Below are 136,636 nucleotides of genomic sequence, written 5' to 3'. Positions count from 1 at the left end.
ATTGTGAATTTCTCTACCAATAGTATGATTTAATTATAATAATGAGATTGTTTGAAACATTGCGTAACCCAAATTGGCGCATTTTTTTGTGTATTGATTCATTGTTTATCTGACGTCCAGCGACAAATATGTCATTGAATGCTTATTCAAAACTTTCTTAACAGGTTTAATGTTTCTGAAACCCTCTCCCTCCCCTTTTATCTATTATTTGAGGCAGTTTGGGGGACTAGTTTGAAGATTCTCTATTCAGTACATGGGACCTGGTGTCTTAGAACGAACGATTATAATAGAAAAAGGATAAATTTATATTGCACATTTGCAAATCAGAAAGAATGGATAGTGTGTTTCTAGGGACATAGGAACATGCAAGGAAAAAAAATGCTGGCATGCTTCTTTATCAATTTCGATGGGCACATACAAGGATAAATGAAACATCCTTAAGTTCATCCTTGCATTTTTCTTTATATATTTGTTTCAATATTTATTTTGTTTGCACACTTTTTATTAAAAAACAAAGACCCATGCGCGAGATCTAGAAGAGAAAACCCAAGCACAATCAGTACAATACTGTTGATAAAGTTGCTGATTTTTCTCTTTATCTTTTCTAGATTGTGGAGCACATTCGCCTATACATAGTATTTTTATATATGTTGTTGTTTGCAAGTTGATGATAGTATCAAGAAAAACGTAAATAGCTGAGTGACAACTATATAATTACTTTTATTTCCATGATGAACCAAAGTGAACATATATATACATACAACTTTAATATTAAACCAGTATAAATTAATGCTCGTGGTTTTAGTATTATTCAACTAGGAAAGTTTTCGCTAAAATGGGCTATCGAAAATACAGCTGAACGGATTAATCCTGCGCTAAAATTGGAAAATTTGATTAAATAAATTTTATTGTGGTTAATTTTGAATTTGCTTTCAACTGTTGATTCTTTTAACATTTAATACAGGCGATGAAACAAACGATTCAACTAATAACATTTTTCTTCGGAAATTATCAAAAGCGGATAAAAGAATAAGCCCTTGACACCATTTGCGGGTATGATGGTCTTGTGAAACAATGATAGTCCTTCGGCAGGGGGCGATAAATGACTGACCCGTGTTTTATTAAGAGAGAGCAATATCTCTTGTACATAAAATTCACCCTTTTAGATCTCGGAAAGAGCAGGCTAAGGCTACAAGGAAGCACTCGCACCCTCAAAGTTGAAACGGATTAATATAAGTTGTAATAACTTGTTTCCCAATCCACTATAAATAAATATGTTTCAACTAAAAGAAAAAGCAGCAGAAAAGACAGTGGTTTAAACTTGTTTTTAAAATATCCTGTTTCAATCAAAAGAAAGAGAAAATGTCTTTGCTCCAAGGGGATACTAATGTAAATGAATATTATTTTTCCGTTTTAATTTAACTGTACTCAAAAAAATGTGTGCCACTTTTGCATTTCGGTTCTATACGTAGCAAGTCAAGCAAACCGCTCATATAAATTATGCTGTATGATTGAGCTGCACGAAATAAAAAAAAGTACGACGTTATTTATACAATGCATGAAAAATAACGTCTAAATAACGTTACCAAAACTAACACCAACACCGTACGCGACGTCATAAATAAAAACTTCTTTGATACTGACTTAAAAACAAAACGGGGGATACTCATTTCTAAAGGGAAGCTCCTATCTAAATTTCCCTTTGATCCAATTGTAAGAGGGTCGTACTTCAAATGCTATAGAGAATACAATAAATCTCGCAAACGAAAAAAGAGAGAATTTAAACAAAAAATATTTGATAGTCTTGATGGGTTAAGGGAAGATAATCCAAAAGAATACTGGAATTTAATCAAGTCACTTAAAGATGAAATAAAGGAGGGTCCAGAAAAAACAGTAAATACAAATGTTTGGTATACCTACTTTAAATCACTTAATAAAATACCAGATAAATATAAAGCTAGAATTAATCAAATTGACAAGTTACTTAAAAACATGGAATTAAGCCACTCTTTCAATGAACTGGATTTTAGGATAACCTCTAAGGAGGTGTTAGACACTATTTGTAAGTTAAAATGTGGAAAGGCAGTCGGTTTAGATGGCCTCCCAAATGAAATACTGAAGAGTGGTGCTAGTATTTTGGCTCCATTATTTCAAAAACTTTTTAATCTTGTATTTTCTTCAGGAATATATCCAAAAAAAATGGTCATCAGCATATATTTGTCCAATTTTTAAAGCTGAGGATCCATCTAAACCTGAAAACTATAGGGGTATTGCAATTAATATGTGTATAGGAAAACTATTCAATTCAATACTAAATAAAAGGCTTGATAAATATTTAGAAACAAATAATATCATAAATCCATGTCAGATTGGTTTTTCAAGTAAAGGTAGGACATCGGATCACATGTTTGTATTAAAAACTATAATGGATAAGTACACCAGTATGAAAGGTGGGAAACTTTATGCTTGCTTTGTTGATTTCAAAAAAGCGTTTGACAAAGTCATTCATTCTGGTTTAAAATATAAGCTATTAAAATATAATATAGGTGGTAACTTTTATGCAATCCTGAGAGACATGTACAATAAAAGTGAATTATGTGTTAAAATAGGTGATGTGCTTACTCCTAATTTTTATTCTCAAATTGGAGTAAAGCAAGGGGATGTTTTAAGTCCAAACCTTTTCAAGATTTTTATAAATGATTTACCGGATGTATTTAAGGAAAGCCCAGATGCTGTTGATATAAACGGTCGCCGAATTGATTGCCTCATGTATGCAGATGATATTGTTATTTTTTCTAGTTCCAAGGCAGGTCTTCAAAAACGACTTGATGATTTATCAAAATTTTGTACTAAATGGTGTTTAGAGGTCAATCTATCTAAAACCAAAGTTATTATATTTAACAAACCTGGTAAACTTTTAAAAGAATATTTTTATTTCGAAAAAGATACAATAGAATGTGTTAACAATTATAAGTATTTAGGTTTAAAATTTATATCTAGTGGACTTTTTAAGCAGGGAAAGGAAGAATTATACAAAAAATCACTAAAAGCTGTATTCAAATTGCAAAGATCAATATCATCTTTCAATCCAAGTATTTCTACTCTATTACATATATATGACCATACAATAAAACCCATTTTAATGTATGGCAGTGAAATTACAGGTATGTTTAAAACTAGCTCTGCAGCATGCCAGAAAGAAGGTGAATATTTATTACAGCACATTTATATGAATGATTTTTTAGATAAATCCAATTTAAGATATATGAAGTATATATTAGGTGTAAACAAAAAGTCTTCTAACCTAGCTGTGCTAGGAGAGCTTGGTAGATTCCCTTTATATTTTTCAATTGTATTATCAATGCTAAAATATTGGTTTAGAATAAAGAATATGAAAGATGGTTTACTGTATGATACCTATATGTGTAACAAAAACATGTTTAATAATAATATTGAATGCTGGTATTCATCCATACATTTCATTTTTAAAAAGATGAATATTCATTATTTGGAAGTGAAGCTCAACTTTTTTATCAAGTCAGTTAAGCAAAAACTTTGTAATAGTTTTATAAAATTTTGGAACACAAAAAGAACAGATACACAGAGTAGTAAATTAAATACTTATTTCAAACTTAAAACTTGTTTTTCGAAAGAAATGTATCTATCTTTAAACAATTTTCAATTGAGAAGTGCCATATGTAAAATTAGAATCAGTGCACATGATCTCAAAATAGAAAGAGACAGGTATAAAACATTATATATAGAAAGAAATCAAAGGCTTTGTAAGAAATGTACTCTAAATCTGGTTGAAGATGAACAACATTTTATAACTAGTTGTTCAGCATACAAAAATGATAGGGAGATATTTTTCGATGAGATAAACTGTATTTGTCCTAATTTTATACATCTTTCAAATGAAGCAAAATTTGTTTGGTTATTTACTAATGAAAATTTGTCTATACTTAAATATTTAGGGAGCTATATTATTACATGTCTAGAAGTTAGACGAAATGTTAACTAATATATGTAATAACAATGATAATTGTAATGATTTTATGATTCTCATCCTGCCTGGAACTAAATGTATTTGATTTTTATAGAATGAAGATAATAACACCTATCTGAACTTTTTTAATGTTTCCTTTTATTATATAAAAATGTTTTTCTGTTACAAATCATGATGTATTGTTCTATGTTTACATGTTATGATGCCCATCAAGGGCCCTTGATTGGAATAATAAAATATTCTATATATATATTCTTATTCTATCCAATTATTTACCTTCCCTAGAGAAAATTTCTGGACGAGGGAGTTAGGGACTGCAATGCCATAATGTTGCTATGATAATATTAAAGGAGAAGGAAATTTGTCAAGTCCTGCCTGCAGTGATGTTGATGTAATGAGTATATTAAATGCTACTTTACGACAACAACGTAGTCATGGGCAAAAACATTACCATCGGCCTAATGTAAAAAAGTCTTCCAAATCTAGATCATCCTCTGGGAACTTTGATGACCTTCTTTCACATCTTCATCATCCACTAGGGTTACATTACATAAGAACTATTCTCTTTTCACTGCCAGTTAATTTTCTAAAACGTTTGAGAGATTATGCACTTGACAATGGAGGCACCAATACATTTTCTTCAATATACAGACTAGTCAGTATTATTTGTTATGTAGCTCTTTTCCGTCTTTTCAAACCAGTAAGATCGAAACCTTTACACGAGGAAAAGAGGGAATTCCTTCCTGTTGATTTTGCCAATAGAGGAATTGATGCAATCAATATCTGCAACGTTCTACATCACAAGGAGATAACATCTAAAATTCCTATTTATTTTAAAAATCAGTCTGTTCCTATTGTATCCTACCTACAGTTACACCAAAACCATTGCACCTAAAATATTTAACTATAAACAAGCCTAGCATGACCTTGACTTAGAACAATACATAAAAAACTCTCCGACATGTGACTGTTCCCACTCGCCTTATAATTACAGCCCTCTGGTCATGTTATAATTGGGGATCTAAACATAATTCAACATGAAAATCTCCGAAAGGTGATTTCTCATGGTCCTAAGTTTAGACAACCCCAACACATCAATTGGAACCATAACTTCAAAATAATGATGGATTCCATTGAGGACTACGCCAGAGCATGGACTAAGTAGTAGGGTGCCCAGTACCGAAAAAGACGTCTAGTTAACGAGTTTTAGTTAACGGATAACACACGGCTATATTTATATGCAAACTATTGGAAATTCATTATATTTTCCAATCATGAATGTCGTCGTAAGCTACCGTGGTCACGTTTTTCAAAATTTTGTTGTTTCTTAGGGTACCCAAAAATTCCACCTCATACAGGCCATCTTCAACACGAAAAATAAAATTATTTCTTTCTGTGTTATTTGTTCAAATGATACTTATTATTTAGCTGAGAAACTAAATTTATCATATAACGTAAGCTGAAAAGATTTATATAATTTAAGTATAAGTATTTCATAATTTTAGTAAGACTATTTTTTTCGCTGAAATTTACCACATTTTGAACGAAAGAAAATTTATTGCGTGATACTTGCACGGATTTTTTTCTCTGATTACATCAATAAGACATGGTTCATAAGTGTGCCAATTATCTTTCGTGTAATCTTAATTGGTGAGAAGAAAATAGCACTTTAAAACACAAATTTTAGTGATAATTCTGCCTTCATTCAAACACGCCTTTTCTCGTACCGTTAATCGTTTTGCAGCTTACACTATCAGGTCATTAACTAGGACAAGTGTCACTAACTTCTTTTCTCTTTTTTGCTAATTGTATGGTCGATTTGTATGTTTTGAATAGTCCAGTTAGTTTGAAGATCATTGTTTTGTTTTAGGAATATTTTTTTCGTTGTTTTTTATAACTTTTATTGTTTTTTTTTATTATAATTGTAATATACAAATCAAGTCCTATGGTCACGTTTCAGACCCGGAATATGGCACACATTCACAGTCCTGTTAAACTATGTCCATCAAGCCCTAATCGAAGTAGGAGTGAAATACAATGGGATAAGTGTGTTATATGTCAGGGTTCTTCTTCTCAATTGCTTATTAATTTGCGAGGAATTGGCATACACTGAAACTTTATTGACGGTATGGGAGCACGGAAAGATCATGTATATTTTAATATATTGCATGATGCTTCAGACCTAGACCATCTAGACTCATGATTACACAATACTGTACCATCATTCTTGCTATAAATCTTACAATAGCAGACGCAACTGAAGTTATTTTAAAACTGAATAAGGTGTTTGTTCGTTTGTAAAAGTGTTTCCGGTCATATATAGAAGGTCGTCAAATTCCTGACTGTTCTTTGAGTCAGTCAGAACCAGTGGACCATAATCAGATTTCTTGGCGAATTAATTGTTTAGCATCATGGTAGATCAACAGTTACTATGAGGATGTCATTTATCTAGCTAGCATTTCCAAGGACCCTAATTCTGCTCAGAAGGAGTATTCAGGTTTTAAGAATTATTTTATATGCCCGATGAAGTACATACTCGCATGATATTACATGCTATTCGTGTAGACACAGAGTTCGGTGTAAAAGGAACAGGGGTAGGTTAATAATAAAGTCACAAGATACAGATATACTGATCTTTTGCGTTCATTACTTCCATTCCATGAAGCATACGAATGAGCTATGGTTTCAAACAGACACTATAACTTGCACACAAGACTTGCACCGATATATACCTATCCACGAAATATGTAAAATAGATCATCGTGACCTAAAACAATTGGCTAAAATTTTCTGTTCTATGGTCGGGTTGTTGTCTCTTTGATACATTCCCCATCTCCATTCTCAATTTTACAATTTAAATGTCTCCCTTGTCACACTTCTTCCTTGTGAATCTACTTTTAAACAATATTTAATAAGAGCTTCACTCAAGACATAAATTTGATGTCTCCCCATATGGCAAAACTACCCTACATTCTTCCTTCAGTTCGGATGGAAAAAGAAGAATGACTTGTTCCTGTCTATCTTTCAGCATCATTTAATTTTTTTCTTGAAAGGGAAATCTGTGTTTTCAAAGGGTTGCATTTGTTTCGAACAAAATCTATCATATGTCAAAATATCAATACTCGTCTGGTTGCAGTTAAAAACATTGATGACGACGAAGATGACACTGTATAGGATTTCATTTTTCTGTTTGTACCTTATGAATCGTTGTTTATTAGCTATCGACTGAACATTAAGCAGTTCATAATATTTTCTAAACAATAAAGAAAACATCTGCTCAATTTTAAAATCGTGGGAAATATATGCAAGAAACCCAACAAAAACAAACATGACATATGGCCTCTGACCTATACGTGGATGGTGGGCTTAAACTACAGGAGACCATAGAACGCAGTAGGTTATAAAAAATGAAAACCACACGTTTAATAACTTCTTGCGTCCGAAGCGATTTTCCGTATATACCTTTTATCAGGAACGCTCAAAGCCAAATATTTGAAATCCGAAGATGTATAAGTACCGAAACCGTTGAAGAGCTATATGTCAAAAATACCTAAAATAATTAGCCAAATCCATCTAAAGCCAACTTTGCCTTAGGGAGTTGAAATCTTATAAGCTTCGATCATAATTTTCTATTTGCATTTGGTCTTTTTTTTTCGTGTTTTTGCCATGCTGTTGTCAGCTTGTATTCATTTTATAAGGTTTTAATGTCCCTATGGTTTCTCACGCCTTTTTTGTTTGTAATTGTTTGTAAGATATATCGGTGCTGTACATAACCCTCTCCCTTATTATATTTTTGGAATACTTGTGAACATTATAGCCAATTGTTGCTTATTTAGTCTTCTGTGTATGTAGGATGGGTTGTTTTACCTGTTTCTAATAGAAGTTTTGTTTTCATAACTTTAACCCCCTCCTTTTTTCGCCGTTTGCAGTAATTTTTACTTCTGTAAAGCAAAGCTATTAATAGAGCTTTATTTTCAACCAAGTTCGACGTTAATGTTACACAAATTTCGAAACAAATCATATATATATACTCTTTCAAACCCAATAACAGAAATTTGATATTTACCTAGAAATTGACCAACACCTTACTATCAAACGACGTTAAAAATACATTTTGCTTTCGATAAATTATTAAAGTTAAGATCTAAAAAACATCTTAAGTTCTTACTTGTAATGAATTGAATACTAAAATTTCAAATTTAGAAATTGAAATAGGTCAAGGTCACTGTTATTTAACAGCTGTTTGAAAATTTCATTTGCACCCATTATGCAAAAAAGTCAATCTAAGTCATTTTGGGCGATAAAAATATAAAATAATTTTTGAATTTAGATACAAAAGATATTTTTCTATAAAATAGTTGTTTTTATTTTGCTCCAAACGCATATTTGCAGGAGAAACAAGCTATCTAAATGTGACTCTGCATTTTTCTGGAATTTTTGCTTTGACCTTTGACCTTGATTTAAAAAAAACGTGACCACGGCGGCAGACAACGACGACAACGATATTTCGATGAGACTTGTTCTCCTCTTTCCAATGATATAAAATAGAGCCGTGTGTTATTCCGTTGAGGCAAATCCGTCAAATTTGTTGATTGGGCACCCTACTAAAGTGAGAAGAAGTTGAACTGGACACTTTGTCAGAATGGGTTAAAACTATCAGGTCTCTGATAAAACGTCGCATTCACAAGTTGAAAAACTGTGTGAACAATCGACCTAAGTCTGTTTTCAGAGACAAAGAGGCCATGAAATGTCTATCATCTCTTCATGATAAGTATGTTGTTGTTCCTGCGGAATAACATTGTCTTTGCATGTAAATCGTATTACTACGAATGTCTTGTAAAAGAATTGGGTATAAAGGAGTAATCAGGTAATCCCACATACAAAGACATATCATTTGACATGGATGAGATTTTAGCAAATCATAAGTCCTTCGTGGCTTCAATAAACATTACATTGAACACCAAATCGGAGGACTTACCTTGTTTGTATTGGATACTAAAGCTTAATAAAATTCCGTACAAACAACGGTATATTGCTGGCTCATCTTCATGTTCCACTAAAGAATTGTCTATTAGATGACTAAAATTCTGTCCGCAGTTAAAGAGAGTCTTCAGATATACTGTGAAACTGTTTACTCGCGTAGTGGAATTAACCATATGTGGATTCTTAAAAATTCTAAAGAACTTCTAGACAATTTTAAATCTCGGTCTTTTTCTGAAATTAGTTCTATCAAAACTTTTGGTTTTTCAACCCTGTATACCACCATTCCCCATGTGAAATTGAAAAATCGCCTTAAAGAAATAATCCACAATGCCTTTCAACATAAAAATGGTAGCATACGCTATAATTTTTTTACTTTGGGATTGCATAAGGCATATTTCGTTAATAGTGACAAACAAAAAGGCAAAACATGCTACACAAGTGGTCAGTATGCTGGAGTTTCTTATCGACAACATATTTGTTGAGTTTGGAGGTAGACTTTTCCAATCAATTGTCGGCATTCCTATGGGAACAAACTGTGCGCCTCTTCTTGCCGACCTCTTCTTATTTTCTTATGAATCGGAGTTCCTCCAGACACTTGTCAAAAACAAGAGGATCAAAGAAGCCAGATTATTTAATTTCATTTTCAGATATATTGATGATGTTCTTTCCATAAACAATCCGAACTTTTCTGATTGGGTTCCATTAATATATCCCCAGAACTAGAAAATAAAGAAACAACAGACACGGCTCCCTCCGCCTCATTTTTAGACTTATATCCCGAATTTGACATACACAGTCATCTCAGTCTCAGAATCTATGACAAACAAGACGATTTAAAATTTGAAATTATATACCCCCCCCCCCCCCCCCCCCCCCCCCCTTAGTAGCAATATACCAACTTCACCTGAATATGTGATATATATTTTCCGACTTATTCGATATTCAACAGCTTGCAGTTCCTACTCAGACTTTGTAAAACGTCATCAGTGTCTGAGTAGAAAGTTGATGAACCAGGGGTATGTCAAAGAACGTCTCGTTCTTTTTCTAAAAAAGTTCATCGGAAGGTACCAAGACCTTGTTGATAAATATTCCGTATCAACTTTACAAATAATACACGATTGTCTTTATGTATAGTTTATGCGTACTGATGTTGTTTATCATCTTAACAACATGTTTTATAGTTCTTTCATTTGTCTTTGTTCTATTATTAATATTACTTTTACTGTTGAATGGTTTTATGTGATATCTGTTTGACGTGGCTCAGTACTTATACATCTTGTCAATGTGTTTGTATTGTCTTTCATTTTTTGGTGGCGTGTTTTGTATATGCGACTTTTCGTATTTCTTATAACGTGACTCTGTACTTTACATGATCCCGTCAGTATGATATTGTTCTATTTTATGTCATTATGATATATTTCTATTATGAATTACAAAATACGTTGAACCATAAACGTTAAAATCATTCAATCGCGTAGTGGAATTAACTATTTGTGGATTCTTATAAATTCTATAAATAACTTTTGAACTATTTTCAATCTCGGTATATTTCTGAAGTTTATTCTTACATACTTTTGATTTTTTAACCCTATATGCTAACATTGGCTATGTAAATTTTAAAATTGTTTGTATGCACATTGAACGACAAATCTATGTGACGTATAAAATTTTCCGACGTCAGACACACAAATCAATGAATGTGTTTGTATATAGATATTTTTGTGTTCAGTTTAATTGTTCCTTTTAAAATTGTTATACGATGATGAACTTTTTACTCGTAGTTTCGACATTTTCAATGTCAAAGATTAAAGTATAAATTTAAAGATCTGAAATGTCAACATTTTGACTTTAAAAAGGTTCAATGCTTATTTTATTTGTACTATATATATATGTCCTCAATTTGCTTTCTTAAGATGGTGCATAATTTCGAGCGGGAACGTCCCGTGATTACAGCATGATATCAGATATGTACTGAACAAGTTGAGCACAGGGAAACAGGGAAGAGGAATTTCTCTCCAATATCAGAATTGGAATGTTGGTTACACCACGGAAGTAATATTTAAATATTACTTCCAGGGTTACACCATTATGATTTTAGCAAAATTACAGAAATCAAATTACAATTAAAGATGACACTGACTAGTTCATAGATGTGTGTTATATTCTAATTTTGATTGTTTGTTTTAATACCAGTATAAAATGCTATAAAAACTAAATGTTTTACAGTTGCTTGAAATAAGCATATATTCTTAAGATTAAGTTGTATGAGACCATCATATTTAATCACGACTTTTCAAATCGTGATCCGGATGGCCGATAGAATAATAATAATTCTTTATTCCGTAAGTAAATATACAGCTCATAGGATTAAATACATACACAAATTATACAGTTTACATATACATATACAGCATTAATATATAGCGGAGTTTGGCATACACTTTACATTGGTAATAAAGGTACATTTAACAAAAAATTAAGTGTTACGAATTTTCTCTGCTTCATACAGGTATTTACCCAGATTATTTAATTCTTTAATATTTCTTACAGATAGCAATTGAACCAATTTGAAGGTAGATGGGTTTCTATAATAATATACCTTAATATATTTACTTCTGAAATTTACATATTTATCACACTCTAATATAAAATGATATTCGTCTTCGATTACTTTCTTATTACACATATTACAAACACGCTCATTTCTGGAAATATTAAAGTATTTTCTAGTTTCTACATTAAGTGAATGTGAATTGATTCTATATTAAGTTACATATGACGATTCAAATAAAATTGCAAAGTATGTCCATCATGTATATATTGATATAAATTACATTTCGAAGTATTTTCAAAAAATGACAAGCCTTCAGCTATATAATTATCAACAATTCTTTTTTTTAAATTCATGCAAAAATAATTGACTATTTCCAACACTTTGTGCTAACCATATATCATTAAATCCATACCTGTTTAGTATGTCTCTTATTTTACAACTCCAATTGAGTTTATCATTCGGTTTAACAAAACTAGATTCGTACATGTCTTCATAAATACTATTCAATATGCAATTATTAGATTCTAATAACTTCAACCAGTAACGTACCATTCTAACATATCTATTTACATACAATGGTAAACGCCCCAGTTCAAAATACACCATATGGTTTACAGTCGTTTTTACTATACTATATATAAAAATATTAATTTTCGCGAACCATTTAGGTCACGGAAATTCCAAAATATGGCATCAGTAAGGAGAGTTGTACAAACAATGTATATACACAGAACCCCATCCAAACTTGCTTTAGCTAATAGTATTCATCTTTTTCTATTTTATATGTACTAACAACATTCCATTTTTCTATAATTTCGATTAAAAAATTCCAAAATCTGAGTTAAAATAGGTCGAATGCCCCAAATAAACGTTGTCTGATTGGTTGAAGTACTGTGGCGTCGATGATAAGCATAGAAAGCCTCGATGTAAAGCACACGCTTCACAGGAATAAGGAGAGTTTTACAAATAATGTGAATACACAGATCCTCCATCCTATTTATGTTTTGCTGAAAATGTTGCAGTGCTCATCATTTCTGTTTTGATTCTGCTAACAACATTCCATTTTTTCTATAATTCCGATTTAAAGATGTGGAAACCCGTAATAAAAATAGATGGCCTAAAAAAGCAACGCAAAAAATTCCGTTAATACGACCCTGAGTTCAACCTAACCCGAATAATCCAGTCGTTATATTCCGACTCACTATCGATCGCTACATTAACATCCTCGAGAGGACAGTGACCGATAGAGGGCGCTGAATCTTCTTTTTCTTTTTCTTCTTCTTCTTCTGGAAGTCCACCCTATCTGCAGGGTCACCGCATTTAAAAATTTTGTTTATTTTTAAAATTGCGTTATTTAAAATTCTATCTACTGGTTAAAATTTAAAATAATATACTAGTCAACAAAAGAAACGATACAAGACTTTTTTTTTCAAATTAAAGATAAAGTTTTCCGTTCATTGGACCAATATTGAAGGAAGTGATACTTAATCATTATGGAAATATAAATCCGTTTAAAAAAAAATTTTTTTTTGCTTTTGTGACGTTTTTTCGCGATTTTTTTTTTTTTTACAAAATTTACATAAAACGACAATTTTAAAAAACAGAAGCTCCAACTAATGATGCCAACCTCTCATTTAAAGGTAAAGACAGTGTTTGCTATCAATTTGTTTTTAAAAATCATACAGTTTCTTCGTTTATTAGTTAAGCAAAGTTCGACCCACGAGAAATCGTTAAAATGTATACATTATCAACTGATTTACCATAGACAGTATGTGTAAAGTGATATTCAAAAAGCGATAACAATCTTAAAACTAATCTGAAAGGTTCCAAATTTACTGTGTATTGTTTTCATATCAAAAGCATTGATTTGAGACGAAATTAAAAAAAAATTTTTTTGCAATTTTCGAGATTTCAAAAAACACTTTTTTTCCCAAAAATTAAAAAAAAAAAAACAATATTTCAACTCATTAGTTACAACATGAACATAACTTGATTAGCATATTGAATTTTTTTAAACAAATTTGAAATTTTATTTAGTACTTAGAAAATTATTCTCGATTTTTTATTCAACTTTCCGCAAAACTAATTTACACCCTATGATCGTTTACACGGAATTTAGATACTTTCCGAAAAGTTTTGATTTTCATTATCACATGTGCATACATTGAAAATGAAAGCTTTTTAAAATAGTGTATATCATTTTGTTTTATATGTAACACTTTTTGATAAATTTTATTTCAAAGTCGTGTATCGTTTCTTTTGTTGACTAGTATATTAACAGAGTTAGAATAGGATAAAACTAGAAATTAGTTAAAACAGGAACTTGTATGTACACTATACATTTAAAATTATAAAATGGATAAAAGTAATCTTATCAGTTGTTTAAATTCTCTTAGCAAAGGAAAGTGAAAGGAACTACTAATCTGTACTAGTAATTGGTTAAATTTATGGACTAGTATGGTTTCTTAATAAGTTTAAATATATGTAATTAAAAGATAAAATGGTAAGGGATACGAATAAAACAAGAAACTTGTAAAAATTAGTTTTAAGTAAAACAGTAGAGTTTGTCAATAGAATTTGGGTCTATAAGATTATTTACAGGGGTAATTAATACATATGCTCTAGTTATGGTTTAACTATGAATTACTTAGTATCAATTAAGTATATAGACAAAGTAGTATAATACTTGTTATATGTTACATTCCCACGACTGACAGCCACTTGTAGTTTAAGCTCAGAACTCAACTGATTGTTCATTTGTTTTCCAAGAGTTGGGTTCTTTTAGCATGCAATGCATAGATCCAGTCTTTGCAGATTCGTTCTAAGTCTCTCTGCTGAGGCACAGTTATAAGGTCGTTCCTAGAACAGTCAACCAATAATTCTAGAAGATCCTCATCAGAATCAATTATACTGCAATAGTGGATATGATTATCCTCTAGTAGGGATTTTAGTCTATCTTGATGAATTGTTCTCACACAATTCAGACTTTCACAGTTGATTAGGAAATGTTTATAATCCTCAGGTCCTACCATGCACAATTTGCATTCTGCAGATTTTGTTCCGTCAAATCGGTTGGTAATACTTTGGGTTTTGTAAGTTCCTGTAAGTATCCTGGATTTTATTATCCCTTTGCTAACATCTCTTTTATTATCTCTGACACTGCTCCAACAGAAGTTTGGTTTTTTAAAGTTCCAGTTGTTTACTTCCATATATTTGAGTGTTGATTTGCTTCTAGCAGATTCGGTCCATCTGTTTTTCCAGGTTTTGTCTATAACATCATGAGTCAATCGTTTCCAATTTTTCTCTGGATTTAGTATAATCTCATGTGCGGATGGAAGATCATAAGATTTGAGAGTTCTGTCCACATTTATGTACCAACTATTTGATTTATCATCTTTTGTAGCTAGCTGTCTAATTCCAATTTTACACTCAATTGAGTTGGGATCTTTTGATATTCTTAGAAATAGGGAAATGACAGCTTTATGTACGAGTTGCTCAATAGATTCGGCTCCGAGTAAGATATAGATAGCAGCATCTGCAGTTCTTTGTGGTAAGGATAGAATTTGTTTAAAAGTTTTTTTCTGAAAAGCTTCTAATTTTTGTATATCAGTTTTAGTAATGTTGAGAATTTCAATTCCATAGAGCATTCTTGGTATAACATAAGTCCGCCATAGTTTATACGATAATAGTGGATTTATACCATTTATTCCATGTAATCCAGCTCCTAATAGGGAATACATTGTAGCTCTTGCAACAGAAATTCTATTCTCTACATTTGGATTATTTTTCTCTTGTCTTTCAATTCCTAAATGTTTAATGTTTTGCTTTTCGTCTATTTTTTCATTAAAAAGTTGAAGATTTATATCTTTATTCTTCTTGTTAATCATTAGAATTTCGGTCTTTTTGCTGTTTATCTTTACCCGATCGTTTTTGGTACAGTTTTCAATGATGCGTAGTTGGGTTGAGGCATCATGTTCTGAGCCAGCACATATCATTATGTCATCTGCGCACGTTGGGCAACCCACATAATTGGTTCCAATTTTAATTCCTATGTTTGTGGATTCAAGAGTATCAAGGATATTCTTATTATAGGCCTTGTAAAAATTGGCAGAGAGAATTCCACCTTGTTTGACTCCCTGCTCATTTACAAATGTTTCCGAGATATATCCTTGAGATTTAACTTGTGTTGTTGTTTTGTTATATAGTTCCTTAATTAGTAACCATGAAGCTCCATTAATTCCTTGATGATATAATTTCCAAAATAGGTGTATATGGTCTACCACGTCAAATGCTTTTTCTGCATCCAGAGTTATTAGAATGAGACACTCGTTTTTATCTTTGGCTTCGTCAATTGCTTCAGAGATGAGAAGAGCAATATTAATAGAGGATGCACCTTTAGTGAAACCTTTCTGAAGCTTGTTTTGATGTTTATTTAGTGTACCCTCGATTCTAGCTCTAATACAAAGCTCCAAAATCTTACAAATGATGGAAATGACTGTGATGCCTCTATAGTTGGATGGAATAGTAGGGTCTTTGTCTTTTTTGTGGACAGGGGTCAGCAGACCTTTTTTGATGACTTCAGGAACATGCTTTGTATAGAATATATTGTTAATTAAGGTAACTAGGAATTCAGTCAACTCTGTTCCACCATAAATTAGATGTTCTGCAGTTAAACCTTCTACATCCCCAGCCTTTTTTCTTTTTAATATCGAAATACGCTTGGTGATTTCTGTTGAGGTAACAGGTTGAATTGTTATTTCTTGGTTTTCACAGATGTTGACAATGGTTTCCATGTCTAGCTTGACAAGATTATCATGACCAATGTTGAAGTTAGGATTTGAATTGGTTTTGGCTAATTTTTCAAAGTGATCTTTGAAGACGTTATTTATCTCGTTTGGAGTTGATGCTTCTTTTTCTTCAGTTCTAAGGGTGTGCGTGAACTGAGAAGAAGAAGACCGTTGAGTTTTAATAAGTCGAAAAAATAGATCCTTGTCCCTATCTGAAGCCATCATAATTTCTTCATGTAGTTAAATTCTTTTGTCAGCCGTTTGTTGCCTTTGTATTGATCTGACGGAACGTTTCGTCTCTAGTCTCTTCAAGTTGTAAATATTATTTTTCGAAGGAGGTGAACCAACCTTTTTCCACAGATAAAATGCCTTTTTTGACAGACCCACAGCTTTAGCAAGTTGAGGAGACCAGCTGATCTTCTTTTTTCTACTAAATTTGGATTTCCTACGGGGATAGCTCAAATTTAAAGCGTTAGTAAGACCAGAAATTAGCTGGTTTGTAGCTTGTTCAATACCGTAAGGTGTTCTCATGTTCAGATACTTTCTATCTTTTAGTTCCTCCTTCAAATTTTGTTCATAACTTGTTTTGTCAACCTTTTCCCAATTAATCTTAGTCACAATATCTCCATTCAGTTGTTTTTGAGCGGTCTGTAATCTAACAGAAAATTCAGCGGAGACGGGATAATGGTCTGATGTGTTGTGGCCTTCTCTTAAGATTTTCACCTGCATATATTCAGTTGACTCGTCATCATTCTCTCTAGATTTTTGTTAGAATGTAGTCTATCTGTGATTTTGAATCACCTTGATGGTATGTATGGTCTATAGGGTAGTTAGATGGTAGCTCTATTTGATTTTCCTTACAAAAGTTTTTAAATAGTTCATCTTGGGTGTCCTTGTATTGTCTATGGAATGAAGCATTAAAATCGCCGGCGATAATAATTGAATGAGTTCTTTGATATTTTAGTAGTAATTCTTTTAAGATGTCCAAAGCTGCTCTATAAGCATCATGACCTTTGTCGGTACCTCTTGAGGGGAGATATACATTTATAAGACATATTGGGTCTTTTGTGGTTGAAATTTCGATAGCCTGGATTCTGTTATCTCCATCAGGAAGTTGAGAAAACATAGTTGACATGGACTTTCTATACAAAATTGCAATACCTCCATGGCCTCTTGGTCTACTGATTGGAGATAAGGGTTCATTATCATCAATTTGTCTCGAGAAAGTTATAAAATCTGAATGATGTTGTTTCAATAATTCTTTTTCATAATTAAAAAGCCAATGTTCTTGTATCAGTACAATATCATGTTTATCAAGAATTTCATCAAAGTAGTTTTTATTGGAATTAAAGCCTTTAATGTTGAAAGAGACAATTCGGAGCGGACTTGATTTTCCCAAGGTTATATCATTCTTGTCACAGGGGCTGCTATATCTGGGTCCAGGAGGAATGTTTGACCTTTGTCTAAAAAAGGATTGTATATGTGTTGAACATTCTTGTTTGGTGGCAATCCTACTGTGACAGAACAATTTTCTGATATCATTGTCTCACTCCTTTGTTCAACAGCAAAATAGTTTTTACTATTTGAGTTTGAGGAATTTAATATGGTATTGGGATCAGGATTTTCAGGGTATGGTTTTGGTGAATCTCTAGGAGGACCACTTTGTGAAGGAACATTCAGGTTTGCTTTCATTTCATTTCCTTTTCTGACAGCAAAACTGTTTTTACTATCTCCTGTAGAACTGTTACTAATTAAGACATTAGGAACATAAGAATAAGAATTTGAGATATGCTCTGGTACATTTTTATCAGTAGATGTGTTTATCTGTACCTTTCCTTGAGTAGATGACATGTGGTGAATTTGAGAATGAAGATGAGTAGATGGAGTGACAGCAAAACTGTTTTTACTATCTCCTGATGAACTGTTACTTATGTCATTAGAAACGCAAGATTTTGTGATAAGCTCTGGTACAATTTTATTACCAGATGTGTTTATCTGTACCTTTCCTTGAGTAGAGGACATGTGGTGAGTTTGAGAATGAGGATGAAATGATGGAGTGACAGCAATACTGTTATTACTATCCAAGGGAGATAATTGTGTTGCATCTGCAGCTCTATGATATATCATTTGTGGATGCTGGGCTTGCATGTGACTATTTGGTATGTTTTGTGTCGGTGCCATTTGAGTTCTGCTTGGTCGTCTAAACATATAAGGTGGTGGAGCTGGAACTGTCTGCTGGAATAAAGGATGAACTGGTTGTTGTAACCAATGGTTTTGCACTGAAGTTGGAGAAGGTTGAACAACATGTTGAGAGTGTATTGTATGTACAGGGCCTTGTTGGTTCATATGTGCTGTGGATTGCAGGTTGACTAGGTTTTGACTTTGTTGCCTAAGTGTGAAGAATTGATTTTCAAGGTGTTGCAGTCTCAAATTTGACATTTCCCGCTCAAGGTCTCTGATTCTGTTATCCACTTGTGAACAGTGACAATTAGAACAGTTAGCACTGATTGATGATGGGGTCTGTCTATAACTATGAAGGTCGGGTCCATTTTGGTGGTAATCATTTTGACCGAGCTGAGTCAGTTTCATGTTTCTGATTAAGTTATTATTATCTAGTATGGTGTTCGCTAGAGCGGCAATATGTGCTTCTGCTACGGCGAGTTTGGATTTTAAATCATCTTGCTTCAGTATCTTTTGTTTCTTTTGTCCAGTTTGTTTAGGTTGTTTTATTGAGTTATTATCTGTCTGCAAAATTGGAGAAGAATTGTTTCTAAGAGCTCCTATATTAGTTGATTGTTGTTGAGCAGTATGAACTTGTTTTCCTGTATGGTCTTGTTGCGTGTCTTTAGAATTCCCACAATAAGGGTCTGATTTTGGAGATTTTTCAAGATTTCTGTTTATCTGAACTGTTTTCACCAAAGTATCTGGGGAGCATGAGGAACCAGTAAATTGAACCATGTTTCCGGGATCTGTTTCTATTTCTGAGATGGATAGGTCATTTATTAACGAATTACACTGTGTGCATTTGAATTGTTCCAATTCATCAATACTCATAGATTTGTATTGATCAGAAGTTATGTTTTGACATTGAAAATGGAATTTTTCTTCACAAGTGATACACATGATAAATTCGAAGTCGATTATGTTCTCAGAGCAACTAGCACAGTTTTTGTGAGATTGGGTAGAATCTGTTGCTACTATTGTCTCAATTGATGTCAAATTTTGAGTTCTGTTTAAATTGGTCAGGAGAGGATCATTTTCATCTCTACTGGATGTAGGTACAATTGCAGAATGGGAAGAAATGTTATCTGATTGTATCCAATTGTTAGAGTCCTGATCAGACAAGAAAGATTTACATGAATCTTGTATGGCTGTGTTCATATTGTTTAAAAATTCTATAGATGGTAATGTACTTAAAATTTCATGTAGGTCATTCTTAATAAAGTCCTTAATCTCTCTACCATTTACTTCAACAGAGAATGCAGTTTTGTATAAATTGATTCTGTAAGCTTGTCTCCTACCAACCTTATCATTTGTGATTGGTTTAATACTGAGTGATTCTTCCACTATGAGATTGTTTTTGTCCCTTTTGAAATGAGATATAGCTGTTAATCTACTTGATTTTTCATAGAAAGCAAGAGTATGTTTGTGAAACATCAGAAACGCAGCAGGAGAGAATTTCATAACAAGGGTTCCTCTTTTGAATTCAGCCTGTACATTGAGCTGTTCAGTAGCATCAATCATTTTTTGGGCTGCTTTGGTTGGATTTAGTGAGTAATTAGTCACTGTTGATTTCCCTTGAGTTAATCTATTTGGAGTAAATTGACACCGCACTGAAGTACGTCCATTATTCATAGTTCATTATTCATTATTCAATAATGAATAATGAAATAGTTCACTATTCACTATTCAATATTAAAAAATGAATAATGAATAATGAAATGGTTTATGTTTCATTATTCAAATTGAAGCGGTGAATAGTGAAAAAAATATTAAAAAAATTGACTATGACACTATAGCTATATTTTGATTCGAAATGACCATAAGACGGTTTACGGAGGACCTAAATGCCACAATATGCATAAAAATGAGGAAATATAAAAAAGAAGATGTGGTATGATTGCCAATGAGACAAATATCCAGAAAGACCGCAATGACACAGACATTAACAACTATAGCTCACCGTACAGCCTTCAACAATGAGCAAAGCCAATACCGCATAGTCAGCTATTAAAGGTTCCTCAACGAATATTAGAAGACCTAAATGCCAAAATACGCGTGAAAAAAAAAGAAATAGCCAATTTTGAATAATGAAATGGATATTTTGAATAATGGAATGGAGTGCAGCGACCCTTTAGCCCCTAATTATAGATAAATCTTGACTAGATAGTTGCAAACGTTCCCTGTTTTTTTGTCGTGCTTTATGTTTTGCAACTGCTAGACTTGGTGTATATCTATATGGAGAGATTTTCTCTCTGTGTGATCTCCTTGGAGAAGACATTTTAGAATCAGATAACAGCAAAGCAGTCTTTACTATACTGAAGCTATTAAATCTTGACAGAAATTATTTACTGAGGGTTCTTTCCTTATTCCAATAAGACTAGATAAAATTTTGGACAGCAAAGCAGTCTTTACTATTTTGAAGCCAATGAACTTGACAATTTTTACTGAAGTTCCTTTCCTTTCTCTAATAACTCTGGATAAATTTATTTGTTGTTTGTTTTTTTTGTTTTTTTTTTTGATAGCAAAGCAGTCTTTACTATTCTGAAGCCAATATAAGTTGACAGATTTATTTACTGGAGTGCCTTTTCTTTCTCAATAACTCTGGATAAATTTTGGACAGCAAAGCAGTCTTTACTATTCCTAAGCTAATGTGACTTGATAAATTTGTTGACTTTGTTGTTTTCCTTTCTCTAAGAAATTTGGTAGATTTTGGGCAGCAAAACAGTATTTACTATCCTTGACGTTTGACGAACATATATAAATTGGTGCACAGATGACACAAAGTATGTAAGCTATGTGTAAGATAGGGTGATCCCTATGGACAGCAAAACTGTTTTTACTATCTTGATGATAAAGCTGAAGAATCAGGTTATATGATGATTATAATATAGAATATATATAGGGTTATGACAAAAATAGGATGATCTCTAGTTAAATGCTCTTAGCGGAATGTATGTTGATAGTAAAGCAGAAGCTGAATTTGTCTGATATATAGAAATGGACAGCAAAACTGTTTTTACTATCCAAATTTTCTGAACCAAACTCTTGTTATCTATATTATGCAGAAGCAATTATAACTATAGTGATGAAGCTGTGTCAGAGATATGGTGTTATTATGTTGTTATATGATGGGATGACGTAGACAATATTTTAATTCTTTTCCTTATTTATAACTGTATCAGGTTCACTTGGATTGTATAGCAATTAGGCAGCAAAACTGTTTTTACTACCTTTACTAAAAGTTATTTCCCCTTTTTTTTCCCTCAGAATATGTATGTTGATAGTAAAGCAGAAGCTGAATTTGTCTGATATATAGAAATGGACAGCAAAACTGTTTTTACTATCCAAATTTTCTGAACCAAACTCTTGTTATCTATATTATGCAGAAGCAACTATAGTGATGAAGCTGTGTCAGAGATATGGTGTTATTATGTTGTTATATATGATGGGATGACGTAGACAATATTTTAATTTTAATTCTTTTCCTTATTTATAACTGTATCAGGTTCACTTGGATTGTATAGCAATTAGGCAGCAAAACTATTTTTTACTACCTTTACTAAAGTTATTCCCCCCTTTTTTTTTCTTCCTCAGACTATGTTGTATTGTGTGATATTAGTTAAAATTAAAGCTGCATCCTTAACTTATTGGTTGTAATGATGTTAATTCAATTGACAATAGGAAAATCTGTATGAGCAGCAAAACAGTTTTTACAGCTCAGTTTTCAAATTTTGAGTTTTTGGATTTTCTGTGCCTGTGGCGATGCTTTTTTGATTTTGTGAAACAGTCAAACACCATCTGTCTGCCAATGCGTTGATACCAGAGTTTTGCAAGCAATGGGTTGGGGTGTTCACCATCCACGTACACGTGCTTGAAATTGTAATGGCTACGAGCCTTTGCTCTTTGTCCCTTGTGACCTTTGGTTGGGCGGGTTAAGTCTAATGAAAATCGTGGTGATCTGGCGTTATCCAAGGCTGAGGTATTAAGCTGACGGATTACACTATTAATAGAATCAATTTGTTTTGAAAGCTTGATGTCGTCTTCATAAAAAGAACGAGGTTCAGGGTGTTTTTGAAAAGAGTTGTATTCCACTAACGAGTAATGAGGGATTTCGAGCAAAGTGACTCTTGGTGTGTTTTTCTTTCTGGACACTTTTATGGCTAAAATAATATCCTCAAGTTTGTCTTTTATGTATTTGATTATACTGGAGGTATTCTGAAAGCGTAGGTTTAAATATCTACCAGATTTTACAGTAATATCACAGTTTCCAAGCCACACATAAACGTGGATATTTTTATATCTTTTGGTTCTTTTGTGAAGGTTGTTACGTACCCAGAGTATAGAATCTCTCAGTCGAGAGCCAGACTGGTTTATAAACTCTATCTTTAGCTCATCTAAGTTGGTAACTTCACGTTTAATATATGAGCCTTTGCTATCAGATAGCAAAACCGGTATATATTTTTGCTGAAGACCTGATGTTTGGATTTTAATCTGCCTCAAGCTCCTTCTAATGTAGCTATCAGTCATGGGAATAGTCTTGCCTAGCAAGGATAATAACTATTATCGAAAAGGGGGGGGGGGGTATTAATACAAGGATAAAAAATAAGAACGGAGATAAAAGATAAAATGAGGTCACCTGGTTTGTTTATAATCCTACATGGTAGAACTATTCAGCAGAGAATGCTTTTTTAAAGTTATTCCAAGGAGAAACAATTCGCGCCAATTTAACCAGCATCACCACCATCATCAAAATTGTTTACCGTTATCTTTGTGAAATTTCAGTTATATAGTTTATTAATTAGAGAAATTTTGGTAAGTATTACTTATTAATGTTAAGGTTCTACTGATGTGCTTCTCTAGACCTTTTTGACTGTCAGTTTTATCCCATTTATCGCGACACTATCCCCGATGACAGAAATGTCAACCCGACCTATTCGTGTCAAAAGTGAAAATCGATCTATTTGATGAACTAATTTCTTCTTAAACATTACATGCATTATTTCGGTATTATTTGATAACCAATCACATTCACGTTGCATGTTTGCATGATAATGGGTTATGTATTAGTGGATTGTAAGGGCGATGCGAACATGCGAGGTCTGCGCGATCACGTGACATTATTATTTGTAAACAAACATGCTCCCCGTGTAACACGTGTCTGAATTATCCTTTCAAAGTGTTATGAATCTTTCAATCACTATTTTATGATATATTTTTCTGTTTTAAGGTTTGCATATCAGTAGTCAAAATGAATTAGACATAGTTCTGAGTAGTGTGGGGTTTTTTTTAGAATTAGAAGGTAAGTCTACATAACTTCACAAGTCATTATTTAACTGAAGTCTAAAAAGATGACTCAACGTTCCCTCTAATTCTCCCTCTATTTTTGAAACCTGCATACCAAATTAAAGGGCATTTGCTCCCCTTGAACATTATTTGGCCCCTTCCCTGTCATTTCCCTTTAAATTTGCTCCAAAGTCATACGTCCATTTATAGTAACGGCTGTCCCTGATTTGTGTTTTTACAATCTTAACTGCAATTTTCATATTGAACACATTTGACTATTCAGTATGAGTTCCCATGTATTTTTGGTATACGATTGCTTTCAAGCAATCTGTAGACTTTTTAGATTATTGCGTTGCGTTGTGTATTTGATCGTAAGCTAACTAAGGCGTTAAAGATAGAACTACGTCTGCCATTATCAGTATAACAATTACGTGACGTCACAAAGATAGTGGCCGTACCGCAAAAAGGTACTTTAATATTAGCGCAATTCTTTACAGACTTATACCAGTGGCTCAGGACAATGCCCTCACGTCAACCGTTTTATTCTAAACATTAAGGAACATCTCAGATTCTCATGATTGTCTTGCTTTAAAAGGTAAAAACAAACAAAGGAATTGAACTTAAACAACTTTCCTATAATGTTCTTTTCATAATCTTCATGTTTGATATTTCCCTTTACTTATATGCGTGTTTTTAACAACACGGAAAATCAGAATTAAGCAGTATTTATATTTAGTGTTTTTATAAATTTAGAAACACGTCAGAGGGAAGTCCCCAGTTTTGATAAAAACGCGAGGGTTCTCTGAATTCCGATAAATCTATTTCTGTCATATAAGAACTGAAGTGGAGTTTTTCTTATATATGTCACCGTTATGAAACTGATATTTGATTTTGTACTTCCATAAAGAAATAGAGAACAATCTAGGTCGTTTAATTAAAATTCAATATACGTTCTTGCTCCAGGGTTTGTTTAGGTAATTATGCGCATGCATATAGTTTTCTGGACTTCAAGGAGTATTAGCTATATATAGATTGAATGGTTGCTCTGGATTCCCCACTCAATTGAATAATTTTAAACTCATGGGATCCTTTCTTTGTATGTCTGCTATTGAGGGTTATTGTTGTTGCATAATTTTAAATCATATGCATCATTTAAATTAATATAAATAAATTTTATAACTACAACACCCCTTCAAGCGAAATGGAGTCTTCCATATTATCGTTTCGAGTTGTCTCCCTTCCGGAAGAAACTTTCGTCAATTCTGAATGAAAATAGACTTCGAGAATAATTAACCTGTTCTGTCGATAAACATCGTATTATATTAAAAACGATCGTAATTTAAACCGAGGAATATGTACGGAAAGGAGTCATGACAACTGACTCAAAGGAAATTAAACATTTAAAGAGTTAGGAATGGGGTTCCTCCTAGAATTGACGTAGGAAAATAGGTGATAATTAAGTAGTCTTTTTCTGGGACGCCTTCCTACGACGTGATAATTAAGTAGTCCTTTTCTGACTTAATGATACATGTAAGTAAGAGAAAAGAGGGGTGAAGGATACTTGAGGGACAATCAAACTCATAGTCCAAAATAAACTCACAACGCCATGGCTAAAAAAATAAAAAGACAAACAGACAAAAAATAGTTCACAAGACACAACCTAGAAACTTAAGACTAAGCAACACGAATCACTGCCACAAACTGGAAGTGATCTCAGGTTCTCTACGAAGTCGTAGGAAGGCGTCCCAGAAAAAAATTAAAATAGCCTTGCCAGACGTCATTATTATTTGGACTAATAATTAAGATACGAAGTGAAATACCTTCTCTCACTCTGAGTCTCAATGACTGCTTTGGAAAATAAACTTGGAATTTATTGTACAAAAATAAAACACAATAGGCCTAAGTACATTGTTCATACACTTTTATCCGGGATTGGCTATGTCGTAACTATTCATATTACGTAAATTACATTTTACATGTGCAGTTGAATAAGTTTTGAAAATAATATTATCTAGCTACATGTATACATGTGTCAATAAAAACAATGGCAATCATATTCCTCAGAGCATTCTGCTCTTTGATTGTCTTATATGAAGGAGGTTTTAGGTCATGTTTTCCTAATCACCTTATTGCTATTTGTCTGTCTGGATTGTTAAAACCACAAAATCAAATGTCGATGAATATGCAACTGCAAGTTTTCAACAATCCAGGAGAATTGACATCCACGAAAAATATAGGAATCCACAGTAAGATAACCCCCCTTTAGGTTTTGATAAATTTTGGAAATGACGTTAGGAAGTTATAAAACTTTATTCTTTGAATATGTTTCAAGCATATTACATGCATGCTCAGCACCACTTTTTATCAGTCTTTACAGTTTATATAAGTTGTGAGAAAATACAAAACTGGACACAAATTAAACCTACAATTGCTCTTCAGTGAATAAACCAAATAAGATAGCTAGCACGTATACAAAGAAAGAAACATATTTAAGATGGAAAAACATCTGGGGTTGATATTGCCTAAATATTCAATATTGTGTTGATGTAAAAACCCAATACATTAAGGAGCTTGGTGGTGAAAAACCCAATTTAATATTACCTTGAGGGTTGAATTTGAATTGATAATGCAAAAAAAAACTTAATCACCCAATTACATAAGAAAATGGTGGGTAAAAACCCCAATTTGTGAATTCTTATCTGGAGCTCTGAGTCTTAACATGTCTTGACTGTTTTTTTCTCACTTTTTAAGGCTGTATGGTTGCCTATAATTACTTTGTTATTTTAACCTCTGGAAAGCTGTCTCATTGGAAATTATACCACATATATACAAATTTTTATATGAATTGTAGACCTGAAAAAGATGTTCAAAGTTGAATATGCTGCAAACTTCAAACAACCTACTACTTATTTACCATGCCTGTTTATCATGAAACTTTTGATCAGAACTATATATAAGTGATTTCATCATTTCTTCATATGTGTACCACTATCAATCAACAGAACAAATGCGAATAATTTTTTTAATATTTGCATATGGTTTCCTTCAATTTCTCACATCTATTTTATTTGAATTTAGGGAAATAAGTATTATTTATATTAACAAATCTCATGTCGATATATAACATGTACAACAATCAAACAGCAACCCACACCAAACTGACTGTAGTTGAAAAACATCAAAAGAGAAAATACAGTGAAATTTTGAAATATTATCACATGTACATGCATTTGAAATATTTAAAATATTTTTTTCAAATTTTTTAGTTTTAGGAACCACCTACATGTAGCTACCATATTAGAAAACTGGGATTTAAACACTAGTCTATTAGAGGGATATTTCCAGTGGCGAATCCAGAAATTTTCATAAGTGGGGGCCCACTGACTGCCTAAGAGAGGGCCCACTCCGGTCATGCTCCAGTGGTTCTCTAAATAATCAACCATTTTTTTCCAGACAGGGGGGGGGGGGTGGCTCTTAATTCGCCTTTGATTTCATTGGTTGTAGTTTTGGAATTTTATTTTATCATGAATCAGATTTGAACACGACTTGGGGAATGAAGGTAAAGACCGAATATCAGTTTTAGTCTTATAATTTATATACATGTACTTTAATTTTAGTCTTACATGTATATATGTGTACATATATCACTGATTCAGTGGTGATGGTGAATAGCTATATACAGACACTGACAAGTCTTAACATTTTATAGTTTTGAATGTCTTCATCATTTGACTAAAATTAGGTGAAGGTATGTTTTTATTTCCAACAGAGGGGCACTCATGCTGAACCTATATCAATTTGTGCATGAAGCGATTGATAGTTGCCAGACACTGAATGATTATACCACAAATTTTTGAAAGTTTTAACCTATGCATATATACTTTAAATACCATAAAAAAAAATCATGTCTTTTTCAGGACTTCTGATCCAACCATGTAGTATGGCATGTTATTGAGATATGGTTCTGGTTGATGGATGTTCATGAAGGACCTGTAGTACAAAGTATATCACTGGATTAAGCTCTCTGTCTAAGTGTATTATTAAAGTGCTTTGCTTTGAGCTCGGTTCATTGTTATGCAATTCATTCTTTGTGAAATAAAGATTTTACAGACAACTCTCATGTACTAGGATGTCTCAAAGTATTATCATTTCTATGTACAATGTAAGTAACAGGGAGATAAAATCATTTTATTTTTTGTTTGAACCAAACATTATTTGTCCATTGACCAAATTTGTTTTGCTTTCACCAGCTTTGAAGGAGATATATATTATCAAAGAATTGATAGAAAACAGCACAGAAGCTTACTTTCTAGCTCATCAGGCCCAAGCATCATGTTAGGCATTGTCATTACTAAAAACCAATAAATGTCTTCTTATCTGAGGATCAATTCAACATTTTAAAGTGTTACTAATGATACTGACAAGCCACCACAAAGATATATAAATAGAACCATACAAATAATTAGCAAATACATATAAAAAAAGATGTGATATGATTGCCAATGATACACTTCTTCACAACAGACCAAAATGACATAGAAATTAACAATTAAAGGTCACCGCACAACCTTCAACAATGAGCAAAGCTAATACAGCATAGTCAGCTATAAAAGGTCTTTAAATGACAATGTAAAACAATTCAAAGGAGAAAAATAACAGGCTTATTTATGTACAAAAAATAAAGAAAAAACGAATATGTAACACATAAACAAACGACAACCACTGAATTACATGCTCCTTATATCATGTTCTCAGATATCATCTCCCAATTTAAAAAATCATGAAAAATTGAACCTATTATGTGTTGCTCTCCTAGCTATAAAATGTATCCAATATCAAAGATGTGGAACATATTCTATCATAATCATTTGGTAACTAATGCAATTAGTGTCTCTTCCATGCCCGTTTTGAACATAAAAACTAAACTAAATATAACATAAACAACACTCCTAATGCTCAGGTTGGTTGTCATTGTGCAACACAGTTAATAACACATATAGGAAAATCATAGAACTACATTTATCATAAAACACTGTCAAACATCCAAACATACTATCCACACTCATCTGTGTCCACACTTGTTCTCACTTTCAAAATTTTTTTTAAATAGTACAAATGAAGCGTTTCTATATCAGCTCCTTTATGGAAACCCCATATTTCACAACCATAATTCACAATACTCAAAGTCTCAGTGTTATAAAAATCATCATAAATCTTACTCAATAAACAAAAGGTAGCCTTTCTACCCTGTTCAGATAGTGTTTTCTGTGTTACAGTAAAAGTACCGTTATAGTTTAATAACAAACTAAGATATACAAACTGATCACACATTTCTATCATTTTACCATTCAAATACCATTTTTCGTTCTCTTTCAGTACACCGTTGTTACGAAAAACAGCTATTTTGGTTTTTCTTAAATTAATGTCAAGACCATTCTTGTATGAACTATCATATACATTTTTTAGCTCACGTGGCCCGAAGGGCCAAAGTGAGCTTATGCCATCACTTGGCGTCCGTCGTCGTCCGTCGTCTGTCGTCGTCTGTCGTCGTAAACTATTTCAAGAATCTTCTCCTCTGAAACTACTAGGCCAAATACTTCCAAACTTTAACTGAATGTTCCTTAGGGTATTTAGTTTATAAATTGTATCCGAAGTTTTGATCTATCAACAAAGATGGTCGCCATTGCTAGAAATAGAACATAGGGGTCAAATGCAGTTTTTGGCTTATATCTCAAAAACGAAAGCATTTAGAGCAAATCTGACACGGGGTAAAAATGTTCATTAGGTCAAGATCTATCAGCCCTGAAATTTTCAGATGAATCAAACAACCCATTGTTGGGTTGCTGCCACTTAATTGGTAATTTTAAGGAAATTTTGCAGTTTTTGGTCATTACCTTGAATATTATTATAGATACAGATAAACTGTAAACAGCAAAAATGATCAGCAAAGTAAGATCTATAAACAAGTTAATATGACCAAAATTGTCAATTGACCCCTTAAGGGGTTATTGTCCTTTAATGACAATTTTTCACAATTTGTTCATCATATTTGCTGATTTTAAAAAATCTTCTCTAAAACTACTCAACCAAATTCAACCAAACTTCAACTGAATGATCAGTAGGGTGTATAAAATAAAGTTTGTGTTTTATTTTCTATTTCGTCAAAAAACATGGCCGTCATGGCTAAAAATAGAACACAGGGTAAAATGCAGTTTTTAGCTTATATCTCAAAAACTCCAGCATTAAGAGCAAATAAGACAAGAAGTATTTATTAGGTCAAGGTCTACCTGTCCTGAAATTTTCAGCCGAATTGGGTAACTGGTTCTTCAGGTATAATGCCCCTGAATTGATGATTTTAAAGAAATTTTGCAGTGTTTGGTGATTATCTTGAATATTATTATAGATACAGATAAACTGTTAATAGCAATTGTATTGTGAATCATCAGATTGACCTAGACTGTATCTTAATCAAGTGTAGGGCGAACTCGTGCCCATTTATTTCCAGAGGTTCCTAAGAGGCTTTAAAAGGTATTTCCAGGATAGTACATGGCCTTTGTTACTCTGTTTAATTTACAACAAACATTAATTTATTAATTTAGTTAATAAGCCATTGTTTACCAGGTGAGCGATTCAGGCTCTTGAGAGCCTCTTGTTGTAATTCAGAAATACTTTCGCTGAAGAGAACTGTATCATCAGTATACATAAAAAGATAAAGATTTAACAATTTTACTTCATATGGTTCTATTCCTTGTTTAAATAACTCAATTTCTATGTCATTTACATAAATTGCATATAAAAATGGTGATAATGATTCACCTTGCATTAGGCCAACATTACAATGAAAGAAATCTGAAAATTCACCATCTTATTTAACACAAGTTTTTAACTTAGAATACATTGATTTAATAAGATTCAGTAAATTTCAACTAATACCGCATTTTAACATTTTTTGCCATAAAACATAATGTGACACACTGTCGAAAGCTTTAACAAAATCAATAAAACAACAATAGAGACGTTTTCCTTTACGTAAACTTTTTATGATACAATAGAATGAGGAGCAAAAATCGCGTCGTGTGTACCATATCCGGGGACAAATCCAAACTGCGCGTAGTCAATATACTGTATTCTTTGCACCACTTTAATAGTCTTGTATTAATGACAGAAGTAAACAATTTCCCAACATGAGACACATGCGAAATTCCTCTGTAATTTCCTGTATCATCAACTCGACCTTTTTTTAATAGCGGAACTAAAACACTCTTGACCCATATTTCAGGAAATCAACCGGTAATAAATATTACGTTAAAAAGTTTACATAACAGTGGCAGTAGGGCTAATTTACACTCCTTCAAAAATTCATTTAATAGATTGTCGTAGCCTGTTGCTTTTTCAGTTTTCAATTTTTTAACACAAACATCAATTTCTTGCTCCGTATAAGGTCGGTCCAATTCTTCATAAATGACTTCATTGTTGACTTCTACTTCCGGTCCGTCATCAAATTCTTCTTTAGAAACTTAAGTTTTTAAAATGCGTATCAAAATCGTTTAATTTTATGTTGCTTTGTATGGCCTTTTTTCGTTTCCTGAATTTTCGATAAAAGTACTAAAGGATTTGTTTTTCTCATAGAACTCAATATGTTTCCCCTCTGTTTTTTATATCGTCTTTTTAAACTATTCTCAGTTCGTTTAAATCTTTGTTTAGCAAGATTTAAAATTAGTCTGTTTTCTTCACACTTATTTTGGTTAAATTGTTTCAACGAGCGTCTATATTCTATATACAATTGGTTGCAGTCATCGTTTATCCACGGTTTATCTTGCCTTAAATATATAGGTTTATAAGTTCGCTTTGAGCTGTTACTATAATCAAATTTTAAAACTTCAGTCACTTCTGTTTTTGTATATTTATTGACAATATCGGAGAGACACGAATTAATGTTGTTCACAATTTCGTCGATATTCCTTGGCTCGTCGGATAAACTATTCATCATTTCATTAACTTTATCGGAATTTGCCGCAAGGTCCCTTTTTTAACGTCATCTTCTAACCCTTCATTCCATTTATAACAATCATATTTTACAGTTTTACAAGTTCATATTTCATTTAAAGTTAATCATTTAAGTTTAAATACAACTTTTAATGACATGAAAAAGTAGTAAAATCAGCAATGACAAAATCATTAACAATAGATAATGAATAACAAGATAAATGCAAATAATCAATTATGCTACGTCCATTCTTATTTTGAATTGTAAAAGTTCACTTTTTTTCCAAAACGACCATTACATACTCTTATACCAGAAGATTTACATAAGTTCAAAATTTTACGACTAAACGAATTAACCGGCTTTGTGTCCTCTGTTGTTCTTTTACTTGGTAGATCAGGTTCATAATTAGGTAAATCAGTTTCATTGCAATTAAATACATTTAAATTGTCTTGCATTATGAAGTCATTTTCTAAACCTATTCTTCCGTTGAGATCACCAATCACTGCAAGGTTACCTAATACACTATAATGTTCTATTTGTTCCTGCAAAACGTCAAAGACATCTAAGTCATACTTTCGGTAAAACACATTATTATCAGGGGTCATATATATAGCACACAGATACAAATCTTTACTATCAAACATAATAACATATTACTTATTTTTTACCATATCCTACTATTAGCACAACAATTCAAAACTTCAATATACGGATTTAACCACTTTCTATAGAAAACAATTACTCCTCCTCCGTTGCACTTTTCCCTATAAACAAACTTTTTATCATAACCATCTAATTCGAATTCAGTCGGGCATTTGACCCAGCACTCATTTAAGCATACGATATCACAATTTGTTATTTCCATTAAAAATTCTTTGTCTTTGATTTCCGCAACAGACCTTTAGAGATATTCCATGAGCACACATTTAATGAACATTTTTTAGACTTATCACCCTCAACAGTAGTACAGCCATTCTCCGCAAACTCCTATTCCTGCCACAACTTTCCTTCAACGAACAATTTATCTCCTACGAATTATGCCTCTTTATTTTCTTTACGTTTTTCCTTCATAACCGGTATTAATTTTTTTCGTTTTAGTTACACATTTGTCGGGTACTGAGGACTTATTCCAAAACTTGTTTGTCTTGAGCGACCCGAAGCTTTTCGTACTATTTCTCGATCACCGAATTCAGCGAATTTTGTCACTATTGGTCTCGGTTTTTCGGCATTCGTCTTTTTCCTACCAAGTCTATAGACATGTTTAATATTTCTTGGCTAATAGGAAGAATAGCTCATGACAGCCGCTGTCTTATTAATGTATACTTTTCCCGCGATTAGTCTGTCTTTGTACTATGATGTATGAGTTTTCAAGCTACGAGTTAAAAAAACAAGAATGATATTTAAGGAGAAACCTAGTCTCTGCAAGGAATTATTTTATTTCTGTATGTAAAAACAATGAAGTAAATTAGGACTTTCATGGGAAAAATACAGAAGTACATGTGAAATGTCCCAATTGCCTTATTATCAAATATGTCATGTAGAAATGCAACGTGACATACATAAGACGTATTATCAATACGTTACAATAGTTGGAAGGGAGTATGCTAAAAAATAAATCGTACATGTACTAATTATTTATTAGATTATATATATGGAATAGCATATTTACCCTTTCTCGTTATTTATAAGAGATTTGTCCAAAAATATATTGCAGTTTTTAGTGTAGAAGTTGGTTCCATTAAACAATCCATATGAAATATTTTTTGGCTTTTCCCAAAAAAAAATCTGGCTTTTTTTTAAAAAACAATATTGAACTAATTTTCTAATGCAGAGATAATACGTCATTTTCGTTCATTACCATTCATTAGATAAGAAGAACTATCAACATTGATATATGGTGACGGCTTCACACGTCAAAAATAAAATGATAGAATATTTAATGCTGGGATATATATACCACATCTTCTTAATTTTATAGCAGTCACGGAGCGCTCAGAAAACATGTCAGTAAAAGATTAGTTTTGCAGCAAAACCAAAATTAAGTTTAAATCATAAGATTTTAAAATTAAAAAATAACAAATACTTCGCCTCTATCTTTACAAGGAAACTTTATTACTTGAATAACTCTTTCAAAGCTTTATTACCGTCTCCCGGGAGATGGTATTAGAAGATTGACGATGCATTTTCACAGGGTCAATTCAAAGATATTGCTGACTAATAACTTCAATTTGTTTGGGTTTTTTTGTCAAATATATGCATATATTATGACGATCAATATACCAATTGAGTGACATTTAATAGTTAAATATCACATTATCAATATTAAGGTGACAAAAACCTGGTTAGTATTTGAATGTCAGGGTCAACGAATTCATGTGTAAATATATGAATGTGATTTTGTGTTCATATAGAAATAAGAAGATGGTACGGGAACGTATTCGGGACAGTAAAAATTAAATTGGTACAGAACATTTTTTTCAAATGTGTAGTTCCATCAAATCATCATATTACGTCACATTTGGTTGCATACGAAAAAGGGTCGAAAAATATATACCATTAAATTTCATAGTTGTAGGAAATTTATTCTTCATTTCCTTGCAGTAAAAAGAACCTGAACCATAAACATATATCTTGGTGTTTCGAAGCATCATTTTTTTTCATTTGGTGTTTCTAAATATTTTGGAAAATTGAGGTTACATGGTTATCAAAGCTTGTACACAAGAAAAAGGGGTGACATATTTTTGGTGACGGTTTATATCTTATATGCTATGAAGTGTTATGTGAAATTTGGCTGTAGTAATGGACATCACACAATTCTGTACATTTTTTCTGTGCATTTTTAACAAAGATTGATAGCGGGAAAACAATGGTGGTATAACACCTCAAATTCGACACTTCAAATCGTATAATTTCTACTTTAACTCGAAATTTGAAATTTGAACTTTTCAAATCACGAAAATTTTACTCGTAATGTAGACATTTTCAATGTCAAAGATTAAAATCGAAATTTTAAGATTTGAAATGTCAAAATTTCGACTTTTAAAAGGTTCAATGCTAGTTTTATTTTTACTATGTACTTATTTACTTCCGTAAGATGGAGCATGCATTTCAATGAGACAACTTTCCACCAAAGAAAATTAAAGGCAACAGTAGTATACCGCTGTTCAAAATTCATAAATCGACTGAGAAAAAAACAAATCGGGTTACAAACGAAAACTGAGGGAAACACATCAAACATAAGAGAAGAGAACTACGACACAACAGAAACGAACTATTATACAACAATGGCCATTTTAAGAAAAAAAAATGGTGGTTTGAACCTGGTTTTGTGGCTAGCCAAACCTCGCACTTTTATGGCATGTTAAGTATAACACTAAAATGACACCATTACATGACAGGAACACAGTACAAATAAATGAGAAACATTCAGGACAGAGAATAACGCAAATAAACAGTATACAATAAAGTACTTTCGACAACGAAACAACAGAAACACTGAAGTGAACAAAAAACAAAAAAAACAATGCAACACACACGGAAACAAACTATACGATAACAACAGCCATTTTCCTGACTTGGGTTAGGATAATGTTTTAAAGAAAAAAATTGTGGGTTGAACCTGGTTTTGTGGCTAGCCAAACCCCGCGTTTTAATGGCAATATTAAATATAATATTAAAATGTCAATATTACATGATAGGACTACAGTACAAATAAATGCAAGAACATTCAGGACAAAGAAATACACAAATAAACATTACAATAGGACAATTACGACATGTTAATAGTTATCAAAGGCACCAGGCTTATTATTTAACACACCATACTTGCGTCTCTTCTACATAAGACTCACCAGTGACGCTTAGATCAAAGTAGTAAAGAAAGCAAAACAAGTACAAAGTTGAAGATCATTGGTGACCCAAAATTCTCAAAAGTGGTAAATAGCGTCGAAGAAAACAACTATAGGTCATCTTACGGTCTTCAACAATGACCAACACCCATTCCGCATAGCAATCTTATGAATTCGAATTCGCTCACAGGTCCAAAAACAATGCTGCTGATATTTATTTTGGTGTAAGAACGGTACTAATGATATTAAAGCACATTTATTGTAAATATTTATTTGAATTTAGGAGGTTGTATTCACTCGTACCTTTTACCTTTTTATAAGATCAATTGTAATAACTGCTAAAGCCCTTGGAGAAAATCAGGTTTTGCATTACACTTATAACATGTGAAATCATCCCTTGTGTACTCATACGGTCTGAAACATATACATGACTGTCAAAGAGTTTTTGTTTGTATGGTTGTTTAGATGTGAGCAGCTATTAAAGTGGAAACATGGATTATCCTTTTTGGCTTTACAAGAGCGGATCATTTCTTTCCACAAAACAATATCTACATGACAAGGTGGGTAAAGCAATGTATGTTGTAATAAAAAAATTATGAACACGTTTACAAAAACCGTGTTTTCGAATATTTAGTGATAACGGAAAGGCTCGATTAATCTTCTACCATTTTTCACATATGCCATCTTCGCTAGTCAATGTAGAGGAGGAGATCGAATCGTAATCCTTGGCTAGCGAAGATGCACATATGTATACTCGATCAATACACTTTTTGATATTTTGCAACAAGACAAATATACTTTTTTGTTACAAAATCTAATTTGTTTTATTTGGACGTTTTATTCTATATTTATTGGATAAAAACAATTATATCACCATCAGAAAATGAAACAAACTTAATTTTAACGTTTAATTTCATATCTATTTCATGTATTAATGGGTATAAAATTAATTATTTAACTATCAGAAAATGGAAAAATAATACATTATTACTTGTAGCAACTAGTAAAACTACTACAAAAAACAATCAAAAAGCACTAGTCGAAGGAAAACAAACTATACTATTGCAAAGAACGACGAAACGACAATCACTATAAAAAAGACTAGTATACAGAAAACTACACCGATAACGATATAAGGAAGGTGTTTCAGATCATGTTCTTTTAGTGCTCCTTTCATGGTGTATTGTGCAGAAGACTTTATAAATATGTTTAACTTGTATCTGATCCTTTTTGCTTTGAGCAAATACGATATGTTTAAACTAAGCATATTCATAAGGGTGAACCTTATCATAATGGCGTACATAAAACCTACCGAATGGATGTCATCTATTGTGCTATTGAAATCTTCACTTAAAAACTTTTTTGTAAGTCAACATAAGGGAAGTCATTTTGCCGCAGTGTTTTAGATAGAGAACTACTAAGTACCGATTGTTTTGTAGAAGTCTAAGGACTAGAAATAAGACATTTATCATTGAATATGACAGATCAAATTGTATTTGAACAAGCAAGAGTAACATGATTGGTGTCACTAATGGAATATGTACCGCTGATTTTTGGCCGGGTTCGTGCGGATCAATCTTTAATTCCTATGTAGTACCTCATAGCTCTTCATGTGGTAATGTGTTGTACATCTTTGCCAGTAATATCCCCGCTGAAAATTGGCATGAATATGAAGTCCGATTTGGGGTTATAGCATAAATTTGCAAATTGTACGATTATACTTTGCTTAGACTTCTGTCTATGATGTAAAGGATTTTACACGTTGTGGCATAGTATATCATAGAAGACACAATTAGATCAAAATACATCATCAAGATAACATACAATCAACTATTTATAAGCCTATTTAAAATTAAGCATCAACACCAAAAATTTTCATTTCATAGCAAATCAAATTTGATTATATATATCGTTACTTGGCGTAACTGCAAAGCATTCAGAACAATTGAAGGGTAAATATCAAAATGGTAAAAAAAATGGTAAACATCTTACTTATAAATTATAAACAATATGCATTTATACTAATTGTTGTGTATTTTAATGTATCTTATGCGTTTACTTGCGTACTAAATATGATTTCAATCCCTGATAGGTCGCTTTTATCTATCGGTCATGGAGTCCCTTCACATCTTACATAGAATATGTTTATATTCTAAAATGTCATTGATCTTTCGTTTCTTAAGTCAAATTCTTTAGAACATACTTCATCCTTTCCATCTGGATTCGTTTTATAGGCATTAACATCATAACTGGAATTGTTCTCTCTTGCATTGTCTTTTGTCGTTGTAACGTTCGGTTCTTTCATCCCTCTCATGAACAGTTGTGCATCCTCCTTATTTGGATATATGTAATTTTCTTGGAGGTCAAGATAAATTGGAACGAAACTTATGTCTTTTGTTTCAGAAAGTATTTCCACTTGTTCATAGTCCTTTGTGTCAATCTGTTCATAGTCACTGTCCCCATTTCCTTCTGAAAGTGTTTCTTTGCTTATACTTTCAATTTCGTAAACGTTTTCATAGCTGTTTTCGTTTACAGTTTCAAAACTATTTTGACAGCTTTTATTAACATCTATCGTTTCTCTTTGTGTAATGTTGTGTTCGATCTTTGTGGTAACAAATGTTCCTTTGTGTCGTCGATTATAACACGCATAACAACATACCATTAAAATGGCAACTACTAACACGTTGAATAAGGTCGGAATTAACCACCAATTAGGAAGGTATGTGTGTTCATCCAAACCTAAACAAATTAAAAATATAAAAGAATCTGACATTTGTTCTATTTGCATATAATTGTTTTTAGATAATTGATCAAGTTTTTGTATACTATAAGCTCAAAAGAATATAGTTTATATTTCTGTTTGTTTATTTCTTGGTATTTGTACATGTATGATGTAAATCATTAATTGTAGATGGGGTAAAATTGAATAATAACATCTGTTGCACAATTTTTTCTAAGTGAAATTAATGGAATTAGTAAAAGACGTCAGTGATATTCATGTAAAAGCCAAAAATTCTCCAAAAATATATAACCACAATGTAGTAAGTCTTTAATATCTAATGTCTAGCATGGAAATCAATACGATGTCAGAAAAGATTTAAATATAACTGATCATAACTCAACATAGAAAGATAGGAAAACAGATTATAAGATGACGAAAAGACAAATCAATGTAAAAGAATAGTAAGTAGTTATCAAAAGTACCAGGATTATAATTTTATACGCCAGACGCGCGTTTCGTCTACATAAGACTCATCAGTGACGCTCAGATCAAAATAGTTAAAAAGCCAAACAAATACAAAGTTGAAGAGCATTGAGGACCCAAAATTCCCAAAAGTTGTGCCAAATACGGCTAAGGTAATCTACTCCTGGGGTAAGAAAATCCTTAGTTTTTTCGAAAATTCAAAAGTTTTGTAAACAGAAAATTTATAAAAATGACCATATAATTGATATTCATGTCAACACCGAAGTGCTGACTACTGGGATGGTGATACCCTCGGGGACGAAACGTCCACCAGCAGTGGCATCGACCCAGTGGTGTAAATAGTTATCAAAAGTACCAGGATTATAATTTTATACGCCAGACGCGCGTTTCGTCTACATAAGACTCATCAGTGACGCTCAGATCAAAATAGTTAAAAAGCCAAACAAATACAAAGTTGAAGAGCATTGAGGACCCAAAATTCCCAAAAGTTGTGCCAAATACGGCTAAGGTAATCTACTCCTGGGGTAAGAAAATCCTTAGTTTTTCGAAAAATTCAAAAGTTTTGTAAACAGAAAATTTATAAAAATGACCATATAATTGATATTCATGTCAACACCGAAGTGCTGACTACTGGGATGGTGATACCCTCGGGGACGAAACGTCCACCAGCAGTGGCATCGACCCAGTGGTGTAAATAGTTATCAAAAGTACCAGGATTATAATTTTATACGCCAGACGCGCGTTTCGTCTACATAAGACTCATCAGTGACGCTCAGATCAAAATAGTTAAAAAGCCAAACAAATAGTAAGGATTGCGCATTCCCACCAAAAGCCGTTTGTAAACTCCATGATGATCATCAGTTCCTGTTCCGCTAATGAAAATCCCTCAAGTTTATCCTACTAACATCCAATGAGTCTTACCACGTGACAAGCCCAATGAGCAATAAATAAATGATACTCAGTATTCAGTTTGTTACGCTTACGCATGTTGTCTTGTGACAAATGTATTTTCAAATGCTCAATATAACGTGCATGCATCCGTTCAGCGCTAGATTTACCTTTACCAGGAACGATCAAAGCCAAAATGACCAAAGAGCAGATAACAGCCGAGGGTCAAAAATAGGTCTTCAACGCACGCATCGAGAAAAACATGTTTTGTGAGATCTCAACCCTCCCCCCATACCTGTAGCCAATGAAGAATAAAGAAACAAACAGCAAAACACACAGTAAATCTCAGTTTAAAAGAAGTCCTAGTCCGATGTCAGGAAAGGTAACTTAAGAAACTAAGAAAATGTAAATGATACATGAATTAACAAAAAGTAAAATCTCAAAAATACTGAACTCCGAGGAAAATTCAATCTTTAAGTCTGTAATCAAATGGGAAAATCAAATGTCAAAACACATCAAACGAATGGACAACTGTCATATTCCTGACTTTGTACAGGCATTTTCAAATGTAGAAAATGGTGGATTGAACCTGGTTTTATAGCGCTAAACCTCTCACAATAAGACAGTCGCATTAAATTCCGTTATATTTACAAACAGACATAATAAATAAGAGTCAAATTATGGGTACAGCAGTCATCACTGTGTTACAATCTCAAAAGTAACAATCATTTACAAAAAAAGCCCAAAAGCATTTATCAAATTAAAAAAAACACATTGCTTCGCGCGTCTGACGTCAGAAAATGTAAAAGTAACATACGAAGAAATTTTGTCGTTCAATGTCTATTCAAAACAATTATAATTTCACATTGGGAATGGTGGTATACAGGGTTAAAAATCAAAAGTTATGTAGAAATAATTTCAGAAATAGACCGAGATTTAAAATTGTCCGGAAGTTCTTTAGAATTAATAAGAATCCACATATGGTTAATAACATTACGCGAGTAAAATAATTATGTCGTTTGTCGTTCAAAGTATTTTCAAATCAATAATAAAACAATAACATAATGTTATATAATAGAACAATAACATATTATTATACTTCACGTTAAAATGCCATTTTTTTTTTATTGGCTAAAACGAGGTCGTTAATTTACTCTATCACATGGCTGAGCGGGTGACAATTATTTTTAATATTACCCTCTCATCCAGACCAATCAAAAATTGATAATTTAAATGACAATGAATAGAATTTACATCAAGTAATTAAATACAATACTCAAGCTCTACGTTTTGGCTCAGATTTTATTAATTGACTCAAAATAAAAATAAAAAGTTTTGTTGATTGTTCTAATAATCATAACATTGTTATGTACGTGAGGTCATAGAAAATACTTTTAAAATAAAACTAATTTGTGAAGGACAATAATGGTAGGACATTCAGTATAATAATTGGTACCCCTCGAAAAAGCATTGTCAACCTTGGCTTCGCCGCAGTTGACAATGTTTTCTCGGGGTAACAATCTGCTCTATCACCCTCTCAGCTATGTGTTATTTATATAATGACGGGATTTTTTAAAGTACAGAGTCACATTATAAGAACCAAAGAAACACTAAAAGTCGCATATATACAAAACACAACAGCAAAAATGAAAGATAATACAAGCACATTGACGGTATGTTTAAGTACCCAGCCACGTCAAATGGATATCACAGAGACAAACCAAACAGTAAAAGTAATATTAATAATAGAACAAAGACAAATGAAAGAACAATATATTGTTGTTAAGATGATAAACAATGTCAGTACGCAGAATCTATACATCATGTATTATTTGTGAAGTTGATACGGAATATTTATCAACAAGGTCATGCTACCTTCCGATATCCGGTTTTAGAAAAAGGACGAGACTTTCTTTGACATACCCCTGCTTCATAAACTTTCTGTTCAGACACTGGTGACGTTTTTCAAAGTCTGAGTAGGAGTTGCAAGCTCTTGAATATCGAATAAGTTGGAAAATGTATATCACATATTCAGGTGAAGTTGGTATATTGCTACTAAGGGGGGGAAATGAATAATTTCAAAATTTAAATCGTCTCGTTTGTCATAGATTCTGGCACTGAGATGACTGTGTATGTCAAATTCGGGATATAAGTCTCAAAAATGAGACGGACGAAGCCGTGTCTGTTGTTTCTTTAATTTCTAGTTCTGGGGATATATTAATGGAACCCAATCAGAAAAGTTCGGATTGTTGCTGGAAAGAAACATCAACAAAGGATGTATTATACACTCTATTTGGTTTGTTTTCCTGTGTTTCCTCTAAATGGTCTCGTCTTATGAAATACAATTACTCTGGAAGGTATGATGTAAAATCTAATGCATGCGTTCATTTGACATGCTAAAAAAGTTGTTGGCCGAAACACGTCAAAGCAAAGAATAGCCACTGTGTTCTTCAGTCTTTTGAAATTGTAAAGTTTTGCTGTCAAACGGTTCAATATAACTAATTGAACTGACTGTTGGAAAACCAACGACAATCGAAGATCTCACGTTATCAAACATAAATTAAAAAAACTGCTTTCTACAGTCACATAATGATAATATAATATATCATGCATGCATATCATTTATTGACAAAATATTTATATATATAACACATGGCGTTGTCAGTTTGTTTTAGATTTATGAGTTTGACTGTCCCTTTGGTATCTTTCGTCCCTCTTTTATCATGTTTAACAAAAATAAACCAAGACACATACCTGGAATTCGAAATTCTGCTTTGCACATAACTTCTCCTAATTCATTTGCAACTTTTGCTCCATAGTCGTCCAAGTCATCTCTTCCGATTCCAGAAATTATAAGCTGTAGTGTATTCCCCTCCATTTGAACTTGGACACCATACGGTATGGTCGTTGCAACGTAAGACATGTTTGTCGTTTGGTATTTATTTGGGTCACTTTTTATTTGCTCAGTTGATTTATACCATTTTATAGTTCTTATAAAAGGAAAGCTGTGTACTTGTACTGTAACCGCAGTAGATCCATTCTTCACATTTACAAAACTGTTTGTACAAACTGGTTTTCCTGTCAAAATACATTCACAAATTCCTGTCAAGTCATGTCGAGGTCAAAGTCAGAACTGCCTAATGAACGAGGTCCAAAAAAAATATTAGAAAAAAAATCACGATACAAATTGCTTGCGTCCGAAGAACTTTTCTGGATTTACCTCTACAAGGTATACGCAATGCTGAATACTTGAAAGTCAAGGATTAGTTAAATCCAAGAGTTAAAGAGATATATAACCCCAAAAGAGCAGACTTAAAAATATAGCCAAATCCATCTAAGTTCAACTTTGCCTGAGGGAGTTGAAACCTAAGATTCTTTATAATGTATGAGTAAATGACTACACAGAGCTGATAATACCTTCTGGGAATGAAATCAGCAGTATCAAACAAGTGCTGTAAAAAATGAAATCAACACGATATAACGTGCATGCATCCGAAGCGCTAGATTTATCTCACCAGGACAGATCAAAGCCAAAAATGCATAAGCATAAGACCCAAAACATTTGAAGAGTTATATAACCGTTGACTTTAATATGATATGATAACTAAATCCATCTACGATCAACGTCAATGTTATTATGTGTTTCCACTTTTCTGTGGCAAGACCTATTGCTTTTGATATGATTATCCTTTTTCTTCTTCTTCCACCAAACATTTTCTTGTAGTATCTACCCAAACACTGTTTTATTGTTAGTGTATCTCCTCTAAAACCCCAAAATACAACGACATATTTGTTTGTTACATCCTCAGATATTTTTGGCTAATTTGAATCGAAGTATCTGGTGATATCTTATAGAAGTTATCTACCTTTACCGAATCATTTTGTCGTTATGTTTTTGTAACTCATAAACCGTAACATGTATAAACCTAGAGTCTTTTTATTTGAGGTTTTTGGCTCGTAATTAGAAAATGAGGTAAAAGGACGAGGTAATGTAGACAATTTTGACTTTTGCTTGTTTTTGTATTTTCTCTGATACTTTAAAAGTTATATATATATATATACGTCTAAATTGAAAACTACGTTCAAACCTATGATTGCGTTGGATAAAAACCGCAATTTTTATACGTGTGCATGTAAAACAAATTTCGTTGTAGAAGGGTCTAAAAAACAGCACAAACAAGACCAAAAAAGTGAAAAGGTATATTTAAGCAAAACGCATTTGACTAAAAGGTCGAACAACTGATGTTCTTTAACCCTGCTGACTGCCGTTGGCGATTGCCAAATAAAATTGATCACAAGATATAACAAAATGGATCTTAATATAAATTTAATACTAAACAGAATAAAATTGATATATATATACAACTCGTCTAAACATCAACCCAACAATGTTAGATCTGTAAATTTGGAGAAGGTTCACGAAGGGTTAAAATTGGCCCTAGATTTTTTATGTTTTTTAAATCGGGCCAAAAAATTACAAATTACTTGTGATAATACTACTAAGACAAAAATATTTTTTCTGGCACTTTCCTTTACTATTTATGGAGCAATGATCCCTTAAATGAGCATAATTTGTATTAAAAAGTCAATTTTGGTACTTTTTGTCCATAATTTCAATTGTTTTTGGCATAATTAACCTTGGCCTCCATCTATGATCCAAAAAGTTTTTATATTGATGAAATCTATATCAAAATTGGAATCTTTTGGTTACAACACATTTTGGATCGTAAGCGGTGGCCAATGTGTTTCAAAAGCTTTCAGGTCTGAAAAATGCAAAAAAATTTACGAACCAAATTGAGACCTTTTTGGTGTTTTATGATAACGTTGATATTTTAGGCCATTTTGTGCCATTAGTGAACCTTGTCCTTTGCTTTCGCAAATTTTTTGTTCTTCCCTCGCCGGGATTCGATCCAATGCTACTGAGATATCGTGACACCAAATCGCCTGCACTGTAGCCGTCCCGCTAGACCACACGACCACCTGGGCTTCACAAAAAATAAAGCTTTCGGTGGCCGTGTGTTACCTTTCCTCGTCAGTTTTAATCTAGCGGCGTACTACAGTACATGATATATAAGGCATGGAGATGTTATTGTTACAGATCAGCTCAAATATCTATAGTAAAGGATCCTACAAATTAATGCAAGATACAGTCACAGAAAATAATTATATTTATATGTACGTCTGAGTCAGTGACAACTCTACAACATATTTATCCATCGGATCACCAGCAATGATGGTGATACATGACTGTGTACTTTATGTATATACAACTCGTCTAAACATCAAACCAACAATGTTAGATCTGTAAATTTGCTTTCGCAAATTTTTTGTTCTTCCCTCGCCGGGATTCGAACCCATGCTATATAAATAAAGGCAACAGAAGTATACCGTTGTTCAAAACTCGTAACCAAATTGAGACCTTTTTGGTGTTTTATGATAACGTTGATATTTTAGGCCATTTTGTGCCATTAGTGAACCTTGTCCTCTTATAATTTAGTGCAAACTTAATCAGTTTGCACTAAATTAGTGCAAACTGATTAAGTTATTGTGGTGAAGATATGATTACATTCTGTCTGAAATAATCCAAAGACATCTTATTGAGTTATTACGGTAAATTGACTGTTAATTCAGACTGGTACATGATAAAACCATGATGAAAAAAGACGTTGTTTGTCAACAACTTGCTTTAGTATTCTTAGTTGTTCTTGTAAATTATCACTCTTTCTGTTTAGTCTATTTTTGATAAATCAATTAAACGTGGCTCGGTGTTTGCACATCCCGTCATTTTGTTATTGTGCTATGATGATATTTTTATATATTGTCTTTCCTTTTTGCTAATGTGCTTTGTATATATGCTTTTTTGTTTTCTTTGTTACATATTTGTTTGTTTTCATAGTAATTAAGATTATTACACAATGTTGACCGCTGCATCCCTATTTTTGACCTGTATACCTAATATGTCTGTTTATTTTATTTACACATCGTTGTCAATATAATGGAATTTTATGCGACTATTATACAAGTGAGAAGTTTAGCTAGCTATAGAACAAGGTTTAATCAAATAGTTATCAAAGGTACCAGGATTATAATTTAATACTTTAGACGCGCGTTAATCCAACAGTTTCTACCTAAGAAAGTTCCAAGTCAGAAATATGATAGTTGTTATCCATTCGTTTGATATGTTCAAGCTTTGATTTTGACATCTGTTAAGTGACTTATCGTTTAGAATTTTCCTCTGAGTTTTTTTTTTTTTGTGCAAAATGTTGAGTGTCATATGACCTTGAAAATGGCAAATTGAAAGCGATCTTGAATGAACCTAAAGTAGTAATTTTTGGACTCATGGAAAAGTATCTACAAAGCTTTTTATTTTGGAATAGTAAAATTATCTCCCTTATTATTAGCAGAAGTATATAAAAACAGATATCCATTATGAAAAAAAAACTTTGATTGGACGCCAGAAGTAACTTTGATTAAACTAAAAGTAGCTTCTTTTATTAGAAAATTAATGTGAAAAGACATTCAATTGTTCTCTGAACAATTTGGGGGTTTTTTTTTTTTTTTTGTCTTTAAAATTTCTTTTATAAACCGTCATTTAGGAAAGGCATGTTATTATGCGATTACCGATGTAGTGTTGTTTTTTTAAACATATTTATAAATGTATATGGTTGAAAAAATTGCATAATATTGGATTTACCTCGAATATTCAGAAGTATGTTTTTCTTTATCTCGGTAACATGGCCATTCATCTCTTTCCATGCTGTACAAGTGTATGTTCCAAAATCTTCAGAACTGCAAGGTCCTATCTGAGCGGTTACTACATTTCCAATGACACTGGAGTTTACCTGTCGTATTACTTTGTCCTTCACACTGTGAATCCAGGGTGACAGTTGGTATGACATGTCACCGGTTAGTCGACACAATAACTTTTTTACGGTGTTCAATCTGCATTCATGTTCATTGTCTATTTGAAGGACCGGTACATCTAGAAGAAATTAATTATTTTTGGCAGAGTAAAATGCAAAGTTTGGGAGTCCGAACCGCATTTTTTAACATTTATCTTCCTCGGGAACGCTCCCACCCAAAAGTTTGATAACCAATGATGAACAAATATTTGAGGAACGTTATTACCAAATGGGCCTTATATTGAACCCACATCCAACAAAGATCAGCTTTGTCTCAGAGGGATTCAAATTAAGTTACATGAGATAATTGGCTTCATCTGTATAGTAGGGTTTCAAACCAAACAAGTGAATCTGTGAGCTACTGCTCACTAATGATACTCCTGTCCGCTTTATGTATAAGGTAAACAGGAAGTTGTTGAGTGATGAATCTGAAAACGCATCACAACGTTAGCTGTTCATATAAATTCTGAAATCAAATTTCAGAAATCCTAGTAATGTAGTTCTTGATAAAGATGCGACGAAATATATTCCTTGGACGAACGGATGGACGGACAGACAGAGGTAAAACAGTATACCCCCATTTTTTTAAAAAGCGAATTATATAGTTGGCGTGATCAAATAATTAGAACCAAAATCAGTATGTGTTATTTTTGATTCTAATATGACGTGCGTCTTTAGCTTTGTAAACAATACTGTGAAAAAATTATCGATGAAATATGCTTAGCGCAGACTCAGAGATATACATAATAATGGCTGTTACAATATATACTAGTCAACAAAAGAAACGATACAAATCTTTTTTTCAAATTAAAGATAAAGTTTTCCGTTCATTGGACCAATATTGAAGGAAGTAATACTTAATCATTATGGAAATATAAATCCGTTTAAAAAAATATTTTGTTGCTTTTGTGACGTTTTTTCGCGATTTTTTTTTTTACAAAATTAACATAAAACGACAATTTTAAAAACAGAAGTTCCAACTGATGATGCCAACCTCTCATTTAAAGGTAAAGACAGTGTTTGCCATCAATTTGTTTTTAAAAATCATACAGTTTCTTCATTTATTAGTTAAGCAAAGTTCGGCCCCACGAGAAATCGTTAAAATGTATACATTATCAACTGATTTACCATAGACAGTATGTGTAAAGTGATATTCAAAAAGCGGTAACAATCTTAAACCTAATCCGAAAGGTTCCAAATTTACTGTGTATTGTTTTCATATCTAAAGCATTGATTTGAGACGAAAATAAAAAAAAATTTTTTTGCAATTTTTGATACTTAGAAAATTATGTGTCGATTTTTTATTCAACTTTCCGCAAAACTAATTTACACCCTATGATCGTTTACACGGAATTTAGATACTTTCCGAAAAGTTTTGATTTTCATTATCACATGTGCATACATTGCAAATGAAAGCTTTTTAAAATAGTGTATATCATTTTGTTTTATATGTAACACTTTTTGATAAATTTTATTTCAAAGTCGTGTATCGTTTCTTTTGTTGACTAGTATACTTCCCACGTAAATCTACATGTATTGGAACCTATTTGCAGACCCTTTGCCGATATTGTTGTTTTAAAAAGTGCAATTAAAAAAAGACAAAATAACTTTTATTCTTATTCGTATGCACAATAAAAAGAAGTAATGCACAAGAGCTCGGTGAAATCAACAAAATAAAAATTAAATAAAATTCCGCGAAAGTCTATTAATCTTTTTAGCGCATTTAAGTCATTTCAAAACATGACGTCATACAAATGAAACCGCTTAAGTTGAAAGTTTTCTTTTACGTGAACCGTCGGAATTCGTATGATATTGTATTAAAACTGATTTTTGAGGTAGGTTTTGTTTTGTTTTCTATTCTATTGCATTATTTGCATATTTACTCATTTCAGCAAGTCAACATTGCGTCTCCTTAGTAACAAAATGTCAACTTTGGATTTGACGGAAGCTTACGAACAAAACATGTCAATTAAAAATGGTAAATGTTGGGTTTGAGAATTCAAAGAATTAAAAAGTTTTTCTAGCAGTTATTCACGAAATAACCTACGCAAGCTACATATTTATAAAGATATTTGAGCTTCAACTAATAGGGAGTAAAAAAGAACAGCTACACACACAGCATACCCACCCTCGCTTCAGTTTTTTAATTACCGTATTTGTCCTACGCTCAGGATAAAATTCGAATATCACGACCCAGGCCACGTGTAAATTTCCAACAATCTATGGCTTCCATGAATTATTTCTTAAATTGAATTCATCCAAGGATACTTAAGAATGGCTCACTTAATAATTCAAAGTTTGGTTACTATATAAAACGCATCTATCTAAATAAACTTGAAATAAGGATTACTTAAGAAATAATTCATGGAAGCCATAGATTGTTGGAAATTTACACATGGCCTGGGTCGTGATATTTGAATTTTATCCTGAGCGTTAGCGAGGTATAAAATCAACGAATATCACGGCCCAGGCCATGTGTAAATTTCCAACAATATATGGCTTCCATGAATTATTTCGATTCTAATAGGACAAATACGGTAATTAAAAAACTGAAGCAAGGGTCGGTATGCTGTGTGTGTGGCTGTTCTTTTTTACTCCCTATTAGATGAAGCTCAAATATTTTTAAAAATATGTAGCTTGCGTAGGTTATTTCGTGAATAACTGCTAGAAAAAACTTTTTAATTCTTTGAATTCTGAAACCCAACATTTGCCATTTTTAATTGACATGTTTTGTTCGTAAGCTTCCGTCAAATCCAAAGTTGACATTTTGCTCCTAAGGAGCCGCCATGTTGAATTGCTGAAATGAGTAAATATGCAAATAATGCAATAGAATAGAAAATAAAACAAAACCTACCTCAAAAATCAGTTTTAATACAATATAATACGAATTCCGACGGTTCACGTAAAAGAAAACTTTCAATTTTAGCGGTTTCATTTGTATGACGTCATGTTTTGAAATGACTTAAATGCGCTAAAAAGATTAATAGACTTTCGCGGAATTTTATTTAATTTTTATTTTGTTGATTTCACCGAGCTCTTGTGCATTACTTCTTTTTATTGTGCGTACGAATAAGAATAAAAGTTATTTTGTCTTTTTTTAATTGCACTTTTTAAAACAATAAAATCGGCAAAGGGTCTGCAAATAGGTTCCAATACATGTAGATTTACGTGGGAAGTATATTGTAACAGCCATTATTATGTATATCTCTGAGTCTGCGCTAAGCATATTTTATCGATAATTTTATCACAGTATTGTTTACAAAGCGTAAGACGCACGTCATATTAGAATCAAATATAGATAAGTTTGTCTCATTTCTCGACCTAAATATAGAAATTAACAATGATGGTTGGTTGAGAACAAACGTTTCACCAAAATGTATTATTTCAGCTTTCAAATTGTGATCATTTAATTTCTATGTTTCATCATTCCAGCAGCGCGTGCAATAGTTGTATATATATTTATGTCCTAATTGATACGCTATTTCTAAGCTTGTGTTTCCTATCATGACTTCTTTAACAGATGATTGCTACTGACAAGAAATCAATGACAACTTAGGATTCCTTATTGTAATTTTTTGGTCATTCATCTCTACCATGAGTTGGTTGACCGTCAAGGAATATCTGTGTAACAGATGACGACAAACATATATGTTTCAAATGTCGTTATCATAATTCGTCCTCTTTTCGCCGAGTGTGGCATCATCGAATGCGTATTGTCACCGAAGTTGTACCTACATGACGGGTGCCACTGGTGGAGCAGGATTTACCTACCGTTCCGGAGCATCTGATATCGCCCTCAGTTTTTGGTGACGTTTGTGATGCTCAGTCTTTAGTTTTATATGTAGTATTTTGTTGATTTTTTTTCTTTTTTGATTTTTTTCTTCTTCTTCCTTGCTTAGGACTGGATTCTTAATAGAATGTTTTATGTCCATATGACGGAGAATGGGACAGCAATTTTCCTGTCATGCACTATTTACAGATAAAACGTTCCAAAAAATATACAATTACAACTATGTACACTTGGCTGCTGTCTACGGTGTTGGTTTCTGAGGTGCACTTTTGTTGGCTAGTGCACTCTGGAACACCTTATTGTCAGAGCTTCTGTTGTAGCTCTTGAGAGGTGGTTCTACTCTTGTATAGACCAAGGGAAGTATGATTACTTATAAACTATCTGGTTTGCTGGTAGTTGATATAGGCGTTGCTTGCCTCTAGTACGTCGATCGTTTGAACGTAGGATGGAATTTGCATCAATATCCACTAGCTCATGCCGGATCTTGTAAAGCATGATGAGTCAATTGTTACTTCGTCTGTTACCAAGTTGTTCCCATCTTGGTGTCTTGACCATAGTTGTGACCATAGTTGTGTTTTGTCAGTATAGTTGTTTGATACATACCTAACGACCCTCCTCTGTACTTGTTCTAGTAGATTTATGTCCTCGGTGGTATGAAGGTCCAAGGCCGAACTAAGATTGTATAGTGTTGGTCTGACCAGAGTTATATAGGCTGCATTTCTTACGTTCGTATTGCATTTTCTTAGGTAACGTCTAAGGAATCCAATGGATTTGGATGCTTTTTTTGTGGTGATGTCAACATGACCTAACTATGACGTTACATATAGAGGGCGGTAAGTACATGTATGATTCCCGCGTACTGTGATAGTCTCTATTTATCCTCGACATACTTGGGGCCGCGAGTTGTGCAATTGAAGCCTCAATGAACAATTTATTTAAATTACGAAATTTATTTATAAAATGAAAAGAAATGAAATATTTGAAACTTTAAAGTCCATGAATCCCATATAAAACTATCTCTGAATCAAGTTGCGATTGAAAATTGTTCTCAGTTATAATTACAGTCTCTGATTGCGGTTTTGTAAACAAACACTCCTCCTAAGTATTTGAGATTCATCACTGTCATTAGAATTTATCTCTGGTGGGTACAACTTGACGATTGGTCTATTCGTAAGTCCAAATTTTGTACGCACTATTGCTGATTTCACCAAACCGTCTCCACCACGCACAAGGTCCTCGATGATACCAATGTTCCATACAGTTCTAGGCGAGTCATCATGAATCTGTACTATGTCCCCGGTCTTTATCCTCTGTAGATTATTTCCACTGGCTCTGTGGAATTCCCCTAGTGATGTTAGGTACTCCATCTTCCATCTCGTCCGAAAGTGTTGTAGTAATTCTTGTTGTTTGTTACGTTTTAGCGCATGAGCGCAAGTTAGTGGTTTTCTAGTGTCTTTGAATTCGCTGTGGTCATTTGAAGGATACGGAAATGTCTTGAATATTCTGCCATACAAAAGATGAGAAGGCGTTAGTGGTTCTGGGTCCTGTTCATCAGTAGAGATGTACGTTAACTGTCGGTCATTCAGTGTGCACTCGATTTCTGTAACAACGGTGTGTAGCATATCTAAGTCGATACAGGCACGTCCTAATGTTTTCTTAGAGAAGTTTTTGTGAGTCCAATAAGTTGCTCCCACCATCCTCCGTACCAAGAAGCCCTGCTGGGTATAAACTTCCACACTGTTCCAAATTTCCTAAGTTTTCCGTGCACAGTTTCTGGTTTGAATATTGTAGAAATCTCTGTCGCTGCAGATTTATAGGTAGAGGCATTGTCAGATATCATAATTTTCGGTAAAGATCGATGGCTAACACATTTGCGAAAAGCTAATAAAAATGAATATGTCGTTAAATCCTGAACTAACTCAATGTAAACAGCTCTGGTTGAAGCACACGTAAATAGACATATGTACGCTTTTGTTTCCTTGTTACCATTTTGTCGTACATGTAACGCTTCTGTGAAATCAACTCCCGTGACGCTGAATGGCAGATCTTCTCCAAGACGATCCTTTGGTAGCAGTGGCGGGTCAGGCGCAACATACGGTCGACTAATTATCTTTCTACTGGGAATACAATTCCGTAATGCGGTTTTGTAGTTTGTGTGCGTCCAAAATAATCCATGTTGTCAACGGGTGTTTTGTCGAAAGTAAATAAGGATATTTCACTGTTTTGCAGACGAGCGCATTGTCAATTCTTCCGACGTAGTAGTCCTTTTTCGTCGATATATAACCGTAACTGTCGTATAATATGTATTCAATTAGTATCCTTTGAAACAATATTGCGGATTTCATTCTTGAAAATAGTTTGCTGTACATTCCGTTTCAACACGAGTAAAGCATTTTGAATCTCGTCTACCTCTAAATGTTGGTATTTCCTGTTTTGTGAAAGTGTTCTGCAATTCGTTATAAAATGCGATATGTAAGACATTATACGAAGCAGTTTCAGATAACTGATGAACTTTTCTAAATTGATGACTTCCTTTACTACTGTGAATCTGTCATCATTTTGTTGAATTTGCCGGTTTATTTCTGTACTTTCATTGTCTGTAATTGTTGTCATAGCAACAGAATTTCGATCCCAATGCGGTCATTGTCCTTCATGTGCAAGCCATTTCGGGTTGTTGAACCAAGTTTCATTGTTCAAAAACTTCAATGACGACATCCCGCGCGTAAGACAGTCAGCAGGGTTCCAGTCAGTTGGACAATACCTCCAAGTTTTATTTTCTACAAGTTGTCGGATTTCTGTAATTCTATTAGCAATAAAAGGTTTTTGTATTTTCGACGAATACATCCAACACAGAACGATTTGTCTATCACACCAAAATGTGATTTTTGTAATTCCTAAAATATTCGACACATGTTTACCTAATTTCGCTCAAACTACGGCGCCCATCAACTACAATCGCGGCAAAGTAATTACTTTAAGCGGTGCAACTCTGTTTTTAGACATAACTAATTGCGAATGTTTTCCTTGTACAATATAGGCGCATGCTCCACAAGCTTGTTTGCTAGCATCGGTAAAAATGTGTAATCTAGCTGTTTGCGGCGATTATCCATCGTTGTTAAGTAGTCTGGAAAGTTCAACTGATTTTGTATCTTTAAGATCTGTAGATAAAGTAGTCCATGGCGTAGTTACATCTTCAAGTAAGCGTTCGTCCCATCCAAAATTACGTTTCCATAGTGACTGCATTAGTGTCTTAGCTTTCACTGTCACGGGACTAAGTATGCCAAGCGGATCAAAGATTTTAGACGACTGTCGTAATATTTCTCTTTTGGATATATCTACCATGATTGAATCTTTGTCTCCTTCTGCAAATAAAAGTTTGTCGTCCGCAACATTCTGGCGCATTCCAAGTATGTTGACCTCGTTACTGGAATCTAGTACGTTTTCTGTTTCAGCAAGTTCTCGTAGTCTGTTAGAATGAGAGTTCCATGATCTGAGATTAAAGCCTCCTTTCTGTAATAAACACCTGGAATCACGGTAAAATTGCATTAAGTCGTCTTCATCAGTAAAACTAGTTAAAACATTTTCTACGTACAAGTCTTGTGTAATTCTTGAAGATCTTGGACTAGGATTCTCTTCAAAGTTTTTTAATAAAGTTGCATTTAGTATAAATGGTGAGCATATAGCTCCGAATAAGACTGACTTGAAACGGTAAGTTGTAAACGGACTGGTTGAATCTGTTGGGTCACTTAACCAAACGAAGCGAGTTACATCACGGTTCGATTTATGAAGTCCAACTTGCAGAAATGCCTTTTCGATATCTGTTGTCACTGCAAACTTCTGAGTACGAAATCTGGTAAGTATCTCTGTTATATCATTTGAAATTGGCGGATATGAATGAAGACAGTTATTCAAACTCGGACTTTTTGCGTTATCTTTACAACTGCAATCATACACAATAATCGAAGTAGTTGTTGAATCTTTTTTGACGGAGTGATGCGGTATGTAGTGTATGCGTTGGGGCTCGTCCTCTTTCTCTTCTACCTTTTAGATGAAACAACGTTTTTCCTGCTCTTTAATTATGTCGCCATATATTTTAAATAAGTTTGGTTCCTGATGTAAGCGGTTAACGACTCTATGGGTCCTTGCTCTTCCAATCATCTCGTTTGTCGGTAATTCAGGACATTCTTCAATCCATGGAAGTTTTGCAACGTACTTTCCTTCCTCATATGTTATCGATGTTGATGAAAATTCTTTGATGTTCTGTTTCTCCGTGTTAAGTTTGTCGTTTTCTTGTATACCAAGGGACTCCAATTTCAAAAATCTCTCAATACCATAGTCCTCTTTAGTGTAAATAGATAATATGTGCATCATATGTGAATTGTGTTGTCCTCTTGTACATGTAAGTGGTCCAGATAACAGATATCCTATTTTTGAACTCATCTCTGTCGGTCCGTCGCCTCGAACGAGATCATCCTTGATTACATCCCAGTAGTGGTGTGCTCCAATGAGTAAAGACATTTCAAAGCTATTATCCTCTGATAACGGGTGGGCTAGTTTTAGTCCTTTCAAATAATGTACTTGCTGCGAAATGTACCTGCGATTATTCTGGATCGGCGCTGCTATGGTAGGTACAATCAATACCTGTAAAGGTATTTTCTCTCCTGAGTCTGCTTCTAAATACACTGTGGCTTTATTCATGTGACGAACATTCTTGTTAGAATTTACGAAGGCGGATATGTTGAGGGTTTCCTTTCCGTCTGGCTTGACGTTCAACTTGTCGGTTATTTCCTGCGTCATAAATGATCGTTGCGCTCCTTCGTCGAAAAGGATGTGAGCGTTGGCGCACTGATTCTGTGACTATATTGGAGCAATTGCCGTTTTTAAGAAGACGATAGAACTTTCATGTTTAGCAGATGTATGCATGATTGGCGTGCTGTTTTCTGTATTACTTGTAATATTCTGACTCTGTGATTTTTTGAATTGAAGATTCATTGCATAAACTTACGTTTACATGTACGGCATGTGTTTTTCGACCTACATTCTGATATTCTATGGTTACCCAAACAATTGAAACATAGGTTTCTCTTCTTAACAATCTCCATTCTTGATTTGCTGTCGGTGAACTTTTTACATTCTGCAGGGAAATGTTGATCATTGCAATATAAATGCACATTTTACTTGTAGAAAAGTTTTTAGATTTTAATTTATTTAAGTAATTTCCATTGTTCTTACCAATTCCTGCATGGAAACTTGCGGTAGTTATATCACAAGCCTCATTTCCATTAGTGCTGGCTTCTTGAATACATATTTCCTGTTGTATTGCCTTTCTTAGATTTCCAAGGGTCCAGTCGTCGTTTCCGTTTTCTCTTGTGATATTACTTTTTACGCTAATAGGGAGCTTACCCAGCATAACTGGGATTAACAGGGAACCATACGTATCTTGGCACTGTCCTAAAGATTCTAATTCACAGATGTAAACCTCTGACTTATCCGAAAAATTACGGATACTATCTAATGTGTATGAGGGTGCTGGCAAATCTAAAAGAGCTTTCATATAGGCGTTCACAATTTTGTGTGTTTTCCCAAAGCGATTTACTAATAACTTCAAGGCTTTGTGATAATTTGCGCTGGACAAGTTTAAACCATTTATGACATTCATAGCGTCTACATCTAGAAGTGACTGTAGGTACGTGAATTTCTGGACATCAGTAAGTGTATGATTGATGTGAATGGTGTTTTCAAACGACTCCCAAAAGTTGACACTCAAGAATATCCCCAGATAAAGTAGGCAGGGTAAGCTTCGGCAAGCGGTGATTTTGACTAGACAGGGAACTAGTTTGTGACGAAAATCTTGGGATGAATTCTGTGTTCATTGCAGGACGGGTTTCGGAATTGACTTCATGCATGTTCATGACGGGGCGTGTATTTGGGATGCTTTTATGAGATAATTCTGTAGATGTACGTGTAAGGGTTTGTGCTAATTTCTTATAACGGCGTAAATGCGTTTCAAGATCTAAATTATACTCATCTTCATCTGTGATTTCATCTTCTATATCTTCATCCGATGTATTTTCCAAAATCTGTTCATCCAGTTTAAGGATAACTCTTTTGTTTTTTCACTATAGCGTCAATTATTGGACCTGCAATGTCAATATCCATCTCCGAATCAGTGTTCAACTCATAAAGTTTCATGAAGAATTTTGTAACAGCGGCTCTATTTCCAGCTCGCATAGACTTGATTCTCGACGAATCCATCTTTTATCCTGGTCACGGCACCAATCTCGTGATCGTATAATTGTAGAAATGCGTTGTGTTATGAAGTGAGAAAAAAACGTCTTTACAAATAAATTATTTAATGCTGGAATACAATGACGTTAACACATATCAACCAAACGTTACATATAGAGAACGGTAACGCGTATAAGTACATGTATGATTCCCGCGTACTGTGATAGTCTCTATTTATCCTCGACTCGGTCTTTACGTCGTCTTTCGTTGTTTTGTCATGGCAATGCCAGTTTCTTTTCGGCTTACAAGATGACTCTCCCCTTAGTATCCTCCTGATCTATCTTCTTTTATACATACAGTTTATTCAAATTTATTAATAATTTAATCTTACTTATATCTTTATCAATTCGTCGCGTTTTATTCCAGCAACCTCTACATATAGACTATATATAGAGAATAATACATGGCAAAATCCGTATCATATGTCGTATCATCCCGAGACACCAATATCAGCCCGAGGGATGATATTGGTCGAGGGTGATGAACTGTTTTCTGATCCATAGCACTGGGTTACCTTCAGTTCTACTTTTGTCCTGTTTCAAGGGCCTTAAAAGAACTTCTCAATTACTTATCCGAAGCACCTAGGTTACCTTACAATTTGCGTGCTGTTGTTTTAAAAAATATTTTGTTTTTTATTGTATCTTTTGTGTGTTTTGTATTTTTTACAGTTCCATTTAGTGTGCCAAAAAAAACTTGAAATATGAAAACTTGACGTTCGTGACGTCACATACCAAACAATGACGTTATTCAATAAATTGCGTCACGCCCGAAAGACCGTTCTATTGGACCTATTTTGAGGAAAATTTTCTTAAGCAAAAAAAAAAACTGTCTTTATTTAAAAAAAAAAAAACAAAAAAAAAAAAAAAAAAAAGTAGTGGTGTGATAAAGCGTAGGGGTGTGATAAAGGGTATGCGATAAAGGGTGCGCATCAAAGTTGCGCGATATGGATTAAACAGCAGGCTATTTATCAAATATGCAAAACTACTGTATTTACTACTAAACATATGATAAATATATATATATATCTTTGGTATTCCAGAGCTTGCTATTACCATCTCGTTTTCATAGATAGAGGGTTACTACATACTAGGAATCTATTGGATCATGGATTTTGAGTGAAAAAGAACAAAAGTGGTACGGACGCCATCGTTTGTTGACCGTAATGGAAGATAATTATGTTTCACTTATAAATCCCATCCATTCTTGTCCTTGGTTGAGAACTTTTCGAATGTGTACTTATCATGAGCAGTACGACGAAAGTCTAATGTATACCGGAATCTACACACTTCCAGAGCACATGCGATCGTCTTCATCTACTACTGGAATCAAGTTAGAGTTACTTTCTTTGTATGTCTTGTAGACTTTTGTTTGTGTGTCGTTTTCCGTCGTTTTCCGTTCTTTTATGTTCCTTTTTTTTTTTTGGCTTGGTATTTTCCGATTTCTTTGACTTGTTAATTTTGATTGCCATTTTGATAGCTTCCACTTCTTTTTTTTGAAAGAATTTAAACCTAAAAATTTACGATTAGTAATATCTGTTTCCATATTTTACCTTTTTCACAAAACTTTCCATTGAAACCTGTCTTGCACATACAATTAAACCCGTTCACTTCATCCTTACACGTTCCTCCGTTAATACAGGGATTGGACTTACAATCATCAACATCTAAAATTAAATAAAAATGGCCGAAAGTTCAAACAAAAAAGAATGACAGTGAGACAAATTGAATATAAATGCAGAACAGAACAGCGATTCACATTTGCATGTATTTATACACTATTCGCTTCAAACTTTTAGGGAAGAATATTAATCAAGAAAAGCGCTTATGACCGTATTGAATCGCCATGCAGACTCGTAGACAAGCGTCTTTACCTTCAATACAGTTCTAAATCGAAAATCTAGAAACAAGCATCCATACCTTAAGATAGTTTCCTAATCACCAGACTCTAGACAAGCGCTTGTACCTTGAGGACAGTGCATAACCACACCTTGTGAACGGTTTTTATTTGCCAAACTCTAAAGAGTTGTGGATTGCTAAAGTGTGACACAGACGAAGACGGAGCATAACTACAGAATTGATCACATAAGTAGTGCTACGAATTTGATGGCAGGTGACACAATAAATGTGAAAACATATGAATAAAGGAAGATATAGTGAATGTGTTACTGAGACAACAACCAAACAGCATACAAAATAGTAAAAGTCACCGTACAGCCTTTGACATTGAGCTTATCCAAGTCGTACGCTTATATGATGAAATGGACAGCAACAAGTGGTGTTTGAAAGGTAAAGAAAGAGGGATAGTAGGGTTGAAGAATGGAAAGAAGCAGAACAAAAGAGTAGATAGAGTGGATAAGCTCAACATAGGAAGAAAAATACTAGAAGGTTTTATGACGAAGGTGACAAGTCGTAGAAGGGGTACAGACAAAAGTGGATGGAATGAAATTAGAGTGTGGTAAAATAACCACTGTTGTATGTTTTCTTAACTCAAATGTCAGGTTCATGCCTAAACCCGTTCTATTAAAACACATCTATGTTTTGATTTCGGACTACTGAAAAATATAGTCTATATCTTTACTTAAATAAACTCATCATAGATACCAGGACTAACTTTAGTATATACGCCAGACGCGCGTTTCGTCTACAAAAGACTCATCAGTGACGCTCGAATCCAAAAAAGTTAAAAAGGCCAAATAAAGTACGAAGTTGAAGAGCATTGAGGACCAAAATTCCTAAAAGTTTTGCCAAATACAGCTAAGGTAATCTATGTATGAGGTAAAAAAAAACCTTAGTATTTCAAAAAATTCAAAAATTTGTTAACAGTAAATTTATAAATATAACCATATCAATGACAATTCATGTCAGCACAAAAAGTGCTGACTACTGGGCTTGTAATATCACTAGACACTAGACTCACCATACTGACAGTTTTCTCCAAAATACCCAAGCCTACACATACAGGTGAATTTATTCTTTTCGTCTATACACCGTCCTTTATTCTGACAAGGTTCAGAAGCACATTCGTCGATATCTTTAAATATATAAATTAAACAAATTATATTAATATTTACCGAAGAATTTTACTTCATTAAAGAAGGTAGTATAAACCGACTTATTTTTTAACAGCAACAAAATATTTTAAGCATTCTAAAATTTAAAAAAAAACTCAAAGTGTTAAGCAAACCTTTTTAAAGACCCATCAACCGAAATAATCCTTTAATAAAATAAAAACAAGAATGTGTCCATAGTACACGGATGCCCCACTCGCACTATCATTTTCTATGTTCAGTGGACCGTGAAATTGGGGGCAAAACTTTAATTTGGAATTAAAATTAGAAAGATCATATCATAGGGAAATATAGATTCCTACACTGCAACAAGTGTATTACATGTGTACTAAGTTTCAAGTTAATGTAACTTTGAATTCATCAAAAACTACCTTGACCAAAAACTTTAACCTGAACTTCGCACTATCATTTTCTATGTTCAGTGGACCATGAAATTGAGGTCAAAACTATAATTTGGCATTAGAATTAGAAAGATCATATCATGGGGAACATGTGTACTAAGTTTCAAGTTGATTGGACTTAAACTTTTTCAAAAACTATCTTCACCAAAAACTTTAACCTGAAGCGAACGGACGCACGAACGCACGAACGAACGAACGGAGACCCAGACTAGAAAACAAAATGCCCCTCTACTATTGTAGGTGGGGCATAATAATGCAATTTTCTCCACATAAAATAGTTCTAGTAAAAACTTGATTTTTTTTTTATTCTCGATAAGTTTCATTCTTACCGATTTTTTTCAGTGGTATTTTTTTAATGAGAACACAAAGTGCTGACTTTAAGTTTTTTTTGTGATTTGTTAAGTAAGGAAATAAGCAATGTGTATAACAACTTGAAAAAATATGTGTGTCTCTCAGTTCGTCAGCATAAATTATACATAACAATACAAATATACTTAAATATGCAATGCTGCAACGAAATGAATAGAAGAAATACTTGTAAAGTGAATAACGATACCTTGTTCGCACTGAATACCAGAAAATCCAGCAACGCAATTGCAGTAATACCCATTCATTTCATTGATACATGATCCTCCATGTTGACACGGAGTATAGACGCATTCGTTTATATCTAATATATATATATATATATACAACCATAAAATTGAGAATGGAAATTGGGAATGTGTCAAAGAAACAACAACCCGATCATAGAGCAGACAACAGCCGAAGGCCACCAATGGGTCTTCAATGCAGCTAGAAACTCCCGCAACCGGAGGCGTACTTCAACTGGCCCCTAAACTAATATATATATACTAGCTCAGTGATAATGTACGTCATACTAAACTCCGAATTATAAACAAGAAACTAAAATTAAAAATGATACAAGACTTGCATATTTACCAGACGAAGTTACAATTCGTAAAGGATTAATAAAAAAATGTATTTTGATAATTTACCCTACTTCGTAACATTGGTATAGAGCAATAATAAAAAAAAGATGATTTACTCCTTACCCCACGAAGTATAGGTTGTGACGTCAGCATAATCTTTTTCCTTTACATTTCCATTACGACAGGTCCATCTTCCGTTCGTCTGAATACCTTGTTTGATCGGTATATAAAGGTCCGTTTCGTTATTTGACATATCTTGCCAAATACCAAATGTGCTGACACAGTTTGGTTTAGAGCGTCTATTTACTGGTGTAAAACATATTGCAACTTTGTTTTCATCCGGGTTGTAGAATTCTACAGGAAAATCTAGCAATTTTTCCACTTGGCATGTAAGTTTAACTTTGTTCCCTATGATTTTCCATTTTAAGAAAACGTTTCTGCCTCCCAACACCAGTACTGCAAGTATAATATATATATTGACTATTGAGAAAATTTTGATATATTCTTTTATAGTACTAATGGGTAGTCGTTAGTGTCAATATCATTGGAATTGTAATGGAATGAAATTAAACGACACCGTGAAAGATGTATGGTTTAACATGTGTATATTTATAGACTTCATTAGAAAAAAACTGAAAATAAACTTTGAAAACAATCAAAACTGTTAAACTTAAATTCACATAATTTAATCATTATCGGTTGTATTTTAGATTTTTAAAGTCTGGTGTTCCTTTCCATTTTTACTGCCTTCATTTTTGTTATCTATGTGTTTTAAAATTCTCCTGATTTCAATCAAAAATAAAGCATTCTTTTTATATCAAAGTAGAATTTTATAAAACATTACCTATGTGCATGACAGCAAACAAAATCTTACAATTCAAAACCATTGTACAAATCCAGATTCCCGCAATGACTTATTTGTATACTTCAAAGAATTATATACAGCTAATTATGTCCGTTTCTATTTCCTTGCAATACTATTGGATAATTGTTTTGACCTTAATTTTCCGTTCTGTAAACTAATTCAAGACCATCCTTGGTGGCAGATCATTGATAGTCCTTCTTAAATTCTTTGAGGAACTTTTTGGTCAAATTCATAGCTTTGCAAACTGATCAATCAGATAAGTGATAACCCACATTAGACAAAAAGTAGAACGTTCATTGACACACATTGCTTACACTAATAACCGAATTTATGCTGAATCATAAATTCTATTATGATATTAACTATTATCAATTTATATAGAGTTCCTAAAACTATTATGGTTGATCAATAATGTAAAAGTTTCGATATCTATCATGATTGAACAATAATGTACAAGTTCCGATAGCTATCATGATTGAACAATAATGTAAAAGTTTCGATAACTATCATGACTGATCAATAATGTAAAATTTTAATGATTGATCAGTTATGTAAAAGTTTCGATAACTATAATGATTGATCAAAAATGTGAAAGTTTCGATAACAAGAATGATTGAGCAATAATGTAAAAGTTTCATAACTATCGTGACTGATCAATAATGTTAAAGTTTCGATAACTATAATGATTGATAAAAAAGTGAAAGTTTCGATAACTATAATGATTTTTTTTATCAAAAATGTGAAAGTTTCGATAACAATAATGATTGAGCAATAATGTAAAAGTTTCGATAACTATCGTGACTGATCAATAATGTAAAAGTTCCGATAACTATCATGATTGATCAATAATGAAAAAGTTTCGAAATCTATAATGTTTGTTCGATAATGTCAAAGTTCCGATAACTTTCATGATTTAACAATAATGTAAAAGTTCCGATAGCTATCATGATTGATCAATAATGTTAAAGTTTCGATAACTATAATGATTGATCAATTATGTAAAAGTTCCAATAACTATCATGACTGATCAATTATGTAAAAGTTTCGATAACTATAATGATTGGTCAATTATGTAAACGTTTCGATAACTATAAAGATTGATCAATAATGGAAAAGTTTCGATAACTATAATGAACTAAGGCAATAGGCCCTCTAATATGATGTGCACAGAGATAAATTGCTTTTGATGAAACTGTATATACGAGAGCTGCATTCGATAATGAATATCTTTACAAAATTATCTTCTTTTCTCATGCAAAATTATATAACGATTACTAGTACTCCCTCCTATGAAATGATTTGGACATTTATTCTGAGGTTGACGACCGTATGTCGACGTCCTGATGATTTCTATGACAATGCTATTATAAAAACATTAAATCTGTTAATAAATCTATTTTGAAATTTAGTCAGGAAGCATAATGTTTGTTGATCCTAATTTAGGTAATTGTTTAAATTAATTGAAACAAGTACTTGACACTTTTTCTATAATTACAATAAATAAATTTAAGTCTGGCGCCTGACCAATTTTTAAAGGACTACACAAAAAATCTTCAGTGTAAAATTAATCGTAGTACGATAAAATATTCAGTTGAATTGTTAAGGAATATTTAAGACTTGCGATAAATTTTACACTTGTGATTTTTTGTGAAAATGGCTACGTTTTAAGTTGAATCTTTTGCGTTGCACAGAAAGTAAATACAGACTTTTTCTAAACGAGTCACTCCCAAGTTTTAGTAGGGTTCGTGTAAGTCTAATCAAAAACAGCACCCGCTATCCAATTGCTTAACTAATGTTTTAGATGTATTGTAGCTTTTAATGCGTCCTAGTGATGTATAGGTTTTATATTATTTGGAAGTTAGTGGCCATATTCTAATCTTTTGAGGGGCCTCAGTGGCCGAGTGGTCTTAGTAGTTACATGTTCTTAAGACATTTTTATAAAAACTCTGATGGTTTTAAATTGCTCACCGAGATATAATTTTATTATGACACATGATATCTCGTATGTGTATTTAAATTAGGTCTTCATAATTTTGGTAAATTGACATAACTTCTGTTTTGAATGTATCTGTGTTATTCTATTGTTCATTTTTTTTTATCGAAATATAGCATGGCAACAGTATATCAAATGCGTCATTTTTATACATTTTTCTGTATCAAATATCTTAAAACTCGATAGAACTTTCAATAACAACTGAAAGTGTTTGTCTAAAACAACACATGTAGGGTACATATAACATGTTCAGGGCCGTAACTAGGGTTTGAATTCAGGGGAGGCAGGGGTTTTGGGGCCGCCGACTGAGGCCCCCAAGAAAGAGGGGTTGGGGAGCGCAGCCCCCCGCCAATTTTTTCTCTCAGTAAAATGGCTAAAAATGACCCGTTTTCCTTCCATTTCCTTACTTTAAGAAACATCAGTATTGCTTGAACCTGGAAACATTTTTTATGCAAAAACAAGCTGAGATTGCTGTTCGGGGTGAGCCAAGGCTCCGTCTTGAAGGCCGTTGTTTGACCTATAATTATTAACATTAGATACATTGTGACCGCGGATTTTTTTCACAAAATTGCTAAAAATCACCCGTTTTCCTTCGATTTCCTTACTTTAAGAAACATCAGTATTGCTGGATCCTGGAAGCAATTTGTATGCAAACAATTATTATCTGTATTTAAAGATATTGTTAGAAATCAAACTGGTAAGTTTAAAAAAAAAAAAAAAACATATACAGCAAGATCATAGAACGCAAGATTTTTTTTGATCGAGGACCTTGAATTTCAATATTGTTGAAAGCTGATCAGACATGTATGCAACTACAACCAGGGACTTTCTATACTAGTATATACTTAGTTAGAAAGTCCCTGCTACAACGAATGGGAGTGTTTAACTACTAAGGCATTGACCATAATGTTCTCGTACGATTGGGAGACGTTAAGAGATGACCCAACAGCAGATTCAGCCGGTAACGAATTTCCGATATCATAAAAGATTCACAATACAAAGGGAACTTCCTCTGCTTAATTGAGCTCCTAAATAAATGTGAATAGTTAAGTTTTATTCAAAATTGTCGAAAGCATTGCTGCAAAGTTTCATATGTGTTCTCGAACGAATACTGAATAACAGACGGGCGGCCACATGAAATTTAAAAAAAAAAAATACTGAAACGGTTCACTTTCGATCAAAAATCCGGAAAATAACAGATATGTCACGTATTATGATAACACTGTTAAAACTGTAAACTTGTGTTGTTTATAATATAAATTCAAGTTCTTCGTGTACATATTGTCAGTATTTCATTTTATTACTTAAAAAAAAAATGGTGTAGAAAATGCAGGGGAGGCCTCCCCTGCCTCATAGGTAGTTACGGCCCTGATGTTGTCGTTCTAAAATGCATGTATAGATTTGCCACTGGACGCTAAACCCTTATTCGTCAGCATCATCCAATTGGTTCTTTTGTTCTATTACTTAAGCATATGTTGTTTACAAATCATTCTAAAGAAGTAAATGGAATGACTCGAATACAGATATATATATATATATATATATATATATATATATATATATATATATATATATATATATATATATATATATATATATATATATATATATATATATATGTTTATCTTGAGTTTTAATTCGTTTTATTCCATTTAGTTCATTTCTACAAATGCAGAGGAGAACTGCAGTTGTGCGCTTGTAAACTTCTAGCATTTGTCACCATGTTGAGTACATCGCAATCCGTTACTTTTTCAACTCCCCCCCCCCCCCCCCCCCCCTCGAAATTTTGTTCTGTTTGCACTTTACAATATTTACTGAGCTATCAGATTCAGTGGTTGACAGGAGACCAATGTTTATCGAAGGGTCTAAATAGTGAAAAAGGGGTGTTTCATTTCTGTATTCTTAAACAATTATTATTTTTTCTCTTTTTTTTATCATTGCATCGCTCTCTTTTGTCTTTGTCTATTATATATTCTGCGTCTCCATATAGATTCTCGTGTATACAATTAGGGGTCGAATTTGGGGTTGTTGTTTATTTCTGTATTCTTTAAATTGTTTTGTCACTTTTCTCTACATTCTATTTATTTTACTCAATATTCTTTCTCTATTCTTTATATTTTAGCATCCCAATATATAATACTTACTGGTGTTTATTTTCATTATGACGTGTATCTCTGATTTATATACTGGTTACCAAAGAAGATGACAAATTGGTGTCATTCATAACAATGAAACAGAATCCGCATGATATATGCGACCATTCTTGGATGAAATTAGTATTAGTATACGTTAATATTACATTTTTTGAAACCATTTTTATCAATTTTTCTATTTCCATTGTCTAAATTTATGTTTCATTGTTCATGCGTTGTTTCCATATACTTTGGCCACTCGTCTTGAGCCTACCCATTTGATCCGATAACACCCCACATAGCAATCAAATTATACTTTTATTGTCATTCATAACTCTTAACAGTCCAATTAACAGACCTGGATTTATACATCCGACCAGAGACATGTATACTATATGTATTTATATGTCTCTGATCCGACCCATTAACAGACCAGGTTTTTAATAACAATTATTTTATGTCATCAAGATACAGATTTTCGTGTAGATTTATCACAAAATGATATTAATATGGTTATATGTAACAAACATATTGCCTGTCTTTTTTTGATGTTCAAAATGTTGCATTCAACCAACTTGTCATTTTGAGTACATTTTGTGTGTGTAAAATGTGTATTTTATTGATGAGTAATTATAGATCGTTTATCGAAGCTAGAAAAAAATAATAATTACTCCGCTGGATTCAGTACACTGGATTGTTTTGCCAGACATGAATATTTTTTATGATAAAAATATATTTTAAAAGTTATACAATGAAAAATACTACCCCTGTAATGATTTTCTCGAAAACACCTGTTTAACAGACTTTAGCCAACCCGATTAACAGACCAACTGCCCATATAGCCGCTTACACAATATAGTTTAACCGACCAATCCCTCGGTTAATCAAGTGACGGCTGTGAGGATAATGAAGGGCTTGTTCATAGCAAAATGTCACAAATGTTCCAAAAAATACAATTGATGGTACTGATTAAAAATTTAACAAGAAAATTTATTGAGGTTGAGTGTTCCCCTCGATTGTAAGAGGTCGTGGGTTCGAACCCCGGTCGCCGGTCAATCCAAAGACTTTAAAATTGGCATTTGATGCTTCTCTGCTAAGCACGTGGAGTTCATGAATAAGAGCAAAAACTGGTTCGCTCGGAATCTGAAAATAATTTTCCCCGCTAAGATGACATGTCCTCCTGTGGACTGTAACCTTGTGAACTAGAAAGTTAAAAATCTGTCTCAGCGTATCAGTCCATTACAAACCATGCAGGGTAAATATTCATATTACCTTCACTCGTCCTGAAAATACTTTTTATGCTCGCCGAAAAACAATCGTCATCAACTAATATATTGTATTATTTTTTTTTTTTTGTGAGTTACAGGGTAAATCTATTGTCTATTGTCTACATTGCAAATATTATTATTCTGCAAATATTAAAAATGGTATTGTTTATGTGTTATATGCTCTTAGGACTGTGGTCCTAATCTGATGCATAGAAATATTCTATTCTAGACTATACAAATATTAGACCCAGGTTCTACTTACAAATATGTTTAGTTCGGAGGTAAAATAAGAATTTGATACTAGCTTACTCTATATTAGCAGAAAAGCGAAGGAAAAACACTGCATATTCGTCGCATGACATCTGGCTAGATAAAAAGATGCATCTGTATGATGGTTTTTGTCGAGCCTTCGACTTAAGTCGAATAAGCGAGACATAGCGACCCTGCATTCAGTCGGCGTCGGCATCGTCGTTGGTGTCGTCGGCGGCGTCCACAAATATTCACTCTGTGGTTAAAGTTTTTGAAATTTTAATAACTTTCTTAAACTATACTGGATTTCTACCAAACTTGGACAGAAGCTTGTTTATTATCATAAGATAGTATACAAAAGTTAATTTTGTAAAAAATAAAATTCCATTGTTTCTGTATTATACATATAAATGGAATTAGATTTTCTGCCAGGATACAACACATTCAGTCTGTGGTTAAATTTAAAAAAATATAATAACTTTCCTATACCACCTTTGATTTGTACCAAACTCGAACAGAAGCTTGTTAACAGCGGTATACTACTGTTGCCTTTATTTTTGATCAAAAACTAGTATCTAGAAGAAAATTTTGTTCAAATTTTGTATCTGTGTATCTGTATTTTACTTATAAATGGACTTAGTTTTTCTTCTAGTTAACATTACATACAGTCTACGGTTTATGTTTTTAAAACATTTATTAGATTCATAAACTATCTTGGATTTTTACCAAACTTGGACAGAAGCTTTTTACAATCAAAAGATAGTATCGACAGGAATAATTTAATTGATTGTTTCCTCATTTTTGTTGAGCCTGTGATTAACAGCAAAAGTAGGCGACGGACACTGGGTTCCGGGGAACCCTTACGAAATTTTTTCAGTTGAGACTACTCAAGTCGGATTTGTCACAAGTATAGTGATTACAAATCCTTGGAATTAGTACTATCTGGGACTATTATACTAGTCCCTATTATATGTCTCTGGTAACATCTTACTATACAAATCCTTGCATGGTACTCGGCCTGGGAACAGTATGTCAATATACAGGGGCGGATGCAGGAATTTTCGAAAGGGGGGGGGGTGCTAACCCAGGGCACCCAGGGCAAAGGGGGGGTGCAAAACATATGTCCCGATACAAATGCATTGATCGGCAAAAATAAAGGGGGGGTGCGCACCCCCGGAACCCCCCCCCCCCCCCCTGGATCCGCCACTGATATATATATATGTTCCTGCTATAACACACTTGGTGTTTACATTTTGTCATAGTAGAGACCTATAATACAATACATTTAGATATTTAGTCATAGTAAAGATTCACAACAACTTTTTGTATATATCTATGGCCATATTACTACATATAACTTGCACTTTAAGAAAGGCAAATCGGGTCCGAGATCAATAGGGGACGAATATAAGTAAATATGTGCAAACTATGTTTCCACTTCCGGTTCATGCACAGGTGAAGGCCAAAAATAGTGTGTGATTATTTTGACAACAAAAGACTAAAAGTGTATATATTGCCGTTATAATTCTTTGATTTTGAAGGTACAACATGACAACTGTTTTGTTTCATAACTGCAAGCGTTAAGCTTTATGCTTAAACTAATGCACATAACAGTTTCTAAAAGTTGCACTTCACTGTTGAAACTGTTCTTGGCCTCTAACAGGTCAAGAATAACCACCAATTGGTGGATTATACCTCAATTGACGTATAATCCACCAATTGACATATAATGGTATAGACCAATTGGTATATAATTCTTTGTTTTTCAAAACAAATTATTCCATCAAAATGGAGCATTGTTTTCTTAAAACCATATTATGGTATGCAAACTTGTCAAACATTCCTAGTTAAGTATAATGACATAACATATTGCATTTAATCAATAAATGTATTTGAAGTTTCTTCTATTGTTATCTTGTCAATTCTTGATTGGCAAATTTACCACTAATCACCTGTCAATAGACATCAATACTGTCTGCAGTCATGTGATCACGAGTACAACTCCACAGGTGAATGGAGCTCTTTGTTAATACTTAACTTTCATTAACAAAAGTCAATCATGGTCAATAGTACAAATGTTTCAACAAAAGAATTGTTGTACACATGCATTCTCAAGAGATGCAGCAGGCTTTGACAAAACTGAAACTTTCGGAGGACTCAATAAGGGTCATGAAATAGGTTGCAAGTTGCAAAATCATGCTCCTATCTCACACTAGCATTTAATTTTTAAAAACTTGCATTATACATCAATTGGTCTATACCAATATACCTCAATTGGTGGATTATACGTAAATTGAGGTATAATCCACCAATTGGTGGTTATTCCTGACCTGTCTAAATATTTTTTTACTATCATGCTATAGTAAAGTCAATGTTTATTTTTATTTTGATAAAATATTAACTCTAAAAGATAAGAAAAATACAAATGCTACATACAAACGAATATGCCACAATTTCAGTCATACAGAAAGGCTTATTGTAACAAGAATATTATGCAAGTTTTCATATAAATTGTGATAGAGATTTTACCATGCTTACTGTGACAAATAAGCACAAAATGAATATCAATTTATACTTTATACTGCATTAAAAAACAGTAGTAGTTGAAAGTTTAAGTAGTTAACCTGTTGATAAAAATTGCTGCTAATTTACATCTACATTTGTACTCTGGTATGTTTGATACTCTTAAAATCATGTTTATGGATGTACAAAAATAATAAGCACTGAGAATGTTGGCCTTACAACCATTATGTATCTGTATAAAAATCCTTACACCTTTCCTAGCTTGTATACTGATTGATTTGAACATAAACACAATCATTACATGACTTTGTTTAAGCAATCATTTCAGGTAAATTCACATTGTGCCATTTTTTTTACTCAGAATGTTTTCAATAAAATATGCAAAAGACTAGTTTTATTTTGCTCAGTCAAGGAATTAATGGTCATCTGAAAGGAGTTGTCATTAAAAGCCTATTTCAATAGGCCATTTACTGGATACTGTTTTCAGACGAATCTGTCATGTGACTACCATCACCACGTGACAAAAATGTATGCATAGAAATTTCCAACACATGTTGAGCAAAGGGGCATACATGTGACAGAGTTGTCAAGCCACAACTGGAGATTTGGAAATTTTCAGCTGGAGTTTGGGCCTCATAACTGGAGATTTTTTATTGACCTTTTTATCGACATTACAAGATTTATTTGTGTGTGTTTAAACTGCATATCTTCCTTTTTTGTTAAAACACAACAATGATTCCATTCCCTTCAAGCACCTACATAGCCATTTTTACTTAGTAAAATAGAAGATAGGGGGGATATCATAATTTTATATAGTTCTAGATACAGTGATCAGCCATCATACATAGTTGGCAAAAAGTACATCTATTTAGCCACATTGTCAACTTTTGTACCACTACTGAACATGTTTGTAACAAAAGGTGTTGAATTGATAAAGTTGTGGGCTTTCTGGTGGGTAGCTGTCTCCATATTTTTGGTCATGTAATTAGGGCCACCATAGTCAGCTTTGCATGAAGTGTAGTAAGCATGGTCTTGACCCTTGTCACTGGACTTGCACCATTTTTATACGACCGCAAAAATTTTAATTTTTTGGTCGTATATTGCTATCACGTTGGCGTCGTCGTCTGCGTCGTCGTCGTCGTCCGAATACTTTTAGTTTTCGCACTCTAACTTTAGTAAAAGTAAATAGAAATCAATGAAATTTTAACACAAGGTTTATGACCACAAAGGGAAGGTTGGGATTGATTTTGGGAGTTTTGGTCCCAACATTTTAGGAATTAAGGGCCAAAAAGGGCCCAAATAAGCATTTTCTTGGTTTTCGCACTATAACTTTAGTTTAAGTGAATAGAAATCTATGAAATTTTGACACAAGGTTTATGACCACAAAAGGAAGGTTGGGATTGATTTTGGGAGTTTTGGTTCCAACAGTTTAGGAATTAAGGGCCAAAAAAGGGCCCAAATAAGCATTATTCTTGGTTTTCGCACAATAACTTTAGTATAAGTAAATAGAAATCAATGAAATTTTAACACAAGGTTTATGACCACAAAAGGAAGGTTGGGATTGATTTTTGGAGTTGAGGTCACAATAGTTTATGAATTAGGGGCCAAAAAGGGGCCCAAATAAGCATTATTTTTGGTTTTTGCACCATAACTTTAGTATAAGTAAATAGAAATCTATGAAATTTAAACACAAGGTTTATGACCATAAAAGGAAGGTTGGGTTTGATTTTGGGAGTTTTGGTCCTAACAGTTTAGGAATAAGGGGCCCAAAGGGTCCAAAATTGAACTTTGTGTGATTTCATCAAAAATTAAATAATTGGGGTTCTTTGATATGCCGAATCTAACTATGTATGTAGATTCTTAATTTTTGGTCCCGTTTTCAAATTGGTCTACATTAAGGTCCAAAGGGTCCAAAATTAAACTTAGTTTGATTTTAACAAAAATTGAATCCTTGGGGTTCTTTGATATGCTGAATTTAAAAATGTACTTAGATTTTTAATTATTGGCCTAGTTTTCAAGTTGGTCCAAATGGGGGTCCAAAATTAAACTTTGTTTGATTTCATCAAAAATTGAATAAATGGGTTCTTTGATATTCCAAATCTAACTGTGTATGTAGATTCTTAATTTTTGGTCCAGTTTTCAAATTGGTCTACATTAAGGTCCAAAGGGTCCAAAATTAAAATAAGTTTGATTTTAACAAAAATTAAATTCTTGGGCTTATTTGATATGCTTTATCTAAATATGTACTTTGATTTTTGATTATGGGCCCAGTTTTCAAGTTGGTCCAAATCAGGATTCCATATCAAGTATTGTGCAATAGCAAGAAATTTTCAATTGCACAGTATTGCACAATAGCAAGAAATATCTAATTGCACAATATTGTGCAATAGCAATTAATTTTCAATTGGAGTTATCTTTCTTTGTATAGAATAGTAGTTGATAATATATGTTGGAAATTTGCCAGACATGACTATGATGTCATTTTCTACTTTTATTTGCCAATAACTTTATGTAAATAACTTCATTGGAAATTTGCCAATATAAAATGTTGCTGATGAAGCTTTTTTTCCTTATCTTATCTAAAATGTTTTTAGATAATGTATGTTGGACATTTGCCAGACATGACTATGATGTCATTTTCTATTTTTATTTGCCAATAACTTTATGTAAATAACTTCATTGGAAATTTGCCAATATAAAATGTTGCTGATGAAGTTTTTTTTATTGTTTTATACAATAAACAATGTATATTCACTGTTACTACCAACCAATCTTTACCATTCAGTGATAACAAGCACTTTATTTTACATTTTAATATTTTATGATGTATTTAAAAGAGTAGTTATTGTTGCAAACTCCATTAGAAATTTGAATTGATATCAGTTTTGGAAAAAGGGAAACGGGGATGTGAAAAAAAAAGGGGGGGTTCAATTTTTCTCATTTCAGATTTCATAAATAAAAAGAAAATTTCTTCAAACATTTTTTTGAGAGGATTAATATTCAACAGCATAGTGAATTGCTCAAAGGCAAAAAAAAACTTTTAAGTTCATAAGACCACATTCATTCTGTGTCAGAAACCTATGCTGTGTCAACTATTTAATTTTAGATTTAAAAAGTTTGAAGAAGAAATCTTTAATTGATTTGTAAAATCTTGACATTTGTTTTGTGTAAAAAAAACCCATGTAATGTCAAAAATTTGATCACAATCCAAATTCAGAGCTGTATCACGCTTGAATGTTTTGTCCATACTTGCCCCAACTGTTCAGGGTTCGACCTCTGCGGTCGTATAAAGCTGTGCCCTGCGGAGCACCTGGTTTAATTTGGCTAGATACTGTGTCTTCTTTAATTTGATGCTGGGGTACAAGTATTTGATGATAACATATACAGTTTGCATTTTGTTAAATTATAAGACAAACACACTTATTTAGGTATTCCATTGGACCAGATAGAAGACATATCATATTTGAGTTGATTTTATTGTCTTTGAGGTTCATTATAAACTAAATCTGTTCCATGTTTTCAACAGCATTAAAATTTATTAAAGTCGATGTTTATACAACTGTTCCATTGTCAGAATCACTTTTAATCATTCAGACATGTTTATTTAACTACATGTAGCTAGTTGATTACAAGGTAAATGCCAATCATCTTTTATTGTTGTATATACAGTCTAATCCTTAACACCTTCATTGATTACTCGAGGCATTTTTCCGGACCCAATTTTCCTATTTACCTTTTTGACACAAATTCCATTACAGGAAACTTCCGATTTTCTCAGACTTTTCCCATATCAATTTAAAGTTTCTTGGACTTTTCCCTGTCTGTATCTATTTTGTAAACAGAAATGTCTACTGAAAATTTTTCGAGATTGACATTTTCAAAAAACAGAAGATTTCAAATTTTAACGGGAGGGACGGAAGAAGGTCTGAAAAGCGGGAGATTTTAACTCCCGCCGGAAGAATCACATGTATGAAGGGGTGAAAAAGTTTTATTTTATACTGCACAAAATATTTGGGAAATTGAAATCTAAAAGGATGGCCATCCTCCCTCAGTGATACGGAAATCATGATAATGTACTTATGGAACTTTAATTATTTCTATACTACCCTACAGAATGACGATTATGAACGTGCTGGAAACTTTTAATAGAGCAGGGATACAGGTGCACCTTCTATCTGGTAAATGACATCATAAAGGCGTGCGAAATTGACGATCTTTTTCCGGTGTAAGACATGATTCCAGAAATGACCTATGCACACTACAGTAACCTCAAAAGGAAAGATTCTCATACTCCAAATACTGATTCCATGGTTGAATAGAGTTTCACAAAAATTTATCCCCCATAATACTTCCAGTGAATATTCCAATCTGTAGGGATTTATGACTTGTTGATTGCAAGTGAAAGTAATGATAGTCAACAAAGTATAACTATATAGTCTGACATTGATATGTACATTGTACATGTAGTTATAGCCTATGTCAACTATATTAATACTTCATCAAACATATAAAAGAGGGGCCTTAGTGGAGTTGTCAAGGCACAACTGAAGAGTTGCAAATACAATGTATTAGGTGGAATTCGGGCCTCTTCACTGGAGATTTTTTTATCCACATTTTCAATGTTCATTCATGTATTTCCTTCTTTTTTTATTTAGATCAAGTGTATAACTATAACTTGTTAATGTACATGATGTATTCTTATGTTAATAATTGCTTTGAACTCTTAATGACTTAATAAAGATATAAAATAGGAGTTTGTTTTCCTGCATCTATTCATTAGCAAGTTATAAACATCATAACAATTGAATATAAAGTAAACAACACTATGATTTATGTGTTTTAATATTTTTTTATTGTTTCATTGAACCTGTTGAAAGTTAAAATCATTTAATTACCATTCTTACATAATTTGTTTAATTTTTATTTCATTTAAAACATTTTACCAATTTACATTATTTTAAAGAGAGTAATTTGGTAAAACAAGGGAAGTAACTTGAAATTTCTATTAAGTGTTGCAGCAATTTGCTAAATTCTTACGTAACATCAGTTTTCTGGTGATAAAAGATGTCAATTAATAGTACAAATGTATGGTTGACACCCAAAATGTAGTGTGAAATGATTATCCAGCTCTTTGATTTACAGGTAAAAATTACCTTCAAAATCAATATTATAGATTGACATTGATGGAAGAAAAAATTGAACCTGACAAATATTTTTAGGTTGAATTTTCATAAAAACTGAAAATTTTAATGGGGGGACAGGAGATGGCTTAATAATCAGGAAATTTTGACTTAAGCCTTTATAAGAATCACATGTGCAGTTCATCTCATTTCATGTTTTATTTCTAAAATATCTAAAAGAGGTAACTACACTCTACAAAAAATGTATGTATGGATTTTTGTGTTTGTTTATTTTGTTTATTTGTAAAAAAAGATTAAATTTTATTTCCTTTCAAATGAATATAAACTGCAAAGTCAATATTTATTATACTAAAATTATTATTGTATTTCAAATGTAATAAAAAGTAATAATGATAATGAAATAAGTGAAATGATTGTTAAACCAATCAAATTACAGGATGAATGATGACAGTTCTCCCTAAATTAATCACAAATAAATAAAATAATTTATAGAAAACTGAAGAAATTTGATGTAAACAGTACATGCAGTAGTATAAAAATAGAAAATGAAAGTAAAAATTATGAATTTCTTTACTTCATCTATTTTTTGTTTTACAATTTAAAAACAGATTGAATAAATTCTGTAAAACAAATTATTGCTTCACTTTTTGTTCAATAGATGTACCTTTATTATGTAAAGCTCTGTCTTAAAATCAAATAGTTATAAATATACTCCACTTAAAATGAAACATGAAATATTTTGATTGTTTTTACCCGAATCTGATTCTCTGAATCTGCAAATATCTTCATACTTTAACTAAATGTTCCTTTTTGGATGTTAGGGTATTTAGTTTATAAATTGTATCCAAAGTTTTGATCCTTTAACAAACTAGGCAGCCATGCCTAAAAGTAGAACATAGGGGTCAAATGCAGTTTTTGGCTTACACAATGTACAAAATGTATATCTCAAAAACTACAGTAGACAGAGCAAAAGAGACAGAAGTAAAAGTGATGAATAAGTCTAAATCTATCTTCTATGAATTTTCAGACCAATTGGACCACCCATTGTAGGGTTATTGTCCCAAATAGTTTTATTTATGAAATTTTACTGTTTTTACATTGTTCATACTCTTGTATCTGGGATTGGCTAAGCCTATTAGTATTATGCAACTATTCAGATTACGTAATTACATTTTACATGTGCAGTTGAATTAGTTTTGAAAATAATATTATCTAGCTACATGTATACATGTGTCAATGAAAACAATGGCAATCGTATCCCTCAGAGCAATCTGCTCTTTGATTGGTTATTATCTTTCATATTAAAATAGATAGAGAGAAAGTGTAAATTGCAAAAGTAATCATTGCTGAAAGATTTAAGCAAAGAATAACATGTGATTGATTTAGGCTCTTGAGAGCCTCTTGTTCTTCATTATCATTATAAGTCAGACTGTCATTAAATTATAGAAAGCACAAGAAATGATTTTTTCAGTCAACAACAACTCATGCTACTGGTACACTCCAAAGGTAAATTACAAATGTATGGCATTAAAAAGCATGGTGTTGGGAGGAAAGACACCAAGATAATAAATAAGAAAGGCATTTAATGGAGGGATTACTTTCAGTTCCCTCCCAAAATTTGGAACAGTTGCTCAATTTTTATTGTCTGACACCAAGTTTTTATACAACCGCAAAAAAAAAATTTTGGGATTGTATAATGGTATGATGTCGTCTGCGTCGTCCAAAGACACATTGGTTTTCCGGACAATAACTCTAGTTTAAATGAATTGATCTTCAGGAAATTTATTCAGAAGGTTCAATACCACTAATGGAAGGTTGGGATATATTTTGGGGATGCTGGTCCCAACAGTTTAGGAATTAGGGGCCTACATGTAAAACGAGCATTTTTCTAGTTTCAGGATAATAACTTGTGTATAAGCATTTCAATTGCTCTGAAATTGTACAACAATATTTAAAACCACAAGTAGATGGTTTGGATTCATTTTGGGGGTTATGGTGCCAACAGTTTAGGATTTAAGGGCCAAAAACAAGCATTTTTCTATTTTCCAGACAATAAATTGTGTGTAATTGTATAGATCTCTCTAAAATTGTACCACAATGTTCCATATAACAAAGGGGAGGCTGGGATTAAGTTTTTTGGTTAATTGCCCAAAATATGTAGGAGTTAGGGGCCAAAATCAGGGTAAAAAAGAAGCTTGTTTGTAGTTTCCAGACAATGACTTGTGTTTAAGTGTATGGATCTATCTGAAATTGTACTACAATGTATAAGGATTCATACTTCAAAGGAAAGGATGGGATTGAGTTTCAGGGTTTTTGCTCTAAAGGTGGTTTCAATAAGTTAGGGAGGGGGATTTTTTGTTTACAATTTTTTTAAGGGATTCTTTTTTTTTTTTTCAAAATTTTTCTGCTTTCAAATTTTGAAAAGTTTCAAGAAGAAATCTTCAATTACACAGTATTGTGCAATAGATTTATTAAATCTTTGACCACATTTATTTTATGACAAAAACCTATATTATGTCAAAAATTTAGACAGTATCAAGCTTGAATATTGTGACCAAATTTGGCCCATTTGTTCAGGGTTCGACCACTGCGGTAGTATAAAGCTGCGCCATGCGGATCACCTGTTAACACAGTGTTTGGATTATGAGAATCAGTCCTCACTTTACTGTATACAGTATATATATCTGTGTTCTAAAATGCATAAATTACAGTATTTTTTTCTAGGAATACTGCAGCAGCTTTCATGCTGTGTGGAGAGAAAAGGTAGATCATTTTTTCACACACAAGCTTACCTATTTCCAAACACCGTTCTATTGTAACATATCTACAATTAATACAACAGCTCTTATTTCATACCCTACACTCTACAGATACAAAATCAGATAGTTGAAGAATATTGTACATTGTGTGTACTGGTTTTCTTTTTGAAAATTAAACTAAATAATTGGTCTTTTTGCCATTACCGACCCTCTTTACCTACCATTAACATGCTTTTAAATCCTCTGAAACCCCAAAAGTTGATAGATTTGGCTTCAAGTCATTTACCTCAAGCTTAAGGTTAATGACTTGTCCAAAATACAGGTCACTTTATTGTTATTGTGATATTGTTAAAGTATTGTGGTATTGTTAAAGTACAATATTTCAAGAAATTTATCGATGAAAGTTACAAAATGATATTTAAGTAATAACATTTATCAAGATAGTACTAAGATTGTGCTTGGTGCATGAATCTAGTACAATGTACATGTTCTAATTAATATAAATGATTTATATTTAGGATTAGAGTTATCTTCCTTTGTCCATTACTACAAATTTCCTACCATTGCTTAATACAATGCATAGTTAAATTTTAAGTTGGCAGTGCAAAATGAATGCAATATTTACCTTTTAGTGCGGACAAGTGCCTTATTTTTTTACTCACAAGTACTGGAAATAATATATAGGTCAAGTCATGTAAAAAAATATATGGGACACTTGTACTGTACATGTACAAAAAAAAAATGTACATACACATGTGCATATGTTATTTTGGCATAAATGCTCACACTATTAATCACTGTTTGCTTAAGTTTGATAAATTTACCTAATGAAGTCACTTTGAAGATGTGACAGTGTTTTATTTATTATCATGAAAGTTAAGCTAATAATTAATATTAATGAATCATATCATTGAACACAGCCAATCATCATGCTTCAGTGTTTTTGTACATCTATGTATTGATGAACACAGCTGCAGGTAATGTGAACAAATTATTAATGAAATCTAACCAGTACTATAATGAACTGCTAAATGCCTAAATGATTTCAGTGAATAGTGAACATAGTGATACAATATAACCATAACCAGAAGGTTAAGCTAATGTTTAATAATAAATGAATGAAATCATTGAACACAGCCCATCATCATGCTTCTGTGTTTTTTTGGACATCTGTGGAAGAATTCAGTTGCAGGGTGATATGAAAAAATTATTAATGATATCTTTTAAAGAAATCTAACCTGTACTATACTGAACTGCGTTTTGCCTAAATGATTTCATCATAAAATAATGAACATTTATATAATGAAACAATGTAACCATTGAGAGAACCACAGAGCAGAAATGATAATATAACTTGAGAGAAAATAGCATGTGAATAGGTAAAACAGTTTGAGTGGAACTGCTTAACAATTTCAATAAACAGACTCTCCTAAAGGGAGAAAAAGATGTAAAATAAACTTGTTCTCTCCACCATATACCAAACCTGGTTAAACACAATTTTGAAATATCTATATTGAGAAATTATAACATTTTATCGATAACAAACTATTTCAGATAGCATCATATTCAAGTGCTAAAGCATCACACAAGGTCCCTGGGGAAAACTCAGAAATACTGTCATAAATTAATATAGAACTTCACCATATAACTACTAATGGTGCGAATTGGTAGTGCCTTTTATATTTTGCAAGCAATTGTTCATGTACATGTTCAAAAATATATTTGATTTTCTATAAGCATATATAATAAGTTTTAACCAAATTTATATAGTTCATTTATTCCAGTGTTACAATGTATTAACATGATCTGCATACAAATTTAAATAAAATTTATACTTTGTTGAACTGTTAAAATCATGAAATCCATTTAAATAAGTATCCCTGAGTAGCTATGATTTCAAAGTAACCATGTCTATAAATGTCCAAGAAAAAGTAAAAATGATGGTTTATTCTGCTTTTAGATATATTGGTGGAAGTCAAATGTCCTACGGTTGGTCGTCCGATGAACTTGGTACCACAGGAAGCAAACGGACGAAAATGTCCCACCATAACATCAGTATCACAAGCTGGGACATTAATGATTCTTTGGCAGCTGACTTTGATGGTTCATTATCCGGGCTAGGAAATGACCTGGGATCAGGCACTTATAACATGAGGTATTTTTTAACTATTCATTGAATTGATATATTTTGACTAGTTGGGATGAATTTATGTATAAGTATAAAAAAAAAAAGAAGATGTTGTATGATTGCCAATGAGACAACTCTCCACAAGAGACCAAATGACAATGATTAACAACTATAGGTCACTGTAGTCCCTTCAACAATGAGCAAAGCCCAAGTCAGCTTTAAAAGACTTATTAAGTTATTTTTAACTTGCTTAACTGCTAGAATTTTGATACTTCTAATGTATTTTGGCACAATGTACTTCTTACGGATATCATTATTTTTATGTACAATGTAAAGTCAATATATCCACATATACTGTAACTAATTCAAATTCTGCCTGTACATTATTACTTGAATTGATCTTTCTGCTTATATTTGTAGCAACATGTTTGGATTGTATATATTATTTTATTGGGTCATTGTTTTTAATTTAAATTTGGAACACCAGTGATCATATTGCTTAGATATGGAGATAAAAATTGAAAAATGCAATCAAATCTGTTATGTCAGGTTTTATAGCTTAATTTCAGGTTTCACATCTACTTTTGATAGAACAAACAACATAGTGCAGTGGGGGACATTCTGTAGATCAATCTACCAGGAAGTTAACTAAAGGCCCAGAAATGATAAAATGTCAAACAATTCTAACAAAAAAACAAAAGCGACCTTATATATGTACACTAAAAAACAAATAGGATAGACAGCATCAAACAACACTGAATGGCAGCTTCCTAACTTTGGTCTGAATGTGGCAACATTAAACAATTTTGTTACATATCATTGAGTTTACAAACCTCCCCCCAACCTGAGATGATGGTATAACACTACAACATAGAAACATAATTTTACATCATTTGAAAAAGCATTGTTTCATCAATTCAATAGAAAGCATAAAAAATAAGTTACAGTACATATTTGTGTTAAGGGGCCAGTTAAAGCCCCCCTCTGTATGTGGGATTTTGTCACTGCATTGAAAACCCATTGGTGGGTTTGGGCTGATTTCTGCTCTTTGATCAGGTTGGTGTCTCTTTGACACATACCCAATTTCCATTCTCAATTTTAAAGACACACAGTCCTTTTAAAGCATACACATGCATCCACTTACTGAAAACTAGTTCAAAGCCATCTTCAACTTATAAATACATGTAAAGTCCTGTTTCCCAGACTTGTGTTTCTCAGAAGTTGTGTTGTATGTTGTTTTATTTCTTTTCAGTGAGGCATTGCTTGCATTACCAGTCTTTAAACAGGAAAACTTGGACACTGGGTAAGATAGTAAGAGTATATAATTATTGATAAGACATTTGTTCACCCCGTGAAAATTAAGTAACATTGTTTTTAAAGTTTATATATGGAAAATTATTAAATATATGTTTATAATTAGGCTTTTAAGTAGTTATAAACTGAAAATATATTAGATTAATAACTTTGTTTTGGATGTGATGATCACCTGTGATACATCACTTGTATGTCATTGAGCCTAAGGATGGCCAAAGCTTTTCTTAAAATATATGTGAAATTTCCAGCATTACCATTAGCGAAGAAAAAGTATTTTAAGGATGTTGGCTTGTCATGTTTTTGGATTTTTGTCAGATTTTCGGAATCCTCTGGTTTTATCCATTAGAATGCTTTAAAAAAATTTGCCCATTGACCCCCATTTTTCTTTTTATAAATCTTTTATATGTATGATTATAAGCCATCTGTAAAAGTCTTATAAAATAGTTGTTATTTTTTAAAAGTTTTTAAGAGCTTTAACTTGTCAATGATAAAGCAATGAAAAATCAAAAGAGATCATTTTCCCGCCAAATTTTCAAAGGCTAATATCTCGAAAACAAGCACATTGACCTATATTAATGTTTTGCTTTTTTGGTTCCTTTATTAAACCCCTATCAATATATTATGACAAGCTTGTTATTTTGAAACTGAGTAGCGAACTTCCTTAATGAAATTTCATGTATCACCATTATTTGATTATCAGGAAAGTTCATTTCATGCAAACCTTGTCTGGCATATTTGAAATCTTATTTTTTTGTTAAATATACAAACGTTATCTGATGAAATGCACAAAGTAATCCCCAAACATTGATTATTGGATATATGTTTCTGATTAGGTCAGTTTGATGGTATCTGCTTATTGTAAGTCAATGATATGTGATGTGCTGTTGCATCAGTATTAGCGCATCTCATATCCACTGAGTTCATCTCCCCAACCCCCCATTTTTAGTCATGGTAGTTTTTGTCTTTATAACCTTTGCATAGTTTACATGTTAAAATAAGTCATGGTCTCTTGACCTTGAAACTTTGGCTTAGTTTGAATGTTTCTGATCAGGAAAATTTATGGGGAACTGCTTAATGGAAGTCAATGCTATATAAAGTGTTCTCTTATGGTTGGGGCCTGTTATCTAACTCCCACGTGAATAGATATTTTTCGTATCACACCGTACGGAGTGTGATATGAAAAAGTGATATCAAAATTACGTTAATTTGATTGGCTTATCTCGTAAATTTCCAATATTTTCATTGGCCGTTGATCAGGTCATTATTCACTGGAAAAGGTCATGCCGGGACTACTTTTTTTCTTGACAACTGATTGTTTACTTTCGGTTTTCGCGATTTTCGTCTGCTTTATCGTCTGCATTATCTAATATAAATCTTATCATGGACGAAGATATAAAGAAAGGAACCCGTGCACTCGTTATGAAACCTATAAAAATGTAAAAAAAAGATATATCTGGGAGTCAATGGAACAGTATTCTGTTCACACAAGAACATACAACACAATAAAATAAAACCATATTAGTTCAAGAAGTACACAGATCAGTACACGTTGCAAAGAAAAACGGCCGTAGCAACACAACTCACAACAAATAGGCCACGCACATACAACTTTTTGCCATAAGAGAAATAGGTTTAACAACTTGTGAGAATTAGATATCGCTTGATATCAACTCTCGTCATTTAATTTCAATAATAATAAACTCGCCATAGGCTCGTTTATTATTATTGAAATTAAATAACTCGAGTTGATATCAATCAATATCTAATTCTCACTCGTTATGAAACCTATAATTGTTGTATCAGCATTGGCACATCTCATATCCCCTGAAATTGACTTTGGATGGTTTGCATAGTTCAAATGTTAACGTATTGTCATTTTACTATTAAAATTTTATACAAAATTGTGTTTTAACAACAGTGTTGTTTTAGTGATATATTAAATATACTTATATATTTTTTCAATGAACAGGTTCCAGTATATATTAGGGGCAGCCACATCTCCAGCAGTGAAACTTAATGAAGAAACACTAACCTACCTCAATCAAGGTAATTAACTAACACTGGCCCCAATATCTAAAAAAAAGAATATAGCGGTCAAACTACAGTTTTGGCTAATATCTCTATAACTGTGTGAATTAAAGGAAAACTGACATGGGTTATACTCAGCATAGCAAGTTCTCTCTACCTTGAAAATTTGGGACAATCTCTTCCTGTTTTTGAGTTATGGAGTTGATATGTTGGAAATTTTTATGCCCCACCTACGATAGTAGAGGGGCATTATGTTTTCTGGTCTGTGCGTCCGTCTGTCCGTTCGTTCGTCTGTTCGTTCGTCCGTCTGTCCCGCTTCAGGTTAAAGTTTTTGGTCAAGGTAGTTTTTGATGAAGTTGAAGTCCAATCAACTTGAAACTTAGTACACATGTTCCTTATGATATGATCTTTCTAATTTTAAAGCCAAATTAAACTTTTGACCCCAATTTCACGGTCCACTGAACATAGAAAATGAAAGTGCATGTTTCAGGTTAAAGTTTTTGGTCAAGGTAGTTTTTGATGAAGTTGAAGTCCAATCAACTTGAAACTTAGTACACATGTTCCCTATGATATTATCTTTCTAATTTTAATGCCTAATTATATTTTTTATCCAATTTCACGGTCCATTGAACATGGAAAATGATAGTGCGAGTGGGGCATCCGTGTACTTTGGACACATTCTTGTTAACTTTTTTTTCCATTTCCTTCCCGTCGTCATGATTGTTGCAGAAGTTAGGAGCTAGGTTTAAATTGTATATTGCAAAAATGATCAACATAACAAGATGCATCTACTCTTAAAAAAATCCTCCCTGATGAAATAATGATTTTTGGTGTATCAACCCTGAAAATTTGAGGTAAATCTATAGACCTTTTTTTGGAGTTGTAGCCCTTGAAATATATCAATTTTTGTCGAGCCTGCGACTTTTGTCGCAGAAAGCTCAACATAGGGATAGTGATGCTGCGGTACTTTCTATACTTATACTTGTGATATACTTTGTATATGGATGCCTTATGTTATGAAGTTTCCGTCAGTCACATGTCCAATGTCCTTGACCTCATTTTTATGGTTCAGTGACTACTGAAAAAAAAAGTTTTTTTTTTGTAATGTTAAATTTTCTTTTAATATAAGTAATAGGATAACTTTGTTTGGTATGTGCATACCTTGCAAGGTCCTCATCCCCGCCAGATAGTTTTCACTTGACCTCAACCTCATTTCATGGATCAGTGAACAAGGTTAAGTTTTGGTGGTCAAGTCCATATCTCAGATACTATAAGCAATGGGTCTAGTAAATTCGGTGTATAGAAGGACTTTAAGGTGTACATGTCCAACTGGCAGGTATCATCTGACATTGACCTCATTTTCATGGTTCAGTGGTTATAGTTTAGTTTTTGTGTTTTTGTCAGTTTCTCTTATACTATATGCAATAGGTCTACTATATTTGGTGTATGGAATGATTGTAAGGTGTACATGTCTAGCTGGCAGGTGTCATCGAGTTTTATTTCACCTTGACCTCATTTTCACGGTTTATTGATCAGCGATAAGTTTTTGAGTTTTGGTGTGTTTTTCTTAAACTTTAAGTAATAGGTCAACTATATTTGTTGTATGGAAGAATTATTAGCTGTACATGGCATAGTTCATCTGACCTTGACCTCATTTTAATGGGTCATGGTCAATGTTTAGTTTTCTTGGTTAATGTTAAGTTTATGTGACAGTTGTAATAAAGCTTTGTATTAAGACTATCAACATAATATCAATGATTAGTAAAGAAGGCGAGACATTTCAGTGTGTGCACTCTTGTTGTGAAAAATATAGGAGGTAAAGGTGTAAATTGCAAAATTGATCAGCATGACAAGATCTATTATCCCTGAAAAAGATTAAGTATAATAACTGTTTACAGTTGTGTTTAATACACATCTCCTTTACCAACCATATATGTCTTGAGTAAAACAAGTGTGTATTATGCACAAACCAAATACGATATTTAGTGTTGGTTGTGTTGATAAAACTTTATAAATATTTATATAAAAGTTCTTTTAAGTGTTTTTTTTTGTTTCATTTGTGATAAGTATTCTTTAAACATTTTCACATTTATACAGGACAGTCTTATGAAGTCAAAATGAAGAAACTTGGTGATTTATCAGATTTCCAAGGAAAGTATCTAAAGGTATATTAATAAATGAAATATCTTAAACAGTGTCATTGTTTCAATGCATGTTAATATAAAGGATAGCCAAAAAGAAGAAAGAATGGTTGTCTGAAAATCTGATAGGTCATTTATCAACTTAAATTGTAAGAAAAATTATAGTGTTTGCCTTGCTAACCCTTTTATTACTCAAGATTTCCACAATGGAGTTGTTAAAATAATAAAATAATGTGAATTTTTTACATTGCTTTTTATGCTTTTTTAATGATTGATATTTTCTTTCTGTAAAAAAATGTATAATTTTAGAGTATTATACGAGTTTGTTTCCATGAGAGAAGATTGCAATACATGGAAAAAGAACAAATGGAATCTTGGAAACAGACACGACCAGGGGAGAGAATTCTAGAGCTTGGTATGAAATAATAGTCCTAAATAAATATATTTAAATTTTCATCTATGGAGATCCCTGCACAATAAATTTTGATAATTATAACCCTGCTTTAAAACTGTTTTATCTCTGTCTATCAGTATGTCCATAAGTCAGTTTGTCCATCCGTCCCATCAATATTTTTTCATCGCATCTTTCTCATTACAAGAATTTCTGATATTTGGTTTCAGGGTTTATAGATGTCAGCTATATATGTGATGAGTTTTCAGATTTAACTTTCAACAATTCTTGGAGTGAACTTCTAAATACTGATATTTAAAACATTCTTCTCATTACATTATATTCAATCTAGACAATAAATGTGATAGTTAAATACAATTCAGTTTATTCATTAATTAGAATGTTCTATTTAACAAGATTTTAAGTAATTTATCAGTATTAATTGATTGTTACATGTTTCATACGACCATCAGTATATGTATGGTAAATTTGTGTAGATCTTATATGTGAATGGTCCGAATAATTAGAAGGTCCAGAACATTCAAATATTAGATATTTATTATAGGATTGAATTTTCCGTCTTTATTTTCAGACATTCCACTATCATATGGTATAATTCATTACAAAAAAGACACACCTAGTTTAAATACAATAGACTTTATATGGGATCCTACCAAAGAATGTGGTATATATATAAAAGTGCATTGTATAAGTACAGAATTTACTCAGAAGAAGCATGGTGGAGAAAAGGGTGTGCCGTTCAGGATACAAGTAGAGACACATACATATGGTGATGAAGATTCTAAGTTATTACATTGTGCCTCATGTCAGGTCAAAGTGTTCAAGGTATATGGTATAAATTTAAATGTCATGCCTACAAAAGTAGAAGGGCATTATATTATCTGTTCTGTTTTATAATTTTGGTTAAATGTAGTTTGTTGTCACATCAACTTGAAAATTACTGTGGATTCATTATTATTCATTGGATACCATTTTTTGTGGTTTTCATTGGTACAGGGGAACCACTAATTTGAATGTTCAACAAAATATAATTTTTTAAAGAAATGTATGCAGACTTTGCCAAAACCAAGTGCCAAAACCATGAATTTAAATATCTAAGAATATGCAAGATTTCTTCAATTCACGAAAATTGGTAACCACGAAAAATATTAATCCCCAGTTGTACACATGATCATTTTTAAGTGAACTGTATAACTTATACACCAATATAGGGTTTTAACCTGGACTTCACAATTAATTGAAATGGAGATGTGATAGTGCTAGTATGCCATTGTGTCCTGTGGACACATATTCTTTTTGAAATTCAAAAAATAGAATGTAAGGAATGGGAAAGTTTACAAGTAGATGAAGTATAATTCAGTTTAATTTGGAAAAAAAGTACAGTAGACTTGACTGCCTGTCCTGAGCTGTATGTATGTTGACTTAGACTTTTTAAAACCATTATTTTCATATCTTTTAAGCCCAAAGGAGCAGACAGAAAACATAAAACAGACAGAGAAAAGATTGATAAGTTAAATGAAACGGATAAGGTATGTTGCAGTCTTAATCAGTAAATTGTATCTGTTTTAAAAGAATGTTTAACAAAGTTCCTATTTTTTGTCTTTTACAGAATTGCTGTACATTTAATGAATATATATGGAACCTTTTAAGTTCCTATTTCTCCTATGTATTCTTACCCAAAAAGTAAAAGTTACCTCTTGGGCTTAAATTAAAATATTGTTTGTTTGCAGTTTACCGACCGACCCTTGAAAATCCTCCCGACTGTGAAAATTTTATTGCTTTAAATTTGAAGAATTTTTTTTTAATACTTCTATTGACGCGATCCGGAACTTTGGGTCCTTTCCGGAAATGATTTAAAGTCTGAGTCAATTACGCATTTCAAGTTCGGTTTTTCTTAGCTTCCCGTCAAGCGTTCATGTGACCATTTAATGATAAAGCACATGGAAATTGTTTACAGGTATCCATGAAGTCACGAGGAGTACTTTACGCTGTCGTCTCGTGTCAATTTTAAGACAAATAACAAACAAAAAGGTTTATTAGTAGACTGTTTATACAGATTCAGGCACATGTAATGATGTGTGATGATATCATTGACGATGATGCAGCGGATATTCATAACTGACACGATAACCATTCTGTCTCAAACAAATCGGGTACAGAATCTGTGGAGCCTGACTTTATGGAACCAATTTCAGTGGTTAAATAATTCGACAGCAGCTTGAAGTATGGCATATTTTCTACAAATCGTTGTGAAGACGACAAAGATGAAACCACTCCTCCGTGACTTAAATCTTCATGGATATCTGTAAACACGCCTGTACGGAGGAAGGGCTCATTTGAAATGTTAATGGATATAGATCATGCCAAATCAATAAGAAGCAACCCTAACTACACGAAGATGTAGAGAAAATGAATGGTTAGCTTGAAAAATAAATATACTCTCTCTATATTAAATCTATCTTCGATTGCAATGAGTATGCTCCTTTAGGTAAAGGGGAGCTGCCCAACTCATTGCAATTATTCTCTTTCTTACAATATTAAATATACCCAAACTGTGTGGCCTGTGTGAATTCAATTAAAACATGTCCTTAGGAGCTATGCTGCCAATTTTTTTTATGCATTAAAAACATTTCAGTACAGACCATTTACTTTTAATGGGGTGCTATGGATTTCACCCTGAACTTTAGATTTCTTTAGTTTTCATTAAAGCCTGGCAAAAATATAACCTTATCACATATAATTAAATATTGTTAGAAATATGAAAACAGTCGAGTGTCTTAATACTTTTTTTCAAGTTGCCTTTTTAGCTCACGAGTCCCGAAGGGACAAGTGAGCTTATGCCATCACTTGGCGTCCGTCGTCGTCCGTCGTCTGTCGTCGTCTGTCGTCATAAACTATTTCAAGAATCTTCTCCTCTGAAACTACTAAGCCAAATACTTTCAAACTTTAACTGAATGTTCCTTAGGGTATCTAATTTATAAATTGTATCCGAAGTTTTGATCTATCAACAAACATGGTCGCCATTGCTAAAAATAGAACATAGGGGTCAAATGCAGTTTTTGGCTTATAACTCAAAAACCAAAGCATTTAGAGCAAATCTGACATGGGGTAATATTGTTTATCAGGTCAAGATCTATCTGCCCTGAAATTTTCAGATGAATCAGACAACCCGTTGTTGGGTTGCTGCCCCTGAATTGGTAATTTTAAGGAAATTTTGCTGTTTTTGTTTATTATCTTGAATATTATTATAGATAGAAATAAACTGTAAACAGCAATAATGTTCAGCAAAGTAAGATCTTCAATTAAGTCAATTTGACCAAAATTGTCAATTGACCCCTTAAGGAGTTATTGCCCTTTAAAGACTTTTTTCACAATTTGTTCATCATGTTGACTTACTTTAAAAAATCTTCTCATTTGAAACTGCTGTATCAATTTCAGCCAAACTTAGGCTAAATGAGTTTCAGAGTATCTCAAGAAACATAGCTCCTATGGCTAAAATAGAACATAGGAAAATGTTTATTTTTTTTGGCTTTTGAAGAAAATAGGACGATCCAAAAAACATTTAAATAAATTGAAAAGCCAAAATAATCATTGATGAGAGATTTAACCAAAAGAATTAAGTTGAGCGATTCAGGCTCTTGAGAGCCTCTTGTTTCAATTGAGGAAGATTCAATGGTTATTTTTTTTAATTAAAAATACACTCTATAATACATTGTCTTATAAATCTTTAATATCTACATTTTTCTGATGAAAATACTCTACTCATGAAAACATTCTAGTCAAGAAGCATACATGTCTGAATATATTTCTTTAAAACAGTTCTAGTCATAATGACATTCCTTGTTTATAAGTGTTCCAGTATTTAATAATTATACCATATTTTATGTCATAAATTGGATAATGACACTATGTTAAAGTTTCAGTTTTGGTTAAAAAGTTTTTTATCTGAAAATACCTGTTCGTTTGATGTTGGTTTTCAGCATGTCCAGTGTTTGTTGTTTTAAAATGTTGTATTTTCTTCACAAGAAACTTGGTTTAGTGTAACTGCTTGTTTAAACTGTATTTTGGCTGATAAAATAAAATATTTTTCCTACCTACCGACCCTTCAGTCTGAAGGTACAGTCGGAAAACTGCAAACAAACATATTTTTAAGGTTGGCCTTATCTTTTACTTGTTGACATCAACATTGGTTATATTGCCTGCTCTTGAAAAAATATCTTAAAATGTGATATTTATTTTTATTTTAAGATAATGTTACAGAATATATGTTTAAAGTACAATAAGTTTCATTATTGTGTCTCTTTTAATGAATAACCTTGAGGTGTTATGTTTCAATGACATTTATTTTGTATCTCCTTTCATTCTTAGTATATTGATTACCAATAGAAATGCGAAACCTAAATTTCACTGGTTCTTCAGGTTAGATATAACTTGATAACGAGGAAGATGCTTTAGCAGCATAACCTAGAGTTATTGGGATATTTTAGAAATGAGAAACATTACTTAAAAAAGGAAAAACTTTTATACACCAAAGTTGTGCAGAATTTAACTTCTAAATAAAACACATTGTCATTAGGGTTCTGCATACAGTCAAACCTCGTTGTGTCGAACTCGGTTGTGTCGAAAACTCGGATGAGTCGTAGTAATTTCGCGGTCCCGGTAAAATTCCCTTTTGATCAATGCATAATTACCTCTGATGAGTCGAACTCGGTTGATTCGAATACTCGGTTAAGTCGAGTAAATTTTATAGTCCCGTCGAAGTAAAATTAATATAAATTGACCCCGATGTCTCGAACTTCGAAAGTAAGAATTTTCAAAAGATGCAGACCTAATGATCATGATGATAAAAATTTAAGTCGGATGTATTTCTTATGTCAACTAATCATTTTCAAAAGAGATTAAAGCTGAGTAAACATACTTGTTTGTATAACAGTTAAAATGGCATGTTTATGGTGGCCGCTAATTAACACCTTTGTTGATCGTTCAAGCGGAATGTTAGTGTGTTGTACATTTTTCACCTGAGATAAACAAAACGAATTTAAATGACCCAAGCCGAGATTAAATGAATCGTTAGATTTAAAACTCATTAATTACAATAGATAAAAGGATTAGGACAATTATAATAAATTCATGATAATCTAATGTAAAGCAGACGACCTCATCAGAGACCGTTCAGAATTTATTTCGTGCCGTGCTTGATTTCATAATTTATAGCGACTAACCTTTGTAAATATTTGTGTAGACTATTGATTTTATTTGTGCATGATTTGTATCTATACTTGTGTTTTTAATTATTACGATGGGCCAAAAATGGAGATTGAATGGAAAAGGCACACTGTTAATTGTATCTAGTTTACACAAATATCATACCGTATTTCATGCATTCAAAATTTATGACGACACACTCGACCTCGGATGAGTCGAACCTCAGATGAGTCGAATACTTTGGTGCGGTCCCTTCGACTTTGACACAACGAGGTTTGACTGTATAAGAAAATCCCATTTTTTTATTTAAAAACCATTTCAGTTTATTAAGCTAAGTAACTTCAGATGACAAAAATGAATTGTCCTATAATAAGCTTAAATTGTTTTGTAGTTACTAATTTTAGAAGTAGCATTCAGATTTATTGTCTTTTAATTGTATTTAGCATCAGCAACTGATACTATTTGTAAAGTATATTCTTTAATTTCTTATTTTTACAGGATAAATATCAGCCTTCCTATGAATGTACAGTATTAACTCAGGTATGTTACCTTTTTACATTATGATTTATTAACAAAATAGTTGTATCACAATGTGAATCTGGTCTCTCGGTCATCGGTCATAAAACTTTACTCAGTACTCATGTACTCGATACTTCAAATTCACCATTTTGATTTGTTGAATTCTGAGTTTAAGTACAAAAATCAAACTCCAAAGTTCAATGACCGTGAGGCCTGGTCCTGTATTTAACATAACATTCCCAATATGTAATATGCTATTATAAATCTGGATTCTTTTATTTATAATTTTAGTTGTCTAAATATTTGAATCTTTAAGAAAATTATTAAAACTGATTCTGTTATATATTAATTTACATTTATTTGTATTGAATAGATTTTGAGCTGGAAAAATATTAATTTGTGTTGAATAGATTTTGAGCTAGAAAAATAGTACTGATATCTATGTTTAAACATAGCATTGGCCCAAATAACAACCATTACAGTTAATTTGAGTAGACCAAGATCGTAGTTTAAATTGTCTTTATCTAATTATACCTATGTTTGATTCTTAAGTCGAACTGCATTTCACAACTTTTTAAGAGGAATCTTTATGTGGGGTTTTCTTCTGATTAAATAAATGGAATCATGATTTGATAAAAATATAAAAGCTGTAATTCTTCCCATCTTTTGACCTGTAATTTCTTTCAGTTTGATTTGTATATTTCAGCTTTTCCACATGAAATATAGTAACACTACATATCACATATCTTTTCTTTACAGATAAATGTAGACCAGATGGCATCCACAATATTACAGCCAGGACCTTCAACACCTAGTAGTAGTGCTGGGCTGGGTGAACCTAGTTTTATTGGAAGAAATGGTTCTTTTGCCAATTTGAGTGAAAGTTTTTCCCAGATCAATACAAATTCACCGTAAGGTTCTTTATATCATTTAATTGTTAATGTACGAAGCAAGTTCAGTGCTTAAATTTTTTTTTATAAAGCAAAACCAGCATAAGAATCATTCTGCAAAGAATATGGAACTAAATATGTTCTTGTTAAAAAATTATGTGTTAATTTATTTATTATTGTCAATAAAAAGAACTCAACATTAAATTAATATATGTGTATTAAAGGAATACTAAATACATTTGTTAATTATTCTTTATAGCAAGCCTCCATCAATGTCAGCAGCCTCATCACCACTTAGTTCCACTAAATACCTTTATAACTTATTATTGTAGCACGCCTCCATCAATGTCAGCAGCCTCTTCACCATTCAGATGTAATAGTGAAGAAGACAATGAAAAGAAGGTCAAAAGTCCAGAGATAAAAACATCAAAGGAGAAAAAAATCTTAGATGGGGTTAGTTTGGTAGATTTCTTATGATATGACTTAGACATTGATTAACATTGAATGTTACTTTAGAAAAGGCATGTGCATGTCAAGAAGTGCAGAACCTTTTTTTGTGTGATCAACTTCACCTTCAGATGTAACTCATTGTAGTACAAACTTGAAACTTAACTAAAAGATTGTACACTGATTGAAGTTGTACACTTACTCATGGAATTGTACAAATTTTTCTCATTTCTCATTTTTCCAACTTAATTGAAAACTGATAGGTAATAATAAGAGGGAGGGTATGATCTCAAATGTGATGACAATCCATCAGAAGCCCAAAGACTTGACAGAAACTATAGGTTTCCCTGCCATCAAATGCTTCTTCAAAAATTTATCTTTCATCATCATATATTTTTTTTACTTTAGATACCACTGCCATCAGATGCACTAGCAGATACTGTTTCAGCATGGTTACAAGCCAATAGATTTAGCAGTCATGTTAGAGTGTTCCAAAATTTCTCAGGTGTGTATAATAATACCTTTTATAATATACTTAGTAGTAAATACAGATAAATTGTATGTGTAATACAATCAATGGCAAGCATACTGTATTAGCCACCCGTGATGATATCGATATCAGCACAGTTGCAAAAGCTTTATCACACCTTTAATCTGTATGACGTCACGTCATCGATTGCAGTCACTCGGTTGCAAAGCTTTATCAAATCCCTAATCTGTATGACGTCATGTCAAACCTATAATCTGTATGACGTCATTTCAAAACTCCTTATCTGTATGACGTCATGTCACATAAAAAAACATCTACTTGAGGTAAATGTATATAATAAAGTGTATATGATATGGCTTTTTCAATATCACACACCGTATCAACCCTCAACCAATATAAAAGCAGAGCTCTTGGGATTATATTGGTGTCTTGGGTTGATACGGATGCGATATTGAAAAAGCCATATGATATTCTCTATGTACTAGCCTAATACTTTACTTTCTTAGTAAGAATAAATATATCTAAGTTAGTGGTCTGTGGGTCATATTTATCAGCCAAGTCCTTAATTTGAACTAGATATGATTCTCATTTTTGACAAACATAGAGTGAATAAACACTGTTAGCACAATACTGCAAATTAAAGACATAGAACTGGTTCAAGGAGATATAAGTGCTAAATCTGTACAAAAACAAAACAAAGATGTGGGTTACTTCACCCAACAAAGTACCGAGGGTACCAAGAAAAGAGTTCTCCAAATGCTGTCACATTTCGCACAACAATCCAATTGTTAAAACAAATCAATGAAAAATTTTACAAGTGTCACATCAAAATATTTATTTCATGATTTGTGGTGAAAATAATGCATAGGTTTTTAGATAAACAGACAGACTACAGTAAAGTGAAGAAGTACACAATAAAGAGGGTAATCTCAAATAAGAATGTCATATTAGCGGTTACCATAAGTGTAACCAGTCAACAAACATATATTTTCAATGACATTGTACTGTAAATTCACAAATTATTGGGTGCATTTATTATTGCATTTTCTCATTTTAGACAAAATGCAATTTTGATTTTTGCTGTTTTATGAAAAGTCCTGTTAAATTCATATAAGCCATTTCATAATACGAGTTTAATTTAGTATACGACCGCAAAAATTGAAAATTTTTTGGTCGTATATTGGTATGACGTTGGCGTCGTCATCGTCCAGACATTTGGTTTTCGCACTATAACTTAAGTATAAAGAAACAGAAATCTATGAAATTTTAACATAAGGTTTATGACCATAAAAGGAAGGTTGGGATTGATTTTGGGAGTTTTGGTCCCAACAGTTTAGGAATTAGGGGCAAAAAAAGGTCCCAAATAAGCATTTTTCTTGGTTTTCACACAATAACTTTAGTATAAGTAAATGGAAATCTATGAAATTTTAAGACAAGGTTTATGACCAGAAAAGGAAGGTTGAGATTGATTTTGGGAGTTTTGGTCCCAACAAGGGTCCAAAATTAAACTTTGTTTGATTTCATCAAAAAATGAATAATTGAGGTTCTTTGATATGCCAAATCTAACCGAGTATTTAGATTCTTAATTTTTGGTCCTGTTTTCAAATTGGTCTACATTAAGGTCCAAAGGGTCCAAAATTAAACTTAGTTTGATTTTAACAAAAATTGAATTCTTTGGGTTCTTTGATATGCTGAATCTAAACATGTACTTAGATTTTTGATTATGGGCCCAGTTATCAAATTGGTCCACATTGAGGTTTAAAGGGTCTAGATTGAACATTATTTGATTTCATCAAAAATTAAATTATTGGGGTTCTATGATATGCTGAATCTAACCATGTATTTAGATTTTGAATATTGGACCATAATAGGTAAATGTCCAATTTAAAATTTTTAATTTTTCGAGTTTAAGTTATTAGACCACATTCATTCTGTGTCATACAACTTTTTCTTTCATTGATATTAAAGGTCCAGATATATTGAGGTTGACAAGAGATGATCTCATACAGATTTGTGGTATAGCAGATGGTATACGACTCAATAATGCCTTACAATCCAAGTAAGTTACAGTATATATAGCATATTATTTTTAAGGGGTGTAAAAGAGGGATGAAAGATACCAGAGGGACTGTCAAACTCATAGATCGAAAATAAACTGACTACACCATGGCTAAAAATGAAAAAGACAAACATACAAACAAAAGTATACATGACACAACAGGGAAAACTAAAGAATAAACAACACAAACCCCACCTAAAACTAGTGGGGATCTCAGGTGCTTCGGAAGGGTAACCAGATCCTGCTCTACATGTGTAAATTTTCGCCTAGAACAAAATCGCCAATATAAATTCCGCCAATTTATAGTGTACATGCAAAGGTATTGATAAAAGTTTGAATCCGCCAAAATAATAAACACCAAAATATTTAGTATACCTTTTTCAATGAAAATCGCAATTTTACACCCTCTAAAATAACCCCCTATATCCTATTGATAAAACAAGTCCAGTAAGCTTACCTCATCACATTTAACTTTTTAATAGCTTTCTTTCTTAATCTACTGAGCTTTAAGCTTGTGAAAAAAAAAATCTTTCTTCTGCACATGTTTTGTCTAAATTATTTATACAACCAAAACCATAAACTTGTCAATCTGTTTTCATGCAAATAGTTAAAAAAAAAACTGTGATTCAGATTTACCAAAGTTCCACTTAACAAATTTTGATTTATCTATCTTATTTTTTTAACAAATGTAAATAGAATGAAACAGAATTCATCTAATGCATGAAATTTACAAACTCTGGAAGGGGTTATGGAAAGACTGATGTCTGTTGATCTGTCTGTACAAAATGTAGAGTGGGGTGCTCATTTTCGCCATATCTTTCCATGTTTTTCACAGTTTATGTTCAGGTCTATATGTTTTTGAAGTATACTGATATTTTTTTATGAAGATAACTTCAAATGCAAAATATTCTTAAGCTTGAAAACGTGTTTGTTTGAAAATAATCATCTGAAAAGTTAGATTAAAGGGTGTTTGAAATTGCCTGATGTTTTGTCAATGGGGGACACATATTCGCCGTTTTTATACATCTATTTAAACCCAAATAACTGCATCTTTAAACAATATTTTTCAAATCAATTTCATTCTAGATGGCAATAGCAGACATTTTAAAGGTGTACAGAACTGAAATTTAGGACAATCAGTCAAAAATTTACTAAGAAATACTTCTTTGAAATCGTGTTATTCATTCAGAAAATTGGCCGAAAATCGTTATCCGTTTTTCGGTCCTTTGCGGTAAGTGCCGCAATTTTGTCGTAGTTTAAAATAAAATCATATTTGTTATAAAAATCTTAGTTACCGGCATATGTCTTCCATTTCAGCCATCTTTTGATGTATTTACAACTCAAAATTATAAAACGGCGAAATTGTGTCCGCGGCGAATATGCGCACCCCACTCTACATCTGATTATTAGTTCAACATACATGTAATAAGTGCCCTCGATCCTTTAACTCACATTGGACTTTGATCAAATTTAAGTCAATGGGCTGATGATTATGATCAACGGACTTGTATGTCTTGGAAATGTAAAATGATAATTATGGAGAGTCTTTGTTTTTAAAATGTTAATTGAATTTTTTTTAAACATGCAAAAAGGTCTCAATATATTGCCAAAGTTTGAAAATCAGCAGTGATCAATTAATTTGGGGATGTTATACCCCTTTGGCAGCTGAATAATAACGAAAAAATCAATAATTTAAATGCTTGTATATATTTGTAAAGGAGCTATAATTGGCTAAAGGATATATTTCTTTTCTTTATTATAGAGCCGTGAGGCCTCGTTTAACAATATTTGTATGTCAAGAAACAGATTCAGGTAAGTTCAGTACATACACAATGTTGGAATCTATGATTAGACAATAACTTCAGCAAAAAAGATCTGCAATACAAGATGAACAAAAATGTTAATATGACTGAAACCATAAGTAGACCCCTTAAATGTGTTGAAGACTTGGTAGATTTTGAATTTTTTTTACTGATTTTTGGTTAAGGGAATTAAATACAGTTTATAATTGACACTTTTTACAACCACAACCAAACTTTGAATATTCTGTTGTTACAGGGTTGTTTAAGAGGTTGTAATGAAGCAAAAGGGGACATAAGTACATACAACCTAGAGAAAACTGATAAAGAGGTCTCTCAATCTAAAAGATGCAATCACTTGTACAATAAATATCCAGCTTAATTTTGAAGCTTTTGGTAATAATGGTAATGGTTGGATATTTGCTACAGTTATATATCCATTTAAAGAAAATATCTATTCTGATTTTGTTGCTTATGAAAACCAATGCATTAAAATTAAATGGTTCAATATCCAATTAGGATATTTGTTCTAAATTGGAAACACCTGTACAATGATAATTTAGTCTTTATTATGACTTTTGATAATAACATGGATAAATCATCCATGTTGGAAAATTGTTGATGCAGTTATTCATCTGTTCGAAAAAATTATTTTGTCTGATTTTGTGGATTACACTTAAAAAATGTTTCTGGAGAAAGAGTTGTCTTTATCATGACAAGGGTGAATATGAATATCAAAATGACATATTTTTGCCAGGTAAGTGATTCCTTCTCTGTGGAGTCTAATGTTATCAGTTTTCCATGCCCTGCACTTGATGACCTTTTCCTTGATATCAGAGTTAAATTGTGACATACTAGCTTTTACTTTTCAGTTTACCATGCCCTGTATTTAGATACATTCACAAGTCAAGAACTAATTGGAAAACTGGCAAAGTTGTACAGTGTATCATCACAACAGATAGCTGAATTATACTGTTCTGGTCCATCAGGGATTTATATACTTATCACAAATGAGGTATGGATTGCATCAATAAAACAGACTGCAACAATATAGATAAAGATGCTCAAAGTCGCATTTTAAAACACCAATTAATCAATCAAAATGCATGGGGAGACACCAGTTTTGGTTAGATGAAATTTGTTTATAATTATATGTTTATCTACACAACATTTATAACTGAAGACTCATTTGATGCCTCGTTCACATGTACATTTAATTCGAATTGAATGCAAATCATTTCGCTAATCGCGTTCACACACTCTTCTGTTTTAATTTGAATTGATTTGAATTGGCTTATTCGAATAAACCAATTCGCATTAGATTTACGTTTTTAGGCAGTTAAGCTGCCTTATGCGAGCACCTTGGATTTGTGTTCTACCCAATAAATGCTGAAATACTTGCCATTGTTATTATCTAGCTGGTAACTATGTTATTTATAACTAATTGGACAGTTTTTTTATACTTTTCATTTTGGATTACAAAAAATATGACCAGAAAAACCTTAAATGATCGTCGATTTTCCCAAAAGTTTTGAAGTTGCACATAGGAAGTAGAGCACATTAGGAATCCTTATGTAGTTTATTATCCCCTGAGCTTTTGGCTAAGATGTGAAAGAACAAATGTATGAAATATTTAATCGCCGAAAATCTCTAAAGACAAGTAGTTAAGATTTCCCAAATTGCAAAAGTCGTAGGAATATTGTTTGTCGTCAATACGTAGTCAACTACGTCAGTAGTCTATTAATATAAGTTCAACTGATCACGCTGTTGGCGGCAATTTTGAATTAGAAGACGAAATTTTCGTATCTTTTCAATTCAGACGCAGGGGTTCAGATAAGCGTTGGTCCGAGGTCTGCGACCTTCCACTTTTGCAGTCGGACTTTCTACTTGGTTACTAGCAACGCCCGACAGGCCCGACGGACCTTGAAAGAAAAAAAAATAATAACTTTGCAAAGATTTTTACCAAAGTTTCCTAATAAACGATCTCAAACTTATTTTCATTATTACTATTCATGACAGCGATGTTCAATTTGTTCAACCGCTAGCTTTATACAGAAAATCGCCGACAAATAATGTGTAAATCCGAGTAAAATCGTATCTCACTGCATATCTGTCAAAAACAACATTGAAAACAAAATGGCAGCCGCGAGAAGACAATTACAATATCGGATCCGATTCCGGAAGCGGATAAGGGTAATCCCGGGTTTTGGCTATAAACTGAAAGAATCCAGACAGGTGACTGACAAAATACATCTATGCATGGTAAATAAATATAAACACTAGAATTGAAAACCAAAAGATATATATGTAAAAGAAAGAAAAAGCAGAAAATATTTTGTACACCAATTTTAATGTCAAAATCCAATACAATGTGACAGCTGGGAACAGTTTATCTAAACAATATATATGTTCCTGGTAACAGTACAAATTTTCTTTATCAGTGATAAATGTTGGTAATGCATGTTAGATGCTTTTAAAGTAAAACATATTACTGCAATTTCAAAGGGTATTTTTTTTCTTCTCAATTTTGATAGGTCAGTTAAAATAGCTGGAAGTTTCTAATTATAAAGAAAAAAGATATGATTGCCAATGAGACAACTATCCGCAAGAGACCAAAATGACACAGACATTAACAACTATAGGTCATCGTACGACCTTCAACAATGATCAAAGCCAATACCGCATAGTCAGCTATAAAAGGCCATGACAAGACAATGTAAAACAATTCAAACGAGAAAACTGACGGCCCTATTTATATAAAAAAGTAACAAAAAACAAATATGTAACACATAAACAAACGACAACCACTGAATTACAGGCTCCTGACTTGGGACAGGCACAAATAGTGCAACTATATTATATGATACCTGAATGTAAGCAAATCATATGATATATAGGTGGAGACCATTGGGCCACTCTACCTCCTCCTGTTTGATAACTTTGAAACGGATGAGATCCCACCCCTCAACCATATACATTCATGTATGAGACTAAATAACTAATCAAATGAAATATAGGGGGATTCCCTGCGGGTCACCCCACCCCTCCTGTTTGAGAATTTGGTAACGGTCAAGATCCCCACCCATAAACAATATATATTTATGTATGGGACAATATAACAAATCATATGAAATATAGGTGGAGTTCGTGGGGCCACTCTACCCCTTTCTGTTTGAGAATTTATAACGGTCGAGATCCACAATCTTAAACAACATATATTTATGTATGGGACAATATTACAAATCAAATGAATTATAAGGGGGTCCCTATGGTCACTGTACACCCTCCTGTTTGAGAACTTGGAAAAATTCGAGATCCTCACCCCTTAACCATATATTCTTATGTATGGGACTATATAACAAATCAAATGAAATGTAGGGGAAGTCCCTGCAGTCACCCCACCCCTCCTGATTGAGAAATTGGAAACAGTCGAGATCCCCACCTTTAAATTAAACCATATATATTCATGTATGAGAACTAATCAAATGAAATATAGGGAGAGTCCTTAGGGTCACCCTACCCACTCCTGTTTGATAACTTAGAAACAGATGAGATCCCCACCCCTCAACCATATATATTCATGTATAGGACAATATAACAAATCAAATGAAATATAGGGGAATTCACTAGGATCACCCCACCCCTCCTGTTTGAAAACTTGATAACGATTGAGATCCCCACCCCAAACCATATATATGCATGTATGGGACAAGATAAAACATTAAATGAAATATAAGGGTAGTCCCCAGGGTCACCCCACCCCATTTTGTGTGTGTTTTGAGAACTTGTAAAAGATTGATAAACCAACTCCTAAACTAAACCATATTCATTCCTGTTTGTCATTTCAAAAAGATTGAATGACATACAAGGTCAATGTCATAGGCGTCACATATGCATGTCTTTCTATGTTGTGATGTAACATGCTATTGTTTCAGAAAAAGGGAGAAGGTTTGGATCCATTAAAACGTTTAATCCCGCTGCAAATGTTTGCACCTGTCCTAAGTCAGGAATCTGATGTACAGTAGTTGTCGTTTGTTTATGTAATATATACGTGTTTCTCGTTTCTCGTTTTTTTTATAGATGAAACCGTTGGTTTTCCCGTTTGAATGGTTTAACACTAGTAATTTTGGGGCCCTTTATAGCTTGTTGTTCGGTGTGAGCCAAGGCTCCGTGTTGAAGGCCGTACATTGACCTATAATGGTTTACTTTTTTTTTTAAATTGTTATTTGGATGGAGCGTTGTCTCATTGGCACTCACACCACATCTTCCTATATCTATGTCACTTTGCTAGACCTAACCAATGTGTACTAGATCTTGCCCAATTTCAGGCGACCATGGGAATGAATAATTATTGGGGCTTTGTTTGGAAGACTTCGTAACAGCATTGTGTAACAATAATTTTTTTGATAATTATAAAATTTTATTGATGGAAAATAATTAGTAGGTTTAAAGAATTTACCTTAATTATAATTTTAATTATTTCTGGTCCTATAAAAATTTTCATTTTCATATGGCTCATTATAAAGAAAACATCTTTCAAGCCCAAGAATGTTTGACCAACTGTTTTACTAATTACCTGTCATTTTATTCCAAACTCAGACATCATAGACTTGGGGTGAAGGTGGGGGACATTTACATTTACTATGGACAGGTTAGTCAGACCTCACCTTTGATCCTTGTAGTAGTAAACATTTGTCTGATTTGTGTCTCATAACTTTTGTACTGTTGAACACAAACTCAGTTTTCTTTCCAGGGAAGCAAGTCCATTCATACTTTTACAAGCTCTTACTAAAGTCAACTTGAACTACTAACAGTCAACTAATACCAACGTTAACTATCAACTAGAAGAACTGCAATCATTGCAAACTTGTACCACTGCAGACTCATTACCATGAAAAAAATATACTTGATATATTAGACGCTTTTATGAATTATTTGCCTTAATGATTAATTCATTAAATAACATAAATGTACAATATATGACTGTCTAATGTTTGTTCTTTTTAAAAATCTTTAAAAACAAATTGAAGCAACATTGCCACAGTTTTTATAATTATGTTTGGCTTGGTTTTTGGTTAACTGCCTACAGCGCTTACAGTGCTTTGATTGTTAATACGAATTAAGTGTTATGTCGTTAATACAGTAAAGCGAATTTGGCGCGTATTGCAATTCGAATTAGAATTGACATTAGGACGCAAAACGTTTTGAATGCGAATTAAACTAATTCGAAATTAGTAAATGCCTATCGAATTCTAATTACGTGTGAACTCAGCGTTAGAAACAAAAGTACAGTGGATCTTTGTTAAACTTTGAAGTCAGCCAGACTATAGAAACATTTTGAGATGCCTGTAGTTCGACTGAAACGAAAACCATAAGTTTGACTAAGGAAGGGACACAACTCTTGCTTAGCTTGCTTAGCTTGGTAAGGCTAAAACCTTTAGAAGGTAAAAAATAGTTATACAAAAAAAATAACAATAAAACAAAAATTATTATTGGACACATATTTCTATTTTAGGTTGTTCAGAATTTTAAAGACCAGGCTAGATTTGTAGTTGAAGCCATGAAAGGTATTAAGATTAAAAAATAGTGGATATGTTTAAAATTGAATGTGCTTTCATTACTTTGAACTGTCATTTGATCTCTGGCAGTAATAAAATTGAGAATGAAAACAGGGAATGTGTCAAAGAGGTGACAAGTGGACAAAAGAGCAGAAAACAGCCTAAGAACACTAATGGGTCTTCAATGTAAGAATTCACACACCCAGAGAAGTGCTTCACCTGGCCCCTTAACAAAATGAATACTAGTTCAATTAAATGGACGCCAAACTTCACTGGGAAAAATATCAATGAACCTAATAAAAAAAACACAAAAGAAACTATGGCAGGAGGTTCTTAACTTAGGATAGGCGCAAATATGTGGTGGGGTGAAACATGTTTTTTTTTTGAGATCTCAACCCTTAACATTTTATCATCTGGTTTAAAACCAATCTGTCCATTTGACCCAAAATTACCAGAAATAATAAATGGATGGTCCTTTCATAAACATTTCTCATTTAATTGTGACCAGATAGATACAGTATTTGATTCTGCTACTTTTCAGACATTGACCAAGGGGAAAGTTTTGACACTTCAGGGGATCAGAAATTGAAAGATCCTTTTGCAAACATGGTACCATTGTTGACATAAGGTTCTCAATGGGATCCATATGAAAAATGTATTTACATATTCTTGTTTGAAAAAATCTGATTTACCTATGTTAAAGATGAATACCAGACTTTAAGATCTCGTAAATAGGTCCTTGTGACTAAAATTCTTATTCAAATTAATAAAATAAGCATAATTATTTTATTATATCAATACATTATTAACTATCAATTTTTAGGTTTGATTCTGAATATAACAGATTTGAATCTGCTTTGTTTTCTTTTCTTTCAGATGAAAACTCAATGCAGTACAAAATACTACTCAAGGAAATGAGCTGAAAATGTGTGAAATAGTTTGTTGACGATAAAGACTTCAGACTGTTAAGTGTCACTATTGCCTCTTATGTCACAACTATCACATGTGTTGGGCAGCATATTTGTATCTCTGTTACAGTTATATGTAGCAAGGATTTGTTGTAATGTCTGTATTTACCTGGTATGGCACATTGTTTATGATCATGAATACACTTACTGTGTACATGTGTAATATCTTTAATTCCATGGTATGCTACATCGTTAATGATAATGAATACACTTACTGTTAACATGTGTATTTACCTGGTTTGTTACATAGTTTATGATACTGAATACACTTACCATGTATATGTGTAATATCTGTTATTACCTGGGATGTTAAATAGTTAATGGTAATGAATACATTTACTGTTACAGGTGTAATCCATTTATAATGGTTATGACAACTTGTATTTTGTTTTCAAACTTATTAAAGGTTAAATGTGTAATTCATCAGATGAAGATTTAAAACAGTTTTGATTTGAAGTAGGTTCTAGCTCTACTGGTGTATGTTTTCTACAATAAACCCAACAGAAAGAAGTGCTAGATCAGGTTGAAATGTATATCACTATTCCATTCATAAAAAAGTGCTAGTTCAGACTGAGATGTATATATATATAATACAGTTTCTTTGAATCCAATTTTTGCTCTTTCTGTTTTTATCATTATACTTTCATTTTTTTGCCTTACTTAAATGTATATTTTGTACAGGTTTATTAAGCAGACATCTCATGCTCAGATGTGTATTATATGGTTTCCACTGCTACAATGTCTGAATCTGGCTCTAGATCAGAACTTTTGATATTAAGTTTAGATGAGATTTGTTGTTCTACATTTTTATGCAACAAAATAATTTGTATATTTTTTACACCTGTCACATCTTATCCCATTCTGTTTCCTTGATAAGTACATTTGTAATATAGTTGACTCTCTTTATCTAGAAAATACCACTGCTAATTTTCTATCTCCACCAAGAAGCATGATATGAAGAATTATCACAAAAAGATCAAATAACAAAATAAAAGAACTATGCATTGTTTGTTTCTTAGTTGGTTTTTTTTGGATTTTAGCTGAGTGAATAATTTCTAAAAAATTGTACTGGGTTTTGACATAAATTATGTGTATTGTATTGGTTTGTGATCAAGATGATACTGTAGTATAAATACTTTGGTTAACCTTGGTACCTTAAATTTGGTTCGAGACAAATAAAATTTCAACTCACCAGAATTCAAAATACACATATTTATTTTATATGAGACAAAGTTTAAGACCACTGGAAAATTACATCATTTGAGTCAACCCAGTACAAGATAATGAGAGTTAACTGTTATAAATGCCTATGTTATTAGATAATCGGAACATCAAGTTCAGATGTTAATTAAATGGATTACACACACTACTGTGTGTTTTAGTTTCCATTCAATAACTTACATTAACATTGCTCTTTTTACTGTTAATTGAGAAATTATTGCATGCATTTATTATTGCGAATTTTGAAGACTGGACAAAAATGCCAGATTAAAATCATGTTCAAATTTAAATACTTTTAATTTCAGGGTTGTTTAATATCTTTAAAATGATTGAGTTTTATACAATATTTGTTAGTACTGAAAAATTGAGTTCCAATACGGCATTCCATAATACTTATTACAATTATACCATAATTTTTTATTTTTCACATTTTACACAAATAATGAGGGTTTACTTATCCCCATTCATCTGATGAGAGTGGGCAAGTAAATATGGTCCTCTGAGCCCTTCAGGGGTGCAACCTTGCATCAAATCCTGGCACGCCCCTGTCATGTATTAGTTACAAATTTGGCTTGCATTTCATTTCATACTGTTTGAGTTAGAGATCAAGTTTGTTTTTTGTTTCAATTGAACAACTTTTTATGCCCCACCTACGATAGTAGAGGGGCATTATGTTTTCTGGTCTGTGGCTCCGTTCGTCCGTCTGTCCATCCGTCTGTGCGTCCGTTCGTCCGTCCGTTCAGGTTAAAGTTTTTGGTCAAGGTAGTTTTTGATGAAGCTGAAGTCCAATCAACTTGAAACTTAGTAAACTTGTTGCTTATGATATGATCTTTTTAATTTTAAAGCCAAATTAGACTTTTGACCCTAATTTCACGGTCCACTAAACATAGAAAATGAAAGTGGGAGTTTCATGTTAAAGTTTTTGGTCAAGGTAGTTTTTGATAAAATTGAAGTCCAATCAACTTAAAACTTAGTACATATGTTCCCTATAGTATAATCTTTCTAATTTTAATTCCAAATTAGATTATTACCCAATTTCACGGTCCATGGAACATGGTAAAGGATAGTGCGAGTGTGGCATCCGTGTACTTTGGACACATTCTTGTTTAAAAATGTATTGCTATCATTTAAATGTTATTTTCAATTGTTTTTTTTTTATGTATCTACACACTTTTGGTACACTGTATTTGGTATATAGTTGTATAGAGATAAGTTGAGATGGAGTGTGCATTGGGTTCTGGTATAGGCCTTCTTTTTATGATATGACAATTTTTTGTTGAAATTATATGATGGTCTTAGCTGTCATCATTATATTTATAGCAGACATAAATTGTTGATAAAGTTTTACAGTAAATTGTATCTCAGAGTCCTTTGCAAAACAGTTTTGCATTACATTTTTTTCCACATGCCATGCAGATTATTCAGTTTGGCCTTGTCAGTTGTAAATATTACAACAGTTACTGTATATTAGGGATATTTCTTCCTTGTTGTTATTATAGTATGATTGAAATAGGGCACAGTTTTATGTTATGTCACATTCTGTACAATTTTTGCTGTTATTTTTTAAATCTTTCTACACTTCAATGCATTTTACAGTAAAACATCAGATTAGTTAATTTTCAGTGCTGTAGCTATAGTTATATGTGTATTAAGCTAATATTTTATGGTTCCAGGATGAGATCTCAAAATACTTGCATTGTAGGAAAACTTAAAAGATGAAGTTTTGTGTTCAAGGGAAGTTTCAAAGCTGAATTTCCAAAATATCATTATCATATTTGATTGTTAAGTTCATATTTATAAAAAAAAAATGTCTGGATTTTATAACTTTATATATGAACCGATTCAAATGGTTTATTTTTCCGCCATCATGTGTCATCCATCGTCGTTTTCCCACAAAATTTTATAAATTTCTTTTTTTGAAAAATTACTTTAGTAAACTATAAAATCACTCCAGGGTAATGTTTGTGTAATAGTGAAATATGTGGAGCAGGATCTGTTTACCCTTCTGAGGTACCTTAAGGTTTTTGATGGGGTTTGTGTATCTCTGTCCACAGTTTTCTGGTACAAAACATATCCACTACAATAAATTATGAAATTAAGTTTATATCTCTGATACTCATTGATGCTACATGTATTAATAATATGTCACAACAATGATCCAATTTGTTTTTGTTGGGGATCCTATTGCTCAATCTTTACTAATCCATGTTGTCTTTTGTTTACTGTTGTTAGTTTATTTTTCGACTTACGAGTTTGAATGACCCTTTGATATCTTTCACCTCTCTTTTACAATTTTATGTTCTACCTACAGAAGTTGTTACCCTTATTCCTCAGTATGATGATCCATCCATCTGTCTTTTTTACTAATATTTAAATAAAATATTCCTCTTGTATATATCTACTTTATTAGGTCACTTTTATCTAATTTTATGCTTGAGTGACAATATTTGAAATAGGAATTAAAGTTTCTATCCCTGATGCTCATTGTGGTTTCTTCTATAAACAATATTATGTCACAACTATTATCCCCTTAAGGTAGATGGTGGATCTAAATTATAAACAATAGATTTGTTTTTCACTTTGCTAAAATGTAGTTTATATAATGCTATTTCAAAAATTAAATTAAAAATATGGGTCATCTTACTTTTTTTAAGCTATAAGTTATTCTAAATTATCAGATTTCGTGTGGGTTATATACAGAAAAAGTCATTTTGTTTACATAAAAAGAAAACTAAACAATAGAGTTTTTCGATAAGATTTGAAAAAATAGCTCCAATAATCTGCTCTAAGAAAATAAAAAGAAAATTTAGGTACACTGAACTTGTTTTCTTGCTACATAACAAAGAAGGTAAATTTACTGTTTTTTTTGTTAAATTATATTTTGAGTACATGCTGATTATCATATTAATTGTAAAGACATGAAATATCATCATACAATCATGTGTATTGTAATCCACTAATGTAACAAAAGTTAAAATTTTTGGATATGATTACAAATTTATCTTTTTATCAAAATAAAAGGTGTAATGGTAAGATAAATATCAAATTTATTTTCATTTGAAAGAGAAGTCCAAGAAATAAATTTCTAGAATATTGAAGTGACTACATTTTACACATGTAAGTGAAATATTTTTTAGGGGGATACTTGCTCCCTGTCCAGAAGACTGAATATCTTTCTTTCAGCATCAATATCAAACAAAGACTCCAGGTGATACATTCAGCTTTCTTGAAACCTCTAGATTTTGTTTGTTTGTAATTTGGTAACACTTAATGTTTTTGTTGTTTTTTAACACATATAACATACAGACATTGTACATGCTGATAATCATATTGATTGTAAAGACATGAAATATCATCATAAAATCATGTGTATTGTAATTTGTTCATAGATCAGATGGGATGTAAGTGTTTTATACAAAAGTCAGATGTTGTTTCTGGCATTTTGTAATAAAGAAAACAAGAGCTTATGAATTGTTGTTTCAATGCCATTGTTACAGTCTTGACAATTTAAAAAACTAACTTTATGAAAGTAGATTGAATGGCAACATTCTCATGTGCCTGTCAATAGCCTGGAATGTGAAGTAATTTGGTTATATCTATGTTTTCATACTTCGACTCTCACAACTTTTCTAACTTCTAGGTGAATAATAGCTTGAAACATTGCATATTTACTTTAGTTTAATGATCAGGACTGTCTATAGACCTCTGGTTGCTGACTTATTGATGTATACCCAATATCTCCTTTATATATGATGTTTTCCTTTATGCATTTTTTGTCTTCTTTTGCATACTCTGTGTACTAATAGGAAAACAAGCAAAATAACTGAATCAAAATAACTAAAAATGTATTGCTAAACAGCTATGAAAACATGGTCCTACTTCTTGTCTACAGTTTAGTTTGTAGTTAATATCTATTTTTTTGCATTGCTCAATTTCATGCTTTATTCAGACAGTTTATTTAGTCTAAGTTTAATCCATTGGTTGTGCACTGATTGATATTCTCCTTCTGGAAGAATATGACTTAATATTTTTAGTTGTAATTGGCAGTAATTTCCAGCTTATTTTACAGTCTGTTCTTATGTGGAACTTTTATCTCACTGTCACAGGTTAGGAAATGGTAGAACACTTACAAACATGTTTAACCAGCCATATTCTTGTGCACTACCCCAGCTAGGAGCCTGTAATTTAGTTGTTGTCCTTTGGAACTGTCTGTCATATTATTTTGTTTGGTCATAAATCTGGACATTGGTTTTCTCATTTACATTGTTTTACATGTTGTTATGTTGGGGCCTTTTTGTAGCAGACTATATGGTTTTGGTTTTGCTCATTTTAAAAGGTTGTACATTTACATTATTGCTTACATTCTTGTCATTTGGTCTCTGGTGGAAAGTTGTACCATGTTAGGAATATAACAGTTGTTGTCCATTCGTTTGATGTGTTTGAGCTTATGATTTTGCCATTTGATTAGGAACTTTCCGATTTGAATTTTCCTCGGAGTTCAGTATTTTTGTGATTTTACATATTGCTTCATTGAAAATCATACTTTATCTCTATTTTTATTTACTCATGAAGAATTATTACCCACTGCCTTCACACACGAAGTTTTGAGATTGACACCTTTACTAAAGCATGAGCATAGTTAACCAGAAAAAAATATTATTTTTGTTTGGCCAAACTTGAAGACATACAAAGGCATATTAACAAGTAGTCACAAATTCTCAAAATTATATGTTTTAATATGAGGTATAGAATATCACTTCATGGTATGTTATATGTTTGTGTGAACATATAAAAATCGTTCTACACCTACCAATAATATCACTATAATGCGCAAAAGGTCCATAATCACATAAGTTATTTGTGGTATTTTGCATAGTATTATTATAATTTTGAAAGAGACTTTAAAAATAAAACATACTGTAGGTCGTTTCCACAAGTACATAATGCCACAAAATAACAGCTAAGGATACTTATATAAATAAATAGAATATTTATTCTATTTGTGAAATATTGGGGTTTTTTTTCACAAGAAATCTTCTTCAACAATTTCAACTTTTGTGCTATGCACCTTAAAGATTCCTCCTCCTACTTCAACCAATATGATAGAAACTAATGAAAGTATCTTGCCAATATCTAGATTAGGTTTATCAAGATGCTGTATTACTAAGATCTTCCCTTGTTGTATATTTGAGAGTTTCCCTTCTTTCAATTTCATTCAGTATTTTTTCAGTGTCTCGATTGAACTTCAAAGCAATCATCATCTAAAATGAGAAGCACATTTATTTTTAAGTGAGGTATAACATAGCTTTTTTGATCTGTTATATTTCTGGATTATATTAACCAATGCTTTGGGCTCAGGTTAGCTAGCAAAAATTGGATTAATCCATGTTCATATATCATATTATATATATATATGTTATAGATAATACAAGGTTTTTCTTGTAGAACACACCGAGGGGTGGGTGTCAGGATTGGTCAAATGAAAGACCGACCGTATGGAGGTCTTTCTTTGGGCAATCCTGACTTCCGAGGTATGTTCTATGACAAGAAAAACCTTAAAATATGCATTATCTGACTTATATAGCAGCAAGTGAGAAATAAAAAACCCACACATGTTCTTTTTCTTAAGAATTAATTTCGAAATTTCGATACAGTAATCATATTTTTTACATCCTTTCAATCTCCACAACCACAATTCCATCCCGCCAAATTAGATTAAAAAAAAGGTATGCCTAATTTCAATAACCGAAATACACAGCCAGTTTCTCTATGTATACCATTCAATTTGATATTTTGAGCTTTATACCAAATCCTTAATAGTTACCTTTAGTTTCAATACAGTGTGTGGACCAATAGCCTGAAAAAAAACATAATTATTTGCTAAGATTTTTTTTTAAATGTCTGTTATTGAACACAGACTACAAGAGTACAATACAGAGATGTGTTTTGAGGGGATACCCATTTTCATTTGCCGAAATTAACATATTTCCTTAGTTGAAAAAGTCTCATATCAAAACATAGCTGCATGAGAAAAAAAACCTATTGATTTGATTGTCTTGTCTAAGGTGAACATGACTGAAATCATTGCTTTGGTACCTGCAGCAGCAAAAACATATTAAACTATAACCAAGAAACTTTGCTCTGTATATTGATATTTATGTGTACATGATAATCCCTTTTGGGATTCTGTGTCCTGAGCTATTTTTGATTTAGCTGCCATCAGAGCGAGCAGATCTAAAAATAGGTCCGAACACAAAATAACAAAAGGTATAAGTATACATGATTATCTGATCGTCTTTGAGAAATCAAATTAACTTGTGACCAAATTTAAATGGAAATATGAAGTTTTAATCATAAGTTAGTTTCAGGACCAAAATCCTACCCTTTGCTCTTATATTCTAGTTATACCACCAAATGCAACGTATAACTTGACTGTTGGAGTAAAGATTATATTAAGTACAATCAAAACGGTATTGTTACTGGCATAATAGTTTTATCTCCGAGGTCTCATTGCTACCTTTTAGGGCACAGACAACATAGTGCAATGCGGATAACATTCTTTATATCCTTTCAATGTCCATGTTAAGATAATTATTGGGATCTAGCATCTAAAACATTTTTGAAACAACTTTTTTTCCTCAGAAAACGGCAATTTTTGAGAAAATATCTAGATTTGGAACCGTTATCGATTTTTGTCTTATACGCTTTCGCGCATAACAAGTCGACGAACTGCCCGCGAAATATTAAAAATCTTTTTTTTTGGCCCAATTGTACCCAAATTTTGCGGGCATCTTCTAGTGACATGATTGGGATCCAGCATCCAAAACTCAATTGTATAAACAGACATCACATTCATAGTTGACAAAACAATACCAGCACACAAACACATAAGTACGTTAATTAGGTCCTTTGACCTGTTTTACATTTGTGCTTTCAGGGTCTTTTATAGCTGATTATGCGGTAGTGGCTTTGTGCATTTTAGAAGGCCGTACGGTGACCTATAGTTATTAATTTCTGTTTCATTTGGTCTCTTGTTGGGAGTTGTCACATTGGCAATCATACCACATCTTCTTTTTACTATATTTCCATTTTACAGCATATTGATTATTTTCCTTGAACCCCTTCCATAACAATGGTAGAAATAGGACCCATCAGACAAGCCAGTTACGCAAGATATCTACATAATTTTAATCAACTTATAAAATATGCCACATATTTCAAATATATACATAAGCACTAATCAACTTACAAAATACGTCACATAAGCCAGATTTATACATAATTACTAATCAACTTACAATATATGCCACATAGGCCAGATAAACAAATATTACTATAACAGCGATTACATAAATCCACCATTGATTTCCGGATCCCTAAGAAAAAATACAAATCATTTTAGATCATTTCCCCTCAAAATTGCGAGTAAACTGCTTTATAATCCTTGTCATAAGACGCGTAGACTTGCATTATGTGTTATCTAACGTAGTTTGTTATTTTTCAATTATAATCATGTATATTAAAATATATTATGTATTGTATGTTTCAGTAAAGTAGGAAATACATTAAAGTGAAAATGTATCTGCCACCTAATTGTTACAACCACCCAAAATGTCGGCTATTATACTGATGTTTTTTTCTCGAACATATATCAATCAAATTCATTTGAGCACCTGCCTTCAATCTGAATGACTGTATGGTATTCCTGTCTGTTTGAATTAACTACAAGGAGGACAAAATACTATTTTGTTTAAAGCATTAAGTGTCCTTTAAGCACTTGACTATGGTGAATTTTGCAATTATACAACTTTCATATGTGTTCATTGAGATAAATTTAGGGGAGAACTTAAAAAACCAAAATCATTTCATAATTGATATGATTTGGCTTAGGGTGCATAATAAAAACACAATGAATATTATGGTAGATTATTAACCCATATTATATTCTAATTTTGAGCTAGTTTTTCGTATATCTTATGAATATTGCGTATGCTTATCGTTTGTTCTGATTTTACCAATACTAGATCGTCTATTAGATAAACAGTTATTGTATTTAAAAAAAGTCGACGTTTTCATTTTCGCATTTGGGTGCACTTGTATTTACCTGATTTTCAAGCACATGCATGCATTCATCTTTAAATGGAATATTCATGGTAATATTTGGAGTTTAATGTTTCTAAGTTCAATTGTTACATTTAATGTATTCATGAGATATTTTTTACATGTGATATATATGCAACTTACCACAGATATTATTACAAGATAAAAGTTAATTCCCATAACCAAAATAGCTAAACCCCAAACAGTAATCTTCATGACTCTACAACAACATAACAAAAATGTAATATGTAATGAATCTTGTGTTCATTGCTCTCTTATGATTTACAAAATGAAGAAGAACTAAAAACGGAATTGTTGTCATCTTACCGTCGTTAAGATGTTCGACTAAACATATTTCTAAAGTTCTGATCACCATTTCTATGGTAAAATATAGCCTTCACAAATATGTAATGCGGTATATTCAACTAGCAGTGTCAATCCGATTTGGATTCTTAAATATTTCGATCTACTTCAAAATCTTCAATCACAATTTTTACAATGTTGCTGCAATATCAAAACTTTTTTTTTATTTTTCTACACTTCCCCATGCTCAATTTACAGATACAATACATCGTCTCGTTCAAGCGAACCTCTTCTAAGAAAATGGGAATCATAGATACAAATTTTTTGTTAATGTTTTTGAACTCTCATTCTTTGAAAAGACCTATACACTATTCAAATATTCGACTTTGAGTTTTCCTGATGAATGTAAATTTAGAAATCTGCATTATTGGACGCATGAAATCTATAACGTGTTGTTTTAATTTTAATTTTTTGATAAGCTTCAGTTTTTGCTTGCATCTCTTCTATCCCTATGAACTCAAGATAAAGGAAAATACGTAAACTAGAAGGTTTGCTTTATATATTGCTCTTTTCCTCGATATTGACACAGATGGACGACTTTATACAGAACCTTCTCAATGATAGAAAGATGTATCATCTTTAAAAATTCATGACTTTCCCTTTTATCGACGCAACCGATATTGCTCATATTGGATTTATGTGAATCCCTCAGTTACCTATTGTTTCCTTGATTTCTCTCTTTTTAATCGAGGTATGAGAAACGAGATTTATCATCGGTTAATTACTATCGCATATATCCTTGCTGTCGAATCCCTGTCTAGCTCCTTTAGGAGTTTTTTTTTCCGATTCCTCCAGTTACTATTTGTAACCTTCACGAGAAATTCAGAACCAGGTTCAATTCACCATTTTCTACATAAGAAAATGTCTGTACCAAGTTAGGAATATGACAGTTGTTGTCCATTCGTTTGATGTGTTTTATCTTTTGATTTTGCAATTTGATAAGAGACTTGAATTTTCCTCGGAGTTCAGTATTTTGGTGATTTAATTTTTTTCCTAATCGATTGAGATTTGAACAATGGTAAATTCTGTTGCCTTTTAAAAATTTTACCAGTACCGTACAATTCAGTAATGACAAGCAAATTCTTTACACTTGATCTGTTAGAAGTGTATCGATCGACATTTTAATCTTGGAGAACATTGTTTTCTATTAGAAGAAACTCCGGTTGGTTCTATTTGTCATTTGTCTTTCTGTTATTTTTGTTGTGCTTAGTACCGATCTGATGAGTAAAGCCATTTTAACTGATTTCTATAGTATGTCGTATGTTGCACTGTTAACCATTGTCTCAATTTAAGGGTATGAGTTCTAACGAGCTTATTAACGCCCCACCTTCTTTATTAGCCTGACCCAAGCTCGGAACATGTAATCTAGTGGTTGTCACTGATTGCTCTCAGCCATATCTGCTTTTCTTACATGGTTGGTATCTACATAATGCAGTTGGTTCTTTCATATTATTTTTTACACAGGAGCTTTTTATAGCTTACAAGTCCGTGGACAGTTGTCTCATTATTTATAACGCTTATATCTCCTTATGTAAAGTAAGTTAGAAAGGGTATTATGTATGTAAAGTAAATGATTAGGAAAATATGTCCTATTTGTATAGATATTTTATAGTTTTGAATGTGGGGAAAACACCAGTGACTAGTTGTATTATTTTCTTGCTTGGTATACTTTTACCTTCCATTTTTAAACTCTCTCATAATGGTTTCACTGCTCGTAAAGTGTAAAACCGGTAGTAAAGCAAACGGAAGTTGTACGCTCTGGAGGACATTCAACCAGTTGTTCATTGCATCAAGGTCATTGGTCGCTATGAGAGCCACAATAATTGTTGGTACCATTGCAATAGACCTAGTCAATAAAACCCGTTTCCACTTTGACCATCTTATATTCATAAATCCCTGAAAAAGAATTGAAGCGTTATATTCTTTTAAAAACTGTGAAATACTTATATGGCTCTCTTTAAATTGATATTCCTTTTGTATTTGGATGGCTAAAGATGCATCAGCAAAGAACATTCTCGTCTGACACCAATGAATTCTTCCAGCAAAACAAATCACTATGTAAGTAACATTTCTTAAATAAAAATGTATCATACTAACCTCCATTACGAACTGCCCTGCATAAGTTCCCTAAAATAATACCATGCAAAATTAATTTAAAAAAATATTCTAAAATAAATGAAAAGAAGCATGGGTTTCTGGGAGAATCAGTATTACGTTCTATTTGTAAATTTACAGAAGACTTAAAAGTAAAAGAACGAAATGGCATTCTAAAAGAAAAGTACAATTCTGTATCAGAATGGGGAAAGTGTTCATATTTTGTCAATATTTTGAACAGTAGATTTAATGTCACATATTGTTTATACACCTGGCAATATTATGAACGTTTGTTGGCTTCTGGAATTCTGTTGTAGTTTTATGTCGATGGGTTAAAGTGCACACTACTGTCATAGAAATAAGATGTTTAGATAGCTACAAAACCAGGTTTAATCGTTAGATGTGTTTGGGCTTTTGGTTTTGCCATTTGATTAGGAACTTTCCGTGATTTTTCTTCAGAGTTCGGTATTTTTGTAATTTATACTTTTTGCATCATAATAGTAGTATAACGCTACCATACTGTTAGACATGAGACAGCTATAACAATATGTAATCTGAAGTCTAACATTATAGAACTAGTCATTATCTATATTCCATATGTATTCATAATCTAATGGTTAAACAGTAGATATTACATATGGAAAATATTTATAAACCAAATATGTTTAAATATTAAGGTTTTAGTAACACGTATTTGTTATTAAGTATAGTCCGGAGCCATATCCACTCTATAGATTATAAGTCCATTGATGACTTTATCTGTATATTGATGATGTCAAACAACAACAAACAAATAGGTTGGTAATTGCGATGCCATTTGTTATTGATATGGTATGATACTATGTGAAATCATATATAACAATTATTTAACATTATTATTTCTTGTGACTTCTATTATACTATACCGTCATTGTAGAACTTTGACCAGCAGACAGGATACCTATTCCCCAAATAATCTTTACACCAAGTCCGTATTGCTCGTATAACCAAGTGCCCTAAAAAGTACAGTTTGAAAGGTCTTTCAAAATATTCCTAAATGATACTCTGCCATTCAATAGAGAAATCAAGAATTAAACCTTAATTCACAATTGCAATGATAAATTTTGCATTCAAATCTAATTGATATCATCAAAAAGTATGCAGTTATAATTAAGGGATTGGATTTTAATCACATATTTTAATGAACTAAAAACAGATTTCCGTTTTTATGACAAATTTTCCTTTTAAAGTTTACCATAGAAAATAAGTATGAAATATAATGTACTTGCAGCATTGTGTAAACTAGCCTCCTCTCTAAAAGTTGGACCCGAGAAAGCTGCAGCAAATACTGCTAGCACAAACAGGTTGATAATAAAGGATACAAACAATGCTATTGCTGAAAATATAAGGAGAACTATTAATAACAGATGCACTCAACTTATAGTTATATTAATATTGTGCAAACTACTTCAAATATAAATCATCTATAATAATATTATGAACTAATTTTAATGAACAAATGTAGTTTCTGACATTCTAAGCAATTGCACCTAAAGTACAAACTGTGTGAAGGTGTTTTTTATCTTTTGAATTAAAATACAGCTAAGACAAGCTGGTCTAGTTCAGTCAGGTTAACGCTTATTGATATATTTACAACGATTTAAAATTCGCGAGTTTAATGTGCAAAATAAAGATATACAGATATCTGAGACTGAACATAAGGCTTGCTTACAACGTCATCATGAGATTATTCGTCTATACAATAGGGATCTGAGTTGGCTATATATATTTATGTTAAAAATATAACGTATTTAAAGATTCCACTTTGTTTTAGATTAGTATTTTAGGGATTCAACAGACCTGATTCTATACTGTTGTATTTGATTGCTTCGGCCACCTCATGTTTGTCAGTTCTATCAATATTTCTTGTCTACAAAAACAAAGTTTTACTTTAATGACTTTTCATGAAAAGGTGCAAACTTATTTCAAATATAATATATACTTTATACAAACTCTTTTTAAAAATTCTAATTCAAAATTAGTAACAATAAATGGAGCCTGTAAAGACCGTCATAATCATGATAATTATTTGGACTAGAAATGTGAAAAATAATTGTTAATAGTTATCAAAGGTACCAGGATTATAATTTAATACGCCAGACGCGCGTTTCTTCTACATAAGACTCATCAGTGACGCTCAGATCAAAATAGTAATAAAGCCAAACAAGTACAAAGTTGAAGAGCATTGAGGACCCTAAATTCCAAAAAAGTTGTGACAAATGCGGTTTAGGTATTCTATTCCTGTAAATCTTAGGATATAATTCCATACAATTGTGGGAATTTTATGATTATATATACGTAACTTTTTGTGGTTGTAAACCACTCATGTGATCCGCAGTCTGTGGCGCCCTGTGCCGTCGTTAATGGGAGATGTTCGTTGTTATTCTTCAATTTACATGTTTCAATGTCCTATTGTATTATTTATTTATGCATTTCTCTGTGCTGAGTGTTCTTGCGTTTGTTAGTACTGTGTGTCAGTCATATATTGTTGTCATTTTAGCGAAATGTGTAACATTGCCGTGTAAGCGGGAGGTGTGGCTAGCCATTAAACCAGATTCAATCCACTTTTTTTTCTTAAAATGTCCAGTGCCAAGTCAGGAATGTGGATGTTGTTATCAAATAGTCCATTTTTATGCATGTTGGCGTTTATTTTGTTGCAGTTGTTTTCTTCTAATCGTTGATGTGTTTTTCTTTTTTTCTGTTTGTAACCTGGATTTGTTTTCTCTAAATCGATTTACGACTTTTAAACAGCAGTATACTACTGTTCCTTTTCTTCAATGATGAATGGTTGTGTGTACTAAAACTTTATTTCTAGTTTGTATTGAGAAATTGAATAGCTTTACTAAAATGAACAATTTTTTGTGTTTACTTTACAATAAATCTAAGAATTAGTTATATATAACATACTAAAACTAGAGCACTGTGGAGATATATATTGTGTGGCATAATGACTGCTCCCACAATGCCCACTAACTGTACAATGGAGTCCTTATCACAATCCTCGCACCATGGAAACCACATTCCGATCAGAATGTCTCCTTGGTTTGGCATAATTTTCACATACTAAAACAATGAAATGTATTATTGCAAGTTAATATAATTTTTCCTATAAAAGGATGTTTTATATTTTCTATTGTTTATGAAAATCGTTTGCAAGATGACTACAGTGTTATGATTATAGCATTTGAATTAAATACTGCCGAACATTGATTATTTTGTCATTCCCATTACATGAGAGCATATTTTTACAAAATTCACAGATATTCTTACTGCAAAACTAACTTCAAATGTAAATTGTAGCTTCCAGGAAAATTCAATTACAAACAAAAATGACCTACAGGGTAAAGTGCCTATATTATGATCGAGATGTTACACTAAAACTTTTAGGTTTTCTACGGTTAACATTACCATTCCCCATGCTCCATCGAGTTTGACTTCATCATCTCATTAAACAGAGCTTTTTTATATATAAATTTCGAAATCTTAAAAATAAATTTCTTGCTATTAGTTATAATAATTCTTATTTTGTGAAGATCCATACTGATTCCATCAGAAAATATACTGAAGTTGATATTTTTTCAAAATGCTAGACTTTTTGGTCGACCGTATATTTGTTGAATTGTATACTCCTACTGGACGATTTTTTTGTACTCGTATAAAGAAAAATTCATTCAAAACCGTTTAAAGAACGAAAAAAGCACGTTGCGAAATTCTTAAATTTTACTTTAGATAAATTGACCATGTCCTATCACCGAATAACTAATTTTAAGTCAGTTTTTACATATCATATATCCCAGTGAAGATGTAATTAATGATACTACTGATACTAGATGGACTGCTTCATAACTTTATCTTAGCATCAAAATTAACACAGATGGACGACTTCGCACTAAAATCATCTATGACAAAAGGGACGAATTCAACTTCCCGATTTTCAATTTCCAATTTCTGAGCAGTATCATACCCCTGCCCCATCGTATGGTGTTTACATATCTCAGTTGATAAGTTATAGTCGTGCATTTTTACACGATACGGACTTTATATCCAGGATTATGCTCCTTGCGCACAAACTGGGAGAAGACTATATAAGTTCGATTAACTTGTGTCTCATCCCTTTTGCACATTTAAGCAAATAAAATATGATTAAACTAAATGCAGACACTGCTCCAACAGAGTTATGAGAAGTAAAATATTATTTTAAAATTTTATGGACACCATCACGACTTGGTTTATCTATATGATGTGTCTGTCGCATACTGACTAACGACATTTTTACCACGTCTTAGATTATGGTTTAACATCTACGTCGTTTGGTCTTCCAAGTACCGAATTTGGCCTATTCCCAAAAGTGACTGTTTCGTCGATTGTGAATTCGCATTGTTGATAGACGTGTCCTGGCATTTATGCATCCAACATTAATTTATTAGTTATGATGTTCTTTTTAAAAGTCTTGTTGGATATTGTGTTATGCCTTTGATTTCTATTTTTATTTTCTATATGTATGCCATAGTTAAGATAATTTAAAATCAGTTAGTTTATTCGTATGAGTTTTACTATAAAACAACTATATGCAGAGGATTTGATTGTTTTTACACAATTTTGATCCAGAAGAAACACCTATATTGTTAGAAAACACAAACATATACGAGTTCTAACACAATGTTATTATATTACTATTATTTTTATAGTTAGAAAATATATAAAATAACACCATTGCAAATCCCAATTCTATGTTCTATTTTTAGATATTTCCATGTGACGTCATTATGTGTGGCGTTGATACATTCGTTTGAAGCACAGTTCATAATTCTATTGTGGTATTCTGGTGTACTGTCGTCAATTAATGGAAGTTTGTCCGTTGTTATTATGGGTTTACATGTATTTTATTATTTTTATGTATTTCTCTGTCACGGGCGTTCTGTTGTTTTCCTCTTATAGTTCATTTGTTTCTCTTGCTTTTTGTTTTGTGACACGTATATTCACTTAATCGATTTATGATTATTGAACAACGGTATACTGCTGTTGCCTTTATTTACTGCTCTTTTTCTCTTTGACATTAACATATATTACTTACAATATAGAGAAATGTTACAGCCATTGTTGTGATGAGAGCGCCAAAGAAGGCTTCTAATTTCCGAAGCCCTGCACTTTCCAGAAAAAGAAATGTGAAGGTATCAACACCAGTTATTAACACACCTGCCCATATAGGTATTCTGAAAAAAAAATGTAATATGAATTAAAGGAGATACGTGGTAAAAATCAATGAAACGCTAACCAAGCACATAAAGACGTCTAGAGTTGAGCATATGTTAAGACATATGATCATGTAGGTAATGCAATATGATTTTGGGTATCAGGATAACTGCACTTATACATATGCACATCATGGATAAAAGGGTTATTTGTAATAAATCACATGTTAGGTAGAATTCCCAGAATTATTATTTCAATCATAACTATAGTATCATAGTATAGTTTCGTGTTCTGTTCAATTTAGCTTTTATATCTCGAGCTTCTAATTGTAGTTTCATTTGCTGGTAATAATAAACTATGTGCTGCAGCAGACTGCTAATTGTGGTATCATGTGCTTCTGATATTCAGCAGCACTTACAAAGTTAACATTTCCTCTATTTAGCTAATTGGAAATAAGTAGGTTCGGTCTTCAATTTTAGACATAAACAATGCGTCAGTTCCATCATGATACCTTCATACGAGTAGAAATTCATCCATTGATATTTGTACTTGTGTTTACTATTTAAGCAATCAAAGTAGGTAAGAAAATGTTCTTATATGTAGAATAAAATGATTATATTCATTGCTTACTTGTGATTGGATAATAAATTTAAAGCAATAGCTGATCCTATTACTTCTTGTATATCGCTTCCAACGATTGCGATTTCTACCATTAACCACAAAGTAATACGAGGAAACATTGGATATTCTAGATGACACACTTGTGCTAGATTCATACCTGAAAAGTTGATATAAAAAAGTAAAAATCATTGAATTCAAGCTTATACTCCTATTTCTATATACTAGAAGTAGTCTCAGTATGATGCGTATACAGTTGCGGGTGGCAAATACATCAGAGTGTACATAAGGTACTACCTATTTTGGCGCAAACTTTTTTAATTTTTTTATGACGGAACCTGGACAACTTCCACGGGTTGTTAAATTAAGTCACCTTTGTAAATAGCAAACTTCGAAGAAGGCAATCATCGTCTAGATAGATGCCAACAAACGTGGTCTTTTACAGCAGTCAAATGGATTCTTTTTGGGGGTAAATTGTGTTTGGATACGGTTCACGTGCAAGTATTTCTCAATCGCTTTACTGACAAATAAACTCATCATAGATACCAGGACTAAATTTTGTATATACGCCAGACGCGCGTCTCGTCTACAAAAGACTCATCAGTGACGCTCGAATCCCAAAATGTTAAATAAGCCAAATAAAGTACGAGGTTGGAGAGCACTGAGGACCAAAATTCCTAAAAGTTTTGCCAAATACAGCTAAGGTAATCTATGCCTGAGGTAGAAAAGCCTTAATATTTCAAAAATTCAAATTTTGTAAACAGTTAATTTATAAATATAACCATATCAATGATAATTCATGTCAGCACAAAAGTGCTGACTACTGGGCTGGTGATACCCTCGGGGAAATAAATCTCCACCAGCAGTGGCATCGAACCAGTGGTAGTAAATAAACTCATCATAGATACCAGGACTAAATTTTGTATATACGCCAGACGCGATTTTCGTCTACAAAAGAAATACATCGTGCACTGTAATAAGCTCATATTTGGTATTAACTCGAAGTCGTTAAATAATGATATAAGTAGCATACAGTAAAATTGTGTGGATCATACCTGTAACACATCCTAATCTTGCAGCCAAAAGCTGAAGTATCAGCCCGAGTACTGTGGACCACATTAACACCCATATCAACTGAAACAATTAACAATTCTATAAATAACTAAAACACATAGTAAGTGAAATTCTTCCTTTGGCTTTAATCTGGTAACTTAGTTTTTAACAATACGCAGAATGAATTGTATACAAATAGTAAAATAACAAAAATACCAACTCCGGGGAAAATTCAAAACGGAGAGTCCCTAATCATATGACAAAATCAAAAGCTCAAACACATCACACGAATTGTTGACAACTGTCATATTCCTGATTTGGTACAGGCATTTTCTTGTGTTAAAACGATGGATCAAACCTGGTTTTGAAGCTAGCTTAACCTCTCACGTGTATGACAGTCGGACATAATTCCATTATATTATGAGAACAATATGTGAACAAAACAAACAGACATAATAGGTAAAAATGGCAGAAAATAGGGGAACAGCAGTCAACATAGTGTTATAATCTTAATCATTATCAAAACAAGCAAATATGTCAGCAAAAAAAAAAAAACAAAAAGGCATATAGACAATTTACATTAATAAAAACGATGACAAGAATACAAACATTTACCATAGCACATTTACACAATGATGGGATGTATAAGTACCGACCACGTATAATGGAAATTACCAAACAATACACTTAACAGTAAAAGTAATAATTTACAAAGACAAATAAAATAATACTATAACACGTTGGTTATTGAATTGATAAACAACGTCAGTATCTAGAATCTATACTTTAAGACCGTCCTATATTATTTGTGAAGTGATACTGAATATTTATAAACAAGATCTTGGTATCTGCTGATGAACTTTTTTAGAAAAAGGACGGGATGTTCTTTGACAAACGCCTGTTTCATAAACTTTCTGATAAGACACTGGTGACGTTTTACAACGTGTAACAGCTGCAAGCTCTTAAATGCCGATTGAATTGGAAAATGTATATCCCATATATAGGTGAATTTGGAATATTGCTACAAAGGTTGGGGTGATTGATAATTTCAAAATCAAAATCGTCTCGTTTGTCATGGTATTGAGGTGACCGCTTATGTCAAATTAGAGGTATATCTAATAACATTATGTATGACCATTTGCGATATGCATTGAATGGTTTCTTTAGAGGTTCTACAAATTCTACAAAGATGAGTTAGCTTTGAAATCCTAACATTTTTTCAATTTACCAGAGATTCTGCGACAAAAAAAATGGTTGCCAAAGTACCAAACTCATACATAATAGAACCTTCTCAATAATATTATATATACCGTTGCTTACTTTTACATCTTGAGCGTTGTCTCATTAGCAATCATACCACATCTTTCTGATAAATATATAAAACTTGCTTGCTAACTCACGGTTATGTATCAGTGCTATACAATGGTTAATACATGTATATTCTAAGTATTTTGATAGAAAACATGATTTTACCTTGTATTTAGCAATAGCACCAGCCTGTAAATCAGATTCTATGTTACCTGGATCAAGGTAAGCTATACTCATTAGAAACCCAGGTCCTGTAAAGGCCCACAGTTTCCTAAAACTGAAAGATTTCTGAAAAAAATTACATTTTAAAAGTAAGATGGTTAAATTATAACTATATCTTCAGATCTTAAAAACAAAACAAACATTATGTATTGTAAAAACTCATCAATTAAACAACGTTTAATCCAAAAGAAATCAAATGTGTACATGTTGAGTCAATTCTATCAACGTGTGTGTTTTAGTTGTTTTGTTTATGCTTTCATTGAAATTATAAAAAAAGAAGCTTTTGATAGCATTAATAGAAATATTCCAAACGGGCTTGGCATTACAGAATTTGTTGTGGGTGCTGCTATGTATACAGTGAATTCATACAAATGCGCATAAACAGTATAATTTCATCATTGGTTTTATACAAGAAATATCCTTCAATGATATTAATAAATATAGATTCCACAACTGCAACAAGTGTCTTACGATATTTCTACACTCGAGACAGTTAAATTTTAATATGGGGACGAAGTCCCCAATAACAGTAGAAAATTCAATAAAAAAAAAAAAAAAAAAAAAAATCGGGAAAATTTTCCCGATATTTTCATTGTACTAATGAACTCAAAATCGTTCAATTTTTTTTTTTGTCGCGTTTTTGAATTTCCGGATCTGCGCAGAAATCTACTTCCGTTTCCGGTCTTGTTTGCATGAGACTTTGAATAAAATGTATATTTATCAGTCTAAGAAAGGAACTCAATACTAATTCATTTTTAAAAATTGTTTGTTAAAAAACGTTACCTGATGACAGCGTTTCTTTGTTTACATTGAATATGACGTCATAACTTAAATAACGTCACAGCTAAAATCCCTAACAACAGAACCAAAATCGGAAACGTTACGGTATTTCCGTTTCTCTTTTTAACATGTTTGATTTATAAAAAAAATCATACAGACTTCGTCCCCATTCACAGGTTATGCCTGCCTCATATTATTTAAAGCGCGAGGCTTGCCGAGCTTTTTAAATTATTAAAATTTAACTGTCGAGAGTGGAGAAATATCGTAATACACGAGTTATAGTGGTTGAATCTGTTTTTCTAATGATTTTTATCCTTCTGTTTCAAAGATTTGAAGAAAGTTGTGTACGTTTTATGTGACGTCATCAGGCATGGTCGCCTTTTGTCATGACGTCACAATAGGATATTCAGAAGAAACCAAGAAAATTTAACGTCACAATCAAGATTCGACCAATCATTTGCAGAGAACAGATTTTTCACTAGTGAGGAGAAATATTTTTCTCACACCGGTCAAGAAATATGAAAATAGCGCAAAAAATTAGAGAAAGCTTATTATAGCGTTGATAGAAATATTCTAAACGGGCTTGGTATTACAGAATTTGTGAAGGGTGCTGCTATACGGTCTATTTATTCATATTCGATTAAACAGTAAATTTTATTATTTTAACATTGGTTTTATCACATAGACTTAAGTTATGATTTCATTGATATGAATGAAGCGAATGAAGCTTAAAATAGTATAAATAGAAATATTTCAAACGGACTTGGCATTACAGAATTTGTTATGGGTGCTGATATACAGTGTAATTATACAAATGCGATTAAGCAGGAAATTTTATTATTTCAACATTGGTTTTACATTACTATGCTTCCACTGATACTAAAAAAACATTTTATAGCATAAATAGAACTATACCGGCTTGGTATTACAGAATTGTTGATGGGTGCTGCTATAAATGGTGTATTTATACAATTGTTGATATCTTATGTTGATAGACGTCAAGATATTCATACTGTATGATTTCTTTATAATGAGCTTAAATCATATATCATAGTCTTTAATAATTCTGTATAGAGTGGCTCTCTATTTTATCTATATAGTGTGCACCTAATGTAATGTTGCACAGTTAATGATTGAGAGACGAGAAATGAAATATAGAATTGAAAAGTGAATCCTGTTAATGTACTGACTTAAAGACCTTGGGATCTAAACATAAACTTTTGGGAATATGTGAAAGTTTTAGGATTTTGTCAATGCTTGTCTTAAACTACTTACATCCTTTGTTACAGGTATTTTGACCTGTCCTGGAGTTATTTCAAATCCTTTTGAAGCTTCATAATTGTTTGCAGGGGTTTGCACATCCAATGAACTTATATAATTATTAGCATATATTTCGTTCACTATCGGAGTTTTATCATCTTCTGCCATGCTGAATTTAAAATTTTCCAACTAACGCAATATCTATAAAAAAGATGGATTTCAGTTTTCAACTGGTGATATTTTTCGAGCAATTTGTATTCATATAGTTTTTAACCGGTCCGTCAGTCAACCATTTTGGTTTCCTGGTGCTAGAATGGATAATAATTATAGAATTACTTGGATGGTAGATCATAATAACTGAAATCCGAGTATTTTCTATTTTGTAATAAATAACTTGAAAGTCCGAAACAATAACAGAAAAGAATCATTCAGGTCTAAAAGTATCAAAAAATTGTAAAAGGTCTTCCCATCTATTAGGGGAAAGTGTTACATTTTAGTATCAAATGAAAATCATTGTTTTATTTAATTCACTGCAGTTATCTCACAAGTAGTTAATAGAAAGAGAGATAGTATGCTTGGTACATATAGATAAGAATATGTGGTATGATTGCCAATGAGACAACGCTCCACAAGCGACCAAATGACACAGAAATTAACATATATATTAAAATGAGATGATAACAATACTCAAACTTTTAAATTAGGGTGAGCAAATACAAGTTAATCATTATATTTGCAAGAGTTGGTTTGCATCGATGTCAGATCTGTACCGTGGCTTGGTGTCTTTTTTGTTGTTAGGGATTGGGGTAAATACCCTGCAAATCCCAGTCTGTGTTTTTGTTTGTATTGATTTAATGAGTTAAGCCTCTTTCAACTGATTTTCATAGTTTGTTCTTATGTTGTGCTATTACACCACTGTCACCAGTAGGGAAGGATAGTGTGCTCACAAAAAGTTGTCGTTGGTTCATGTTTGTCATATTTTTTTTTAGTAAATATTGTATTGTATAAATTATGCCATTAGTTTTCTTAATTTAATTTTTCATATTTTCCATGTCGGAGCCTTTTATAGCCAATTGTACACAGGGTATTAGTTTTCCTCATTGTTGAAGGCCGTACGGTTGCCTATCAATGCTTCCATCTACTTCATTTGAACGTTTGTAGATAGTTGTGTCATTGGCAATATTACCACATCTCGCTATTGCAAAAATGGCAATCGATAGTTAATGGCATTTGTTTTTCTAAAATTGTAATCGTTTTATTAAACTTAGACAAACTTGTCAGGTTTTTTTTAAAGATTTTATTAACTCATGTCTTCGATTTTCTTAGATCGGTTTGCTTTGTGAGTGTGGATCAGTATGAATGTACAAAATCCTCAGGGCGGCATATTCTCGAAAACCATAATATGGAGCACTTTTGCAGTCCGAAATTTCAAATAGCTTAAAGTATGCATATGCAAAAGTAAACTTAAAAGGTAAAGTAAAGGAGGATTTATTTTCTAAAAACAAATGAAAATGTAGAAATATTCTCAGTTGTTCAAACAACTTACCTCAGAGTTCACATCACTTTTCACAGAAGGTCAGAATTCAATCTAGTGGTAATTTTTGGAGGTCAAATAAAAAAGCAACAAAATCCGACACTCTGAAAAACTTCAGTTATGCTTTCTAAAAACAATCAGCGATAGCAATATAAAACAATTAAAAATTTAGTTTAAATTTAGACAACTGAATACACGTGATATCGGTTATCTAGTACACTAGTTATATCACTGGTCAATTATTTGCCTAATCATCAGATCAAAGTTTCATTTGTAATAAACTCAGTTACTCTGTCGTTATCGACAAACTGAAGTTAAATATACTAAAACGGTCAATAAATGAACTAGTTCAAAAAAATTTGTACCAAAGACAATTATGTAGTCAGATTTTTCCATACCTTTCATATTCATTAAAATCAGATGGTTTCATATGCACATTAAAAATTATTTGAAGCCATTTTTTGTGTTCGTTTGTTAAATTTTAAGATTACCATTAAAATTGCAATTATAACTTATATTGATTTCCATAACATTTTTAGCAATTAAGCTGTTATCTTTGATGATTTATTTCGGCTACGAATGCATATGGAAAAATACAGAGGTCATCTTTCTCTTTACAGTCTCCTATAACGTGATGCAGAAACAAGTATTAATAATTTTATATTCAAACTCTTTGTTTTAGGCTGTTTATCGTCAAATTTAATCTAATCACTTGCAAATATTGTTAAATATTGTGACACACAAAAACACACACATCAATATATAATATAATAATAGTAATGATAACAATAATAATATTTGGCCGCTAATAACGTCAACCCCCAACTAATGTTAACATTTTATATGGTTATATGTAATCAAAGGTATAAACCCAACAATGTTTATTCAGCTACTTTCTCTTTCCCATAAGCAAGATTTCTCAAAACCATGCCTTTTGACATCCTAGCAATTTTGCTCTCATTGTGTCTAGTGAAATACACCACTCGTTCAGCTATCTGTAAAATACAGAGCCTTTCTTATTCAGTGTGGTCTTTCCAACTGCACTATACGACTCGGTCAACTATCTGTAAAATACAGAGCCTTTTTTATTCAGTGGTACTTATCCACCTACACGCTTTCAAATATCCTGTAAAATGTTGCTTGTGTTAAGTGATGCCTTTCTGTCTGTTCTGTTGTAAGTGCCCGAGACCACGCTTTAAACTATCCTGTAAAAGTAGCCTGTGTTATTTGGTGATGCCTTTCTGACCACACTATCATTTATTTTGTAAAAAATAGACTGCTAGTCAGTGATGCCTTTTCGTCTTCAATGTGTTATCCAGTGCCATGTAGAGATGTGTTTCATTCCTGACCATCTGAATACAAATGGACCTTTCTTATACAAACGTACGTATTGGCAAAAATAATAACAAATCCTGACCTTCAATCCTCTTTCGAAACTTTTGAAACCACTTTGCTGTTGAAATTCATTTATGGTGTCGATATGAGAGGGGTACATTGAAGAGGAATTTGACACATTATTACTCGTTCAAATAGACATGTTCACCTTAAGCCGAAACCGAAACAAAAATAGTAGTGAGGTAAATGGTTAATTTTTATGATATTTAATTGACTCAACACCTTTTACTCTATTATATTATTTGAGATTTGAATACACTATATGGAGTATTACTTCAATTCAACCATTTACATGAATATATCAAAAAGCAAAGTTAAATTCAACGAGTATTAAATACACTAATTTAAGTAATATACAATTAAGATGCGGATACAAATTTATTGAAGATGTACATAATACATGAGGCAACTTTCGTCAAATTGAAAGAACTGTACATAGTTCTATAATGTGTGCAATATCGTTTCGACTCAATATATAAAGAGAACCTTTAATTTAAAAATAAAATAAAACTGATACTTATAAATGCAAACATTTTTATTTCAATATTATTGTGTGACTACTGTATCACAAGAGGAGGATCCAATAAGCTTGTGTGCTTTCGGCAAAATTTCTTTTAAGTTTTTAATACATTTCTATATTTCTCTTTCCATTCCCCTTTCTTTTTTTCTGGAAGCACGTTTGATTTTCCCTCTTTGTGTGTTAGGTTGCATTTATGTTTCATCTTCATCCTCAACTTCCTTTTTCTGGAAGCACTTTTGGTTGTACTTCTTGTGGTGCTAGATTATGGAATTTATGACCTTTCTGGTTCATCTTCATCCTCAACTATTAAGCAAATTATTTCATAGTTTCAATTGTAATCAAGAAAATAAAAACTGACTTTAACACAGTTGTGATGGACATATTATTTACAGTAGCCATTTACCTGTGCCACGTACATGTACATTTTTTATTTAATTACTTTATCGTTACATATTTTAATTACTGATTTTTCAATTGCCACTGTATTTCAAGAATAAAAAACTAAAAACTAAAAAACAAAACAGAGGTTAGCAAGATTGACATAGTAAAAATGACATCATCAAAATCATCAAAATAACGAAAATATTAAGATTATTTTCAGTAAAAATTAATCAAAATTAATAATCAATTGACACATATCGACAAAAATTACCCTTTGAAGCTAATGATTAGCCCTTCGAAGTAATTTTGAACGCTTTAATGCCCTTATCAAATTCAAACTGACGCACTCGATATATAACTGTGTAAAAAAAAGGTATCCTTTTGTAGAAGTATATGCAGCACTTTCTCTACGACGAAACCTGTTTCAAGATTAATGTATATCATAAATAAATTCTATCAACATCTTAAATTGTTAAATGTATATTACTTAATTAACATTAGTGTATTTAATAATGGTTGAATTTAACTTTGATTGTTTGATAGATTCGTGTGAATTGATGAATTGAAGTAATACTCCTTCTAGTGTATTCAAATTTCAAACAATACATGGGAGTAAAAGGGTTCAGTAAGTTAACATTATACAAATTTACCAATTAACTCACTACTATTTTTAGTCTCGGTATCGGTTTCGGTTTCGGTTTTGGTATCAGATGCATCCCAGTTAACAAATTATTCAGAGACATATAAAGATTCTACCCCTGCATCGAGTGTGATACGATATGTGTCCACTCGAGACAGTTAAATTTTCAAATTTAAAATGCGAGTTTCGCCGAGCGTTTTACATATTTAAAATTTAACTGTTGAGAGTCGATTAAAATCGTATTTAACGAGATTTGGACCATGTCAGGAAAATATAAATCGTATAAGAATTACAGAAATAAAATATAGAAAAGTTTTTAGAAAAGCGGAGTTTACCTTAGAGCCAACGATAAAATATAAGGCAGTGGTTGCGATTACGTTGAAATTTAATAATAACAAAAAGTTATTGTTTCATTGGTCACTAATTACCGTAATGTACAATTGGTTTAGAAACCGTAACAGTGATATTTGTGTCTACGTTTCGTTGTGTTATTGTTAACACACTGCAATGTGCGCATATTTCAATGAAGAAGAGAAAGTTTACAAAGTGTTTCGTGTCGAGAGTGTATTTGATTCTTGCTATTGTTTGAGTTTGTATTCAAACGCATCTAAAAAAAAATGATTTTTCACCGAAAACAAATTTGTAATTTGAATCACTTCATCCATTGCAGTATAATGACAGCTATAGGGGTATGTGAAGTTCAATACATAGAACAGAACAATTTTCGACTAAACATCGAACCATTGACTGTAGTGGAACTGTTTATGTTGCTCATTGTTGCATCACTCGTTTTTAAGGGCTGTCTAGAGTGGTTTCACCAAAAATGCGTCCGACTAAAATATGCTCCCCAAATCACATCATGGCTGGATGTGTAGAAGCTGTCATCGATGTAAATAATAATAAACAATGTGTATGCAATATACTGCATTGCAGTGTTTACGAATATACGTATTGAAGTTGTAATTTTTTAATATAAGTACTCCAATCATTCATTGAAGTGCATTAACGTAACAGTAACACAATGTAACCATAGACATAGATAGTGGTTCCTACCCCTACCTGGTATTTCAACATTTTTGTCCAATATAACAATTTCTATAATAGTATCGTTACATTTCAACGTTATCTTAGTCCGTGCTTAAATATTATTAGCTCGAAGGACACACATATGTAAAAACAACGCAAATGACCAATGAAAAAATAAGCGAGGATGAGTATATATACTCGTTTGGTTTTATATGGACTTGACCATAAAATTATGTGTATTTGGGCCATATAGGTATTTTTTTCTAATATGCAATTAAAAACGTCTCAATAATACAATAAACAAAAAATTATGGTTTCATGAAAATGTATTAATTGGCTACATAATTAAACATTAAATATTGATGCCACAGACAGTTTTCATAGCTAGGTGTATTCTTGATTGATTTATGCTTAATGCTTATGGTGACATTTACCCTTCACATGGTATCGTAGCTTTTCTGCATTTGCAAGTCTTGATTGTGCACGATCCTTTGCAGGTATAAAATGTGTTTACTATAGTTGATCTATAGTTGTGACAAGTAATAAAAAATAACTGTGTGAAACTGCTAATTTTATTCAGATGATCTTTTTATTATAATAATGTAATAAAATGACCCTTAATAGCAGATATTATATCAGTTTTCACAAATGTAGACTTCATAAATATTAAAATATACACCTTTTGCAGATATGTTCTATTTTTGTGTTGTTTATTTGTAAAATAGGCAATGTAGTTAAGGAATGATCATTTAACTTCAAGGTGGGATAAGGGGCTGGGGTTATGTTTTTTTTTTCTAAAAAAATATTATTCTAATCCGCAATTTAATTCTGTTCAAGCAGTTGACAATTGTTTTTAATTTGAATGCAGATTCCCCCATACCTTATTATAGTGTTATATTTTGATAAATATAATTTAATTGATAGTGTCGAAAAACTAAATAGATCTGTTCGCGCTCTCATATATACATAAGCTATCTATATTTTAATACATGTATGTTAATTCTGTCTATATGCAAGATTGTGTTATACACGTATATATCATATGTATCTTATGTTATTACATATACTAGAACACACCCGCGAAATCGCGGGCATTCAGAGCGGAGTTAAAAAGTATGTAAAGTGTTGTTAGAAGTTTTATACCTCCTCCTTCATTTCCAAAATTCCCAATTTTTGGTTTTCTATCAATTTCAATATGAACATGCATTTAGTATGTTATGAACATTTAAGTAAGGAGCCTGTAGTTCAGTGGTTGTCATTTGTTTGTGTGTTACATATTTGTTTTTCGTTCCTTTTTTGTACATAAATAAGGCCGCTAGTTTTCTCGTTTGAATTTTTTTACATCGTCATTTCGGGGCCTTTTAAAGGTGAGTATGCGGTACGGGCTTTGCTCGTTGTTGAAGGCCGTACGGTGACCCATAGTCGTAAATTTCTGTCATTTTGGTCTCTTGTGGAGAGTTGTCTCAACATGGCAATCATACCACATCTTTTTTTTTTTTGTAATCAATGAATTTTAGTTTTGTAAAATATTTAATAAATGGAGAATTTCAGAAAAGGTATCAAAAGTTCACATGAATAATTTTAGCGCTTATCTGTATATTACTATATAAATAAAGTGTATTTACTTTCAATTCTTAGTTTAGTAACCGATCCATGGTGGTCAATTGAATAGTATACAGACCCTCTCCATTTAATAAACTCTGAACAGAATTAAAATACACTTTATTCGTACTATTTGTTTGTTCAAAGTATACAGAAAAACGCAAACCGGAAGTATAATCTGACTTAAAATTTCGTCCAACGACGGGACAATATCCGGATGCCTTTTTTCTCGTTTTTCTCCCAAAATAACTCAATTTGAATAATCATATGAATGGATGACAAATGCGACTATGCACTGTATATATAGGACACAGAGTCGTGTTGATTAATTTATTGTGGAAAGAAGAGAAGCGACACCAAAAATGAGGTCTTCTCGTTTAATAGTATAGATGACCCCCCCCCCCCCCCCCCCCCCCTTATAAGTAAGTAAGTAATGACTTTATTTAAAGAGGGTGACTCAATTAGCTTTCGCTAATCTACCTTGAGGCCCTCATTAAGAACAAACAGTACTACAAATATTACAAAGCTTACAATGTTGAACATATTATGTAGAAGCAATATTCATGCTAACTGGGGAACAAGAGAAAAATAAATTCATATATATATATATATATAAAATAAAAATTCATTAGAATATTTGAGTGAGTTGTTGTAATCATTTACAGTCAAGAAATGTACACATTTTTGTTTAAAAGTGTCCAGGTTTTCACAACATTTTATTTCATTTGGTAGTTTATTCCAAAGTATAGATGAGCTATATGCAAAAGATTTCTTCATTGATGATTTGTGTTCGGTCGTACAACAGCTAAATTATTATTTGCAGATTAAGATTTCTACTATGGAGGTTAACAATTGGACAACATAGTTCTTTTAAGGATGTTTGCTGCTCAGTTTCAAAATAAATAACTTTTCATAAAACTAGTATGTATTGATAGGAAATAAATTGAGAAATCAAAAAAGCAAAAAAAATATAGGGATCAATGTGCTTGTTGTCGAGATATTAGCCATTGAAATTTTGGCGGGAAAATGTTCTCTCTTGATTTTTCATAGCTTTATCATTGACCAGTTAAAGTTCTCAAATACTATTAAAAAATAAATAAAATTTTATAAGACTTTTATAAATGACTTATAATTATACAGGTGAAAGATTAATAAAAAGAAAAATAGGGGTTCATGGGGAATTTTTTTAAGCATTCAAATGGATAAAACCAGAGGATTCCGAAAATCTGACAAAAATTCCAAAACATGACAAGCAGACATCCTTAAGTAATCATGTGCTTTATCGTTTAGAATTTTATAAACAAGAATAAGTTAATGATATGAAATTCTAGCCTTGAAATTCAACCATTTAAGCTCTTTAAATAAGTTTATACTAGGTTTTAGTATGGGTGCACCTATATGTTTTGTTGTTAAATATCAATCGGTTAAAAAGCTCTTATTAATAATAGCTCTATTCCTTGTTATTATGTATATGTAAAAAACATGTTAATGATAAAGCTGTATTAATGTCAAAATTTCCGAAAGATCCAATAGTGCGTGGCTCTCAGTGGCGTAGCTATGTCATTTTTACGTGTACGCCCGAACTCTGGCCAGGGGTCTGAAGGCTCCGAACGGGTGTAGGTCAAAGCACCAGCTGGCAGTGGGTCCGAAGCCCAAGGAAGCTAACGAGTCACCGAGAATAAGATACTATTCCTTTCAATAAAAACTCATCAGTGGAAACATAGTTTAGAATCTAAATGGTTTATCGTTTATGTTAAATTATTCATTTTGTTAATTTGAAATCAAATGGTCATTGGATATAGAGAAAAACATTCGAACCAGTTACTCAAAAATATGGTTAAAAGGAGCCGTGGGGTTAATCACTCAATCAACAACAACATTTTTTTTTAGTCCGAACTTCGTAAATGAAAATGAAATAATTAATTTTCAGAGATGTTCAGGTGCAATATTAAACTTCGTAAAAGGGTCTGTGTAATACTGGTTCTCGCCTTGGATTTCTTCCCGCAAAAAGCTATACAATTAACCCATTTACTGTGGATTTTCAATATTATTCGTTGGATACCAATTTTCGTCAATTTTTCGTGGGTACCGGCGAACCACGAATTCTAACGTTCAACGAATAAAATATTTTCAACGGGCTTTGTATACAGAGACTGGCAAAACCACAAAATCCAATATCCACGAAAAAAAGTTTTTCAGCAATCTACGAAAATTGATACCCACGAAAATAAATGAATCCACAGTATCAGTCCATTTCAGGATTTTCAAAAATCAAACATTTTCTATATGATTTTTTTCTTAATTTAAAAAAAAAAAATTTGGCTCGAGTTTCATGACAATCTATGAAGGTTTATAAAATCATTTAAAAAATCCCAGATCGTCTGTCAGTATTTTGCTTTAGACATTTATAATAAAAAAAACTTAAATTATGCTAAAGTTTAATTAAATTCAAATGTTAGACAAAGTAATTGTTATTAAACAAAAAACCTTTGACTACATATAGACCCTAAATATTGACGCCGACAACTAAATCTAGGATCGCAATGTCTCGCTTTTTAGACATAAGTATAGAACTCACAGTAGATTCAGACTTTGCATGACAAAAAATTAACAGATTTATAATATGATAAAATTTGGTTGAAAAGTTAATTTCGTCTCTTTTTTTAGCAATAACAAGCCGTTGAAGGGTGAATTGTAAAGCTTGTGCGCTCTTAACCATACCTTTTTATTTTCTTTAGATGAAACATATATTTATCAATATTTAAGTGTACGCCCGGGCGTTTTGACGTAAATGTAGCTACGCGCCTGGCTCTTTTTTAAAACTTAATAAACAATTTGCCAAACTAAGGAGGAAAAAGAAAGGAGAATTTAGAGAAAATATTTTGGACCGTTTAAGCAATCTAGAATCAGAAAATCCAAAAGATTATTGGAACCTTGTCAATCAACTCCGTCTTGAAAATAATTCAGAAACTAAAAACAACATAGATGGTGACATTTGGTATAAATATTTCTCTGACTTGTCATCAATTCCTGAAAATGAACACATAAAGTCCAAGATAAAAGAGATAAAGAGTAAACTTGAACTATTAGAAAAGAAAAACTTCGGATTCAGTGAGATTGACTTTAAAATCACCCCTGGTGAACTCCAAAAAGCCCTGAGGCAATTAAAATCTGGGAAAAGTCCAGGTCTAGACACTATTACAAATGAAATGTTAAAAGTTTCACAGAGTTATATGCAAGATTGCTTACTAAAAC

General features: G+C 32.4%; 3 protein-coding genes across 4 annotated transcripts; 1 reads left to right on the top strand and 2 right to left on the bottom strand.

Annotated features, from left to right (window-relative positions):
• Positions 1–37,463: 37,463 nt before the first annotated feature.
• On the bottom strand, positions 37,464–62,038 carry LOC143064485 (uncharacterized). The gene is made up of 8 exons (XM_076237342.1): positions 61,989–62,038; positions 61,268–61,600; positions 60,769–60,882; positions 59,661–59,774; positions 58,294–58,407; positions 46,459–46,746; positions 42,519–42,842; positions 37,464–38,410 (listed from the first exon to the last, which is right to left on the bottom strand). Exons 1-8 carry the CDS (start codon positions 62,029–62,031, stop codon positions 37,824–37,826), a joined length of 1,917 nt encoding a protein of 638 aa, XP_076093457.1. The 5' UTR covers positions 62,032–62,038; the 3' UTR covers positions 37,464–37,823.
• Positions 62,039–69,099: 7,061 nt separating this feature from the next.
• LOC143064484 (transcription factor CP2-like) lies at positions 69,100–108,720 on the top strand. Of its 2 annotated transcripts, XM_076237340.1 has the most exons (18): positions 69,100–69,192; positions 78,040–78,078; positions 80,035–80,229; positions 81,455–81,505; positions 83,486–83,562; positions 85,642–85,709; positions 85,995–86,100; positions 86,669–86,922; positions 87,558–87,626; positions 91,801–91,842; positions 92,581–92,732; positions 93,044–93,164; positions 93,567–93,663; positions 95,617–95,707; positions 97,470–97,519; positions 98,379–98,521; positions 103,022–103,073; positions 103,941–108,720. In XM_076237340.1, exons 2-18 carry the CDS (start codon positions 78,059–78,061, stop codon positions 103,985–103,987), a joined length of 1,635 nt encoding a protein of 544 aa, XP_076093455.1. In that variant the 5' UTR covers positions 69,100–69,192; positions 78,040–78,058; the 3' UTR covers positions 103,988–108,720. The 2 variants fall into 2 exon arrangements, with proteins under 2 accessions (XP_076093455.1, XP_076093456.1); XM_076237341.1 differs by lacking the exon at positions 78,040–78,078.
• Positions 108,721–110,189: 1,469 nt separating this feature from the next.
• Positions 110,190–128,054, bottom strand: LOC143064483 (natural resistance-associated macrophage protein 2-like). Its single transcript, XM_076237339.1, has 16 exons — positions 127,830–128,054; positions 126,299–126,484; positions 124,187–124,309; positions 122,716–122,794; positions 121,673–121,820; positions 120,924–121,062; positions 118,757–118,912; positions 117,650–117,719; positions 117,079–117,185; positions 116,716–116,805; positions 115,814–115,843; positions 115,392–115,612; positions 113,498–113,573; positions 112,552–112,629; positions 111,078–111,110; positions 110,190–110,514 (listed from the first exon to the last, which is right to left on the bottom strand). The coding sequence occupies exons 2-16, from the start codon at positions 126,449–126,451 to the stop codon at positions 110,401–110,403; spliced, it is 1,617 nt and encodes a 538-aa protein (XP_076093454.1). The 5' UTR covers positions 126,452–126,484; positions 127,830–128,054; the 3' UTR covers positions 110,190–110,400.
• Between the last annotated feature and the right edge of the window lie 8,582 nt (positions 128,055–136,636).

Source organism: Mytilus galloprovincialis, chromosome 2 (genome assembly GCF_965363235.1).
Source record: "Mytilus galloprovincialis chromosome 2, xbMytGall1.hap1.1, whole genome shotgun sequence".
In the NCBI taxonomy this organism is placed as follows: Eukaryota; Metazoa; Mollusca; class Bivalvia; order Mytilida; family Mytilidae; genus Mytilus; species Mytilus galloprovincialis.
This window is presented reverse-complemented; position numbering and strand designations above follow the sequence as displayed.

Coding starts and splice junctions, on each gene's coding strand:
- LOC143064483 (XM_076237339.1), bottom strand. CDS start 126,451: ATGGCAGAAGATGATAAAACTCCGATAGTGAACGAAATATATGCTAAT. Junction 116,806..117,078: donor AGGCTAGTTTACACAATGCT/GCAAGTACATTA, acceptor TGTACTTTTTAG/GGCACTTGGTTATACGAGCA. Junction 113,574..115,391: donor AGAGAGTTTAAAAATGGAAG/GTAAAAGTATAC, acceptor ATGTTGTTGTAG/AGTCATGAAGATTACTGTTT.
- LOC143064485 (XM_076237342.1), bottom strand. CDS start 62,031: ATGGTTTTGAATTGTAAGATTTTGTTTGCTGTCATGCACATAG. Junction 61,601..61,988: donor GTTTGCTGTCATGCACATAG/GTAATGTTTTAT, acceptor TTATACTTGCAG/TACTGGTGTTGGGAGGCAGA. Junction 46,747..58,293: donor TGGAAAGTTTTGTGAAAAAG/GTAAAATATGGA, acceptor AATTTCTTCTAG/ATGTACCGGTCCTTCAAATA.
- LOC143064484 (XM_076237340.1), top strand. CDS start 78,059: ATGCTGTGTGGAGAGAAAAG. Junction 85,710..85,994: donor TCCAAGGAAAGTATCTAAAG/GTATATTAATAA, acceptor GTATAATTTTAG/AGTATTATACGAGTTTGTTT. Junction 95,708..97,469: donor AATAATGCCTTACAATCCAA/GTAAGTTACAGT, acceptor TCTTTATTATAG/AGCCGTGAGGCCTCGTTTAA.